At 41.4% G+C, this 144,179-nt stretch overlaps 3 protein-coding genes and 1 long non-coding RNA gene across 7 annotated transcripts in view; 2 read left to right on the forward strand and 2 right to left on the reverse strand.

Annotated features, from left to right (window-relative positions):
• Nucleotides 1-3,123: 3,123 nt before the first annotated feature.
• Nucleotides 3,124-26,259, reverse strand: LOC134357416 (uncharacterized). The gene is made up of 3 exons (XR_010020620.1): nt 26,122-26,259; nt 25,903-26,018; nt 3,124-9,437 (listed from the first exon to the last, which is right to left on the reverse strand). It is a non-coding gene; the product is annotated as an uncharacterized LOC134357416 (long non-coding RNA).
• A 175-nt stretch (nt 26,260-26,434) lies between these two features.
• vldlr (very low density lipoprotein receptor) lies at nt 26,435-56,593 on the forward strand. 2 transcript variants are annotated; one of them, XM_063068980.1, is made up of 19 exons: nt 26,435-26,639; nt 35,464-35,583; nt 42,274-42,396; nt 43,230-43,352; nt 45,435-45,806; nt 46,372-46,494; nt 49,077-49,199; nt 49,864-49,983; nt 50,073-50,198; nt 50,637-50,808; nt 51,948-52,169; nt 52,330-52,448; nt 52,519-52,658; nt 52,913-53,054; nt 53,393-53,542; nt 54,432-54,530; nt 54,918-54,995; nt 55,216-55,385; nt 55,590-56,593. In XM_063068980.1, exons 1-19 carry the CDS (start codon nt 26,573-26,575, stop codon nt 55,623-55,625), a joined length of 2,625 nt encoding a protein of 874 aa, XP_062925050.1. In that variant the 5' UTR covers nt 26,435-26,572; the 3' UTR covers nt 55,626-56,593. The 2 variants fall into 2 exon arrangements, with proteins under 2 accessions (XP_062925050.1, XP_062925051.1); XM_063068981.1 differs by lacking the exon at nt 54,432-54,530.
• Nucleotides 56,594-78,002: 21,409 nt separating this feature from the next.
• On the forward strand, nt 78,003-85,709 carry kcnv2a (potassium channel, subfamily V, member 2a). The gene is made up of 2 exons (XM_063069213.1): nt 78,003-79,316; nt 85,119-85,709. The coding sequence occupies exons 1-2, from the start codon at nt 78,003-78,005 to the stop codon at nt 85,395-85,397; spliced, it is 1,593 nt and encodes a 530-aa protein (XP_062925283.1). The 3' UTR covers nt 85,398-85,709.
• Nucleotides 85,710-114,661: 28,952 nt separating this feature from the next.
• pum3 (pumilio RNA-binding family member 3) overlaps nt 114,662-144,179 on the reverse strand; it is a 48,083-nt gene continuing 18,565 nt past the window's right edge. For all 3 annotated transcript variants that reach the window (XM_063068982.1, XM_063068984.1, XM_063068983.1), the window contains exons 8-18: nt 140,223-140,397; nt 136,829-136,932; nt 128,998-129,076; nt 123,884-123,982; nt 122,936-122,989; nt 122,158-122,238; nt 120,924-121,066; nt 119,775-119,997; nt 118,675-118,762; nt 116,513-116,603; nt 114,662-115,325 (exon numbers count right to left, since the gene is read on the reverse strand). In XM_063068982.1, the coding sequence (XP_062925052.1) occupies nt 115,181-115,325; nt 116,513-116,603; nt 118,675-118,762; nt 119,775-119,997; nt 120,924-121,066; nt 122,158-122,238; nt 122,936-122,989; nt 123,884-123,982; nt 128,998-129,076; nt 136,829-136,932; nt 140,223-140,397 (1,282 nt within the window). In that variant the 3' untranslated portion in view covers nt 114,662-115,180. The remainder of the gene's footprint in view (nt 115,326-116,512; nt 116,604-118,674; nt 118,763-119,774; nt 119,998-120,923; nt 121,067-122,157; nt 122,239-122,935; nt 122,990-123,883; nt 123,983-128,997; nt 129,077-136,828; nt 136,933-140,222; nt 140,398-144,179) is intronic.

Genomic DNA, 144,179 nt, shown 5'->3' on the forward strand with positions numbered 1-144,179 from the left:
TTTGCCCATTCTCCTGTCAGTAGAAATGGTTCTGCTGGGCTTATCCCCACTACCTCTCCGGCTATGACAACCTTAAAGGGACAATACTTATTCATTTCACAGAATATAAAGACTGGAACAGTCATACAAGACTAAGATGGAAATTGAAATACCAGAACTAAACATGCAAAAGGGAATGAAGATCTAAGCACATAAGAAATTATTTTGAAAGCCAGAAAATTTCCAATTTGTAATTAGGACACTATTAGAAATCGTGCCTATATCTCAAAAAGCAGAATGCACTATTTTAAGGTTATTTTACAAGTAGTTTGTATACACCTGTATTCTTTGTCAATTTATCAAGTTTTCTTTAATAAGGGAAGGGCATTGCAAAACAGTGTGAATTAGAATTAGAACTTATTTAATCTTACATCCATCCTCCAACGTGAGGGACTAAAAATCTTTGCAATGTACAGACATATGAATTTAAAAGTCTAATGACTTATAGAAAGAAGCTGTCCCATAGCCCTGATGATCTTCCAGGTCTTCTTTTCTGCACCTGCTGCTACAAATGTCCTCAATGTAGGAAAGTTCACATCCACAGATGCGCTGGGCTGTCTGTACCACTCTCTGCGGTGCCCAACGACAAAGGTTGGTGCAGTTCCCATAGCAGGCGGTGATACAGCCAGTGAGGATACTCTCATTGGTGCCCCTGTAGAAGGCCATGAAGATTTGAGGGCCCATGCTGAACTTCTTCAGTTGCCTAAGGTGGAAGAGATGCTGTTGTGCTTTTTTTTCCCCCCCACAAAGCCGGTGTGTACAGTCCAGGTAAGATACTGAGGAACTTGAAACTACCCACCCTCTCAGCTGCAGACCCATATATGGCATATATAAAGTGAAAATCATGAAAAGAAGCTATATAATTTCCATATTAAATTGAGCAAGTGTGGAAATCTAAAATTTGCTATCAGTTGCAACATAGAAAACACTGTCATTTTTTTTTGTTTTACCAGCCATAAAATTCAAGCTAATAAGTTAGGCCACTGCAACACAGAACACTGTTGTTGGTGTTAAGGTTTATTATAGATTTTCCTTGCCACTGGCCAATGCTACACCTAATTCCAATATCCAAGTCCACCATTAAAATAAGGTAGATTTTCCATTTATTTATAATATCATGGAAATTATTTTCAAATGTTGATTAAAATAATTTTCATGGGTTCTTTTTCTAAGCTCAAATAGCATAATGTAACTAACAAATGCCTCCTGGACCAAGGCCGCATAATGGTAAATAAAATCAGGAACTATTTATACCAACTAAACTCTAACTTTAAAAGGTCTAGGCCACAGTTCACATAACTCAGCCTTTCAGAAGAACTGTGCGATCAGTAGGACAAGCTTCATTCTGGCTGCTCTCAAGTAATGTGATTATCATGGACATCATCAAATGGGATCAACAGGAATAACTTTTTAGAAAAATCAATGGCAACAGTTGCAATAATTTTAAAACAACAGACTGTACCCAGTGCAGTGTTGTACTCAATACTGAGACTGTTAATTAAAATGTTGAGAACATATTTGTATTATTTAGCAATAGTTTTGCAGCTCGGTAGGTTTCAACACTCAGAGATTGACTGTATAAAATGTTCTATAAAGGGACGAAGTTGCCAATTTCAGGAATGTCTTTTATTTACACAGGTCTCACATTCCTAGCAAGACCAACCCTTTACAATTGTATGGTTACGTGATTTGACAAGCAATAGTTACTTGCAGTGCAAGTCAGCTGAGAACACAAGAATGTTATCATTGATTCCCTAGTGGAAATGTGTTTAACTATTTTAAACCATGATAACTTCAAAGGATTTATGACAGAAATTGTAACAAGATTGCTTTTTCCCCATGAACTACTATTAACTGCTATGATATGAAAGGGGTTAAGAAAAATAATCTTTCTTTTCCTGGGTATTATTTTTGAAGGCGGTTAAATTTTTAATGAGTCACAGGATTGTTTTCTCCTAATTTGCTCCCTATAATGACCTCTTCCCTCAACCATTCCCTGAAGCAAAGTACTCCAGCATTCTTCTAGGGAAAGAAATGTCTTCCAAAGACTTTCCTCATTACCTTTGTGAGGATTTCAAATTTATATCTCCCTATTTCTTAATCCTCAACCAAAGAAAATGGTCCTTCCTTTGTCACTTTATCAAATCTTTCACAGTTTTAATTCCCTATTAAATCTCCAGCAATTCTCTCTCTCACACACACACACACAAAATGCTAGAGGAACTGAGCAAGTGAGGCAGTCGATATTTCAGCTGAGATCTTTCATCAGGACTCTTAAATCTCTAAAGCTTTAGCCACTGCAGACGTAATAGTCCCAATAGCTTGAGGATTTCTTACAACTATCCCTAGTGGCAACTTTGTGAACCTAATAGTGAACCTCTTTTAGGCTCTCATAGCCTTCCTGTAATAGAATGCCTTCAACACCACAGCATACACTAAAACACATTATTTTGCATAAATTCATCTTCAGTTTTTGCTTTTACATTCTACGACCCTAATTATAAAAAGAATCTGCCTAGAAATTCATCTCCTTAAGGTAAGCAACTACAGTAAAATGCTGTTAATCTAGAATATTTGGGCCATTGGTGGTGCCATGTTGGCAAATTTTCAGGGCTACTGGACAGCAATATATCAACACATTTTTTAAAATTACATGGTAGTGTAACAAATTCTCCAGTGAACCCAGTAAGTTAAAAGGAAGAGTAGGAAATATGTCCCTGATGAGCAGGATGAACAGGAGCCAGAGGAGTGTTAAACACACATGGGAAAAGGGTCCTGGCAAGTTTAGAGGAAATGTGGGGCAAAAGCCACTGTTGAGTTTAAAAGGAAAGCAGAAAAGAGTCCCTGGTAAATTTAAAGGGACCCTGGGAAATGGAACACTAAAAGGTGATTGAAAGGGGTATGAATGGGGCAATGGAAGGAGGTCAAATCAGGACTGTGAGCTTGGGGTGTCTGGGTGAGCACCACAGCGAGCTTGGAGGTGCCCAGAGGAGAAACTAGGAATGAAATTTACTTTTACTTATTGAAAACCTATCCTCAATTCAGTTAGCACCAATACCAAGGAACCTCCCCAAGGAAGTCTGCTTTAAGTTGCACATTAGCAAAACCCAAGACACACTGAAATGTCACACTGATTACAAGGTGGGTGGGGGAAGCTATGATAGCTCTGTTATCTATGATAACAGTGACTCCTTCAAGCTCATCTGTGGAAGCAGCTTTCTACCTTCAAATGTCTCTTTTTCCTTTTCAAGGTGGATAGGGTCCTGGCGGAGACCCTGACCTAGACTTACACTCAGACTTCGGACCTACTCCCAGGGGCCCATAACTGGCCGTTTTTTGATATCCCAAAGACGTGGTCTAGAAGACGAGTGTGCCTTTGGGGTGCTGAGGCTTCGTGGTCCCGTGGACTCTATACCAGTGCCACTGACTGAATCGTTACAGGAGAAAACGGAACATCAGGAACAGTGGATCGGCTGTAGTGGGGGGGGGGTGCTCTGTACTCAGCAAATCGACTGCTCTCTTTCTCGTTGGTGGGGGAAAGTTTGTTGCCTATCCTTGAGTTGGAGAACTCGGGGGTGGGGGAGGGATGCAGGAGACTTTAATATCGTAGATCAGCGAGTCATTTTTTGTTTAGGTCTCCCCTCTCGCTGTGAAAGGCTGAAACCTCTCTGTCCCTTTATTGGGCACTGTGGTATGTCAAATTGTCAGGGGAACAATTACTTTATCTTTCTTGGAGGCTTTGCTATTGCTTGCTTGGTGTGTGGAGGGTGCTGATGCTTTTTTTTACTGAAGTGGGTGGGAGGATCATTCATTTGTTGCTGCTTGTGGAAGAGGTGAGTGGGCGGGGTGCTGCAGGGTTCTATAGTAATGATTTTTTACTGTCACTCATTCTTTGGCGTACTCTTCTATTTTCGTGGATATCTATGAAGAACAAAAATTTCAGGTCGTATATGGTATACATTTCATTGTTATTAATTGAGCTGTTGAAAACTATTGAAATGTTGCATCTGTTGAAGTAACCAGTGAACCATGCAGGCTACTCCTACACTGCTGCAAACCTCAGGGGTGGTATCCAGACACAGGCAGTCTGTCATTCGAAACCAGTCCACATGAACAGGGTCCTCCAGAGTTAGAATGCACAAAAGGCCCAAGAAAAATATTTGCTAACTTCACAATCGCTACAGCAGGTCACTGATTTCCATTAATGTTTTACTTTTTATTTAAAGTGGATCACATCGAAACATGGTGCTATGTAACCTGACTTCTACACATTATAGAAGGCATAATGACAAAAGTGTGTGGATATTATTTCATGTGCTATGGAAGTTATTTGTTTTTGACAACTTATTTTTAATTAATAACATGACAATAATTTTGGATCTGATCTGGCATAATGAAAAATCACTTGCATTCACCTGTAAGATTTTACCATCCTAGTGTGCTTTCTCACGTGATGGGATAATGGCAAAGTCTTTCCTGTTGAAAGATGTGGATCACCAATACTGTTGCATTAGTGAATTGATCAGATGGTTACATACTGTAGCTCAAGTTATAGAAGAAACTTCAACTTTATAGAAATATGCCACTGATCTTGCTGTTTTCCAGCAAGCAAACTGGGATTTAACTGCACATCATTCAATCATTGAATTTTACAACACAAAAGGAGAATCAGTCCGTTGTGTGTATTGTGGGAGCTCTTTGTTGGTCCAACCAATTAAACCTTCTGTTGTAACTGTGAGCAAAGTCACCAGAGAGTAACTGAAGCTGGTGGATATAGAAGTGTTTTATTCAGCATTTGTGGCACTTTTGGAAGAAGAGACCTTCTTTAACCAATATTACATGACATTTTTAAATGCTAATGATCAAAAAACAATTCTACAGTTACAATGCATCTACAATGCTTCCTTCGAATTACATACACTGTAATTTTCTAACACCTCCTTCTTCGTACCCACACTCCAGACTCCCAAAGTGAATGTTAATTCCCTCCCACTCTAGGCCGCATTAATGTATATGTAAGCATCTGAGGTCTAAGTGGAGGATTTCCTTGTTTGTAATTGACCCCAACCTGCAACTCCTGGAAGCCCATTGTTCTGAGCTGCGTTTTAAATTCAGTCTGGAATCCACATTCAAATGTGCAGAATGGCTGCAGTTGAAATTAATATTTGTTCTATACTCCAACTCAAGAGTACACCCCAACACTTTATCCCCTTATTCATTTTCCAATGTCCAACAAGTTCAGGGCCAATAGATAGCTGTTACAGTTGATATCATTTCTGCCACCAGGACATCTCAACTAAGATGAAACGTTTGAGATCACTCAAGTAAATCCATAAATATTTTATAATTTTAAGTGGAGTTCATGGCCATATTTTTTGGTTGAATCACTATTTCATATCTTAAATCTAGTGGAAAACAGGATAATGAAGAATAATTGAAGAAATAAATAGGAATTGCTAAAGTCTTTATGCAAGTGTTGTTATTTCTCAAAATTGTTTTCTTGTAAGGCCTATTTGTCTGGGTTCAGAATGATTTACTCCCCTGTTTACCAAACATTTTAGTATGTTATACTCAGAGGTACATGGCTAAAAGGGACTAAAGATGAGGTGGCGTTCTCATGGAAGTTGGCATTAGATTGGGAATACCTTTAGCTCAGGATCAATGGCCTGTCTCTGAATGTACAGCCACAATCAGCTGTGATAAGCCAATGTCTTGATCATTGACACACGAGAGTCTGTACATGCTGGAAATTTTGAGCGACAAACACACACAAAATGCTGGAAGATCTCAGCAGGTCAGACACCATCTATGGAGGGGAATAAACAGTCAACGTTTCATCCAAGACCCTTCGTCAAGACAGGAAAGGAAGGGTGAGGAGACAAAATAAGAAGCTGGGGAGAGGGGAGGGAGCAAAAGCCGGAGTGTGATAGGTGAGACTAGGTGACTGGGGCAGTTGGGGGGAGGGTGGAGGAGGGGGGAATAATGCAGTAAGCTGGGAGGTGATAGGTGGAAGGGATAAAGAGATGAAGAAGGAGGAATCTAATAGGGGAGGACAGTGGACCATGGAGTAAGGGAAGGAAGTGGAAAACCAAAAGGAGGTAATGGGCCGGTCATGAGGGCAGAGGAGAAGATAGGGTAATTAGAATAAAGAACAGAAAAAGAGAGAAGGGGGATGGGGATGCAAACAGAGGGGAGTATTTACCAGAAGTTAGAGAAATTGATGTTTATGCTATGAAGTTGGAGGCTTCCCATGCAGAATATGAGGTGTTTCTCTTCCAATCCAAGCTTGACCTCATTGTCGCAGTAGAGAAGGCCATGGACAGACACGTTGGAATGGGAAGTCAGGAGATCCTGCTTTTTCCGGCAGAAAGAGTGAAGATGCTTGGCAAAGTAATCCTCCAATCTAAGCCAGGTCTCACCAATGTAGTGGAGGCTACACCGAGAGACTCACAGGTGAAGTGCCACCTCATCTGGAGGGACACTTTGGGACCCTGGGGGAGTAGGTGTATGGGCTGGTGTAGCACTTGTCATGGTCACAGGGATAAGTACCAGGAGGGAGGTGAGTGGAGTAGGGAGTCACACAGACTTTTCTCCCTACAGAAAGCAGGGGATGGGGCGGGGGGGGGGGAAGAATGTTTCCAGGGACCCCAACTTGTGTTACCTATCCACATGACCACAGGCTACACACTTCTTGTACTGAGTTAAGGGTGGGGGCTGGAGGGACGGTGGGGGCAGCAATGCTCAGGATGTTCCCTCACATTGAGGGAACTACACAAATTCACTTTCATGTTGTTACTTATATTACTGTTAACCGCATTTCCAGAAGCAAAGTCATTCACAATGGAGCCGGGACAATGGAGGGAAGGCTGGGGCGGGGTTCTGAGTTGGATGATCAGCCATGATCATAATAAATGGCGGTGCAGGCTCGAAGGGCCGAATGGCCTACTCCTGCACCTATTTTCTATGTTTCTATGTAAGTGTTCCCCTCCGACAGGGCAAGGCAGGGTTGGCAAACTTCCCACCACTCCTGCTCTGAATGCTCAACAAAATGGAGCAGCAGACATGTGGACTATAGAAGGGTTCTGGCACTCTTGTACAATATACTTTGGAGCTAGAGCTAGTGGTGTTGCCTCACAAACCCCTGCCCATTCTTCCAATGGGCACTGAGTGTTCACTGAGATCTTTAACGCCTCGCTTCAGCTCTGGTTTCATGTACTTCTGACAATAGAGGGAGCACAGCAAAGATTCACCATATTGAGTCCTGGGATGACAAGTTTCTTGAATAAAGGGAGATTAAGCAAACTGGTCCAAAATATTCCCGAGTTTAGAAAAATGAAAGGTGATCTCATTGAATTGTACAGAAATCTTACAGGACTTGAGAGGTTAGATGTAGGGATGATATATCACTTGACAGGGTTACCTGGAACCAGGAGGCACAAACTCACACATACAAAAAAAATCAGCCATTCAGAAACGAGATGAGAAGTAATTTCTTCACTCAGAGGTTAGTAAATCTTCGTAACTCTGTCAATAAGAGTACCATGGAGGCTTAGTCTGTGACTATGTTTATAATATAGATAAATATACTTTTAGATAGCAAGGGAAGCAAAGTGTATAGATTTTAAGCAGGATGGTAGCACTGAGGTAAAAGATCAGCTGTGTTATTTAATGAGCAGACACAAATGGTCTCCTCCAGATTCAGCTTCCTACACTCTGGAGCATCAACAACTTTTAAAGAACTTGTTATCCATTTCTCAAACCAATTCCTCTATTGTGAATCCAGAGACAAATGCATATTAAATATATAACTGGGCAAGCACTTTCAAGGTGTCAGATTTTCAATCCATTGTTGAGAATAACCTACTCTCAGAAGTCCTTATAAATGGAACTAGGCTATAGATGTAGTTTCTGCCTGGCTCACCTTCTTCAAATGTGTTCCCAGTTGATTATACAATGTCTACTTGTTACTTTACCAGCACCCTTCACCCCACACATCCTCACCTCACCTTCGTGAGACGGAGGAGGGGTTGAGAGACAGGATCAGCAAACCAGAAGAAAATGCTACCATAGCAGCCCTTAATCCACAGGGTCAGCAAGTAAAGCTGTATTTCTTCCTGCGTATTCAACCAAAAGGCTACTAACTCCAAAAACTTACCTTCTGCGCAGTGTATAAAAGTTACTACAAATTTGTTACAAAATATGAGGATAGTTTAGGTTGAAATTCTGCTTGAGTTCATTGGCAATACAATTCATTTTGGGCTGTCTCTACACTAACTAAACAGCTTGGTTTTAAAACCTCTCTCATTTATCAAATGTATCATCAGAATGATATGCATCCCATGCTTGGAACGAGCAGGCTGTGCGAGCAGGATTTCTTGTCAAGAACGGTAATTATGAAGAAGTACAATAGTAAAATGTTGCCCAATGCAAGCTGAAAGATTTTCCATTTTGTCCAGGTGGCAGGTTTTTAAAACCTGTAAATTTCCATGAAGGAATTCAATATTTGATTTAGACATTTCTCAGAATAACTGATATCAAGATTAAAGGCGACATTTTTGTTGGTTCACAAATCAAACAGGACATCAATGACAGGCAATTCGAAGAACTTCTAGTGGGGCTGGAGAAAATCGCACGGAAGGCCATCAATGTTATTGTTGAAAATTTTCTTGGCAACTTCAGAGCACCAAACTATGTGCAGCTGGTTGACAACATGCTTCAAGCATACAAAACCATGAAGTTCAGCAGATCACTAAAGATTCATTTTCTGCTTTCCATTTAGACTTCTTCTCTGCAAATCCTGGTGCTGTCAGTGATGAGTTTGGTGAAAGGTTTCACCACAACAATGCTGGCTGAATATTGTTGGACACTTAAGCAAGAAACCTCAGACACCGAGTACAACTGAAAATCATCAAAACATTTTTAGCTTAGTTAAATTATTGCAAAGTGTCCGCACCGTTATGTAATTAGATGCATTATATTCAATAAAAGTTCATTTTTGTTTCTCCAAATTCCTAAATGATACAAGAAGTCTGAAATTATATTGTGTTCAGCTTTAAGCAATTTATCATAAACAAAAAAAGGTGAGGAAGCAAAACTTTCAAAAAAATTTGCTGCCCAGTGTTATCACAATAAAGCTAGGCAGCAAAATGGTGATGCTGTTTGTGGAATGGGCCTATAAAAGTTTGCTTTGTTCTAAATTTTGCACAGCAGCAGAATTATTCCCGTGATGCCTGCATGATAGAACTCCAAGTCCAGGACGGGCCAATGAAACCATCAAACATCCATTCCAAATCTCAAGAACAAATCTAGAGCTGAGAAATTCTGGTGCTAAATTGACTTAATACTTTCACTCATTCCTTGTTCTCTCCTGTCAATTGGTGCTTCAGCTGATTTTGGTTCTGAAAATACAGATGAAAGTACATCAGATAACTTATAATTGGCATGGAAAATCTGATTTAAAGTAAACTCAACAACTGCATTTTATGTACTCAGTGCAGTGCCAAAAGCTAACCTTGAGTTGATTACAAAGCTGCTTTATCATTGACCTTCAGACTGGGTGAATTTAGCAAATTTACATTGGGATTGGTGCTGAATGCATGAGATCTTTGTGCTGAGGTCCAATGTGCAAAAATCTCTCTAGGGTCAAGGAAAACAAAAGTTTAAAATTTTCCTATGAGTGAAGGTGAAGAAAAAGATGGTAATTAAGCCTCATATTGGGAGTCCAGGACATATTGATAAGTGGATGATATGAAGCTTCTAAGCACTGCACACCTATGAATTTATACCATTAATAAAAGCCAAATAATTAAAAAATGCCCAACATCAAATCACACTAGCTACAGAATCAGATTTAATGTTACTGACAAATGTCATGAAAAATGTTGTTTTGCAGCAGTAGTACATAGCAAAACATAATAAAAAACTATGAATCATAATAAAAAACACACACACTAAATAGTGCCAAAAAAAGTGAGGTAGTGTACATGAGTTCATTGTCCATTCTGAAATCTGATGGCTGTAGGGAAGGGAGCTGTTATTAAAACATTGAGTGCTCCAAAGTGCTTCAGGCCATTAGCTTACCTAACCATATTACCTATCTGTGTTGCCACTTTTAAGGATCAATGGATGTATTCCAGGGTCCCTCTATTCTTCATTGCTCCCCAAGACCATAGCATTCACGGTGCATCTCCTCACCTCCAGTCCTCCCAAAATGCATCACCTCACATCTGTCTGAATTAAACTCCACTGCTACTTGTCACCCCTTTACACCATTACATCATTATCTTTCTGCTGACAACCTCTGTGTCATCAGCAAACTTACCGAACACACCTCCTACATCCAAGTCAATCAATCCATATTACAAACTGTAAAAGTCTCAGTTTTGATCCTTGTTGGACACAACTAATCGCAGGGATTATGGATTCACATCCTCCTCCCTACAGTCAACAGCATCCAGCGTAGCGGAGAATATATCGTGAGCACGGAGTACACAACACTAGATGACAGAAGTGTGAGTAAACCAGTTCTCCACCTGAAAGAACTGTATGGGTCCTCCTGGATTCTGAGCAAGAAGGCAATAGGGCACGGTTGCATTTCCTGTGGTTATGTGTGAAAACAGTCACAAGAAGGGGAGTCAACATCTCTAGGAAGAGGTACAGTCGACGTTTCAGGCCGAGACCCTTCGTCAGGACTAACTGAAGGAAGAGTTAGTAAGAGATTAGAAAGTGGGAGGGGGAAGGGGAGATCCAAAATAATAGGAGAAGACAGGAGGGGGAGAGATGGAGCCAAGAGCTGGACAGGTGATCGGCAAAGGGAATATGAGAGGATCATGGGACAGGAGGCCCAGGGAGAAAGACAAGGGGGGGGAACCCAGAGGATGGGCAAGGTGTATAGTCAGAGGGACAGAGGGAGTAAAAGGACAGTGAGAGAAAGAGTGTGTGTATAAAAATAAATAACGGATGGGGTACGAAGGGGAGGTGGGGCATTAGCGGAAGTTAGAGAAGTCAACGTTCATGCCATCAGGTTGGAGGCTACCCATCTCGACATCAACCGTCTCAACTTCACCATACCTTATTCCCATTCCAAGACGAAGCCACACTCAGGTTGGAAGAACAACACCTTATATTCCGTCTGGGTAGCTGCCTGGCCTACTGCGTTCACCAGCAACTTTGATTTGTGTTGCTTGAATTTCCAGCATCTGCAGAATTCCTGTTGTTTACAAGAAGGGGAGTGATTGCTGACAATAGAAGAAGACATCAGGGTGTCATAAAGGAGAGTGGCTCTTTTGGAATGCTAATCAGGGAGGGGAAGACGCTCTTGGTGGTGGAATCTCACAGAAGGTGATGGAAATTGCAAATAATGTTTCATTGAATACAGAGGCTGGTGGAGTGGAGGGTGAGAACCAGGGGAACTCTTCCTTTGCTCTGTCCAGGATACAGTGTGAGAGCAGAGGAGCAAAATGTAGGTGACACACATAAAAGTTGCTGGTGAACGCAGCAGGCCAGGCAGCATCTCTAGGAAGAGGTACAGTCGACGTTTCGGGCCGAGCCCCTTCGTCAGGACTAACTAAATGAAGAGCTAGTAAGAGATTTGAAAGTGGGGGGGGGATCCGAAATGATAGGAGAAGATAGGAGGGGGAGGGATGGAGCCAAGAGCTGGACTGGTGATTGGCAAAAGGCATATGAGAGGATCATGGGACAGGAGGCCTAGGGAGAAAGAAAAGGGGGAGGGGGGGAAAACACGGAGGATGAGCAAGGGTATAGTGAGAGGGAGAAAAAGGAGAGAGAGAGAAAAAGAATGTGTGTATGTAGATAAATAACGGATGGGGTACAAGGGGGAGGTGGGGCATTAGCGGAAGACATATCAGAATGAGAATGGGACGTGGAATTAAAATGTGTGGCCACTGGGAGATCCTGCTTTCTCTGGCGGACAGAACGTAGGTGTTCAGCGAAACGATCTCCCAGTCTGTGTCGGGTCTCGCCAATATATAGAAGGCCACATCGGGAGCACTGGACGCAGTATATCATCCCAGCCGACTCACAGGTGAAGTGTCGCCTCACCTGGAAGGACTGTCTGGGGCCCTGAATGGTAGTGAAGGAGGAAGTGTAAGGGCATGTGTAGCACTTGTTCCGCTTACAAGGATAAGTGCTAGGAGGGAGATCAGTGGGGAGACGAATGGACAAGTGAGTCATGTAGGGAGCGATCCCTGCGGAAAGCAGAGAGAGGTGGGGGGGGAGGGAAAGATGTGCTTAGTGGTGGGATCCCGTTGGATGTGGCGGAAGTTACGAAGAATAATATGTTGGACCCGGAGGCTGGTGGGGTGGTAGGTGAGGACCAGGAGAACCCTATTCCTAGTGGGGTGGCGGGAGGATGGAGTGAGAGCAGATGTATGTGAAATGGGGGAGATGCGTTTGAGAGCAGAGTTGATAGTGGAGGAAGGGAAGCCCTTTCTTTAAAAAAAGGACATCTCCCTCGTCCTGGAATGAAAAGCCTCATCCTGAGAGCAGATGCGGCGGAGACGGAGGAATTGCGAGAAGGGGGTGGCATTTTTGCAAGAGACAGGGTGAGAAGAGGAATAGTCCAGATAGCTGTGAGAGTCAGTAGGCTTATAGTAGACATCAGTAGATAAACTGTCTCCAGAGATAGAGACAGAAGAACTAAAAAGGAGAGGGAGGTGTCGGAAATGGACCAGGTAAACTTGAGGGCAGGGTGAAAGTTGGAGGTAAAGTTAATGAAGTCAACGAGCTCAGCACGTGTGCAGGAAGCAGCGCCAATGCAGTCGTTGATGTAGCGAAGGAAAAGTGGGGGACAGATACCAGAATAGGTTTGGAACATAGATTGTTCCACAAAGCCAACAAAAAGGCAGGCATAGTTAGGACCCATACGGGTGCCCATAGCTACACCTTTAGTTTGGAGGAAGTGGGAGGAGCCAAAAGAGAAATTATTAAGAGTAAGGACTAATTCTGCTCGACAGAGCAGAGTGGTGGTAGAGGAGAACTGGTTAGTTCTGGAATCCAAAAAGAAGCGGAGACCTTAGAGACCCTCCTTATGGGGGATGGAAGTACATAGGGACTGGACATCCATGGTGAAAATAAAGCGGTGGGGGCCAGGGAACTTAAAATCATCGAGAAGTTTCAGACCGTGAGGTGTCGAACATAGGTAGGAAGGGATTGAACAAGGGGGGATAAAACCATGTCGAGGTATGCAGAAACGAGTTTGGTGGGGCAGGAGCAAGCTGAGACAATAGGGCTACCAGGACAGGCAGGTTTGTGGATCTTGGGTAGGAGGTAGAAACGGGAAGTGCGAGGTGTGGGAACTGTAAGGTTGGTAGCAGTGGATGGGAAATCCCCTGAGCGGATAAAGTCGGTGATGGTGTGGGAGACAATGGCCTGGTGCTCCTTAGTGGGGTCATGATCGAGGGGTAAATGAGGAGGTATCCGCAAGTTGTCGCTGTGCCTTGGCAAGGTAGAGATAGATTCAAGGGCTATGTCCATTAGAAAAAAGGAATGAGAAAAGCTATAGTTAAGAGGCACTCATGTGGGAAGTTTCATCAGCAGAGCAGATACAATGGAGAAAGAGCAACTGGGAGAATGGCATGGAGTCCTTACAGGAGCTAGTACTGTCAATAAAGCAATGGGAGAACGTTGGCATGTAATGGATGTTTGTGGATATCCTATACGCTGAGATAGCAACAGAGAGATGAAAATGGGGAATGGAAGACTCAGAAATGGATCAGTTGGACACAGGTGCAGGATGCAATGAAAATGCCGAGTTCTTTACGAGAGACAGAAGCACAACATGGACTGTTCCATGTATCCACTGTAGCTTGGGCTCATAGCCATCCCATCCCACTTTAATGAATGAAACTGAAGGAAACCTTGTTCAATCTGAAAGCACAGTCATCACACTGATTATTGTGTTTGTAGAGGGGACTTGGAGGGTGATTGTGTGGATGGATAGGTACATCCATGGTAAAGAGGTTAGGACCAAGCTGTCATCTCCAAGACCATCAAGGGCTTCATTTCCTCAGAGATCTTCCCTTCGTGGTCTCAAGCCTTAGTTTCTTAATCCTACACAACTCACTTCTGCCTCTTACCCTAGATCCACATCAGGATGCGTGGGCAGAACAATTTTCATATTCAATGTGGGAATCCGATCTGTTTACGCCATTCTGTATTGTAATTTCACTGTTCATTTTCAATAAACCAAACATAAGTAATCAGATCACAAGCTGAAATAGGAACATCAACAAACATTATTCAGTTCACAACACAATTACATAATATCTTTCCCCCCCAAACTTAATCTTAACCCTTATTTTGTATTATCATTATTCACCAAGCTCTTCAAATAATTTCATAATTCTTGCTGAAGTGTGTAATGCCTGCAAAACAATTCACTTTACTTCATTTCTGAAGTGGATGCAGGATCCGGGTGACAAAACAGACAGGAAAGCATGTGGGATTTCCTAACCCCTTGCAGGAGTGTTTTAAGGGGCATCGTTTTTCCTGTATGCCTGACAACCAATGAGTTCCTGTCTTTTTTTCTCTCCCTCTTCCTCCCTCTCACGCGAGAAGAGCCCTGTTGTAGAAATCCCCATTACTTTTTTTGTCCTTAGCAGAGTTTGTAAGTAGCATGGGCTTGAGAGAAGAATCACTTTCTTTTCTGCTGTAAACGTCCAAATTTATGGTCAGTGAAGACCTCATAAATATCAAATCCATATGTGGTTAACAGACCCTTTAGTCTAAACTTTACAATGCTGACTATGATGCTTATCCATGCTAATCTATTTTGCCTGCATTAGGCTCATATCTGTCCACCCATCTCCTGTCTAAATGCCTTTCTAACATTAGAAGTATATCTGTCACTATCACTTCCTCCGGCAGCTCATTCCCTACCACCACCACCCTCAGATCTCCTTTAAATTTCTCCCCTCCACCATAATCCATGCCCTCCTGTCTCAGAGAACCCAACTCCAGCAAAAACACTATCTACCTTATCGATGCCCCTCATTATTTTATGAAGCTCTACAAGGTCACCTCTCACCACCTGAATTCCACCAAGAATAAACCCAACCTATCTATTCTCTCTTTATAACTAAAGCCTTCCATTCCAGGCACCATCCTGGCGAATCTCTTCTGCACACCATCTGTTCCACATTCTTCCTGTAGTACACAAATCATAAAAAAGTCAGTAGGCAGATACAGCTGCAATCAAAAGTCTAACAAGTTACATACATCAAAGTTGCTGGTGAACGCAGCAGGCCAAGCAGCATCTATAGGAAGAGGCGCAGTCGACGTTTCAGGCCGAGACCCTTCGTCAGGACGAGACCCTTCGTCAGGACTAACTGAAGGAAGAGTGAGTAAGGGATTTGAAAGCTGGAGGGGGAGGGGGAGATCCAAAATGATAGGAGAAGACAGGAGGGGGAGGGATAGAGCCGAGAGCTGTCTTCTCCTATCATTTTGCATCTCCCCCTCCCCCTCGCTTTCAAATCCCTTACTCACTCTTCCTTCAGTTAGTCCTGATGAAGGGTCTCGGCCTGAAACGTCGACTGCGCCTCTTCCTATAGATGCTGCTTGGCCTGCTGCATTCACCAGCAACTTTGATGTATGTTGCTTGAATTTCCAGCATCTGCAGAATTCCTGTTGTTTGAGTCTAACAAGTTGTTTGTTTGCCTTTGTGCAATGATAAAGATCAACGCAACCTTGCGTTTAGATAGAATTGACAAAGCAGTGTTTCAATCATCTACAATAACTGATGAAAGGGCTGCAGACGTGCATAAATGGAACTTAAATCATTTTTCTGGGTTTTCTATGGATCCTGCAAGAATTTTTAATCACTCAGTGTTCAATGCACTGACGGCAGTTAATGTATGAAGAAATTAAAGTGAATCACCATTTCACTTGGAAGGAAGGATAGGGTTACCCTTATCTTCACATTCAAACCCTCTATCTCCATATTCAACAAAACATCCCCTGCAATTTCTGCCAATTTCATTACAATTCCTCTACCAATCATACTTTCCCTCTCTTTTAGCATTCTGAAGGGACTGTTCCCTCCATTGAATAGGTTAGGATTTTATTCCTTGGAACATCAAAGATTGGAAGATTTGATAGGAGGTATATAAAATTGTGAGGGGTATAGATAGGGTAAATGCAAGCAGGCCTTTTCCACTAGGTTGGGTGGGACTACAACCAGAGGTCATGGGTTAAGGGTGAAAGTTGAAAAGTTTAAAGGGAACATGAGGGGAAAATTCTTCACTCAGAGGGCCTTCACTCAGAGAGTGTGGAATGAGCTGCCAGCACAGGTAGTCCATGCAAGCTTGATTTCAATGTTTAAGAGAATTTTGGATTGGTACGTGGATTGGTCACGGCGCAGGTCGATGGAAGCAGGCAGTTTAAATGGTTCTGCATGGACTGGATGGGCGGAAGGGCCTGTTTCTATGCTGTACTTTTCTTTAACTCTATGGTATCATGCTTCCGTCTTCCATCTTCATCAACCATTTCCCTTCTCACAGCACCTTCCTGCAGGATACAGAACATCTCTCCTACCGTATGGGGACTCTAATTTCCTGTCAGTGAAGCAGTACTTGTACACTTTCCAATTTTGTGAACATCACTGCGTGTTTTTGAAATATAATTGGACCGGTACATGGATAGGATAGCTGTAGAAGTTTAATGGGTGAAACTCTGACACATGGGACTAGGTTGGAAGGGTCAGTATCAGCCAGATGGGTCTAAAGACCTGTTTCTGTGCTCACAATATGGTCTCCTATACATCAGAGAAACCAAATGCAGATTGGGTGACCAATCCAATGGCTATTTCCAGCATTCTCTTTTATTTCAGATTTACAACAATTGCTACCCTCTGTATCTCACAGTTCCTTCATTGATTGTCATCGTTTTCCTGTCCTCGTTCATTTTATTTTGTTTACAGCTCTCACCAACAAGCCACCTGCATTTAACAAGTCTTCACCACCACCATTGTTCAGTCTCTCCTGGTCTCCATCCTTCATGTTCTCCCTATTACTCTTCCTCTTCTGGAACTTAAACCATATTTGTTTTCTATCTTTTCCTCACTCTGGTATTTCCAGTATTTTGTCTTTTTTTTAAACTTCAGATACCCAGCACCTGTAGTTTCTTACACATATCAGTCTCAATGTTTGAGAGAAATTTGGATAGGTGCATGGATGTAAAGGGGTATGGAAGGCTGTGGTCCTGGTTGATGGGAGTAAACAGTTTAAATGGTCTGGCATAGACTAGATGGGCTGAATGGCCTGTTTCCGTGCTGTACTTTACTATGATTCTACAACTCAGCCGATGCAAAGCTGCATTTGCACTATGAATGTTGATTCAATATATAGTCATCAAGACACAGAATTGGACACAGGAGGTAATGTAGACCAAAATCACAATATTCTCTTCTACTTGATGAAGTATGTTCTTAGAGAAGACCGTCCAAACCAAGGTCTTTATATGATACAAGATCTTCATTAAGTGTCAGTATATTTGGAATATTATTTCTAGATAAAGACAATGGGCAAGTGGAGACAGAAGTAATAAGTAAATTATTTGTTTATGGCTGTTGCCATGAAATTATTTTTTCACTTCTTCAGCAATCATTTTATGCTCTAGGCATTGAGATATCATTAATTTTGATTTAAGTACTATTGTCAGAGCAAACTTACTCTTCAAGACTGCATTAAATAATGAAGTTTTATGTTTCTCCTGATGGATTTTGAGATCAAAGTCTTCAAATTTATTTACATTGCATCGGGTATTTTATAGAGATTGTACATCAGTAGCCTGTGAAAGCTTAAGCCAAAATGGCCCTTAGTGGGGGATCTCTGATAATTCTCCTTATGCTGATCATGCACGACTTTCATTTGTACTTTGTGCAGTGCAGATGTTGATTGTGATCCTTTCCGTATTTTCACATGTAAAATGCAAGAGTTCATTATAGTTAGTTTAACTGCAGAAACTGACTGTCATTTGCTATGGAAACACAAGAAAACCTGCGGATGCTGGAAACCTGAAGCCACACACAAAATGTTGGAGGAACTCAGTAGGTCAAGTAGCATCTATAGAGGGAAATGGACAGTTGATATTTTGGGTTGAGAGCCTTCATCAGGACTCATGGAAGGACAGGCAGAGAGAGGGGCTGTCAGTGGAACACAAACACATGGAATCCTTGCTGAAGACAAACTGGGAGGCCTGGAAACAGAGCTGGAAGCCAGGTAACACAATGCGATGGTGGAGACAAGTGCCCAGGAAGGACACATGACTGTAGAAGTGAGTCCAGGTGAGGACATGGTTAAAGAGTCGAAGAGCAGCAGTAATCACCAAGGGTGGGGGGGGGGGGGCAGTGAGAGCACATCACACAGAACTCCTGTCAAAAAGGAAATCTTCTTCAGTGTAGGTGTACCTTGAAGAGACTTTGCAGTGGAAAGGAGACACAAGAAAGTCTGCAGATGCTGGAAAATCTAGAGCAACTCACAAAGTACTGGAGGAACTCAGCAGATCAGGCAGCATCTATGGAGAGAGATGGAAAGTTGACATCTTGGGTCAAGACCATTCATAAGGATATTAGTCACAGACTACTTCTCCTGAAAGAGGAATACTGAATACTATCACTATTAGAGATCTAAAGCTATTGGAGGTCACTGTGCATCTAGGGAAGCATGTTATAGCAGCAGAGAAAGATAAAACAAACCTGACTAATCAACAGACATCGCAAAGACTTAGCGGAAGGGATTGGGTGAATGCCAACCAGACTCTAATAATGGCCACTGGGACCAGATGGTCAGAAAGATCAATGCCGGTAAAGCTGTCAGAAGTCTCTGCAGGAAGTGATTAACTGAATGCACATTCCTGATTAACTTTACTCGAAACAGCTTCTATTTTCAGCCACCATGAGCAATAATATACAAACACACAGCCCTCTCACATAATTATCGTTATTGGCCACACATTCACTCATACGTTTCTCTTTTTGTCTACTTAAACCCCCCCCCCATTCAGATACTTGGAGACGATGTCGTGGCCAGCATTAGAGAAGATAACAACAACCTCATATCCATATTCTCACAAACCACTTCACACTATCTCTTCCACCTTGAAAATATTCTGCAGGCTCAAACATACTTGACCTCCAAATGTGAGACTATCCTTCCACCTTTCTTATTTCAGCTCAGCTGGCTTGAAAGACCATGGCCATAGCCCCCAGATGCATAGCCAGAGAGATTAATGTATCCCTCCGGCACAGTATTCAGCTCGCCTAGCCAGGGATCTTCTACACATTTTTAGTTACCTTATCCCCTTTACCCCTGCATGCAAGGAGAATTCCATCACAGCTCCCATTATAAGTAAAGAAACAAACACAGCACTCTAACTGCAGGATTTCTATCATCAGAAAGGAATGAGCTCCAGACCCGTATGATTCCAGAATAGATCTGTGAATAATTGAATAATCCCTTACATCAGCACGGGTGGGAGGCTCTTCCCTTTTATTATGACTAGTCTGCCTTTGCACTGAATACTAATTACTTCACTGTAATTTTACAAGGGAAATGACAGTTGGGCAAAGCACATAAATTGGGGTCACCTGTATGTTCAATGTTATCTCTTCCTATTTGTGTAACCAAGGTTAAGCAATACGAGTGCTAAAAGGTCACAGAGTCACATTTCATGCACTGAATATGGAGGGAAACTGATGGAGGTTTTTCGAGGCCGATCATTTTTTGAGGTTATGAGTTCCTCAGGGCAATACCTTAGGCTCAACCACCTCTTGAATGACCTTACCTCTCACAAGCTCACCTTCAGATTCCAATTTCAAATCTCCAGCTTGAGCATTCTCAAGTCAAGTCACTTTTTATTGTCATTTCGACCATAACTGCTGGTACAGTAAACAGTAAAAATGAGACAACGTTGACACAATACAACAATACAGTACATGAAACATTCTGGGGGAGGTGGAAGGGTTTCACGGAGTCATAGCATCATCAGAGGGATAACAGCGTGGAAATAAGCCCTTCATCCCATGCAATTTACACTAATTCAAGGTATCCATGGTTACACAACATGCACAAAATGCTGGAGGAACGCAGCAGCATAAGGAATAAACAAACAGTCAACACTTCTTCAGGACTGAGAAGGAAGGGGGAAGGTGCCAGAATAAAAAGGCTGGGGGGAGGGGAAGGAGAAGGAGGACAAGTTGGAAGGTGATAGACCGGGGGTAGGCAACCTCCGGCCCGCGAGCAAATATTGGGATACTATGCTTATCCGGCCCACGAGCGATTTTTCCTTATTCTGAGTGTTTCACGCGACAACACTGATGGACATGCACGGCGTCTTGTTACACTGGCTCCAGGTTCCATTTTGTTCCAAACCAAACACTGGTATATACAAATGACGGGAAGGCAGACTACCTTATTAATATGTATTAGATACTCTCCATGCACGCACAGGTTTTCAGATGGGATCGTTCAAATTTGTAAACAGAAACAGCATCACTGTGTTTTAACAAGAAATCCACACTAAATATCCAGATATTTACATGTGCTACAATACTTGTTGAATAACTCACGTTTCAAAATAAAATCAAAGAAAAAAATTCCAATGTCAATGAATGCAAAACGCAGGAAGGTAGATACTGAGTGCCGAAATTTCCAAGATACTTGGACACTAGATTACTTCTTCATCGAGCAAGGTGGGAAACCAATTTGCCTAGAAAATGTTGCTGTGAAGAAGGTGGCAAGTATCAGGCGACATTATGACACCCGCCATAGTGGAAATTTTAAAAAGTTTACTGGGCAAGCAAGAAAAGATGAAGTTGAGCGAATGAAGGCTAGTTTTGGAAAACAAACATCATTTTTTGCCAAGAAAAGCAGTGAAAATAACGGAAATACCCGTGCCAGCTACGAAGTCTCAAAACGTATTGTCCCAAAAAGTGGACACTGCATCAGAAATTTTTCAAATGGAATTGATTGAGATGCAGTGTGACGACATATTGAGATCCAAATTTCATTCTGAAGATGTGGCAGTGCTTGACTTCAATAGAAAATATATTCATCCAAGTGGGAAGTATCCTAACTTAGTGGACCATGCAAAAAAGATGGCATCATTGCTTGGCAGCACTTATCTGTGTGAGCAATTATTTTCAAAAATGAAGCACACTGAGAACCACTTGAGAACAAGACTGACTGACGCCCATCTGAATAATGTCTTGCTCTTGGCATCAACAAGTCTGACACCCAATATGGAGAAGCTTTCAAGCAACAAACAGCATCAACTTTCACATTGATTTATCGACTGTTTGCATTAACATTTTTTTTATTATACTTAATTTACCACCATTCAATGCATCTCATGTCATAAGTTTTATGTTTAAAGATTCTTTGTGTCCTTTTAATAGATTCAAAAGATGCCTTGATTGAAATAAATTGCAACTAAACTGAGTTCTTTGATTTCTAACTGGCATCCTTGGTTAAGCACAAATGATTTTCTAGCATGCGTTATTCATTAATTTGAGGCAAAACATAACTAGATGTATTTAAATGGATAATTTCCATATTTCAAGTTTTTTATGGCATTTATCTGGCCCACCGTCCACTCATTACTATGCGATCCGGCCCACAGAGGCAAAAAGGTTGCCGACCCCTGTGATAGGTGAAGCCAGGTTGGTGGGAAAGGTCAAGGGCTGGAGAAGGAATCTGATAGGAGAGGAGAGTGGACCATGGGAGAAAGGGAAGGAGGAAAGGACCTGGGAGAGGAGGGCAGTGATTGGCAGGTGAGAGGAAGTAAAAGGTCACAGTGGGGAATAGAGGAAGAGTGGAGGGAGGGGGGATTTATTTTTAAAACCAGAAGGAGAAATCGTTACTCATGCCATCAGGTTGGAGATTACCCAGACAGAATGAAAGCTGTTGCTCCTCCACCCTGAGGGTGGCCTCATTTGGCACAAAAGGAGGCCGTGGATCGATATGGTGGAATGAGAATGGGAATAAAAACATTTGGCCTCTGGGAAGGTGCTTGATGAAGTTGTTCCCCAATTTACAGGAGATCTCACCGATGTGGGGAAGGCTGCTTTAGGACTACCAGACACAATAGACAGCCCCAGCAGATTTGCAGGTGAGATATTGCCTCACCTGGAAGAACTGTGTGGGGCCCTGAATGTAGGTGAGAGAGGAGCTATATGGGCAGGTGTAGGCCACTTGCAACGGGAGGGAGATTAGCAGGGAAGGACGAATGGACAAGGAAATTGCAGGGGAAGTGATCCCTGCGGAAAGCTGGGGGGGGGGGATAGGGTGGAAGGTAAAGATTTGTTTAGTGATGGGATCCCTTTGGAGATGGCAGATGTTGTAGAGAATTATGTGTTGGATGCAGAGGTTATGGGATGGTAGGCAAGGACGAGAGGAACTATATTACAGTTAAGGCAGTGGAAAGATGGAGTGAGCGTGGATGTATGGGAAATGAGGAGATGCGGGTGAGGGCAGCATTAATAGTGGACGGAGGAGAATCCCTTTCTTTGAAGATGGCGGATATCTCCAGTGCCCTGGAACGGAAAGCCTCATCTGGCAAAAGATGCAGCAGAGCAGAGGAAACTGAAAAATGTGAATATATAGCTGTCAGGGTGGGAAGAGGTAACCATGGGAATCAGTAAGTTTATAAAAGATGTCGGTTGACAGTTTGTCTCCAGAGATGGAGGCAGAGAGATTGAGAAAGGAGAGGGAGATGGCAGAGATGGACCAAGTGAATTTAAGCACAAACAAAAGAAAATCTGCAAATGCTGGAAATCCAAGATGCTTAATTTAATACAAGAAATTTAAGTGAATTGGAGAGAAGGGTGGAAGTTAGATGCAAAGTTGATGAAACTGACATGGGTGTATGAAGTAGCACCAATGCATTATTCCTCTTGCAACTCATTTTATTCTCCCCACGTTCTCAAGTCCCCACCTCTCTCCACCAGATTCTGCTACCCACCAACATAAAACCACAAGACCAAAAGACATAGGAACAGAATTAGGCCACTCACCCAATTTGAGTCTGCTCCATTATTCCATCACGGCTGATTTATTATCCTACTAACCCCATTCTCCCGCCTTCTTCCTGTAACCTTTGACACCCTTACTAACCACCACCACCTTAAATGTACTCAAAGACTTGGCCTCCACAGCCTTCTACAGCAAATAATTCCAATGAGAAATTCCTTCTCATCTCTGTTCTAAATGGACTTCCCTCTATTCAGAGGCTCACTAAATATAGGAAACATCCCCTCCGCATCCACACTAATTAAGCCTTTCAAAATTCAGTAAGTTTCAGTGAGATCTTCCCATTCTTCTAAATTCCAGCAACTACAGGCCCAGAGTCATCAAATGCTCCTCATACGTTAACCCTTTCATTTCTGGAATCATTCTCATGACCATCCTCTGGGGCCCTCACCAATGTCACCACATCTTTTCTTAGATAAGGGACCCAAAACTGCTCACAATATTCCACATATGGTCTGACCAATGCTTATAAAGCCTCAGCATCTCATCCTTGCTCTTGTATTCTAGTCCTCTCAAAATGCATGCTAACATTGCAGTTGCCTTCCTTACCACTGACTCAACCTGCAAGTTAAACTTTAGAGAATCCTGCACAAGGACCCCCAAGTCCCTTTGCACCGCTGATTTTTGAATTTGCTCCCAGTTTAGAAAATAGTCTACAGCTTTATTCCTTCTAACGAAGTGCCTGACTATACTTTCCGACACTATATTCTATCTGCCACTTCTTTGCCCATTCTCCCAAGCTATCCAGGTCTTTCCGCAGACAGCCTGCTTTCTCAACACTGCCTGCTCCTCCACCAATCTTTGTATCGTTTGCAAACTCAGTCACAAAACCATCAATTCCGTCATCGAAATTGCTGACATATAACGTGAAAAAAGCAGTCCCAATACCAACCCCTGCACACACCAGTAGTCTCTGGAAGCCAATCAGAATGGGCCCCCCTTTATTCCAACTCTGCCCCCTGCCAGTCGTCGAATCTTCTATCCATCCTAATATCTGTCTTGTAATATCGTGGGCTCTTGTCTTGTTAAGCAGCCTCATGTGTGGCATTCTGAAAATCCAGGTAAACAATATTCGCTGACTCTACTTTGTCTATTCTGCCTGTTATTTCTTCAAAGGGTTCCAGCAGATTTGTCAGGCAAGATTTTCCCCATGCCCTCTTTGGCTTACTTTATCATGTGCCTTAGAGTACCCCAAACCTCAATAATGCACAGCAACATTTTCCCAACCATGGATATCAGGCTAACTGACCTAAAATTTCCTTTCTTCTGCCTCCCTTCCTTAAAAGAGTGGAGTGACATTTGCAATTTTCCAGTCTTCCAGAACCATTCTAAAATCAAGTCATTCTTGAAAGATCATTACTAATACCCCCACAATCTCTTGATTCACTTCTTTCAGAACCCTGGGGTTTGGTCTATCAGGTCCTGATGACTTATCTACCTTCAGACCTTTCAGCTTCTCAGGCAACTTCTCAATAATACTCATTTCTGCCCTCTGACACTCTTGAAAATCTGGCATACTGCTAGTGTCTTTCACAGTGAAGACTGTAGCAAAATAATTATTAACTTCATCTGCCACTACTTTGTCCCTCATTATTAACTCTCCAGCATCATTTTTCAATGACCCAATATCCACTCTTGGCTCTCTTTTACTCTTTATATTGCTGAAAAATCTTTTGGTAACCTCTTTGATATTATTGGCTAACTTACCTTCATATTTCATCTCTTCTCTCCTATTGCTTTTTTAGTTGCTTTCCTTTTTTTTAAATAAATGCTTCCCAATCCTCTACCTTCCCATTAATTTTTGCTATATTATATGCCCTCTCTTTTGTTTTTATCCTGTCTATGACTTCTCTTGTCAGCCACAGTCACCTCATTCTCCCTTGAGTATACTTCATCTTTAGAATGCATCTATCTGCACTTTCTGAATTGCCTCCAGAAACTCCAGTTGTTGCTGTTCTACCATCAGCCTTGCAGTTGTTCCCTTCCAATCAAATTTGACCAGCTCCTCTTTCATGCCTCTTTAATTCCCTTTACTCCACTATAATACTGATCTGACTTTATCTTCTCTCTCTCTCTCAAACTACATAGTGAATTGTATCATATTATGATCACTGGCTCCTAAGGGTTCCTTTACCTTAGGCTCCCTAGTCAAACATAGTAAAAGAAATTTACAGTCACCAATTAATCTACCAACCTGTACATCTTGGAATGTGAAACAAACAAAAAAAAACTGGAGCACCCTGGGGAAACGCAGTCAGAGAGAGAATACGCAAATGCCACACAATTAACATGAGAGGTCAGGACTGAACCTGAGTTTGTGAAGCAGCATCTCTGTTCTGTGCACCACTGTGTCTCTGTGGGGGGGGGGTCATAATTTAGCAATAGCTTTACGGACCAGCTAAGTAAATAATGTGGCTACAACAGCTTAGAATTTGTGTATAACGTAGAAACCTTCTAAGTTTACCTTTTGGTTCCCTGGATTAATTCCACTACCTACAAGCTACATTAGTATATAGAGGATGACTTCTCCACTTGCCTGGGCATCTGCAGCTCTAGCAACATTCAAAAAGATCTTATTCGTCAAGTATAGAAGAGTACCCATCCCCAGTCCACACCTAAACATTCTCTGCATCCAGGACTGACAAGCCTGTCCATAACTTTGGTAAGACAGACCACAATTCCCTGAGGTTTGTTCATAAGACCCACAACCTCTACCACCCAAGTCAAGGTAAAAAGAACAGAACACTTCATAATTTCAGTCACTTCCTTATCCCTGGATAACACACAGTTGCTGTTCCTTCATCATCTGGAAGTTTACCTGTACAGTTGCAAAATGGAGCACGTTCACACAGGCTGCAGCGGTTCCAGAAGATGGCTTTCTATCTCTCTCTCAAGATCAAATAGAATGGACAATGCAGCCTGGTTTTGCTAATCCTAGGTAGACATGAGATAATTGTAGTCGTTACAAAGAATTTCGTTCCTCTTGGCCAAACCGGTGGACTATCAGAATGCAGATAAACTTTTTACTTTTACCTACCTCCGAGCTGCACGAAATCAGATGAAGGACCGTGAGGTAAAACCGTATAGCAAAACCCCTTCGCCAAGTACATTATACACTGGCACTAAGAACGATTAACCGATAAAAGAGAAAAGGTACGGGGGACGGAATACGTTCGGCTAAATCGATTATTATCAGTCGGTTTCCAAGCAGCAGTATCGACAAGTCTGGATTTGCCATGCAGTTATTTAACTATGTAATTAGGTTAGGAGGCACACACCGACCAACCAGTTGTTCCAGAGAGCAGAGGGAATGCATTTAAGGATGATATAAGAGCACGTCCCTGCGTCATTCTGGCGTGGCCGTCTATCTTCTGTTTGCCGATAGAACGAGGGATTAAAAAAAACTCCCACACACATACACCCCTAATATTAACAACCCCTACCATTAGAAAGCAAAGGCTAGCTTTCGGCCAGCGGAAGGCGGCGAGATGATTCCTGTTCGTGTGGCTCTGCTGCTGTTGGCAGCGTGTTCCTATCGGTGCAGACAAGTAAGCGGTAAGTGACTCCATTATCTCGGAGCTGAGCTGGTGGTTACAGTACTGTAAAGACGCAGGTGGCAGTATCGTATCCACAGAAGGGAGGAATAGTCTTTAGAAATTGGCATGAACGAGTGGATCTGAACCGTTCGTGCTGTTTTCACGTTCCCTTTTGAAGCTGTAATGTTGAGTGATTTGTGGTGACGGACTACAGATCTGAAATGGTCTTTGTTGTAACAGTCTCGAGGGCTTGTACACATTTCTTGCGTTCGTTTACTTTTGACTAACAATTGCTTGTTACTTTTTTTTAAAAAAAGCTACATATAATGGTGCGGGAAAGCTTTTAGAATAATTAAGATACTGATAACTGCTGGACTGAAATGGGCAACCGCGAGACCATATTAAATGTTAATTTTAAATACATTTCTAAAACATTCTAAAAATTTCTTGATTTCAATCATACATTAAGATGCTCGAATTTTAATGTATTTCTTAGTACTGTACACATTATTGTATTGGGTCACACCAGCTGACGTTTATACCTTCTCTTTTAACTTGGAATTGTCCGTCCTGGTTATTCGGGAAACTTAGCAAGTCTAAAAGGCAAATCCATGAGGTGTGCCTGCTCCCTAACCTGAGCGGTATGATGCAAGCCCTCGCCAGCGTTGCGATGTCCAATGAATAGATTGGGTTCCTAATTAGTAGTCGCAGGTATAAGGCGTGAATGAACCAGTGCACATGTTCAAGTCATTACAGTGGACTTGATGTAGGTGTACCGTTGATCACGTTCAGGTCTCGCTTCACAGAAGGCGCAAGGGAGTAAAGGAAACCTTGTAACTAGTTTGCCCCTCCTCCTGCCTTTTCAGCAACTTCTGAGTGTAGTTAAAGTAATATCAACGCGTGGAGTCTCGTTTTGCTTTGTGCATGGTTTGCTTTTTGATAACAGTAGATGGCTAAATCGGAGCGTTAAACTTTTAAGCGTTTGCCCTGAACTTGAGGCTTGTCTCACTTTTGACCTTGTAATAGCAGCTTCAAACGCGTCGCGATTATCCCTTTAAATAAAAGGGTTGAGGGCCTGGATGTATTGGCTGGAGTGAAAGTTTGAGATATGGGTCAATACAGCACGGGGCGCAGGCCGGGAGGCGGAACATGCCGTCCTAGTGCGGTGTCCCACTTGCAGCAGGACGCGGCACCGTGAAGGTTACCGGGTTGGACTCAATTCCTGCTTCTGTTATTTGATGCCTTGAAGCCCGGACCCGCCTCTGAAAGCGATTGGTCAGCGGGTTGTACCAGGCGTCCAATGGGAGCTCTCGGTGCCGCACTTCCTCCAGGGATTTTTTATTGCAGCATGGCCTGTGCGTAAACTTCAGCTTGGCATCTGCCCCTGAATTCACATTTCGCGCGAAACGGCACTTAAAGCAAGAACTACATTGTAGATTTGCCAAAAAAAATTAATGACCTTCACTTTAATATTTTTGCACTCTGCACAAACAGCTCCTCGGACGCAACCGGCCCCCTGGGCAATTCTTTTGTTGCGGAATACAATTGCTGTAGGTAAATTAGGCCATCTTCATCCCCATTTGACTGTTTCGGTGCCGGTTGCAAATAATGAGTACTTAGACCACTATTTAGCATTTTCCTGCTGTAAACAGAAGTTCACTTGCTCAATTAACTCTATTCCCACGTGATTGACGGTATAAAGAAAGGCTGATTATTTTGAAGTTGCTGAGGATTATAATGACACTTGAAAAAATTGAGTTTTTATTGCATATGAACAGTGCCGGCAACCTAAGGGCAATAGCTAAGGAATTGATAAAGACAAATGGAAGCTTTCCCCTTGTCAAATGAATAACCATTTTGCAGGCAATGATTCTCCATGCACTTCTCAACTGAGCAGCTGCTTGACCTGCCAGAACTGTTTCCCATTTCCAGATTGTGGAAGGGGTTAAAGGTCAATTCTTGCTGCTTTCGGGCAGTTTTTTATTTCAAATTATTCAAAAATAAAATTATTTACAATAAACCATTCAATGACTCTCAGTCCTTTACATACGTTTCCATTATAGTCTCTACATATACATACTTTTGGCCACCCATGTGGCACTCCGTTGGTTCACTGTCCCACACCATTGTTGAGAGGTATACTCCCCACCACCTGACCCCCCCCCCCCACTCGACAGGAGAAGAACCCTAAACTGTGGTCCTTCCCCAGCGGGCCCTTGCGGTGTCTGCACCAAGTTTCATCACGTACTCCTGCAGCCGAGAATGTGTCAGTCGGCAGCATTCTCCCACGGACGTCTCCATGTGCTGGTAGATCATCAAGTTTTGGGCCGACCAAAGAGCGTTGATGATCTGCCAGCAGCACTGGATGTTGGTCTCCGTGTGCGTCCCCAGGAACGGCCCGTAGATCAGAGAGTCCTCTGTTATGCAGCTGCTGGGGATGAAATGTGACGCTAGCCCGTCCATCCTCCTCCACACCCTATCTGCGAACTGACAGTCTGCCAAGAGGTGGGTCACAGACTCCTCCGCACTGCAGTCCTCCCGTGGGCAGTGGGCTGCGGAGATGATGTTCTGGGCGTACAGGAGGGATCTGACTGGGAGGGCCCCTCTCACCACCAGCCAGGCGAGGTCCTGGTGCCTGTTGGTAAGATCTGGTGATGAGGCGTTCTGCCAGATGAACTGGACAGTCTGCTCAGGGAACCACCCCACTGTGTCCATCATGTCCTTCTCCTGCAGTTTAGGCAAGTTCCTTCAGTCTTTCATATGGGGACTTCATGAAGGGCTGAAGGTGGAAGTGTAGTCCAGAAGCTGAGGATTGAGCAGTCCCATTAATGTTGCAATAGGAATAAAGCTGGCAGCAAACTGAAGGTGCTAACTGCTCTCTTTCTCCCCCCCCCCCCCAAAAAACACTGGTGAGTGGGGTAGATGACCAGAAAAATATGCAAGTGTTGGAGAAACAAATAGAAGTCCTTAAATCGCAGGGTGGGGGGTACAGTTGGGATGGCCAAGTTTGTAAATGAGTATCAGGTTTATTATCACTGATACTGTAAAATTTGTTTTGTGGCAGTAGTGAAGACAAAAATACAGTAAGTTCCCATTTTTTAAAAAAAAAGTGCAGAACAGAAATGGGGAGATGGTGTTCATGGACTGTTTAGAAGCCTGATGGTGGTGCGTTAGCTGTTCCTGAAAATGTTGGGTGTGGGTCTTCAGGCTCCTGTACCTTGCTGATGGTGGCAGTGAGAAGAGGCTTCTTAAGGATGGATGCTGCCGCCCTGAGGCGGATCTGGTAGGGAGGCTTGTGATCATAATGGAGCTGGTTGAGTTGCCACTCTGCAGCCTCTGTCGACACTGTGCATTGAAGCCTCCGTACATTGTAGTGATACAACCAGTCAGAATGCTGTCCACTGTGCACCTGTAGAAATTTGCTAGCCAGGCCATTCTAGATCTGGTACTAGACAACAAGCCTGTTCAGGTGTCGGGTCTCTCTGGGTGACTATACCAGAGACAGAGTGACCACAACTCCCTGACCTTTGCCATAGGTGTGGGGAGGGATAGGAATAGACAATATTGTGATGCAATTAGACAGGAACTTGGGAGTGCGAATTGGGAACAGATTACTGGGGGAAAAGGGGGGAATGCATGATGGAAATGTGCAGGTTATTTAGGGAATACTGGACAGATATAATTTTAAGGTGATAGGAGGCATGTCTGGGGGGGGAGGTCAGTAGTAAGTGTTTTTATGCTGTCAGTTGTAGTGGTGGAGGTAGGTACATTACAGATATTTAAGACTTAAACACGAGGAATTCTGCAGATGCTGGAAATTCAAGCAACACACATCAAAGTTGCTGGTGAACGCAGCAGGCCAGGCAGCATCTCTAGGAAGAGGTACAGTTGACGTTTCAGGCCACGACCCTCCATCAGGACTAACTGAAGGAAGAGTTAGTAAGAGATATGAAAGTGTGTGGGGGGGGGGAAGATCCAAAATGATGGGAGAAGACAGGAGGGGGAGGGATGGAGCCAAGAGCTGGACAGGTGATTGGCAAAAGGGATATCAGAGGATCATGGGGCAGGAGGCCCAGGGAGAAGGAAAAGGGGGAGGGGGGGAAAACCCAGAGGATGGGGAAGGGGTATAGTCAGAGGGACAGAGGGAGAAAAAGGAGAGAGAGAAAGAATGTGTATATAAATTTAAGACTCTTCATTTTTCTATCATCCATGTGTCTATGTGGGAGGAAAGGATTAGACCTTGGAGTAGGTTAAGGGTTTGGCACAGCGTTATGGGCCAAAGGGCTTGTACTGTGCTGAATCTGCTTACCCTTCTCACCCCTTGAGGATTTTCGTGTTCTTCCGACTTCCTTGTCCTGAAGTCCACAGTCAGTTCCTTGCTCTTACTGACATTGAGTGCAAGGTTGTGACCTGATTCAATCAGCTGCTGTATCTCACCCCTGTACACCCCGCAACTGACATCTGAGATTCTGCCAGCAGCAGTGGTGTCAACAGCAAACTTACAGGTGGTGTCTGAGCTTTGCCTGGCTGTGCAGTAACAGGTAGAATGGTAGGTGAAGCACGGTGCTTGAGGTGTGCCTGTGTTATCAGGGAAGAGAAGTTATTACCAATCGGCACTGACTGCTCTCTCAGGAAGTCAAGGGTGTGTGTGTGTGTGTGTGTGTGTGTGTGTCCCAGTCCCAGAGTTTGAAGCTTTTTGAGTACTGAGGGGGTGATGGTGTTGAATAGCAAGCTGTAGTCGATTGCCTAATGTAGATACTGTTGTTCAGATGATTCAAGGCTGAATGGAAAGCAAGTCAGATTTTTGTCGGCTATAGATCTGTTGGGGTGGAGGGCAAATTACAGCAGCTCCAGGTCCCTGTTTGGGCAGTAAATTTGAGCCATGACTATCCCTCAAAGTGCTTCGTCACAGCAGATGCGAGCAATAGTTGTTGAGGTAGCTCACCCTGGTCTTGCACAAATGACCAATATGTCATGAAACTTGGATGTTTTGGGCAGACCATGTAAAAGTGAGAAACATGGAAAGGACCAGCCAAGAAATATCTCTGGTTAGGAAGTACAGGTTGAGTACCCATTATCTCTGAAATGCTTGGGGGCATAAAGTGTTTTGGATAATTTTTTTTTGGATTTTGGAATATATAATGAGATGGCTTCAGATCACCATTTCCAACTCTGAATTTGCATGCTACCAGTAACTAGTCTTTGTCTGAGACTTGTTCATCACACATTTACTTAATGGTTAAAAATTATTGTATACTGTTAATAACGAAATTATAATGTGTGCAGGGTCACAACAGCAGCAAGCTTTCAGTCTCCACCTACAATGCTGAGTTTAGATTAAAAGATCACAGTATTTGTGTTTTACTTGGGTTCTGCTATATGTAAAGTATAAAAACAATTAGTTGTAGACTTGCAAGCACGAGAAATTCTGTAGATGTTGGAAATCTAAAGCAGCACACATAAAATACTGGAGGAACATCATCTATGGAAATGAATAAACAGTTGATGTTTCAGGCTGAGACCCGTCAAGATTGCAAAGTAAGGGAGAGGGTGCCAGAATTAAAAAGGTGGAGTGAAGGTGGTAAAGTTTAAGGGAATGGGGGATTCTCAGATTCCAGTAAACAATGGGTTAAGTACTGACTATGTCTGTGACTGCAGTGTGTTTGAATAATATCTCACAACTGCTTTCTTTGGAGCAAGATAAGGGTTAAAGTTCATCCAGATCCACATAAGATGTCTTCTGGTTTTTCACACCTTTTGATTTTGACGAAAGGCAGTACCTGATGGAAATTAGACAGGACATTCCTTTCTTAATTAAAGCATAAATTTGACAGATGTTTTTATCTTTGTAATTAAGTTGTGGTTCCAAGAAACCAGGTAGGACATTCCCTTCTTTAATTAAGGTGGCTGGAGTGTCTATCAAGCTGACTGTTCTTTTGTATCAATAGTCCATTGACTTGGCTGGAATGCTTATCAAACTGATTGTTCTTTTGTATCAGTGACCTTGTAACTTCTGACAATTCTGACATCAGGCAGTGAACTTGTAGAACGGCCGGCGAGATGAGAGCGTTTCTCTCCCTGATGTCGGGTCCAAGTTCACTCGCCGGCTGAGCTCGAAGAAATAAACGGGTGAAAAGATAAGTAATGATCTTTTTGTGCTGTTGTTATTTGATCCAGAAAATTTACGTCTACAAGGGGAAGGAGGGTGGCTAGAAGGTGACAGGTGAAGTAACGTGGTTTGGACAGTTAAAGGTCTGAAGAGGAAAGAATCTAATAAGAGAGGGGAAAGGGAACGAGGATGGGGACGCAGGTGGGAGGAGGTAAGAGGCCAGAGTGGGGAATGGAAGAACAGGGAAGGGAGAGGGAGTTGTGTTTTTTTGTAACTAGTCGGTGAAATCGATATTCATGCCATCAGGTTGGAGGCTATTCAGATGGAATATAAGATGTTGCTCCTTCACCCTGATGGTGGCTTCATCTTGGCACAAGGAGACCATGGATTGCATGTCAGAAATGGAATTGGAATTAAAATGTTTGGCGAAGATATAGAGAAGATAACTTGGCAGATGGAGCAGAGGCGCTCGATGAAGCAGTCCCCCAATTTACGACACATCTCACCAATGTATAGGAGGTCGCATTGAGCACTGGACACAATAGACAACCTCAGAAGATTTTCAGGTGAAGTGTTGCCTCACCTGGAAGGACTGTTTGGTGCCCTGAATGGAGGTGAGGGAGGAGGTGAATGGGAAGATGTGGAACTTTGGCTGTTTGCAGGGATAAGTGCCAGTGGGGGGGGGGGAGAGGGGAGGAGATAAAGATGTTTGGTGGTAGGATTCCAATTGTGGAAGTTGCAGAGAATGGTGTGTTGGACACAGAGGCTCATGGGATGGTAGGTAAGGACACCAGCTGTGGCAGAGATGCAGGAAGCAGTGGGAAGAAGTATAGTCAAGATAACTGTAGACTTGTTCTGGTGTTCAATTTTAATCAGTAATGATGAGTTTACCATGATCAATGAGTTTCCGTATCTTCATGATCAGCAGCGCTTTAGCTTTAAAAGATTTTTAAAATCTTTAAAAATTTAATGCCATGTCTTTTAAATTTCTGCATCCAGCCTGCTGAATATTCACAAGTATTTTCAATTTTCAGTTCATTGTGATAGAACTTTGCTCGTTACATGAACAGCATACTGTTAAGTGGCATATGTTCACTCTACTGTTAAATCTATACTTCCAATACACGATCAAGATCTTAATTTTTCATCTTGTGCAGTTTTTTTTGAAACTGTTTTCATTAACTTCTGTTCATTACATGTGAAGTCACTTTTCAGAACTGTCTAATGTGCAGAGACCTGCGCATCGGTGGTTAACCTTCCCAGTGCCTTGTGGTACAGTATTTTCCATTTGCAACACCATGTCCAGCACTCAAAAATTTCAGATTTCAGAGGTTTTTGGATTGTGGAATTTTGGATAAGGGGGTACTTAACCTGTAGTATCAATAGAAACCCCACTGGCAGTGGTTTGGAATAGGTCTGAAACCAAAGTGGTGCTATTTCTTAGAACACCTCAGTCTGCAAGGATAACTGCTTTAACTCTCCCTCTTCTCTGGCTTTAACCTTCTTTCAGTATGCCAATGGACCCAATCCTTTGAAACACAGTAGTTATTTGAACTATTTTAAGTAAAACTATTGAATTTGGCTTTCCTAGGCTGTACTAGAACGAGCTAGCTTTTAAAGTTTTTAAAGCTACAGTTTGCTTCAACATAACCTGAGTTTCTAGCACTGACTTATCACATTTATTGTGCTATGTCTCATTTCTGGTTTTCATTTTTTGCAGCTCCAGACAGTTGGTAGCTAATAACTTTGCCAATCTCCATTTTGAATTTCATTTGCCACAATTTCCTGATGCCCGTCTACCAGTTTATTTCCCTTCTGTTGCCTTAAAGTGACCAAATCTGTTGGGCGTCTGGCCTGGTCGAGCTGGAGCCAACCCATGTCATGTTAGGTGCTTGCAGGATGTGTATAGTGCTACTCTTTGAGAACTGGGTTACAGTGCCTTGTTGGTCTTGCTCTGGCATATTTGGGGTGGTGTAGTGGGCAAGCAATAACCAAATTGCAGCATGGTCCCTGCCCCATTAATCTAATGGCTCACTTCTTCCATTATTTCTAAACATCTTCTTTCATGTTAGGTGTAAAACGCTGATACAACTGTATTTCTATGCTATATTGACTGTCCTGTTGTACATACTATTTATTACAAATTACATATTTAGACGGAGACGAAACGTAAAGATTTTTGCTCCTTGTGTGGGGGGAGGATGTAAGTAACAAGTCAATTCAATTCAAAACAAATTTGTCTTAATTCATTGTAACTTCTAATGGATATAATGTTGCCTCCAAATGAGGGATTCCACTAATGCTAACACAAAATGGATGAGGTCAGTGTTTCTGTCCCCTTGGCACATTATGGAACTGACTGGCAAAGCTGCAATTTAGTTGCATTGCCAACTGATTACTATATGGTGCTTGCTGCAAGCGGACCCCAATTTCCGGGGTTGTTAGGAGCTGTCAGCATGTTCTAGAGCCACTTTGAGATTAACTACCAGTTAATAAGAATTAATTTCCTTTCTGTACTTGCATTTGTTATATAGAGCATGTCTAAATGCAAATGAGCTTTTATCAGCGAATCCACAAGTTTATGAATAATGCCTAGTTATTAAGAATTTAAGTGCATTAAAATGAGCAACAATTAAGTGATCAAGTGGCCTGCGGTACAAAAATTAATGCAAAGGCTAGCACTTGTATTCGTTGAATTAAATGTTTAATTATAGTGTGTAACTTTTCTTACAAGGCTCTAAAGTATCCTGCGAGGCATCTCAGTTTCAGTGCAGAAATGGTCGTTGCATCCCCATGGTGTGGAAATGTGATGGTGATGATGATTGTAGTGATGGAAGTGACGAAAGTTCCTGTGGTAAGTCTGTAAACGAGTGGTTCACTTTTTGTGCTGACCATAGTATTGAGGCTCTCAGTTTGAAGCTATTGATATTCTAATGTTTGTTCTGTGCAAACTGATCCTTTTAATACAAAACTAATACTAAAGTTCATGTTGATTGTTATTCAACCCTATGCATGTATAACAACTAAACAAAATAACGTTCCTGTAGGGCCAAAGTGCAAAACATGGTACATATAGTCACATGCAGCTCTTGTAGTTACAATCCAAGACATGCGTCACAAAATAATATTAGCAAAAGTCCGTGTCGCGTGGCCTGCAGATTGACGGGTTGACATAAAATGCAAGGTACACGTTGATATAAGGCAGTATAATGTTACTGGCACTAAGACGTAGCAGCAGAATTAGACTGTTCGGCCCATCGCATCTGCTCTGCTATTCCATCAAGACTCATTATTATTCCTAATGAAGAACCTATTAACCTCCACTTTAACAATGACTTGGCCTCCACAGCGGTCCGTCAAACAATTCTACAGATTAACCATTCTCTGGCTAAAGAAATTCCTCCTCGTTTTTGTTCTCATGGACATGCCTCTATTCTGAGGCTGTCTTCTGGTCTGAGACTCCCCCTGTATAGGAAACATCCTCTCTGTATCCACTCTATCTAGCCCTTTCAATATTCAAAAAGGTTTAATTACATCCCCCTTGTTCTTCTAAACTCTAGCAAGTACAGACCCAGAGCCATCAAACAGTCCTCATACGTTAACCCTTTCATTGCAGAATCATTCTCCTGAACCACCTCTGGACTCTGCAATGCCAGCACATCCTTTTTTGGATAAAGGGCCCAAAACTGTTCACAATGCTCCAAGTGCGGTCTGACCAATGCCTTAAAGCCTCAGCATTTCATCCTTGCTCTTGTATTCTAGTTCTCTCGGAATGAACATCAACATTGCATTTGCCTTCCTCACCACTGACTGAAGCTGCAAGTTAACCTTTAGGGAATCTTTTTCCAAGGACTCCCAAGTCCCTTTGCTCCTCTGAATTTTATTTTCTCCCTGTTTAGAAGTAGTCTACAACTTTACGCTTTCTACCAAAGTGCATGACCATACACTTCTTGACACTATTCTTTCTGCCACTTTGCCCATTCTCCCAATCCAAGTCCAAACTTCCTGTTTGAGATGTTACTGAGCTTTCAGCAGCGCAGATTACTGACAGCAAGCACAACTATTAAATACATCATTAATCACCCTTTTTCTTGAAAGCCATCACTGCAATCAATAGCCCGTATCTTCCCTTTTGGAGATGAGCTTTTGAACCACCTGTACAACCTGGCACTTTTGCAGTGTGAGCTGAAGTCTCAAAGACGCAGGATGGTTGCGGTGTGGTGTATGTGGGCCAAGTGGCGGTGGCAGAGCCTGGGCCCGAGAGCGGGGAATGAGCCAATGTTTGGCTGCAGGAGTGGACTTGGAAGTGATTCAAAATGGTAGAGCTGAGGGGAGGTGGTGTTGAGGAGGTGGGGCTAGGCTAGAGTGAGGAATAAGCTGAAGTTTGACTGTTTTGAGCACTGGGCTAGATTGGGTATGAACAAAATTGAGGCGGCAGGCTCTGGGCCCGAGAGCATATTGAAGTGGCAAGGCCCAGGTCTGAGTGCAGGGAACAACCTGCTGTTTGGCTGATTTAAGCATCGGGCCAGATTGAAAAGGTCAGTGTTGAGGCTGAAGGCGAGGGTTGGGCCAGGGTAAGGCTCGTTGCTCCATGAGGTTTACTTGTCCCTGTACTCAGCTGAAGCTATGGCCTGCAACAGACAGGCTCCTGAATTGCTTGCAGTGATGACTGGCGTCATGGCTGTGGACTCACCTCCGTGAACTTCAGTTCTTAATGTTACTTGCTTGCTTTTGTTGTTTGCACAAATTTGTTTTTTTAACTGCACTTTGGGTGTTTGACGGGCTTTTTTTTTTAAATGGGTTCGATTGGGTTTCTTTTTGTGGCTACCTGTAAGGAGACTAATCTCAAGACTGTATATTGTATACATTGATAATGTATTTTGAACTTTGAACTTTAAGCCCTTCTGCAAGCTCCCTGCTTCCTCAACACTACCTGCCCCTCCACTATCTTGGTATCATTAGTAAACTTCATCATAAAGCATTTAATTCGGTCATCCAAATCAATGACATAATATGAAAACAAGCTGTCCCAATAATGACTCCTGCAGAACGCCAGTAGTCATTTGCATTCAACCAGAATAGGGTCCCCTTTATTCTGAAATTGCCTCCTGCCAGTTAGCCAACCTTCTATCCATGGTGGTATTTTTCCCCATAATATTACGGGCTCTTATCTTGTTAAGCACCCTCTTGTGTGGCACGTTGTCAAAGGCCTTCTGAAAATCCAAGTAAACAACATCCACTGACTTTCCTTTGTCTTTTCTGCCTGTTATTTTCTCAAAGAATTCAAGCAAATTTGTTGGGCAAGGTTTCAGCTTCACTTTCTTCTGCCGGTCTCCCTTCTTGAAGAGTGGAGTGACATTTGCAATTTTCCAATCCTCTGGAATAATTCCAGGATCTAGTGATTCTTGAAAGATCATTACTAATGCCTCCACAATCTCTTCAGCCACCTCTTTCAGAATCTTAGAGTGTAGTCCACTTGGTGCAGGTCACTTATCTACCTTCAGACCTTTCAGCTTCCAAGCACCTTCACTTTAGTAATAGCAATTACACTCTCCTCTGCTCCCTGACACTCTGAAATTTCTGGCACACTGCGAGTCTTCCACTGATGTAAAATGCTTATTAAGTTTGTCTGCCATTTCAGTGTTTGCCATTCTACCCCTTCAGTGTAATTTTCCAGCAGGATGGTATCCACTCTCCTCCTACTCTTTTATTTTGACTTGTATCTATCTATCTGGGGGGAAAAAACTTGTGATATCTTGGGTAACTTGCCTTCATATTTCATCTTTTCTCTCTGGCTTTTTCTTGTTGGCTTCTGTTAGTTTTCTTTTTAAAGCATCCCAATCCTCTACCTTCCCACTAATTTTTGTTCTGTTATTTGCCCTCTTTAGCTTTTATAGAACATAGAATAGTACAGCACAGTATAGGCCCTTCGGCCCACATTGTTGTGCCGACCCTCAAACCCTGCCTCCCATGTAAGCCCCCACCTTAAATTCCTCCATATACCTGTCTAGTAGTCTCTTAAATTTCACTAGTGTATCTGCCTCCACCACTGACTCAGGCAGGGCATTCCACCACCAACCATTATCTGAGTGAAAAACCTTCCTCTAATATCCCCCTTGAACTTCCCACCCCTTACGTTAAAGCCATGTCCTCTTGTGCTGAGCAATGGTGCCCTGGGGAAGAGGCGCTGGCTATCCACTCTATCTATTCCTTTTAATATCTTGTACACCTCTATCCTGTCTCCTCTCATCCTCCTTCTCTCCAAAGAGTAAAGCCCTAGCTCCCTTAATCTCTGATCATAATGCATACTCTCTAAACCAGGCAGCATCCTGGTAAATCTCCTCTGTATCCTTGAAGGGAGGAGAAGGTGGCGGTGCGACGCAGCGCGTGCGGCCGCTCCAAAATGATATCGTATTTGTTAAGTAGGTACCATGCCAATCCTGATTTGATGGAGGTAGATGTAAGAAGCATAGAGGAACATCTGGAGAAACTTCTGAAATGCCTGCTTCACTGCCGCTGCTACTGTGCGATCGAGAATCTCCGGAGGGGAAGGCCCCAAATCCTCGGCTTTGCTTGTTGCCGGGCCCGGGTCAAAGCGCTAGGCAGAGATGGTGCTTGGTGCTCGGTGTCGGAGGGCTGATCGGAGGCTCGAGGTTTTCAGACGGACTCAAGAGTCGGCTGTGTTCGGGTGCTTCCAGGGTGCTGCATCGGCAAGTTTGCGGCGCTGGAGGTTCATGGCAGGGAGAGCTTTTTTTCTTCCTTCTACAGTCTGCGTGAGATGATGGAACTTTCGAGAGACTTTGAGACTTTTTTTTTTACCGTGCCCATGGTCTGTTCTTCATCAAATTACGGTATTGCTTGCACTGTTGTAACTATATGTTATAATTATGTGGTTTTTGTCAGTTTTTTAAGTCTTGGTTTGTCTTGTGTTTCTGTGATATCACACTGGAGGAACATTGTATCATAATGCATGCATTACTAAATGACAATAAAAGAGGACTGCATGTCCTCATAATCTAATCTAATCCAATGCTTCCACATCCTTCCTATAGTGAGGCGACCCGAATTGGACACAGTAATCCAAGTGTGGCCTAACCAGAGTTTTATAGAGCTGCATCATTACCTCACGACTCTTAAACTCTATCCCTCGACTTATGAAAGCTAACACCCCATAAGCTTTCTTAACTACCCTATCTACCTGTGAGGCAACATTCAGGGATCTGTGGACATGTACCCCCAGATCCCTCTGCTCCTCCACACTACCAGGTATCCTGCCAATTTACTTTGTACTCTGCCTTGGAGCTTGTCCTTCCAAAGTGTACAACCTCACACTTCTCTGGTTTGAACTCCATCTGCCACTTTTCAGCCCACTTCTGCACCTATCAATGTCTCTCTGCAATTTTCGACAATCCTCTACACTATCTTTTTTTAAATTATTAATTATTTATTGCAACACCAACAAATTACATTCAATACAACCAGTTGCCAATTACACTTGACTGTTTAACCCAGCGAACCCCCAACCTTCATTACCATCCCCTCCACCCCTCTCTCCCCCCACCCCTCTCCCCTCTACCAATCAACTGAATAGTAGTACATACACAGACAAAGCGTTCCTATTTTAACAAAAGATCTTTTAAGTTAGATATCAAATTTGTCCACATTAATATTTTGTTTGGTTGTGCATCATTTACTCTTGCTGATGAAAGTTCCAGGTAAGAAATGTCCAAAAAGCTCTGAAGCCAGTGAGTATTTGAAATATCATGGGGAGGTTTCCAACGCTGGACTACAATCTTCTTAGCTGCAGTCAGGCCTGCCAGCCAGATTTTGCGTGTTTTTTCCTCTACACTATCTACAACACCAGCAACCTTTGTGTCATCTGCAACCTTTGTGTTGGCTTTGACTTCCCTTGTCAGCCACAGCTGTCATCTCCTTTTAGAATACCTCAGAAGTGTACCTACCCTGTGCCTTTCGAGTTGCTCCCAGAAACTCTAGCCGTTGTTCTGCTGTCTTCCCTGGGCCCCTCAAATCAACTTTGACCAACCCTTCTCAGATGCCTGTGTAGTTCCCTTGCTCTACTACAATACTGATGCATCTGACTTTAGCTCCTCCCTCAAATTGCAGAGTAAGTTCTGTCATATGATCACTGTTTCCTAATAGTTCTTTACCTTAAGCTCCCTAATAAAATCTGCTTCATTACACAGCACCCAATCCAGAAGTGCAGCTCCAGTTCCTTGGCACAGTCTCTAAGGGGTTGTAGCTTGATGCACTTTATGGGTGTGTAGTATCACGGAGACTGGAAGTCTCCCAGAGTAGCCACATCTCACACAAAGAACATGCCATTAGCCCTGGATCTATTCTTGATGCATTAGTTGTATACTAATAGACAAAGGGAGAAAAGAAATACTGGAAACTTGGAGCCTCTGCCTGTTCTTGCTATAGCCCCCACTCTCACACTGGCCCACTCCCACAATAGCTGCTCCACGTGCACCTTGTTTCTTTTTATTGGCCTTTGCTAAGTTACTAATAAGCAAGTGTCTCCAACTCTATCTGTGATCTCCTGCTCTGTTACAATAAAATACACAGTAGTATAAATGTGTAAAACAGCAGCAATAAATGATGAAAAGTGACTGGTACAGGATGAGTATCTGAAATGATGATTTGCAAACCTAGACTCTGCAACTCGGAGTTGGTAACTTGCAGAAAGAACTGAAGGTGGGTTAAGATTGAAGGTGATTGTTGCAGTGGAAGGTCTGAATCTGAGAAGTTGTAAATAATTACTGTGGCAAGGAAAATGTGGTAAATTAATGAAATTATCATGGTTTGCACGAAACAAAATCGTTAAAGGAGTAAGGTAGTCACTATATCAAACAGATGACCTGGTCATCAACATGACAACTCCTGTTTTCTATAAGTCACTGCTGATTTCTCCATGCAATAGGGGTTATATTCTAATACTGATTAGGGTGGTTTCTTTAAATGCCTAATTTTAATTGCTGATCTTGAATATCTTGATTGGTTTTACAAATCACCCACTGGTGTATTTAAGAACTTTGGATATTTAACCTCTTGAATTTCATGCAAGGGTTACTTACAGAATCCATAGTTTGCCTGCAGTTTTGTAATTTACTTAACACTGATTTGAGTACTAATTTAAATAAATCTTTCCTAAAATTACCTGAAGTCAATGCACATGTTTCTTGTCTAATATGGAATGCTTTGTATTGGATGCAGTTCCCTTCAAGGTACTACTGGTAGCCAGTGAGCAGTATTGCATTGATAACTGATTCAAATGGATTGCAAGTGAATCACAATCCCTCCCCAACTGAAATCTAAGAACAAGGAAGAGCACTAACAGACTAAATACTTTTTAATTGCACCTTTAAAAATCTTCCCCAAGGTGTGAAAACCTAGGTTTTCACCAAACTTCCATGGAGTTCCTTGTGTACAAACAGGTGACTTTGGCATAATCCAGTTGTTTAAAGAACATTTGCACGTTTAATCCTCCCAGGGTTTTGTGCTAATCTGGATTCTGTTTCCATAGCTAAAAAAACATGTGGTAGTTCTGACTTCACATGCCGTGATGGACATTGTGTGCCTGGAAGGTGGCAATGTGATGGGGATGCTGACTGTGAGGATGGATCAGATGAAAGTCCAGAAGTGTGTCGTGAGTATTGAGCTGAATCTACTAGATCTGGGGATGTAGTCATAGTCAACTCTGGATTGAGGCTCAACTTCAATCTCTGGTCTGGAATTTCAACAACTTGGGTTAGTGTTTCTGCTCTAAACTGGTTCATGAAACTCGGTTCTAATACATTTGGGGATTCTCATTTGGAACTGGATACTTCAATGCCGAAACGTTAAATGTTGGCAATACTTGTACACTTCTATCATTATGGGTGTTTAAAATTGGATTAGTTGCTAATGTGACCTTCTGCAGCATGTCTTGTATGGGCCATTATAATGCAAATCAGGCTGCTGTGTAGGTGTCATTAACTGTGTTCCACCATAGCAGGGAAGACTGACTTGTACTGCAGTCCTGAAACCTGAAGGTGAGGGAGGGAGGGAGGGAGAGAGAGAATGAAAGACTATCACCAGTATAGAGCCACACCTTCAACCAGGGATCAGCCTGACCTTTCCATGGAGTCTTGCGTTCTCCCTCGTGACTGCACAGATTAACTGGTGTGTAAATAAATGTTACGTTCTGAGTAGGGGGATGGAAATGTGTGGAGAATAAAATTGGCTGGAATAGCACTAGTGTTTAAAAACAACTGACTAAAGGGCCTGTTTCCAAGCTGTCATTGACTGTAAAGGGTTCTAAAAGATGTTATATCAGAAATGTCAAGTTTGTCTCTGCAGGTGCTGCCTGACCAATGGAATGTTTTGCAAATCTTTTTAATTGAGGACTTAGATAATATTGGTTTGTATAACACACTTCTTTATTTTGCCTGCACTTTTAAAATTTATTTCCTGTTGATAGTTTTTTTTAATACTCTATAGACATGAGAACTTGCCATGTCAATGAAATCAGCTGCAACCCCGGATCTACTCAGTGTATCCCTGTGTCCTGGAGATGTGATGGTGAACAAGATTGTGATAATGGTGGAGACGAAGAAAGCTGTGGTAGGTTGCAATGCCGATACAAGAGCTGGGCATCACATTGTCTCTTTGGGTTTGCTTTGAAGTATTGACTGTCAAGCCATTGTTAGAATGCCCGTTCATGAGATGTTACAGCAGGTAGAGCTGTTGCCCCAAGGAACTGGGAGTGATTTTGATTATACTAAGGGCCATGCACACTTCACGCTGGTCGTGTGAGATTCCTGCCATAATTTTGTAGATTAGTTGGCTACTGTAACCTTCCCTAATAGGTTCATGGCAAAGACGATCAGGAGTTGATTGTATGTGAGAATAAATTCCAAGAAAATGTGAAAGTGGATGTAATGGAGTTGCTCCCTGGAGAGACAGCGTGGTCTGAGTGCTCTCCAGTCAGCTGGTACTGACTTTGGTACCACACATTGATGTTGAGCAGTTGTTGCTCTTCATACTTCAAGTGGTGACACAACATAAGGTGAGTGTAAATGCTAGCTGACTTCTACAATGCTAATGTTTTCTTTTTTTTTAAAAAAGCTTCAGCCTGCTTCAAGCAGAAGCTGGTTAAATATTGAGACAACTATAACTGTGGTCAATTCCTGCGTCAGGGTTAGTCTTAAAAGTCATAGACCACCACAGAACAGAAACAGGCCCATCTAGTCCATGCCAAACTATTATTGTGCCTAAATCCCTTCAGTCTGAACCTGAACTTGAACCATAGCCCATCAATTTATTTATCCAAGTTTCTCCTGAATGTTCAAATCGAACCCACATTCGTTTCTGCTGAGAGCTCATTCCACACTGTCGCCTCCATCTGGGTGAAGTTCCCCTTAAATATTTCACCTTTCACCCTTAACCAATGATCTCTAGTTCCAGTCTGGCAGTGGAAAAAGCCTGTCTGCGCTTACCTTATCTATACTCAAATTTTGTATACCTTCTGTCAAATTTCCCCTCGTTCTCGTATGCTCTAGAAAATAACTGGCAGCATCCTTGTAAGTTTTCCCTGTATGCTTTCAATTTTATTGTATTTCCTGCATGTTGGTAACCAGAGCTGCACACAATATTCCAAATTATGCCTCACCAATGTCTCGTACAACTTCCACTTAAATCCCAACTCCTGTACTCAATGCTATGGCAATGTGCCAAAAGCTCTCTTTATAACCTTGTATACTGGCAGTTCCTTGGACTGTGCAGTAGTGAGTTTCTATTTCATTTTGATCAGTGGTCCCCAACTTCCGGGCTGCGGACCGATACATTGCCGCGAAGCAGTAGTCGGAATGCACCCAGCACATCTTTAAGAAAAAAGCCGAAATAAACAAGCTAATTAATTAGGTGCTGCCCAGCAAGTAAATATCGGTCCAGATCAGAGGCAATTGCCAATTGTGTCACCTCTGATCTGGGCCAACATTTACGTGCCGGGTGGCAGCTAATTGATTAGCTTGTTTATTTCGGCTTTTTTCTTAAAGATGTGCTGGGTGCATTCCAGCCACCACTGCACCCCTGCATTCTTCGCGGCCCAGTATCGGTCGGCGGCCCGGAGGTTGGGGGCCACTGATTTTGATCACTTGTTCTTAAAGTTCAGTGGGGAAGTTGGGGGTGTGGTTTCTTTTCCTGGCTGAGAAATTGTGGCGCAGGGTCAGAATATCCACTTGAAATATGATCTTGTCTGGTCTTTAAAGACAAAGCAAGTTGTTTGTTTAATTTTTGAGCACTGAGTACAAGGCTTTATTTTCCTGTTGTCTTGCCTACCATGGAACTTTACTCCCCAAGGTCAATAAGACAGGCTTTCCAAATCTAGCTTGAGTTTGGGCAACACAATTTTGTAAAGCCTTAAATGTATTTCATTGGGGGGGGGGGAGGTGGTGCATGATAGAAAATGAGAGGGAAGTCTTTGTTCCGTACAACAGCGAGTCTTGCTGCTCTGACACTTGATCTTTCATAAAGATTGACTTTCTCATGGGTTAAATGATCCTAATTCTCTTGTTAAATAAGTCTCCCAGTGAACTGCTGTGAAAATTTGTCTTGTTTTAATTTATCATTTGTTCTAATACAGCTTGCATTGCAGCCCTAATTAAGATCCACCTCCAAGATGATTTTAATATTGCATCTTTTCAGGTGCCCTTACATGCAGTGTCCAGGAATTCACTTGCTCGAGTGGTAGATGTATCTCCCAGACATTTGTGTGTAATGGTGAAGATGACTGTGGCGATGGGAGTGATGAAAGAGGCTGTGCTCCGCCCACCTGCGGTTCCCACGAGTTTCAGTGTAACAGCTCCGAATGTATTCCCCTTCAGTGGGTTTGCGACAGTGACGTTGACTGCGCTGATCACTCGGACGAGTCGACGGAGCGCTGCGGTCGTACTGTTCCTCCCCTGGTGAAATGCTCGGCCGCCGAACTCCAGTGTGATTCTGGTGAATGTGTTCATCGCAGGTGGTACTGTGACGGTGACGCTGACTGCAGGGATGCAAGTGATGAAATCAACTGCCGTAGGTTGAACTTTAAGAATTGGCATTTGAGTCTGAACTTTAGTAATTCTAAGAACGTTGAATTTTAGGAAACTTTATTAATGGGTCAGATTCCAGGACTTGGATGTTTTGTAATTTAAGACTGGTTGTATCCAAGTTAACTAAAGTTCACCACCCCCCCATCCCACTCCAATATTATTAAAAATGGAGAAAGATATAACAAACATTTAGTCAGGTCTGCAGGTCTAGACTTAACTGCAGAACGTGAATAGTAAAGTTACTTTTCCCATTTATGCTCAGCGGAAGGGTGGGAGGGTTATAAACAACATTTATAGAGATTGCTGAACATTTAATCAGTATAGCAATTAACTTGCAAGCAATTTAAAGATGTGGGTTGCAAGTTAAGATTCTGTGGAATCGTATACTCAAACCTTCACCAAATATCAACAAATAACTACCACATGGATTCTTCTATCAAAGGCAAGTTGCTGTTACTTCAAAGACAGCTGCATGGGGATGTCTAACTGGCCACATTTTGTAGTCTATGAATGTTTAAGCAACTATTTGGTGTTCGTTTTTTTTTCAGCGCCCCTGACTTGTAGACCAGACAACTTCAGATGTGGTGATGGCAACTGCATCCATGGTAGCAGACAATGTAATGGGTTTAGAGACTGTCCTGATGGCACTGATGAAATTAACTGCAGGAATGGTAAGTGTGGCAAATTTGACCACAGAATTCAGAGCAGCTTAAGACCATAGGACATAGAAACAAAATTAAGCCATTCAGTCCATCACACCTGCTCTGCCATTTGATCATTGTTGATTTATTTTCCCTCTCAATCCCATTCTCCTGTCTTCTCCCTCTAACCTTTTGATTAGACCAGACAGCATTTTTTTTTTTTCAATAGTCTCACTTCGTCAGAATTTTTGTGGTTATGATAGACTGCTTGAAGCTGAACACAAATAATTTCAGACTACTTGTACCACATAGGAATTTGGAGAAACAAGAAATTAACTTTCATAGAATTTAATGTGTTTTAATTGCATCATGGTGTGACACTTTGCAATAGTTCAAATAAGCTAAAACTATTTTGATTTTAATTTGTGCTCAGTGTCCAAGTCTTCTGGTTTAAGTGTCCAACGATAATCGGCCAGCATTGATGAATTCCAGTTGCCCTGATACTGTTTCTCCATGACCACAATGTCCCTGGTGAAACCTTTCACCCTGTTTGTCGCTGATAGCACCATGATTTGCAGGGAATGCAGAAAATGAATCTTTAGTGACATTTTGCACTTCATGGTTCTATATAAAGCATGTTGTCAACCAGCTGCATGTAGTTTGTTGCTCTTTAGTTGCCAAGAAAATTTTCAGCATATTTTTTCAATGCCTTCTGTGTGATTTTTCTCCGATCCTACTAGAAGTTCTGTGAATCATCTGTCATTGATGACCTGTTTAATTTGTAGACAAACAAAAATGTATTCCTTAATCTTGGTATCAGTTATTCCAGGACGCCTCTGTCTCAGATACCGAAATTCTTCACCTTTTTGTTCATTGCTTTTGTAGAATTTTTTCATAAGCCCCATTTTTACATGAAGGGGAGGCAAAAAGTATCTTTGAATCTACAATTGGCTTGTGTGCAATACTTTCCAGCCCTGGAACCAACTGCCAATCATTTTTAATGTAATGAGATTCTTTAGCAGGGCTATCACATTTACAAATGAAGCAACAGCACTTAGTGCATCTGAGTTGCATTCCTAGTAACAATGCTACTACTTTCAGATGTTCCAGTTGTAGTTGCTGTACCGTGTGTGTTTCAACAAGACTTACAAATTTCAGTAGTTTTCTTTCATTTGTACGGCGTTGCCGATTGGTATTGAAGGGTGGACATTGCTGTTGTGTAGCAGAAAAGCTTTCAGGCTTAACACTGAAGAATCAATAAAAAGACACCATTGTTGTGGGTTATGCTGGCAATCCAAAGCATGTCCAGGCAAGCCCAGACAAGATGGGGAAACTTCTCAGCTTGCATTTTGGGCAACATTTTAATTGACTTGAATTATGAATTGAAATAACATATGTAGGCAATTCCAAAAAAAAATGGTATTACAGGAATTTTCATGATCAGCAGCCCAAAATCCATAAGATACACTAAAAAGTATTCTGGAAGCAAAGTCTTTGTTGTCTACTATTATCCCTTGTCATCAAGAACTTGTCAACCTCTGCTTTAAATATGCCCAATGAATTGGCCTCCACAACCATGTGTAGCAATGAGTTCCTCAGATTCACCACCCTCTTGCTAAAGAAAATCCTCTGTTCATCCTTCAATTCGGAGGCTGTCCCCTCTGGTGCTAGACCTTCTCTCACGATTGGAAACCATTCTCTCCACATCTGCTCCGGGCATCTCAATGTTCAGTAATTCAGTATATCTCAATGAGATTCTCTTCTTCTCTCCCCCCCCCCCAAAACCATTCTTCTAAACTCCAGTTAAACAGGCCCAGAGCTATCAAACACATTAACCCTTTTAATTCTGGAAACATTCTTGTAAACATGCTCCAGTCCCTCACCAATGCCAGTGCATCCTTGCATATGAATACCAAAATGGCTCACAGTACTCCAAATGTGGTCTGACCAATGCCTTAAAGTCTTGGCGTTGCATCCTTTCATTTATTTTCTAGTCCCCTTGAAATGAATGTTAACATTGCAATTGTTTTCCTTACTACAAACTCAACCTGCAAGCTAACCTTGGGAAATCCTCCATGAGGACGCCTAAGACCCTTGGCACCTTTGCTTTCTGAAATCACTCCCTGTTTAGAAAGTGGTCAACGTCTTTATTCCATTGGCCATAGTGCACAACGGTATACTTCTTTACACAGTGTTCTGCCTGCCTCTTCTTTGCCTCTTCTCCTAAGCTGTCCCAAGTCCTTCTACTGACTCCCTCCTTTCTAAACCCTACCTGCCCCTCCAATTAACTTTGTAATCATCTGCACACTTGGCCACAAAGCCATTAATACTGTCATCCAGATCACTGACATGTAATATGAAACATAATAGACCCAACACCAACTCCTGCAGAACACCACTACTCACTGGCAGCCAACCAGAAAAATGCCCCCTTTATTCCCACTCTTTGCTAATCAGCCAATCTGCTGTCCATGCTAGAACCTTTCCTGTAATAACAGACTCTTATCTTGGTCAGCAGCCTCAGTGCAACACCTCATCGAAGGCTTTTTGAAAATGTAAGTGAACAGTGTCCACTGACTCCCCTTTGCTCTGCCTTATATCCACCATTGCAGTTTCAGATTGTTCTGGGCCAACTAACTTCAAGTGCTACAGTGGGGAATGCATTGACATGACTCAAGTCTGTAATCAGCAGCAGAATTGCATGGACTGGAGTGACGAACCCCTCAAAGAATGTGGTAAGTTATTCCCAGAGTTGTAATGGATGTAGCTGATTCCTGCTCAAAACCTGGCAGGGCTAACCTTGCACTGTGTTTTCATCCTTCCGTTTACCTGTATAGCAGATCTTTGCCATGAATTGCATTAGGTTCCCATGTTTTTTCAAGCTGGGCAAAGTACAGTTTGCAGCACAGTTCCATAAGTCAACTTCTCTTGCGGCAGCTACGAAGTGACAAATACATAAACAAGTGACTGAAGCCTGAGTCAGAAAGTCTTTCCAGAAGCACCACGTCCTGGAAACTAGTCCACAAGCTCAAGCTGTACATTTTGCCTGTTACTATTTCAATAAACATTTTATGGGAAACATAAATACCAAAGGATTCTGCTTGTACTTTGTACCACGAACTTTGTGATTGCCATATTTTTGGCAATCATGTCGTATGTCAGAATATATTGCATGTGACAGTTTCACTTCACTGATCAATGTTTGGAAGTTTGATTCTTTTAACTATTTTAAAAGCACTATAAACTTCCAGCAACCTGAGCTGATTTAACCTGGTGTATGTTAATGACTTCAATGTTAACACCATCACCTCTTAAACTAACATACTTTTCAATCGCATGTTGATGTTTTCTTGGGGCAAGAATGGCTGCTAAAATGGTGCATTTCATATTTTTGTCTAGGTTTGAATGAATGCTTGGTGAACAATGGTGGTTGCTCCCATATCTGCAGGGATCTTGTCATTGGCTATGAATGTGATTGCCCTGCTGGGTTTATGTTGGTTGACCAAAAGACGTGTGGCGGTAAGTGACTACTATTTTAGCAATAAGATTTCTGCACTTAAAAAAAAAAACTGTTATTGACTCTTGTACTCCTGCTTGACTCCCTACAGATGTTGATGAATGCCAGAACCCTGGTATTTGCAGTCAAATTTGCATTAATTTGAAAGGAGGCTATAAATGTGAATGTTACAATGGGTATCAAATGGATCCCGCCAATGGTGTTTGCAAGGCAATAGGTAAGCATGGTTCTTATTTGAGGCCAGTTTCATCTAAATAACATGGTCTTTGTTGGAGATGGTCTAAGGTCTTAACCCAGACCTCACTATTTTAATGAAGTGCTGGACAGCCTGTTCTAGATAACCAAAGTTTAAGCTGACTTTTACACTAAAGGTGCTAATAAACTGATCAGCACTACATGCATATAGCTGTGTTTTGGCAAAATTCAATAGCATGAAGCTGTAGCCAATACATTAGTCTGATTTTCATCCTTTTTTTAAAAAAAAGAGTAATGGTGAAAACTACCCTTGCAGGATGTAATTGAAATTACTTTAGCACTTCTGTTGCTAACATGTATTCGATGACTTCTTTACCTGTTTTTCCTTTGTTTCTATTCCCTTTGGATGTTAAAGTGCAACTTTTGGCATGTTACTGATTGCAAACTACGTCAAACCTAGGTAAAGAGCCTCATCTAATGTTCACTAATCGCCGTGATATCAGGCGAATAGGATTGGAGCACAAAGAATATACCCAAGCTGTTGAACAGCTGAGAAATGCAATAGCATTGGATGCTGATATGGCAGAGCAGAGAATCTTCTGGGCTGACTTGGGCCGGCGGGCCATCTTCAGGCAAGTTTCAATGCATTAAACCAGTGGTCAACTTGACATAACCTCTACACTCTTATCAACATGGCCACGAAGTATTGAAGCAGTAGTTCATTTGCTCTTTTCAAATGTCTCTAGAGCCGATGGCTTTTTAAAATTAGTAGATCAATTTCTAAATTGAAGATTTCATCTACTCTCTGGGTGGCCATCTGGTGTAGCTTATTGTAACGTAAAAGATGAGGGCATAAATGAGTTGAATGGATATGGGAGTGAGATGCACTGAAGGTGACTGAATACTATACAATAGAGTAATGCTAGTGTGGTGCTATTACAGCTTCGGGCATCAGAGTTTGGCATTTAATCCCAGCGTTCTTCGTAAGGAGTGCCTGTGTGTCCTCCGCGTGGGTGTGTGTGTTTTCCCCGGATGCTCTGGTTTTCCTCAGTAAAAAGATGTACCGGTTAGATTAATTGGTCATTGTAAATTGTCCCAAGATTGGGTTAGGATTAAATCTGAGTTGTTGGGAGTTGCTGGGCAGTGTGGCTCAAAGGATCTATCCTGCACTGTATCTTTAAACAAAATATAATAAAACATCAGATGAAAGTAGCTTGTATTCTTAAAAAATATATATATATATATTTGGGCAGTTTGGGTTATACATTGTACTTCAGTATTAGAATTGTTACTTCAGTGAGGACTTTTAGCAGCAGGTTTTGTAATCCTCTGTGAACCTCTTGAATAACAGAACCACAGCAAGTATTAATAGCATAGGAGTCTTATGGGGTTCTATAGCAATAAAATGTGAAATAATCCAGGTATTGTTGATCTGCGGTAGAGACTTGTGGTTTAACATGTGCCTGGTCTGATAGACAGATGCAAATCTCCCAACTAGTGAATCTGAGTAATAAACTGCATGACCAAAGATCAATATTTAAGGATGAAAATGACTCCAGACCAGCTAATGGTTGATTCCTGATGTCCTGTATCAGCTTGTTTGATCAACTGAGAACAGCAGCAATTGCTGGCTAGGGCAATGCTGCCTCTCAGTGAATCTGGGGGAAATGTTCTCCAGTTTCAGAGCAGTCAACTTGATGAACAGACTAATTTAAACCAGTTTTAGCTTGATACTTTGTGCTCGGCTGAATTACCCCAATTTGTCTTTCAGCACTTTGGTGGACCAACAGACGTCATCTGGCCATTCCAGAGTTGTCAGTGATGTGCAAATTCCTGTGGGAATTGCTGTTGACTGGATTTACAAGAACATCTACTGGACTGATCTGGGTTTCAAAACATTATCTGTGGCAAACTTTGATGGGACCAAAAAGATAACCCTCTTTAACACGGATCTAAGGGAACCAGCTTCAATAGCTGTCGATCCCCTCTCTGGGTATTTAATTCTATATTCTTCTGCAGAACTTACTGTAATGAACTCTGGCTATGAACTGGGTTGAATTAAAACCAGCACTAGCATGAATATGGCAAGTTTTGCATTTGGACCAAAGCTATGGCTGCCATTAATCTAATGATTTCTAAAATTTTCTCTGCAGGTTTGTCTATTGGTCAGATTGGGGTGAACCAGCAAAGATAGAGAAAGCTGGAATGAATGGTGTTGACCGCCAGCTCTTGGTTAGCAGAGATATTCAGTGGCCAAATGGAATTGCAATCGGTATGTATTGAAACTTTCCCCTCTACTTTTTGCACTCTGGCCTAGCCTGACTTTCCTTGTTTGTTTGCAGATCTTGTGAAAAAACGCCTCTATTGGGTTGATTCAAAAATGCACACGTTATCCAGTGTGGACCTGAGTGGACAGGACAGAAGGAGAGTGCTTTTGTCAGCAGAATTTCTCGCTCATCCATTTGCTGTTGCTGTATTTGAAGTAAGATTTCCTAGTGTTTTTAAAGGGCAAAGTTAATCTTGGAAATGTGTGTCAAAACAATCATATAATGTTGAAAGAGTCCTCCTTTAAAGATGGAGGCAGCATTGTAAATTGTGCCTTTCAATGCTGCTTGAATTTCTTTATGTAATTAGCAGTTTGCTTAGCTCTGGAGGTTGGTCATATCAGGATGTGTAACTTGACCATTTCCAGGGATTGTTTGGATGCAATAGCTGAAGCAATGACATTCCTTTCAGGATCGCGTGTTCTGGACTGATGGAGAGAATGAAGCTATCTATGCGGCCAACAAGTTTACAGGAATAGATGTGGTCCTGTTGGCCTCAAACCTCAATGAACCTCAAGATATCATAGTCTATCATGAACTTGTGCAGCCTTCAGGTATGAATTTAGTATAGTTCCTTTACCTTTGCACAGCACTTTAGTACATTGTAACAAATTCTAGGCATTGTAATGCACTTTATCTGTGGAACACAACTGTTACAAATTACTTGTTCAATTCTGGTCTTTAGACACCACCCACTCTACTGGTTACTTAACGACATCTAATACTGTAGAAAACTAATCTAAGCCAATAGCTTACATGACATGCAGAAGTTTTAGCATATTAGATTCCTGATTGAACATAAAACTTTATTGAATAGAGTTTTAGTCGGTGCTGGTATGTTTGACATTTGGTTTTTAGACCGTTATCTCCAATGACAGAACTTGATTTTCAGGAAGAAACTGGTGCAGTGGGCAACTGAAGAATGGCGGGTGTGAATACATGTGTCTGCCTGCTCCTCAAATCAATAGTCACTCAGCAAAATACACGTGCATGTGTCCGAATGGAATGGAGCTAGCTCAAAATGGCCGCCAGTGCAGGATGGGTATGTATACCTTGAGGCAAATCATTCTTTCCATTAATCTTGGTCTAGAAGGACCTGACACTTCACTCCTTTGGCTCCTGTTTGAGCAGGATTAGATGTACCAAGTCCAAAGGCGTGTGGTTAGATGTTCTGTGGCCTTGCATATAGCAACCCAGGTTCAGTCCTAACCTGTGTGGTGTTTACAAGTGTCGGGGACTGTAATGGATCTCGGTGTTTGTCTGTTTGCACCTCAAAGACTTGCAGGTCTGCAAATTCACCTTGACCGAGGACTAGGATCTTGGCAATTGATAGGTATGTCAGAATGGGTTACTAGAAAAATTGGGAATGAGGCTGAGTTCACAGACTTGATGTTCTAAAATGATTTGTCAGAAATGCCTGAATGGTTGGCAGGTTAGTGTTTAAAAGCCTCAAAGCCACTCCCTGATTTTATTTGAAATGTGCTTAAGCTTTGGACTGGTCCTCTTCTTAGTCCCTTAGTTCCTAGTGGGGCATAGACCATTGATGACCTCCTGTCTCCATCGTCCAGAGTCGATGGTATGGCTGGCATTCATCAATGCTTCTATAATCCATTGTAGCCACAGTACAGGTGATACCAGAGCTCTGTTGGCCGGCCTACCCATTTCCAACTCTCTCAGTGGGATGGTAGGGTTGTACTTTGAGAGATGGACTAGTCCAATACCAGATTACTTTGAGGGCAGATAATCTATTTTGACATCCTTTAATGTTCAATTGGATTCACCTGGAACTGATTCATAACTTTGGGTTGGGAGAGAGAGGTGAAAATGGTGCACGTGATGCAGCTTTGATAGCTATTAACTTCCACATTCTAACACTGCTTTACTGAAGTGTCATATTCTTGAGTGTGTTTGAAATTGTACTTTTCTTAAAGGAACTGCAACTACTGGACATGCTCACTTACTGCCTTCTGCATCTCAAGCACTTTATGCTCCCCACATAACAATGCCAACTCCCTTGCCTGGCTCTAAAGGTAATTTAACTTTTGTGGTTCACTTGAAAACCAGATTTAATTTGTCTGTTCTGTTCGTCTGCAAATTGATCCCGTTATCACTATTCACTTCAAGCAGAAATGCGGGCAGCACAACTAAGTCTATTCCAATCTTGTTTCTGAATGCTAACTTAAAGATGTTGCACATAAATCTGTGTTGAAGTTCCTAACTCTGGAATGCGTGGATGTAACAGATCTGGTCCATATCACTTCCACCCTGCAAGAGACTTCAAATAATACATAACTTCTGAAGTTGAGGCAGTTACAACTGACTTGAGTCTTTTGAATTCTGCAATGCCAATAAGTTTTCGTTTGGATTTGATCCTAGAATGAGCTTTAGTTGACCTGAATTGATCTTTGCATTTTCAGATAAAAATTCAAGCATTCAACTTCAACTGAACCAGTTTGGGAAAGGATCAACAGCTGTTTGGATTATCCTTCCCATCGGTAAGTATCAGCTTTGGAGCTTGGATGGAGCATAACATGAAAACAATTATCCTCACAGTGCCCTGATGTGTTTCCTCCTCCCTAGACTTCAGCTTCTAACCCTGAGATTATTAAATAGTTTCTGCATGTCAGGGCAGGCAGTGTTTAACTTGAATGGTAGTATAGTCTGGTTTATTGGTCTGACTTTTAAACTGGTGACTTTGGGACACTTCAATTGTAGTGCTTCTGGCAATCACTGGCTTGGCTGTTATCATTGGACTACGCAACTGGCAAAACAGGAACACCAAAAGTATGAACTTTGATAATCCAGTCTACTTGAAAACCACTGAAGATGATTTGAACATTGACCTCAACAGGCAAAGTCAGTCAGTTGGCCATACCTATCCTGCAGTAAGTACATTTTTCTCCTCTTCATAAAAGGGACTTCAATCAGTCTAAACTTTTTTTTTAAGAAACCCCCTATTTTACATTTTAAAATAACTTGGTCTGATCTTATAACCTGGTTAGTGATGGCAACTTTCAACCCGTTACTCTTCTAGGAATTTTGTGGATTAAATGAGCACAAGTTCTAAACTGCAATCTTTCACTTTTTAGATTTCAATTGTCAAGACAGAAGATGATACAGCCTAATCTTCAAGATTATTTTAATTGCTTCAACCAGCTGCCAGCTCAGTGACATAGTAGTTTGCAGACAAGTGTTTTCTACATGTAAATATTTATTTAAGGTAAAATGTCACTGATTTGGTACCATTCCTCAATCTTGAGGTATTTAGATTAACTATGCAAGCTCTGGTACAAGGCCATGAAAATGCAGATAATCTAAATAAATTGTATAACTGTAAATAAGTGAGCCATTTAAAAGCTCTGTAAATAACAAATATCAGTAACACTTTTTCCAAATGGTTGAAAGACAAGACTGACAACTGCCAAGGATTTGTATTAATTTTTATGTGCCAAATGTAATTTTTTGCCTGATTGTTTACAGATTTACCCATGTTTGGGAAAGCAATACTAATGTATAATAAATTTCATAATTGCATTTGACTTCCAGCAGTTGTATTTTCCACTTGCAAATGGTTAGGTTGAAACAGTTATCCCAATATCAGTTTCTGTATGGAAACTGCAGTGGCTTCCCTAACCCTAATCATCCAATTTGTCCTGCCCATGCCTAATTGTCGTAGCTCTGCTTGACATTGGTTATAGTCTGGAGCAGTGATCAAGGGATATATAACTGGTACATACTTAAATTGATCTACTTCATGGCCATGTTTCTGTTCACAAGACACAATGGTTCTTTTGATCAAGGTCTACTGTTTTCACCTTGTACCATCTTTGCCTGCCCTTCAAGCAGGACTAAGTGCGAGCTGCTTATTCATTGATGGCAAAATAGTTAACTGTTTATACAAATTCCTTTGGTTTAGTTGTCCTTCTGTAATAGGCTTTGTACTTCAGTCATTGTGGTGTTCTCCTGTTGCCCAGTGACTTCATATGTTCCACTTAACCACTAAGCAAATTGATGCTAGTTTAAGTATGTACAACAGTGATCTTGCTCTTTAATGCTATTAAAACAATTTTCCCCTCATCTTGCTACTTGGGCAGTATTTAACCTGAAGTCTTGCACATCAAGAACTTGTACCAGTTCAGTAATCATAACTACAGTGTAAAACCTTGGCTGTGTTTTTTTTTTAAATTTCTAAAGCAGCCTACTAGAACACTGTTTTGGTTCTGGACTATTTCAGGACCTGTTAAGGCTGGTATGTACACTTTTGTATGTCAATGAAACAGCACATTTCCTCAACTTGTGTGGTATCTCTTGATGTCTAGTTAAGTACAAACTAGGCAAGAGCAGTTGTAGCTAAAATTGGTAGTTGCAACACTGCTTGGCTGCTATAAATGTTTTGGTTAGACAAAACTCACATTTGAGTAGAGAGGGGTTTAATTTGAGAATATAGCAAGTTCAAAGAAGACCTGTGGGAATATATTACCAGGAAAAACATTTTAAATTGGGATACTTTTTTTAAATGGCTGTTGGAAAATTCTCAAAAATTAAATGTGAACTTGTACTCTCTGGTGGTTCAAATTTGGGATTTGTCCTTCTGTAGGAGGCAAACCCATCAACTCTGGGAGGACTGAATGTATGATGTGGGTGTTCTTGCCTTGTGTGCAAAAGAATAGCCCAAGTATTAAAGACTTGAATTTTTTTTCTAATGCCTTTCAACTCCTTCCTTTAAAACCAATGAAATGTTTTATATAGACGGTAAGGTCCTATGACAGCCATGAAATGACATTCATTGAATGGCCTTCATTTTCAACTGGGAGACCAGGCAGCTCTTCCTTTGAACACTTTATCAATGTGAAGATCAGGATAAACTTTTCTGCTTGAGTTCCTGGACACCTTTCAAACCAGAACGATCTGATTTGAGCAGCAATGCAATACACACTGGAAGATTTCTGAAGGTAAGTGTGACATACGCGTAATTCATGCTAGTCATAAGTTTGAATAGAAGTGACCCTTGTACCTGAACCCATATCCAGATGCTGAATGAGTAACAAGTCGTGTGGAGGGAAGGTTTGTAAACTGGAGAAGACTGCATTCTTAAAATACAATTCCTCTTTTATGTTTAACATGCCCCAATTCCTATATTAGTCGTAGAAAGATCATTGCAAACAATAGCATTTGGTGAAATATTGCACTTCCATATGATCAGTAGCTGATTCAAATGTGGGGTAAAATTTTATCTATCAAGTGAGAGGAAAGTTAAATAAATATATATATATATATATTTTTTTTAAAAAGTACTTTAAATCTGAAATGCTTTCAACATAGCAACTTCAAATATGAAATATAGCCCACCACATTGCAGCCATTCTGGTTAGAAATTCCCTCTTGCAGAATTCACCAATCAATGCACAAGTTCGAGATGTGATACAAAATTGACTTTAAGAATTTTCGAAAAAAGATGAATGCAACATTTTGACGACATGTTTCTTGATGTATGTCCAGGTAACTAGGAAATCACAGAAAATCACAATATAGACTGTATTTTCTTTCTTGTAACACAACTGCCCCATAGCAGGTGGTTGCCTGCATTGGAAAATAATTAATGTCACTGAGTTCAATGCGATTAATTGAGCTCTTTGATCTATCAGATTGTGTTCCATTTGGGTTGGTACCTGTTTTAAATTTTACAATTAATGCATTATTTGTATCTCAGCATGCACATCACACCAATTTGTGTTTTGAGGCTCCTTTAAGGATAAAATGATATTGAATAATTTCACTTTTTTTTCATGGTGATTTGAAGATTCTATGCAATTTTATAACATGGAAGTCTATGCCAGTGAAGCTTTGCTTTCTCAAAATAAGCCTTTCAGTCAAACCATATCAAATCAGATTTGGCTGCAACAGGACAAGTGTGCTGAAGAATTTTCTATTAAGGATAGTCACATGACCTGAGCTCAGATGATTCTGGCACGGTAGATTTTGGTAGCCATAAACTTAAATGATCGTCATCTCCCTAATGTTTTCTGGTGGCAATTTTATAGCCTTTAAAAGATTATGGTTCATTGATTAAATCCTATTCTCTTCACACAAGTATTTAAATCTGTCTTCTGTGGCTGGTATAATTTTAATATTTGATGGTACACTGTATGAGTATGCATTATGATCAGAGATTAAGGGAGCTAAGGCTTTAGTCTTTGGAGAGGAGGAGGATGAGAGGAGGCATGATGGAGGTATACAAGATATTAAGAGGAATAGATAGTGGATAGCCAGCACCTCTTCCCCAGGTCACCACTGCTCAGTACAAGAGGACATGGCTTTAAGGTAAGGGGTGGGAAGTTCAAGGGGGATATTAGAGGAAGGTTTTTTACTCAGAGTGGTTGGTGTGTGGAATGCCCTGCCTGAGTCAGTGGTGGAGGCAGATACACTAGTGAAATTTAAGGGACTACTAGACAGGTATATGGAGGAACTTAAGGTGGGGGGTTATATGGGAGGCAGGGTTTAAGGGTCGGCACAACATTGAGGGCTGAAGGGCCTGTACTTTGCTGTACTGTTCTATGTTCTACATTCTGCTGTATTGTCACTGAAGAAATTCTTTATTTCCAAAAGGTGTTATTGTGTGATGAAACTGTCACAATCCTTGGGCCACTGGAAGGAATGGCCAATTCAAAAATCTTAAACATTGGATGCAATAGGTTGCATGTAGATCAGACATTTTTTTTCCTCTAAGCAGGGTTCCAAAAATTGATAAAACACAACTCAGCCATTTTCATTGATTTTTTTTTTCCCCCAAAGCTTTCCAGATGTCATTTTGCAGGCAAGTCTATGGGGTTGATCAACCAGGCTGTTTACTTAAAATGTGCTGCAAGTTGCTTAAGTATTTAAATTGGTCCAGTATTTAAAGGACTCCAAATCCAATGTTCAGATAGTCATAGAAAAGTACAGTACAGCAACAGGTCCCTTAGCTCATCTAGTCCATGCTGAACCATTTAAACTGCCTGCTCCTATTGACCTGCACTGGGTCCATAGCCCTCCATACCCCTACCATATATGTACCTATCCAAACTTCTCAAAATCAGCACACATGTACCACTTGTGCTGGTAGCTTGTTCCACACACTCTCACAACCCACTGAGTGAAGTTTCCCCTCATGTTACCCTCAACTTTTCACCTTTCACCCTTAACCCATGACCTCTAGTTGTAGTCCCTCTGGGGGGGTGGGGAAAGAACCCCTGTGAGTTGGCTGTTTCTGCTGACACGGCTCCGTTCAATTTGTGAGCCTTATCACGTTAAAGATGTTGCAGGAAGCTAATCAAATGAGCTAGGAGCAGGATTGTCCTTTGTTTATTTCCCCCCCCCCACCCCACCCCACCCCACCCCGCAGAAAACAACTCCAGCTGAATACTGATTCCTTCAATCTAACTTCAGATTTGATCTATCTGCCAGCAAATCCCCAGGGTTCAGGCAGCTACCCTCTATCCCATGTTGGGCAAGGTGCAATAGCCTGTTAATGAGCTGTGAATTTCATTTCATCAATAGCCTGCAAGTGAGATGTGAATTTCAATGTACATTACATCAACAGACAAGTGGCATTGATTTCCCACCAACTGGTCACCTTGCGCACAAGTCAGTGATTCTCCAAATTGGACACACCACTAGAAGTGTGACAACTGCATGAAAATGGGAATTTACTGCCTTCTACTATAATCCGGATATACAGATTCAGTTTTGTCCTTTTAGTCCAAGTTTCAGAATAGCATTCTAGAATTTAAAAGTATGTTACTTAATCCAAATGTATTATTTTGTAAAGGCTAGTTATCTTGATGTGTATGCACTGTCAAATCAGAAATAACTTTCTCTAGTGTCTATAGTTTAAAATGTCAATTAGCAGTAAATTTTTGATTTAATATGCAGAGAAAATGCTATTAATCTAAAATATTTTCATTTATTGTTATAGCATGACACTTGCATTCAAATGTCTATTATAACAATTTCTCAGTATTTCATAGTATTATTAAACAAATTTTATGTAATTACAAAGAAGGGGGCTGAATAGATTTTAAGCATCGTAAAGAAAACGTGGAGATTGTTGTGAAGGGATTTCTGAATTTGAAGCATAAATAGCTGAGGACATGAATTTTGACATAGTGATCAAAATCTGGAAAGCCCAAGATCCCAGAATTGCTGTAGTACAGAGCTTGGACTATAAATACAGAGGAGGTTGTAGGACTGGGGAGGAACAGTGAAGGGAATTGTACAGATGAAAAGTTTAAAATGAAAGAGGGATGTTTAATGATTGAAATGTGATTAACTTTAAAATTGGAAAACACTGTTAGTAGGATTTGAAGTGTTTATATGGTGCATTGCTCACAACCCAGATTACAGCATATAAACCTGTATGGTTGGCATTAAAGGTTCTTGGGTAAATGACACAGGTGAGTTTCAACTGCCTCTGAACTGATTTGGAATTTAGATAAGTGTAGAGCTGGAAAAAGGCCGGGTGGATATGGGGTAGGAAAATCATTACAGGGTCCTGTAGTCTGGCTTAGAAGAGGAATTACTCCTTTAGGAAAGGTGAGAACCAAAGATTTACCCTGAAGAAGTTTAAATCTTTTTGGGAGTTCAGTAAGAACCTCTTGCTGCTTGCCCTGTATGGTATCTGTCGTTCTCTTATTTCGATTATATTCTTGTCCAGTATCTCTCACCTGACAGCTTGTACTCCTTCCCTTCCCCCACCTTATTCTGTTTTTTTCTTTTATCTTTTCAAATCTTTTGTGTGTGTGTGTGTGTATTACACACACACAGAGGAAAAAATTACGAGTACATCAAAGTAACAACACTTACAATGCCTCAAAAAATTTTTTTCAATCTTTAAGATAATGTTATTCTGTTTTTTTTTCAACCCTGCTACCACCCCCCCCCCCCCCGCTCCAAGTCCTGATGAAGGGTCTTGGCCCGAAACATCAACTATTTATTCCCCTCCATAGATCCTGCCTTACTTGAGTCCTCAAACATTTTGTTTTGCTTTTGGATTTTCAGTATGTGCAGAATGGCATGTACTTACAATAGCTTTCTTTATTTCTCCCCAATAAATTGAAAGAAATGTCTTCCCATCCAGAGCTGAATGTCAAGCAAGAACCACAACTGCTATGAACCAGTGAAGAAGTTAGGATCGGGGGCAGTGGTGGATAACGGAATGCAAATTGAATTTTGGTACAACTGTGCTCAGCTTCTCCCTCTGAAATTAATGGTGTTCTGATCCAAGACTGTTAAAAGTAACTGACTGTATGATGTCTCACTCAAGCAATGAAAAGAACTGTTTAAAAGTAAATGGGGGGCGGGCGGAAATGAAACACGACATTTTAACAGTATCTGCAGCTTGCTGCTTGTTGTGTTTTTTTAAAATAAATAAATCAAGAATTACAGTGCCCACAAGAGAATTTTCCATTAAAGGTGACTGGATGGAAATTGAAAATCTGCAGTCAGAGTTGTACCTGATATTTAAAAATCATTGCTTTCCAAATTTTCAGTAATTGGAATTTCAAAAAGGGATAGTTCTGGATAGTTTACCAGGCCTACATAGAATTATACATTCCTCAAGCTAAAAATAAGGAAATAGCATGATAAATGTAGTTTAATAGTTTCCATTCAAAGTTCAAGGGAACATGACTTGGTGTATAAGGCTAGGATATAGAATGTAAAACTGGTGAAAGCCACATTTGGCTGCAAATTTGGTGTCCTGTTTGTATGCTGGAAATATTATCCATGGAAAGTCCATTCAACAACTTTGAACAGCAGGAAATGCTACTGCTGAATATATGGAAACTACATTGTTCCATACTCCAGTAATATCCGAGCCTATTCCAATCCGGCAGTGTTGAGCAGTTAATATAGGAAACCAAATCTTGCCAAAGGCATCTATTGGTTTCTCCATGTATTTTAAAGGGTGGGTAGGAAATACTTTGTGTAGAACACGTACAGTGACAGTAGACTATGTTCTAATGGTTAGTTTCTGTATTATAACTTAATTCTATGCCTGAATGTTTTTTTTAAATATGAAAAGAGAAATTGAATTCCATTTTTTTAAAAAGCCAAGCGGTAGAGTAATCTGAGTAAAAATGGAAGATGTGGGTATAGTATTAAATGAAATGTTCACATGCATCAACAAAAGATGCAAACAAAGAATGTGATATGTTGATTTTATTCAATAAGAGATTATATTGAGTTTCAAAAGACATATCACCAGTTCTAGGAGGCTCTGACCATTGTTTTCCAGCTCTTTGGTTCAAGTATGTTACCAGCGAAGTGAATGAAGGACAGGCTAAGCAGCAGACAAATCTAACATTAACCATACCTCTTCTAAATCATCATGATTAATCAAGTAGGTCAGAACTATAAAGGCAAGGTCCTGACTATCTAACATCTAAAGGCCTTACAAAAGGGTCAATGAAAGCAGCATATTTGTCTCAGTGTAGTCTACAGTGGTGCTACGAAGTTTGTGAACCCTATAGAATGGGTCGGCAACCTTTTTGCCTCGGTGGGCCGGATGGCGTATTAATGAGCAGACAGTGGGCCAGATAAATGCCATTTTAAAAAAAACTTGAAATATGGGAACTATCCATTTAAATACATCTAGTTATGTTTTGCCTCAAATTAATGAATAACGCATGCTAGAAAATCATTTGTGCTTAACCAAGGATGCCAATTAGTAATCAAAGAACTCAGTTTAGTTGCAATTTATTCCAATCAAGGCATCTTTTGAATCTATTAAAAGGACACAAAGAATCTTTAAGCATAAAGCAATGAACATGATGCATTGAATGGTAGTAAATTAAGTATAATAAAAAAGAGAATTTTAATGAATTTTAATGAATGTGAAACTTGATGCTTGAAAGCTTCTCAATATTGGGTGTCAGACTTGTTGATGCCAAGAGCAAGACATTATCCAGATGGGCATCGTCAATCTTGTTCTCAAGTGGTTCTTGGTGTGCTTCATTTTTGAAAATAATTGCTCACACAGATAAGTGCTGCCAAGCAATGATGCCATCTTTTTTGCATGGTCCACTAAGTTAGGATACTTCCCACTTGGATGAATATATTTTCTGTAGAAGTCGAGCACTGCCACATCTTCAGAATGAAATTTGGATCTCAATATGTCGTCACACTGCATCTCAATCAATTCCATTTGAAAAATTTCTGATGCAGTGTCCACTTTTTGGGACAATATGTTTTGAGACTTCGTAGCTGGCACGGGTATTTCCGTTATTTTCACTGCTTTTCTTGGCAAAAAATGACGTTTGTTTTCCAAAACTAGCCTTTATTTGCTCAACTTCATCTTTCCTTGCTTGCCCAGTAAACTTGTTTAAAATTTCCACTATTGCGGGTCTCGTAATGTCGCCTGATATTTGCTACCTTCTTCACAGCAACATTTTCTGGGCAAATGAGACAAACTGGTTTCCCAGCTTGCTCGATGAAGAAGTAATCTAGTGTCCAAGTGTCTTGGAAATTTCGGCACTCAGTGTCTACCTTCCTGTGTTTTGCATTCATTGCCATTGGAATTTTTTTTAGAAACCATAGAAAAACTACAGCACAGAAACAGGCCTTTTGGCCCTTCTTGGCTGTGCCGAACCATGTCCTGCCTCGTCCCACTGACCTGCACACGGACCATATCCCTCCATACACCTCCCATCCATGTATCTGTCCAATTTATTCTTAAATGTTAAAAAAGAACCCACATTTACCATCTCGTCTGGCAGTTCATTCCATACTCCCACCGCTCTGTGAAGAAGCCCCCCCCCCAATGTTCCCTTTAAACTTTTCCCACTTCACCCTTAACCCATGTCCTCTGGTTTTTTTTTCTCCCCTTGCCTTTGGAAAAAGCCTGCTTGCATTCACTCTATCTATACCCATCATAATTTTATATACCTCTATCAAATCTCCCCTCATTCTTCTACACTCCAGGGAATAAAGTCCTAACCTATTCAACCTTTCTCTGTAACTGAGTTTCTCAAGTCCCGGCAACATCCTTGTAAACCTTCTCTGCACTCTTTCAACCTTATTAATATCCTTCCTGTAATTTGGTGACCAAAACTGAACACAATACTCCAGAAACACACACCAAAAGTTGCTGGTGAACGCAGCAGGCCAGGCAGCATCTCTAGGAGGAGGTATAGTCGACGTTTCAGGCTGAGACCCTTCATCAGGACTAACTGAAGGAAGAGCTAGTCCTTCAGTTAGTCCTGATGAAGGGTCTCGGCCTGAAACATCGACTGTACCTCCTCCTAGAGATGCTGCCTGGCCTGCTGCGTTCACCAGCAACTTTGATGTGTGTTGCTTGAATTTCCAGCATCTGCAGAATTCCTCGTGTTTGCGTTTTTAAAAACAATACTCCCGATTCGGCCTCACCAGTGCCTTATACAACCTCATCATAACATTCCAGCTCTTATACTCAATACTTTGATTAATAAAGGCCAATGTATCAAAAGCTCTCTTTACGACCCTATCTACCTGTGACGCCACTTTTAGGGAATTTTGTATCTGTATTCCCAGATCCCTCTGTTCTACTGCACTCCTCATTGCCTTACCATTAACCCTGTATATTCTATCTTGGTTTGTCCTTCCAAAGTGCAATACCTCACACTTGTCTGTATTAAATTCCATCTGCCATTTTTCAGTCCATTTTTACAGCTGGTCCAAATCCCTCTGCAAGCTTTGAAAACCTTCCTCACTGTCCACTACACCTCCAAGCTTTGTTTCATCGGCTATTTTGCTGATCCAGTTTACCACATTATCATCCAGATCATTGATATAGATGACAAATAACAATGGACCCAGCACTGATCCCTGTGGCACACCACAGGTCACAGGCCTCCACTCTGAGGAGCAATCCTCAATCCTCTACTACCACTCTTTGGCTTCTTCCATTGAGCCAATGTCTAATCCAATTTACCACCTCTCCATGTATACCTAGCAACTGAATTTTCCTAATTAACCTCCCATGTGGGACCTTGTCAAAGACCTTACTGAAGTCCATGTAGACAACATCCACTGCCTTCCCTTCATCCACTTTCCTGGTAACCTTGAAAAATTCCAATAGATTGGTCAAACATGAACTACCACACATAAAGCCATGTTGACTTTCCCTGATAAGTCCCTGTCTATCCAAATGCTTGTAGATTCTGTCTCTTAGTACTCCCTCCAATAACTTACCCACTTCCGACGTCAAACTTATCGGCCTATAATTTCCTGGATTACTTTTCAATCCTTTTTTTAAACAATGGAACAACATGAGCCATTCTCCAATCCTCCGGCACCTCACCCGTAGACACCGACATTTTAAATATATCTGCCAGGGCCCCTGCAATTTCAACACTAGTCTCCTTCAAGGTCCGAGGGAATACCCTGTCAGGTCCTGGGGATTTATCCACTTTAATTTGCCTCAAGATAGCAAGCACCTCCTCCTTTTCAATCTGTACAGTTTCCATGATCTCACTACTTGTTTCCCTTAATTCCATTGACTCCATGCTAGTTTCCTTAGTAAATACAGACGCAAAAAACCCATTTAAGATCTCCCCCGTTTCTTTTGGTTCTGCACATAGCCGACCACTCTGCTCTTCAAGAGGACCAATTTTATCCCTTACAATCCTTTTACTCTTAATATACCTGTAAAAGCTCTTTGATTTTATTTTGAAACGTGAGTTATTCAGCAAGTGTCATAGCACATGTAAATATCTGGATATTTAGTGTGGACTTCCATGTTAAAACACAGTGAACTGTTTCTGTTTACAAATTTGAATGACCCCATCTGAAAACATGCGCGTGCACGGAGAGTATCTAATACATATTAATAAGATAGTCTACCTTCCAGTGTTTGGTTTGGAATAAAATGGAACCTGGGGCCAGTGCAACATGCATGTCCATCAACGTGGTCACGTGAAACACTCAGAATAAGGAAAAATCGCTCGCAGGCCGGATAAGCATAGTATCCCAATATTTGTTCACGAGCCGGATCTGACCCATGGGCCGTAGGTTGCCTACCCCTGGATTAAATACTGTTTTGTGGCATGGAAAGTGGTTTGAACAACTTCTATGTCATTGACTGTAGTTTAAACACAAGATGTATGCTACAATAACTGAACTACTTCTTACAAAATTTGGAAGTAGTGATCATACTGGGATTGAGTTCCGTTTCAAATTTGCAAAGGAGAAGCTGATTTCAGGTGTATCGATATTAGGGTGGTATGAGAGAGGAACTGGCCCAAGACGATTGGAAAAGTAAGCTAGATGGAGGGACAGTAGTGCAGAATTGGATGAAATTCCTACAAGAAATAAGGAAAGTGCAAGAAAAATATATTCTAAGAAAAAAGAAAATCATGAGTGGGAAAATGGCACAAATGTGGCTAATGAGAGCGGTTAAGGCTAAAATAAAAGCAAGAGATGGTGTACAAGAAGCAAAAATTAGTGGAAAAACAGAATACTGGATGACTTTTAAAAACTTACAGAAGGAAACTAAGAAAGTCATTAGGAAAGAAAAGATGAATTATGAAGGGAAGTTGGCAATTAACATAAAAAAGGATAGTAAGAGTTTTTTTAAATATATGAAGAGTAAAAGAGTGACACGGGTAGATATAGGACCGATTGAAAATGATGCTGGATAAATTATAATGGGTAACAAAGAGATGGCGGAGGAACTGAATGAGTATTTTGCATCAGTCTTCACAGTGGAAGACATTAGCAACATACCTGATAGCCAGAGGTCTCAGGGAATAGAATTAGGTACAGTCAAGATTACTAGAGAGAAAGTGTTTGGGAAGCTAAATGGACTAAGAATAGATAAGTCTCCCAGACCGGATGAGGTGCACCCACAGGTTCTGAAGGAGATGGCTTTGGAGATTGTGGAGGCATTGGAAATGATCTTCCAGGAATCAATAGATTCTGGCATGGGTCCGGAGGACTGGAAGGTCGCAAATGTAGTTCCGCTGTTTAAGAAAGGAGGGAGGCAGCAAAAAGAGAATTACAGACCTATTAGTCTGACATTGGTCGTCGGAAAGTTATTGGAGTTGATCCTCACGGATGAGGTTATGAAATACCTCGAGGTGCATGACAAGGTAGGCCCAAGAAACTCGGTATTGTTGCTCCTCTCCCTAGGAGTGGGTCTCCTGCAAAGGTCACACCAAGAGCACAATATGCAATGCTGAAGGAGGTGGAAAAAGAACCCAAGGGTAACAGCAAAAGACCTGCAGAAATCTCTAGAATTTGCTAAAGTCTCTGTTCATGTGTCCACTGAACAAGAATGTTGTTCATGGAAGTATGGTTTCATGAAGGGAAGATCCTGCCTCACCAACCTATTGGAAATTTTTGAGGTAATCTCAAATAAGATTGACAAGGGAGAGGCTGTGGATGTTGTGTATTTGGATTTTCAAAAGGCCTTTGATAAGGTGCCGCATAAGAGGCTGCTTAATAAGATGAGAGCCCATGGAATTACAGGAAAGATATTGGAATGGGTGGAGCATTGGCTGATAGGCAGAAAGCAAAGGGTGGGAATAAAGAGATCCTATTCTGATTGGTTGCCAGTTACTAGTGGTGTTCCGCAGGGGTCAGTGTTGGGGGCGCTTCTTTTTACAATGTATATTGATGATTTAGATTATGGATTAAATGGTTTTGTGGCTGAGTTTGCGGATGACACCAAGATGGGTGGAGGAGCAGGAAGAGTTGAAGAGACGGACAAGTTGCAGAGAGACTTGGTCAGTTTAGGAGAGTGGGCAAAGAAATGGCAGATGAGATACAATGTTGAGAAATGTACGTTTGTACATTTTGGAAGAAGAAATAATCGGGCAGATTATTATTTGGATGGGGAGAAAATTCAAAAATCGGAAGTGCAAAGGGACTTGGGGGTCCTCGTGCAGGATACCCTAAAGGTTAACCACCAGGTTGGATCGGCGGTAACGAAAGCGAATGCTATGTTGGCATTCATTTCAAGAGGAATAGTGTATAAGAGTAAGGAGGTGTTGATGAGGCTCTATGGGGCACTGGTGAGACCTCATTTGGAATACTGTGTGCAGTTTTGGGCCCCCTATCTTAGAAGTGATGTACTGATGTTGGGGAGAGTTCAGAGAAGATTTATGAGGATGATTCCTGGAATGCAGGGGCTAACATATGAGGAGTGTTTGTTGGCTCTTGGACTGTATTCATTGGAGTATAGAAGAATGAGAGGGGATCTCATAGAAACATTTCGAATGTTGAAAGGGTTGGACAGAGTAGATGTGGAAAGGCTGTTTCCCTTGCTGGGTGAATCCAGGACAAGAGACCACAGTCTTAGAATTAGAGGGTACCCATTTAAAACAGAGGGTCGTGGAGTTATGGAATTCGTTGCCACATACAGCTGTGGAGGCCCGATCATTGAGGGTGTTTAAGGAGGAGATTGATAGGTATCTAATTAGTCAGGGTATCAAGGGATATGGGGGGGGGAGCTGGAAATTGGAGCTAGATGGGAGAATAGTTTAGCTCATGGTGGAGTGGCGGAGCAGACTCGATGGGCCGAATGGCCTACTTCTGCTCCTTTGTCTTGTGGACTTGTGAACTACTGTCACTGTACTTACTGAGCATGAGGAATTAACTCTTCTTTCTATTTTTATTCCCCTGGGATTGCTTCAGGTCTTGGGTGTTCTGAGGTGACTAATAAGACTGATGAGGGAGACCGGAGCTGGGGCAGGAAGTGCCTGACAGGGCTGCCAGAGAGTGACTTGTGAGGTGACCTACTTGTTTTGCCACTGATTCTGGGCTCCTGTGTGCTCCTGATACATGGGCTCCAATGATGTTCTCAACATCATTGTGAATGCAGATGAAGGACCGGCTCGTGGGCCGGTCAAAATACCTTCGCGGGCCAGATCTGACCCACAGGCCCTAGGTTGCCTACCCCTGCTATAGAATGTTCTCTATTTCTGCATAAATATGACCTAAAATGTGATCAGAGCTTCACACAAGTCCTAAAGCTAGATAGAGAACCCAATTAAATAAATAACACAAAATTATACTTTAATTTATTGAGGGGAAAAATGATCCAATATTACATGTATTTGTCGGAAAAGGTATGGGAACCTCTGGGGTCATGCCTTCTACAAAAGGTATTCAGAGTCAGCTGTTCATATCAGAGTTGAGATTGGAGGTGTGGGTTGTAGAGGTGCCCTGCCCTGTACATATTTTTTTTTTAAAAACTCTCAGTTTACTGACAGAGCCTGCTCTTCTCAGCAAAGATCTGTTTGTGCTCTATGCCTCGATCAAAACAACTTCCAGAGGACCTTGGATAAGGAATTGCAGAGATGTATGGAGCCGGAAAAACCTACAAGAGCATTTCTGAAGACCTGAGTGTTCATCAGTCCACAGGAGGAGATTGTCTCGAAATGGAGGAAACTCGGTATTGTTGCTCCTCTCCCTAGGAGTGGGCCTCCTGCAAAGATCACACCAAGAGCACAATGAGCAATGCTGATGGAGGTGAAAAAAAACCCAAGCGTAACAGCAAAAGACCTGCAGAAATCTCTAGAAATTGCAAAAGTCTCTGTTCGTGTGTCCACTGAACAAGAATAGTGTTCATGGAAGGACACCACAGAGGAAGCCACTGCTCTCAAAAAGAAACATTGCTGCATTTCTGAAGTTTGTGAAAGACCGCCTAGATGTTCCACAATGTTCTGTGGACAGATGAGACAAAAGTTGAACTTTTTGGCAGGAATGCACACTGCTATGTTTGGAGGAAAAGGGGACACTGCACACCAACGCCAAAACCTCATCCCATCTGTGGAGCATGGTGGAAGGAGCATCACGGTTTTGAGCTGCTTTGTTGCCTCAGGGCCTGGACAGCTTGCTATTGTTGAGGGAACAATGAATTCAAAAGACATTTTACAGGAGAATGTCAGGGTAACAGTCCGTCACCTGAAGCTGAATAGAAGTTGGATAATGCAACAAGATGATTCCAAAGATGAGTAAATCAACCATTGTTTTGAAAAGAGAATTTGTTTTTTGGAATGGCTGAGTCAAAGTCCTGACCTTAATCCTAAAGAAATGTTGTGGAAGGACTGGAAGCAAGCAGTTCATGAAGGAAGCCCACCATCATCCCAGGGTTGAAGCAGTTTTGTAAGGAGGAATGGCCTAAAATTGCTCAAGCCAATGTGCAGGACTGATCAACAGTTACTGGAAACATTAGTTGAAGTTATTGCTGTACAAGGGGGTCACACCAGTTACTGTAAGCAGAACTTCACATACTTTTTCCAACAAATATATGTAACATTGGATCATATTTATCAATAAATAGATGAATAAGTGTAATGTTTTGTGTTATTTAACCGGGTTCCCTTTATCTAGTTTTAGGCCTTCCGCATGAAGATATGATCGTATTTTAGGTGATATTTATGTAGGAAATAGAGAAAATTCTACAGGGTTCACAAGCTTTCTAGTACCACTATACATAGCTTTCACCAAGATTTGGCAAAGCTCCAGATGTTTGTCAACCTGTTTCCAAGAATCAAGCAACATACATCAAAGTTGCTGGTGAACGCAGCAGGTCAAGCAGCATCTATAGGAAGGAGGCGCAGTCAACGTTTCAGGCCGAGACCCTTCCTTCAGTTAGTCCTGACGAAGGGTCTCGGCCTGAAACGTCGACTGCGCCTCTTCCTATAGATGCTGCTTGGCCTGCTGCGTTCACCAGCAACTTTGATGTATGTTGCTTGAATTTCCAGCATCTGCAGAATTCCTGTTGTTTGCGTTTTTCCAAGAATCAATCCTCCAGTGTAAGTTCATTCCTGAAATATGGAGAACAAAATTAAATATTCTTTGAGGTACAGACTTGTTAGTGCCCTGTGAAGTTGCATCAAACATTTCTAATTTTGTTTCCTGTATCTCTGGAAGGAGGTTTGGAAGGAAGTTGTCAAAATAAATAAGATTTTTGTGATTGCTGATCTGTGTCTGAAAGGATGATAGCAATGAAGATCTTTGCTCCGTTTTTTTAAAAAAAGAAGTTAGACTACTCCCCCATTCCAGGTCTCTCTAAGTAACTCTGTCTAGCATACACACAATGGGAACATGTCTTCTCATCCACTTTTGTAGTCTCTCTCCAATTATTGACCCAGTCCTGTGTGAAGAAACCGGCTACTTTTATAATCGGGTCAGCATCATACAGAAAGTATGATACAGAATTACCTGTGAGTCACCCAGGCTGCCTGGAGAAAATGAGCCAAATTCATTCTAATTCAAATTTTGTAACTAAATTAGTTTGGCCAGCTCTGTGGACTAGCTCATTAAATTCACTCAGTGAAGGCGAATGCTTGCTTCTCTAGCTCTAACCATTTTTAGTAACAGAATCGCTCTCCCTTGAGGCACCAGTTTAGTTCTACAAAGATCAGTCAAACAATAAGAGGTTTACCTTTTGTAATCTTGTATTTCAGATTCTATTTCTAGCATTTAAATGAGGAATTTGAGTCATCTAGCTAAACAATATGACAAAATTCAGATGGCAATCATTTTACCTTCATAACATCACAACACATCAATGCACATCAAAGTAAGGTCTTCTAATTTAAAAAAAAATCTCAGCATTAATTCAAAAACATTAGAGGGCAATTAGGAGGGGGAGAGAAATGTTTGATACTCAGCAACAAAAAGAACAATTTTCTTAAAATCCACGGATCCAATCATTTCTATTGTTCACAATAATGAAACCTGTATCGGTATTATCAACAACACAGTGAAAAATCTTACAAATATTCATATTCCATCTTTGCTCCAAAGTGTTCATCTTGAACCCTCAAGACTACAGAAACTCGGGGCATCGGTGGGGGATGAGCAAAGGTAGACGGGACCAATCAAGCAGAATCCAGGTGCATTTGAATCTATCTGTCGCTTTAACTTGCTGATTAACCTCCAGCTTGGCTCTTGGTTTTAACTGACCTCTTGCTCAGCTGCCCATGTTTCTCCTTCCATTCCACTTCACACTCCGGAATTTCTCCCCACTACTGCCTTCGTTTCTATTCTGTTTAATCCTGCTCTGACATATTAGTTTGCTGGCAATTTGCATTCGTTAGATGGTGCACATTTTCGACTGGGGGTGATATCAGTGGTCTAATATTGCAGGAGACTGGCTGTCTTAAAGGAGAGCATTATAGCTGGAGCAATTAATGTGAAATTGGACCATAATCCCAAAGAATAATGTAAAGTAACAGACAGTAGGATCTAAGGTTTTGGACACTGGACTCAAGGCATTGTAAATTAAATGTTAATGCCATATTCTGTTAGTTTGTCATTACTGAATACACCACACCCACTTTGTCACCCACCTCTAGTTTTCAGCCCTTGCCTCTAACATTCATGTGTTCTAGATCCCTCACTGCATGGTATTACTGTATACAACACCTATAGCTCACAGCTCACAAACTGTGTTGAAGAAAAACAACTCTTAAAAACCAGACATCAGGCAGTGATACTTTTATTCAGCACAATATCATGGAGAACCTGCAGAGGGGTGCGACGCTATGAGTTACAAAGCACTTTCTGCATATACTTATACTGATGCACAGGCAAATACCGGCATGCAAGTGAATCTGTTACACAAGCAGATGTACATAACCAGGAGGAAACAACGACAGCCAGAGCACAAGATATTTATAATCATATAACAGACTAGCGACTGAATCATATGAGTGTGCATTCCTCTTTTTGGTTATCTGCACTCAGTGCTGCATCCTGATTATGAAAGACTGGCTGCAGGTCAAAGCTTAGGACAATCGGTTATAAATTTCAAATAGTAAAATGCAAGTTTATTAACCCTTTTTCTGACCCTTCTTCCACACTAAACTCTTCAATGTTCATACTGCTTTAGCTAGACGCGTCTTGTAATATCCAGTGACATACAGTTCACCTCTTTCTTGCAGGATTGGTGATGAACAACCAGATGTAACAACAGCTAATCAGAGGGGACAGGTGCACTTGGGTATGCTAAACAAAATGGACAATAGTCCTAACCAAGGGATCTAACCTATTGCAAAGATCATGGACGGTACCTGGATTGGAAACATCAAAGTTGATAGCATCCTTCTCCTATCCCATCTGGCCCTCAAGTCAGTGTCTCTTCTGATGTGCAAAATGCAAATTTATACAGATGCCATTCAGAATGTTGCCTCTTCCCAGAGAATAACTTGGGGATGAGATCAGGAAAAGGGAAGTAAGGCCCGAGGGGGAAAAAATATACCAGTACTGTGCAACGGAATGCTTTGTGTATTAGCAGGCCTGCCAGAAAGTCCACGTATCAGGGACGATGAAGTAGTCCAGCTGCAGCCTTGCACAGGCATAGCTGACCATTCTTCCCAGCACAGAAATGTAGCCAACTTCATTAGCACAGTTATGGATCCAACCATGATAACCTAACCCAAATGCTCAGCTTCCATCGTGCATAAATTATTGCTTCAAGCATCTGACTGCCAAATTGAGAGCTCAGAGCATCATCCAAGTTTAATTTGCTATTGTGCGGACTCAGTGCTGTTGTGTCTGTGAGTTTACAAGGAGCCACAGCAACAAAGAGACTGGCCTTCAGCTGTTTACCCCTGCAACTTTTGCGTGCACCAAAGATACAATTTAGCAGCAAGAATTAGTTTTCTAAATTTATGTGTCCTTCATTGCTCTTTTCATATTTCAAAATATTCCTTATTTGTAAATATTCTAAAATATATAAACATGGGACATTGAAGGCTACGTTTTCATAACAAGTAATGTTATTCCCATTAGATAGCATGCATTGCTTATCACTGAATCACAAACTGCAAATAGTTAATAAAGATTGAAGACAACATTTAACTAATTTTGGTGCAATGGCAGGTGGACCCTGAACTGTGTTCCTTCTTATTTACTCGTAGATTAAAGTGTGACCATGTATGTATGCTCAGCAGTAGAGCAGGCAGTCAGCTCGGACGACCCACCCCAGCAGCCTGTTGTCTGTGAGTGGCCAGAGGCAGACCAACATGGAGGTTCCCCCGATCAATTCAACCCCTCCACACCCGGTACCCAAAGCTCGGGAACGCGGGGAATGAAGTGCAAGCAGGATTTGAGGTTTTAGCCTTTCAAATATTCAAGGCATGCGGGTGTATCAACGTGGAAATTTGGCTCCGTAGTAGAGAAATGACAGGAGGCCTAAGAGTCCATGAACCAATCTGAGTACAGTAATCTTTGCACGGGACTGCTCTCTCTACTCCAGGACTCTCTTGTGAAGGGGAAGAGCTCCAGTGGGGACCCCTGTTGCTGCCATACACCAGAATGGACAGTCACAACTTGTCCAGATAGCAGATGTGAATCATATTCAGGTTTATTATCACTGACATATGCAATGATATTTGTTATTCTGTAGCAGTAGTACAGTGCAAGACATTAAAAAACTATTGTCACAATAAAATATAAAACAAATAAATAGTGTAAAAGTGGTAGTGTTCATTTGTTGTTGGAGCATTCAGAAATCTGATGGCAGAGGGGAAGAAGCTGTTCCTGAATTATTGAGTTTGTGTCTTCAGGCTCCTGTACCTCCTTCCTGATGGTAGTAATGAGAAAAGGGTATCTCCCAAATAATGGGGGCTCCTTAATAATGGCTACTGCCTTCTCCCCACCCCAGAGGACATCTACAAAAGGCAGTGACTCGAGGCTTGTGCCCATGAAGGAGATGGTTGAGTATAAAACTCACCGCAGCCCCTCGCAAATCTGTACATAGGAGGCACTGTACCAGACTGTGATGAAACCACCCAGATTGCTCTCTATAGTATACCTGTAGAGATTTCCGAGAGTATTTGTTGATATATCAAACCTTTCAAACTCCTAATGGAAATACACCTGCTGATGTGCATTCTTCAAGACTGCATCAAATTGTTGAGCCCAGGATAGATCCTCTGAGGTGTTGATGCCCAAGAATGGGAAGCTGAATACCCTTTCCATTGCTGACCCCATTGTGTGCTTTCCTAGCATCCCTTTCCTGAAGTCCGCCACAGTTCCTTGGTCTTGCTGGTGTTGAATGCAAGGTCCTTGTTGTGACACCACTCAACCAGCTGATCTATCTCACCCTGTGTACCTCCTTATCGCCAAGACAATTGGTAAATGTGGAGTAGCCAATACAGGAAATGATTCCATGTAATGTGGCATGGCACAGAGGGCATGCCTGAGAGATGGCTCTTGTTTTGTGGGGCTGGCCCCCAGAAAAACCTTGCACTCAGCAAGATCTACATGCCAGGCAAGCGTAAAATCAACCCCATCAATCTCTGAAGAAGACAACAAGGAACTGATCTGCACAGACAAAATGTCTAGAAATAATGGGGTCAGCTGCCTTGTTGGTGTTGGCTTCAGGTCAGAATTGACCATGGATGTTGTGTCCTAGCTGTCTAGATACACAAGCCTGGGCCGTACGATATGGAGAGCAAGCTGTTGCCCATGCAGCAAGCTCCACCTCTCTATCCAACTGATGAACCCAAAGGCACAGCAGAGACTGATACAGTTTGGTACCAGAAGCATCACAGGAGTTGCCAGTCAGTGTTGAACTCAATGGAGTCCTACCTTAAGGATCCCAGCTCCAGATCTTTTTCTCTGGGTTTACTCCCAAATCCTTCCCCATGTATGGGTATAGCCACAAATCAGCGGAGGTTTGAGATCAGAGTTTTCCTTCTCCTAGATGAACTGCCAACCACAGCTGATGAGCCCCAACTGCCTGAAACAACTGGTTTTAAGGCGCTGGTAATCCACCTTCGCCCCTTCTCTTGTCGGTAGAAACAGTTCCACAGGGCTTAGTAGCTAAGCCACACATGAAAACCAGGAGATGGACTTGGTTGTCAGAGACTACTTGAAGTGCACACCATTGGGAGCATTTAATAGGTAGTGGGAGCTTGTCCCCATTACCAACCCCGGCTATAACAACCCTCAGGAACTGACTTCTTAAACCATTATTAAATCAGGAAAGTTAGGTCTTTGGAAAGTGACAATCTAGAAATGGCTCTCGTTCTAGTCCTCCAATTAAAAATCTGCTTACCTTAGTAAACATGCAAGTCTTGTGACTCCCCACAAGCATTTATAAATGCAAAGGTCTAAACTTGTGCTTTGCTGATTGTTGCTGGCAGGTCCTCTGTACTCCACCGGAGTCTGGCTGTGCAACATGAACTTATGTAATTTTCTGGCAGTTTCTTTGGGAATCAGTTTGATGACCTGATAAAGAACAGTGAGCCCATTCACTTGTATCGTTGGGAACTGCCGCAAAGAAACTCTGTGATTTTCCCCAGCTTGCTATGGGGGAGTCGACAAGAAGCACAGTCTGCAGCTAGAACTGAATCACTGTCAACATCTTAGAGATTACTTTGGTGAACTGCAGAGGTGCTCTGATGTCTTCAAAATCACAGCATGTATCTTCAAAGATAGTGATTCACTTACAGGACAGCTAACAAGTTTTTCATATTTTAGGCCCTTAACCATTGGTGCAAACAATATCCCAGAATGGGAAACTGTGACATTGTGAGCAGCCGGTATATCATATGACTGTTGTATCACTAGAGAACAGTGCAAATCCACAAGACAGAAATTCAGAGAATACAGTAGCACGTTCCAAGCCTAAGGAAAAGTTGCATGTGCAAAATGATACTATAGTTTCACTGTCATTCATGTAGTCAAATCTGACCATAATGGTTAGCCGTGGCACAAGGCTGATTTCCACAAGAGTAATGCATAATAATACAATAATACAAGGCAGGCGAAAAAAAAAGGGTTGTTACCAAAGCAATCAAGATCACCCTTATTTTGTGCAAGATAATACAATGCTCTTGTTATTTCTCATCATTTGGCTGAGAAAGAAAGAGAAGCGGGTGACACTGTTTTTATGATCTTGTAACCATAGTGGCTGCTGCTCATGCCATTTGTACTGAATGACCCAATTTCAGAGTTGCTCTTTGAAGGATGCATATTTACTCTGTAAGCATTACAGAAAGCATACAGTACTGTATTTGGACAATCCAGGTCACTATATGCTCAGTATAATCACAACATCTATTATTAATTCTAGGCAAACTTTTTGATACCAATAATCCTGATACGATCTGGTATCTTATTATTAAGTTAATAGCATAAGGTGAGCTAGAATGCCTAATGATGGTACAATTAATAATGGCTTATGGATGAGAAACATCATTTGGAAAGCTAATGATTCTAAATTATTCCTTCTCCATTACATCCTCCATCTGCTTCCAACTTTTGCATTACAAAATAATTAGACTTGTCAGGGATTAGCAAAGAAAGACGTCAATGTTGGTGGGCAGAAGCTGCCGAAATGGGATAATAGCTAAATAACCAGATAAGCTCTTAGATCCCCACTGTCAGCAAGTTAATGGGGTCAGTGGCAATTCTCAAGCAAGGCAAAGACACTCCTTAGTTTATTTAACAATGCAGTTCACTTTGTTCATTGCTTTGACTGGACAGACAGTATCTTTTTTAAGAAGAGTCGGCAAGTAGAAATGATAGAACTTAAAAAAAGACGTCAAAGTCTGTTTGCAAATTACAAGCCAGGACAGAGTTTAAATGCAGTTCAACAACAACGTAGTGATTTGGTATTGGTGAAAAAAAAGGCCATGAAACGATGGCGTTCCATGCAAGTACTTGGGCCCGATATCTATGAAATTAAATATGACGAAGAAACAGATTCTGATGAAGAGTTACCAACTGTCCCTCAGTACAAAGCAGGTTCTCCCTTTAAAGACTATAAGTTGAATATTAATGTAGGAGGCAAGATATTCCAAATCAACTACCGTGCTGCTGCTCGATTTCCCAAGACCAGAATTGGAAAACTGGCCACTTACACCAATCCCACAAGGAAATTGGATCTGTGTGATGACTACAGTGTAAAAGATAATGAATACTTCTTCGATCGAGATCCTGCAATCTTTCGTCACATCTTCAACTTTTACAGGACAGGAGTCCTGTGGATTAAAAACGAGCTTTGCCCCAGAAACTTCCTCGAAGAGATCCACTACTGGGGTATACGAATAAAAAACTCCAATAGGTGCTGCCGGATCTCGTTCGAGGAGAGGCAGGATGAGTTGAATGAGCAGCTAAAGGTGCAGCGAGAACTGCAAGCTGAACTTGAAGTGGAAGAAGATGAAGAGCATTTCAGAGACTTAATGTATGGTCACCAGAGAAGAGTAATCTGGAACCTGGTGGAAAAACCTTTCTCTTCAGTTATAGCCAAGCTGATGGCAGTTGCTTCCAGTATGTTTGTGCTAATCTCAATTGTAGCCATGGCCTTGAACACAGTTGAAGAAATGCAGTACAAGAGTCCTGCTGGCCAGCTAAGTGGCCATACCTACATGGAGCATGTGGAAACCATTTGCATCGTTTTCTTTACTATAGAGTACCTGCTAAGAATAATCTCCACGCCTGATATTGAGAAGTTTGCGCAAAGTGCTCTGAATGCTGTTGACCTCATTGCAATCCTTCCCTTCTACCTCCAGATCATCCTGGAATGTTTCGAGGATGAAGACTATGGGAGGCACGATCAGGATATTGAGAAGGTGGGCAGAGTGGGGAAAGTTGGCCAGGTGCTGAGGATAATGAGACTGATGAGAATTTTCCGCATTTTGAAGCTTGCCCGGCATTCCACTGGACTGAGGGCATTTGGTTTCACATTGAAGCAATGTTACCAGCAAGTTGGCTGTCTTTTCCTCTTTATAGCAATGGGCATATTTTCCTTTTCTGCTCTGGTTTTCTCTGTTGAACATGATGTACCAGGAACTAACTTCACATCCATACCCCATGCCTGGTGGTGGGCTGCAGTAAGTACAACATCTAAATCTTAAGTTATTAGACAATGGTTATTTGATTAAACAGTGTTTACTCTCAGGCCTAAAAATGAGTGTGATGCGTGCTGTAAAGAGGTGGTGTCGTTCTTTAAATAGCTACATACTATTATTGTCTCATATTATTATTATTAGGTGCATGGCTCCCCTGTTGCACCCCCCCCAAAATGTTAATTCTGAACAATGAAGTACAGTACTGTATTTAACCCTTCATAAATCTGTATGGATTACATATTGGATCAAACAAGACATTTCCCCTTGGCATATTCCTCAACTTGCATAGGGTCAACTTTCGGGCAGTTCAGTTTTGAAATAGCTATTCTAGTCCTTCTCAGTCCGTGATAGGTGAAGAGTGGGATGGAGAGTTATAAAAGGAAATTTCATATGTTTTTTTTAATGGAGAGGTAAAGATTTTCAACATTGCGAAAGACCACTTAATTATTTTAATATAATTTGTTATGATATAATTTTAACACAAATAAGCTCCCAATCTATCCACTTAATACAACCTGCCAGGATATATATACTCCATTTTCTTAAATGCTTCTAACAACTTGTTCAATTTCTCTGCATCTTTGAACTGAATATATTCATCTTTTTAATCCTAATTTAGGTTTTGTTCTCATAGGCTGTCTCTAAATCTATGACACTATATAATTTATTGTCCATGAGTATCAATCTTGGTCTCAACAATTTCAAACATTATATTGAAAATGTTTTTCTTTAAATTATATCCCTTGATCTATTTAAGGTAGATATTTTTAAAACAGTATGATTAACACATCTGAGTATAGACCAGTCACAGAAGGAACAGTATTTCAAATCGGATTTTCAGTCCACTAACTTTGAGTGAACTGAGTTTAAAATGCTTAAAATAGTTTTAAATATACAAACATGTTTCCAGATATATTGTGACACTGTAATAAGTTATTTAAAAATTTTTTTAAAAATGTCATTTTTAACGTCAGTGTCATTGGCTCTTGGACCTTTTGGAATATTCTGGATGATTGTAAAGTATAATTTATTGTATCTCCCAGGAGTGATAATTCACCTTGTGTGCTGGGCTAGCTTGATGGGTTAGCCTGCTTTGGATATGATATATATTTTAATATTAGCACAAAATATTGGAAAAATTCAATCTTGGCAAGGGCAAATTGCATTTAAAATTGTTATCTTCTGCTCCAGTTTTGCCAATATCTGGAGAACTCTGCAAGCAGCAGAGAAATTCTGTTTTGATCTCTTTTGCAAAGATTGTGTTGATTTAATGGTGTAACTGTACTTGTGTTTCATATTTAACTTTATTTTTTGTTTCACAAACTAATACTTTCATAGCAACACACACAAAACGCTGGAGGAACTTGGCAGGTCAGGCAGCATTTATGGGAAAGAATGAACAGTCAACGTTTCAGGCCAAGACCCTTCTTCAGGATTGAGAAGGAAGGGGAAGGATGCTGGAATAAAATGGCGTGGAGAGGAGAAAGAGGCTAGTTGAAAGGTGATAGGTGAAGCCAGGTGGGTGGGAAAGGTCAAGAGCTGGAGAAGAAGGAATCTGATAGAAGAGGAGAGTGGACCATTGGAGAAAGGGAAGGAGGAAGGGACCCAGGGGGAAGCACAACAGCCTTCATTCTATTTTATGTTTAGTTCCATTGTTATGTTTGATACAGATTTTTTTTTTGCCTAAGTCCATTTTATATTTAATTTTCTCTAATGCAAAAGAATTCTACGTCAGTTCCTGTCCAGGGTTTCCCTTGCTTTTGTTTTCTAGGATTGGCACGTCTGCTAGTCCGCTGTTTCCATTTATAGATTAATCATTCTACACTTAATTTTCCCACTCGTCTTTCATTTTCATTTAATTCTCAGTACTAATTCATCAGTAATCAACATTTTTTAAGTCCTGCTGTTCGCGTCTGGTCAGATGCTGCTGTGTTGCTCTACTAATCATTGCAGTTCCTATCATGATTTCAGTGTTGTTTTCCACACATTGAATCTGAACTCCACACTTCGTGATTTCCTCTTGAATGCTGAAGGAAGAATATATTTTTAAAGTCAAAGTCGCCCCTGACTCTTAAGTTTTATTGAACACAACAGTGGAACTGAAATATTCACTGCAAATTTCTGGCCTGAACAAGCACATCATAGAGAGACAGAAACAATCCATTCAGCCCGGCCAGACCACGTCAACTATCCTATCAAAAGTGCCATTATTTTGATCTGTAAATTGTTCCTGTTATTGTCTGGCCTGGCATAACAAAAGGAGAAAGTTTGAATTCACCCTAGTCCTTTTTTTTCGGCTAAATTGTTAAGAGTGTATGATCAACACTACATAGAAAATGAGCAAAAATTTTTCTTGCTAATTATCGGGAAGATAAAGACATTATCCTCGGTTTGTGTCACATCGTCTACCTGAACCAGTTACTCTGTCCTTTGCACCCGCAGGTGTCTGAGACTGACTAGTAATATTGGTGTCTTATTTGACCCTGAGATAAGCTGTTCAGTATCAGATTTATTACCATTCACTTGTGTGACGTGAAATTTGATTTTGGCAGCAGGACAGTGTAAAGACATAAAGGTATTACTATAAATTACACAATAAATAGTGGAAAGGAAAGTAATACTGAGGCAATATTCATGGGTTCATGGACTGTTCGGAGATATGATGGAGGAAAAAGCTGTCCCTATAAAATTGAGTGTGGGTCTTATCCCTGATGGTAGTAAGGAAAAGAGGGTATGTCCCAGATGGTGAGGGTTCTTACTGAGGGATGCCTCGACAGTGGCGAGGTTTGTGCTTGTGACTGAGCTTATATCAACACCACCTTTATTATTATTTCCACAGGATTCTTTATTCATTATTTTACCTTCATTCAGGGCCTCGAACAGTCCTTCCAGGTGAGGCAACCCTTCACCTGCGAATCTGCTGGGGTCGTCTTTCATGTCCGGTGCTCCCGATGCAGTCTCCTCCTTATTGGTGAGACCCTTTGTAAATCGGGGAGCCGCTTCGTCGAGCACCTCTGCTCCATCTGCCGAAAGTGGAACTTCCCGGTGGCCAAATGTTTTAATTGCAATTCCCATTCCTGTTCCAACATGTCACTCCACGGGGCTACTCTTATGCCAAGACAAAGCGATCCTCAGGGTGGAGGAGCAACAGCTTGTCTTCTGTCTGGGTAGCCTCCAATCTGATGGCATGAATATCGATTTCTCCTTCTGGTTTAAAAAGAATTCTCCCTCCCCCTCCCCTCTTCCTGTATCCCCCACTCTGGCCTCTTAACTCTTCACACTTGCCCATCACCTCCCACTAGGTTCCTTCCTCTTTCCCTTTCTCCTTTCAGATTCCTTCTTCGCTAGCCACCTGGCTTCACTGAACACCTTCCAGCTAGCTTCCATCCCCTCCCCCCACCTTTTTATTCTGGCATATTCCCCCTTCCTTTCCAGTCCTGAAGAAGGGTCTCATCCTGGAATTGTCGACTGTTTTATTCATTTCCGTTGATGCTGCCTGACCTGTTGCTTTGGGTTTCCAACATCGGCAGGCTTTCTCGTGTTTATCTCTGTAATATCTCCCGTACCTCCAAGATTCTTGTCCTTGCCTTCGCTATCTCTAGACATTCTAATACATCCTGGCTAGATTTTCCAGTGTCCTAACTTGCAAGTCTACGTTGCTGTTCACCCCTGTGACTGGTAATCGGACTGGCTCTGAAACTATGCTGAATATTAAAATCCTCCTTCAACCACCAGAAAATGTTGGAGAGGCTCAGCAGGACAGACGGCATCTTTGGAAGGAAATGAACAGTCGACATCTCAGGGTGAAACCACCAGAGCTGGAAAGAAAGGGTGAAGAAGCCAAAATAAGGTGGTGGGGGAGAGGCAAAGGAGTACAAGTTGGCAGATAGGTGAAATCAGGCGAGGGGCAAGGTAGGCTGGATGGGTGAGGGGTATGAAGTAAGAAGCTGGGAGATGATTGGTGGAAAAGGTAAAGGCATGAAGTACTGTAGTAGTAATGTGACAGGAGAGGAGAGTGGACCATGGGAGATAGGGGCACCAGAGGGAGGGAATAGGCAAGTGAGAAGGGTAAGAGTGGAGCCAGAATGGGGCACTGAAAAAGAGAAGAAGAGGGGGGAGAAAGTACCAGAGAATTGGAGAAATTGGTGTTCATGCCACCAGGTTGGGGGCTACACGGTTGGAATATAAGGTGTTGCTCCTCCAACCTGAGAATGGCCACTGTGGCAGTAGAGGAAGCCTGGGACACACATGTTGGAATGGGATTGGGGCGTGGAACTAAAATGGATAGCCACTGGATAATCCTTCCTGTTGCAAATGGAGTGAAGATGCTTGACAAAGTGATCCCTCTATCTACATTGGGATTTCTCTAACATAGTAATTTCTCCCCATTCTCTCTTTTTCCCTTTCCACATTCTAGCTCCCTTCTTACCCCTTGTCTTCTTCTCACCTGCCTAACACCTCCCTCTACTGACCCTCCTTCCCTTCCTCCCAGGATCTGCTCTGCTCTCCTATCAGATTGCTTCTTCTTCAGCCTTTTACCATTTCCACCTATCACCTCCCAGCTTCTTACTTCATTCTCCCCCTCCCATCGCCTGTTGACTTGCACTCCGTCTTCTCCCTGCACCTTCTTATTCTGGCTTCTTCCCTCTTCCTTTCCAGTCCTGATGAAGGGTCTCGGCCTAAAACGGTTTATTCCTCCCCATAGATACTGCCTGACCTGCTGTGTTTAGTATGTGTTCCTCTGGATTTCCAGCATCTACGGAATCTTGTGTGTTCTCTGCTAGGTACTTGTGTTCCTCCAGTTCGGTCCCCAATCTAATCCAACATTACCCAACATTAGCAGCTATGCCTGGAACTGTCAGGGCTTAAACTCTGGAATTCTCCCCACAAATATTACTGTGCCCTCTACCTCTCTTTTCTCCTATACCATTCCTTAAAATCTACTTGTTTGACTGTAGATTTTACCAATTAACTTCAATTTATGGCATGTGAACTGAGTCATTGCTCCTGTGAGTTGTCCTGAGTGTTCATGATGCAAGTGGAAGCTGTTGCAAAAAACAAGTATACTTGAGCATGTATACACTCTGCCTTTGAATTTACCTTGAAATAGTATTCGGTTGGGAAGCCAGAATAACTCTTGAGATGAGGATTCATTATCCTGCAATGGCAATTTCATCCCAACAAAAATAAATTGGCCACAGCATAGCTGACTGGTGTGAGCCGTATGGTAATGGCACTTCCAAAAGGATTGCAAGACCACAGAACGAGAGATTTAGAAAGAAGGATAAAGGTCTTTAGTTCGAGGGGATACAAGAATAGCTGGGACTGGTCTCAGGACAGAGGTGATTCGAACAGGAACTTTATCATTTCTGTTTTGATTGAAAAATATTTTACAGAAGGGCTGGTAATATTAGAGTGATCAGTAGAAGAAGCATTCTTTAGTGGAGCAATATTTTTGTAATTTGTAATGCACAATTTGAAATAATGACTTTCAAAAGTATGGATACATGAAGGGAAATAAGTTAGAAGATTGGATGAAAAGTGTGTCCTGGCATCCATTAGATAGCTCGATCAAAAAGCCAACACATGCAAAGGCTGAATGGCTGGTCTATGATTCTAATTCTAGCACAAGCACTTTACTTTCATGCCCCCTTCATAGTTCATTCTGTACACAAAAATTCAAAGCGTGTTATCTGCCCTTTGTCACAGAGTGTCTTGTTCTGTCTTTTACAAATAACCATGTTGTCTACATGCGTTCTAAAAGGGGAATTTATCTGATTTCAGGTTAGCATTTCCACTGTAGGCTATGGAGACGTCTGTCCAGAAACAATCCTTGGGAGGACTTTCGCTTTCGGCTGCATTGCTTTTGGGATCATTTTAAATGGGATGCCAATCTCCATCCTGTATAATAAATTCTCAGACTACTACTCGCAACTCAAGAGCTATGAATATACAACTTCACCAAAGCAAAGAGGGAAAATTAACTTTCAAGCAAGAGCAAGAAGGAGGATTGCGGAGTGCTGTGGAGGGGTCCCTCATCACCACCTGCCCAGGGAGCAGTAACATCTCTTCAGCTAACGGACTTCCTTGCTTTGGGGAATACATGCTTTCTTGTTTTTTTTTCTCTCTCTTTTAAAGATATAACACTGTTTTGAAAAAATATTTCGCTGTTGCAATGCAGACAACAGATTAGCTTGTTCTCAGAAAAATGAAGGATTTTTAGAAAAATAGCTGGAAGTATTCTGTATTTAGTTTTCAAGGTTGAACCATTCAGCATTCAACATATCATGGTATTACTATCTAGTTCTGGACCATAACAAAAGGTTTGTTTCACAAACCAATAGGCCTGAGGTAAATACTTATTGTGCAGTTCAAAACAGGTAAAATGTGCTTTTGTGCTCAAGAGAAAGTACAATAAGTGAATGATCTACATTTGGAAATCACAAGCATTGTGTCAAAAATTGCAGATGATATCAAATTAGGATTTATTATTAGAAAGAAACTGAGCAGCAAATAGCAAATTAAATTCAATTTAGCGACGTGCAAAGAGACATAAAAATTTGAAAATGCTGGAATCTGGAGCAATATGCAATCTATTGGAGGAACTCAGTAGGGGGAAAGAAATTGGCAAATGTTTTGGATCACAGCCCTGCATCAGGACTGAAAGCGGAGAAGGGAGCTGGCTGATATAAAGAGAGCCCAAGGTGATGGCTGGACTGAAGAGGGGTGGAAGATGGGAAGGGGGGAAAAGATGAGATCTGTAGTGATAGGGGATTCATTGATTAGGGGAACAGAAAGGAGGTTCTGTAGTTGGGGATGAGATTCCAGAATGCTACGTGCTTGGATCAGGGACATCTCGAATTGAGTCCACAGCATTTGAAAGTGGGAGGGTGAACAGCCAGAGGTCATGGTCCAGATCGGTGTCAATGACTTGGGTAGGAAAGGTAATGAGGTTCTGCAAAGTGAGTTCATGGAGTTAGATGTTAAATTAAAGCCCAGGACCTCCGGGGTTGTGATCTCAGGATTGCTATCCATGCCACACGTTAGTGAGGTCAGAAATAGGAAGATCATACAGTTAAACATGTGGCTAAAGAGATGGTACAGGAGGGAGGGCTTCAGATATTTGCATTATTGGGCTCTTCTTCAGGGAAGGTGGGACCTGTACAGAAGAGACGATCTGAACTGGAGGGAGACTGATATCCTTGTGGGAATGTATGCTAGTACTGCATAGGTGTGGGGGGTGTTGGGGGGGGGGGGGGAGGGAAGTGTGTGGTTTAAGCCAGAGTTGCAGAGGGATGCACACCAGAATCCCAGAACAGGTAACGGAGTAGTTGTGGGGGAAGCTGCAGCTAAGCCTATATACAAAGTCAGGAATTGAAAGGTTGAGCATAGTGGGACTGATGATCTGAGTGGTGTACATGTCAATGCAAGGAGTATTGCACGAAAGACGCATGAGCCGAGGCAACGAATCAGCACGTGGAATTATGGCATTTGTAACCATCAATGAGACTTGGCTACAGGAGGGGCAGGAGGGGCAGGACTGGCAGCTCAATCTTCCAGGACTCCGTTGCTTTAGATGTGATAGAGTGGGAGGGATTAAAGGTGGAGGAGTGACATTGTACTCAGGGAAAATGTCTCAACAGTGCCCAGACAGGGCAGACTGGAAATCTTGTTCACTGAGGCTATATGGGTGGAAATGAGGAATAAGAAAGGATAACTACGTTAATGAGATTATATTATAAATCACTCAACAGTCTGCGGGATTTAGGGGAGCAAATTCGTATAGAGATTACAGGCTGCTGCAAAGAACATAAGGTGCGATAATCAGTGATTTTAACTTGATGCATATTAACTGGGACTTGCACACTGTAAAAGGGCTGGATGGGTTAGAATTTGTTAGATTCATTGAAGAAAGTTGCGTTAATCAGTACATAGAGGTCCCAGCTGGAGAGTGTGTTACTAGATCTCCTATTAGGGAATGAGACAGGGTAGGCAACAGACGTTTGTGTAGGGGAACACTTTCTATCTATTGATCATAATGCCACAAGTTTCAAGATAATTATGGAAAAGGATGGGTCTGGTCCTCAGGTTGAGATTCTAAATTGGAGGCTGTTTGTTGGCAAAAGTGTACTTGGTAAGTGGGAGGCCTTCAAAAATGAAATTTTGAGAGCACAGAGTTTGTATGTTCCTGTCAGAATAAAAGGCAAAGATAACAGGTTTAGGGAACCTTAGTTTTCAAGAGATATTGAGACCCTGGTTAAGAAAAAAAGAGGAGGTGCATAGCAGTATAGGCAGGAAGGAGCGAATGAGGTACTTGAGTATAAGAAATTCAAGAGAACACTTAAGAAAGACATCAGGAGGGCTAAAGGAAGGCATGAGGTTGCACTAGTAGACAGGGTGAAGGAGAATCCCAAGGGCTTCTACAGATACATTAAGAGCAAAAGGATAGGTTTCAATAGGTACATTTAATGTCAGAGAAATATATACAGTATACATCCTGAAATTCTTTTTCTTCACAAACATACACAAAGAATGAATGACAGTTAAATGTTAGAACCACAAAGCCCCCCCCCCGGCAATTCACCCCTCCCACGCACAAGCAGCAGCAAAGCAATGACCCCCCCCACCAGCAAAAAAAGTATCGTCACCCCACCACCGATCACTCAAGCGTGCAGCAAAGCCTCAATAAAGACACAGAGTTGCAGTACCCCAAAGACTGCTTGTTCACCCAGTATTTGACATACCACAGGCTCTCTCTCTCCCTAATAAGGAAAAAAGAGATATCCCCGTTTCACAGTGAGAAGGGAGATGTAACAAAACAATTCACTGATTTATGGTGTTAAAAGCAAAGGGGAGTGGACTGTGAAAGCTGGAGACAGCTGTTGCAGGTGATAAGGAGAAACACAAAGGGCTAACTACTGGAATCTGCTAAATAAAGGAAGTGATATTCGGAACCATCGGGGGGGGGGGGAATACATGGCAGAATCAAATCAGGGTGGGATGGGGGGAAGCCTGTGGATGAACTATGTATGTAATGGAACCAGAAGGGGAGGGAGTGGTACAAAGATGGGTGGGGGGGGTGCTGGAATATAGGAGTGACAAACGTCAGAGGACTTGATGAGGGTCAGGAGAAGGGACAGAGAAAAACCAGAAGGAGGGGTGAACTACCTAAAATTGTAAAATTCAGTGTCCATGCCATTGGGTTGTAGACCACCCAGGCAGAATATGAAGCTCAGTTCCACTAGTTTATGTTAGCATCACCCTGGTATTGGAAAAGGTCGAGGATGAACAAGTCAACAAGGGAATGAACAACTTCTCCTTTGTCTGCTCTCACATCTTACATCAACAGTGTCACTATGGGTACCTGAATGGACCCTAGCTATGTCTTTCTGAAATGGAACAATCCCTTTCCAAGCCTCCTGTGCTGCACAGCTCCTTCTCCATTATGTTGAAGATTACGTTGGTATTGCTCCCTGCAACCAAGCTGAACTCGTTAACCTTTGACACAAATTTCCACTCAAGTCTCAAATTCACATGGACCATTTCTAACTCTTTGCTAGACTTCTCTGTCTACATCTCAGGAGACAAACTATCCACTGAACAACACCTCATATACCACTTCGGTCTACAACCGAACGGCACAAACATATTTTTCCAATTTTATGTAACCTCTTCCCCAGTAAGGTTTATTCTGCCCTACTTCTTTCCTTCTGATCCTTTGGATCCAAATTTTGTCCCCCCAACTCCTGGTTCCATCTTCTCATGACACACATAGTTCACGTAAAGGCTGCCCCCACTCCCTCCATCTGGTTCTGGGTCCCCCTGTCATTCATCTCTGCTCTACTGGTTCCTATTATAATGTCCTTATTAGATTCTAGCACAAGTAGCCTTTGTGTTCCTGCATATCACCCCTCAGCAGTGGTCTTTAACCAGCACCCTCTTCTCCCCCCGTGCCCCCATCCCACCCCCCTGCTTTCCTTCACCTCCTTCTCATTTCATTTCACTCCATCCTCCCCCATCTGTCATGCACCTGTCTCTGTCTCCCAACTTCATCACCCCCCCACCAGCAGGTGCAACCTATCCATCGTCTTTCACGTCACCTCGGGACTCCTGTCTCACCACTCCTCCTCTCCTCTTTATATTGGCAACCTCTCTCCCTGGTCTCTGTCCCAATGCAGGCTTTTGACCCAAAATGTTGACAATTCCTTTCTCCTCACAGAAGCTGCTCGACTTGTGTTCCTCCAGCAGACTGGTCATTATATAATAAAATGTAAGTTGGTTCATGTTAGTAGGAGGGAGGAGACTTGTCAGATAATATATAAAAATATATATGATAATATTTAAAAATATATGTTAGAAGGATAGAGGAATTCAGGAATGCGAATATATATGTTAATAAAGCTGACACAGCAAATTAAATCTATTGACAGCAAATGAAGCATTGTGCTTCATTCTAAAGAAAGAAATAATAAAAATGCTAAATTTATAAAGGGCTTTAATTGTAAATAAATTGCTTACTTTGTACAGTCATGCCCTCTATCCTACAGAAAGGATGTTGCAGAATTCAGCAAAGTATAGAAAAGCTTCTTCACGAAAATCTGTTGTTTTTATGATCTTATCAGAATTCAGAAGACGGGACTACCAAGAGAGACTGAGCTAAAAATGGATTTTTCCTCAGGATTATAAAATGCAGAGATTTTGCAGTGTTGCAACAATGCCAATACTCCCATTTTTAGGGTTGTGTGTAAACAAAGGAGCATAGAAGTAATATAACACAAAGAATTTAGGAGGACTTCCTTTACCTGCATTGTTGCATAACTTGGAAACCTGTTCTTGTGTAGATGATTGAAGCAAACAGCATTAATGCATTTAAAGGGTGACTTGATCTGTAAATAATAGAAAAGGAAGAAATGCGTGTGCTTTGAATACTTTCATCATCCAATTCTATAGAATGGCTTTTCCCTGGCTGTGGAATTAAATGCTAGTTTTAACAAGTAAATTCAGTCAACAAGGAGACAGAAGGCTGTCAACTCCATTTATTGAAACAATTCTTTACTAGACTATCCGCTGAATGGTGTTGTAGAATTTAAGGAAAAGGCCTGAGTATTCTGAACACAAAATAATCTGCGGATGCTGGGGTCAAAGCAACACTCACAATAAGCTGGAGGAACTCAGCAGGTCGGGCAGCATCTGTGGAAACGATCAGTCAACGTTTTGGGCCAGAACCCTTCGTCAGGACTGTAGGGGGAGGGGGCAGAGGCCCTATAAAGAAGGTGGGGGGAGGGTGGGAAGGAGAAGGTTGGTAGGTTCCAGGTGAAAAACCAGTAAGGGGAAAGATAAAGGGGTGGGGGGGGGGAAGCAGGGAGGTGATAGGCAGGAAAGGTGAAGAAGGAATAGGGGAAAACACAATGGGTAGTAGAAGGAGGCGGAACCAAGGGGGAGGTGGTAGACAGCTGGGGGAGGGGGCAGAGTGACATAGGGATAGGAGAAGGGAGGGGGAGGGAATTACCGGAAGTTGGAGAATTTTATGATCATACCAGGGGGCTGGAGACTACCTAGATGGTATATGAGGTGTTGCTTCTCCAACCTGAGTTTAGCCTCATCATGGCAGTAGAGGAGGCCATGTATGGACATATCTGAATGGGAATGGGAAGCAGAGTTGAAGTGGGTGGCTACCGGGAGATCCTGTCTGTTGTGGCGGACGGAGTGGAGATACTCGACGAAGCGGTCCCCCAATCTGCGTCGGGTTTCACCGATGTAGGGGATGCCACACCGGGAGCACCGGATGCAACAGATGACCCCAACAGACTCACAAGTGAAGTGTTGCCTCACTTGGAAGTACTGTTTGGGGCCCTGAATGGTGGCAAGAGAGGAGGTGTAGGGACAGGTGTAGCACTTGCGCTTACAGGGATAAGTGCCAGGTGGGAGATCCGTGGAGAGGGATGTGTGGACCAGGGAGTCGCGGAGGGACCGATCCCTGGGAAGGCGGAGAGGGGTGGAGAGGGAAAGATGTGATTAGTGGTGGGGTCCTGTTGAAGGTGGCGGAAGTTGCGGAGGATAATGTGCTGGATCCGGAGGCTAGTGGGGTGGTAGGTGAGGACAAGGGGAACTCTGTCCCTGTTGTGGTGGCAGGAGGATGGGGTGAGGGCCAAAGTGCGGGAAATGGAGGAGATGCGGGTGAGGGCATCATTGATGACGCAGAAGGGAAACCACGATCCTTAAAGGAAGAGGACATTTGAGATGTCCTGGAATGGAAAACCTCATCCTCGGAGCAGGTGCGGAGGAGACGGAGGAGCTGGGAATATGGAATGGCATTTTTGCATGTAGCGGGGTGGGAAGAGGTATAGTTGAGGTAGTTATGAGAGTCAGTGGGCTTGTAGAAGATGTCAGTGGACAGTCTGTCTCCAGAGATGGAGACCAAGAGATCGAGAAAGGGGAGAGAAGTGTCCGAGATAGACCAAGTGAATTTGAGGGCTGGGTGGAAGTTAGAAGTAAAGTCGATGAAATTGATGAGCTCAGCATGGGTGCATTATGTATTCTGTATTCAGTATTCTGAACTAGCCATTCCACGTGTGTTTCTCAGGAAATGACAAATGTACCAGGATTGTAATTTCTGGAATCAGCAGTCAATGAATGGTAGCTCTCCAGTGTCTACAAGGCAATCTCAGTTGAAGTCTCCATCATGTCCTAGAATGAGATCCTGGTGTCTGGAAGGAGGAATGAAATGCACAGTGTATTTCCCTGTGATTAAACATAGAAGTTATTGTGCTTCATCTGCAATACTTTTAAACATTTTGCAAGTTCAATAAAAGTTTGCAGTGACTCTTTGTGAATCCCATTAATTTGTGTCTGGAGATCTTTATGCATTCACACTTCCATCTGCAGCGGTAGTGAAAGGGTACTGTTGGCCTCGTTTCCAGTTGACATCTGATAGGCAAGTTAAATTTATGGAGTTCCTTGGCCTAAGTGGACATGTAAGACTATAAATATATCCCTATTGTCCATTTCAAGCAGAGTCCAATTCAAACTAAATTAATCGGAGGATTCCATTTTAATTAATTCTCCAAGATATTAGCATCAGTGTATCGACAATGAAGGCAACAGGACTCTGATCGTAGAAGCAACATAAGACTAACATGAACATCCTGAATTTGGAGGCAGTTCCTGCAGTATCCATGCAGGATCTATAATCACAGCCGTAACAAATGAATCCAATTCAATATACTGAAAAGAAATGAACAAAAACAAGCCAGTGATACAACTGATGCTGCTCAATATTCTTTGTATTGGACTGACGTCGTAAAAGCATTTAAGAAAATTGATGGTATTTTTGCTGTTTAATCAGAAGATGATAATGCAGACCAGAAAAATCAAGTTCTTAAAATCTTTCATTACCCTAAGGAATCTTTTTAAAATACATACAATAAACTCTAATATTAAAGTGCTTTCCAATTTGCTTAAAATGGCCCAAAGTTCCAAAATGTAGGCAGGCTATACCTCATAAACTTTAGTATAACCTAACTCTCACGCAGCACTCACTGAAAGATCAGTAATGTGAAATAATCATTGTCTTTGGGACTTAATGATAATCTGTACCAAATCAGAGCAATGAAATGTTACCCAGAGCAGTAAATCAATTTGTCTCAGGTGCTAATGGAACCATGCTTGATATGATTTTTATTTGCATTATTAACTGCTAAATAATATAAACAGTAACCTTCTCAGATTCCAACAATTCTCAGGTTGTTGTTTTTCTTCTCAGCTATTTGTGAGATATTGCATCTGCAGGGGGAAAAAACATACTGCGGATTGTCATATCATCGGTCCAGTTGTGCGGAGACACAACAATCTAATCTATCAGCTATGTGATCACCGGGTTTTGGCCAAGATGCAGGACGGCAGGCAAAAAAATTAGACATCAGAACAGCTCATAAATCTGGGGGAATGCAAAGGTGATAATGAAGGCCTTTGAAGTTTCCAGTGACTAATAAACCCTGCACAGCTGCAGTGTGAAGAAGCAAATAAAGATTAAGATTTTCTTTCCGAGTTTAGCATACAAGTTCCTGGATGTAATAAGGTGACAGGAAACAGCTGGTAGATTGGATAATTTGCCCATCTGCTTAAAGTATTGAAATGCTATCTAGTGTTGTATTGGAAGGTGTCCGGAGAGTATTTCCTTTAAGTACCTCTTCTACCAAGTGCTTTAAATACTGAACACTGTATGTTATTATTTGCATCTACAGTCAAGTAGTTATAGTCATACAGAGACACAGTACTGAAACAGACCGACTAGCCATCAAGTCCGCGCCAGTAATCAACCAACCATTTTACACTAATCCTACTTTATTGCATTTTCTTTATTTTCCCCATATTATTTTACACTCCCCCGACCCCAGGTTCTACCCCTGATCTACACCCTGGACCATTGTCCAATTAACCAACCAATCTATACTTCTTTGGGTCGCTGGAGAGAACCAGAAAACTTGTGGGGGTGCCAGTCCTCAGTGCTTCATCCATGACTGTTACTTTCCAGTACCACAAACAAAATGGGCAGGAAATACCAAAAATTGCAAATATGAGTTAGAAAGGCAAATTAGCCTCATTATCAAGCTTCTGGTCATAAGCCAATTTGAGCCAGCAGCTCACCATGCATGAATAAAGAGTGCCACCTGAGAAAATGGCATCCATATCAAACAGGTGAGTGATCAATTCAGTAATGTGATCCTATTGTTTCAGGTCCAGAACATATTGGCATTCACATCACCGAGGAAAGAGGTGGTGGCCATTCATTGACTTCACACAAGTACTTAAAGCAGAAGAGACGAGATTAAGAAACTGAAACATTTAACATTGCATTTTACAACAGGTTTTTGGGAACATCATGGTGAGCATATATTCTGTTCATTTTTCTAAAGGATTGAAATTGGAATTCAGAATGTAAAAAAAATTGATTGCATTGTTCATATTTGAAACACTGCCCAAGTAAATTATGCATCTTGACTATTTTAAGGATGACAGATTCAATACTTCAATGCTGCCTACAAATCTATTAAGGTTTGTACGTTCAGGTGAATTAATGAATTCCATTCCTGGCAAACATTAATTTTGCATCTAAAATTTTCAACCTCTCCCCTCAATATCTATAAATAATCTAAGAACATTGACAAAGAAGATTGACAAAATTAATTTAAAATCAGATCAAGATGAAAGAAACACGAATAAACAGAACTTATCACAGACTCTACCAGCTAGCACCTTTCTCGAAGTGGTAGATTGTTGAACAGACACTATAAATTACTTCATGTGTTATTTTTCTCCTTTTCTTTCTGTTCTTGAAGGCACCATCCCTTGTTTGTGCTGTATAAAGTTATTTCATTCATTCACAGAATGGAGCCAATTTTTGAAAACCACACAGAAGTGGAATATTTTTTTCCCTGAAGGTACCCTCATAAACCAAATAAATTTTAAACTTTTATATGCAACAGCGGGATTTGAATTCATTCTCAGATTACTGATCCAGACCATAACGAAGACCTTCAGTAACCTAACACTATGCAACCACACCCAATGCTGACGTTTAATGAGAACCTTTGATATCTTAGCTTGGTGGTCATTGTTCATGTACTTCCCTTGATAGAATGTTGACAAAACATTCTTTCACAAGGGAAATTGCCACGGCCACTGACCCAACATAGATATGTACATTCCCTGGAAGGCATTCTCAGTGAGACTTTGAAATATAAAACCAGGCAAATGTTTTCTTTAATAGGCAAGAAGGCCAATTGTAGCTCTCTTGAAAACATAAAAATTTACATCAATTAAGCAAAGGGATTTGCTGGTCTGTTCAACTCCACTTTCATACCTCTAACTATCTGATCTATTGTTCAGCAAGTAAGTTAGACATGAACGCACATCTGAAGAATGCTCTACTACCCAATGTGACTCTCTTCAGTCTACTGGAAACCCAATCAATTTGCCAGCATTTTGAATCATGAGAATCTGTGGAATTCTCTGCCCAATGAAGCAGTGGAGGCTACCTCAGCAAATATATTTAAGACAAGGTTGGATAGATTTTTGCATAGTAGAAGAATTAAGGGTTGTGGGGGAAAAGGCAGGTAGTTGGAGATGACTCCGTTGTCAGATCAGCCATGATCTTATTGAATGGTGGAGCAGGCTCAACAGACCAGTTGGCCTACTCCTGCTCCTATTTCTTGTGCTTCTTATGTACTGTACCTTGTCTTTGCTCCAGAAACCGTCCCCTCTTCCCTTTAATTGTGGGTAATTAATAGTACAAGAAAATGAATGTTTGTTGTAATGATCAATAAATTCCCTCAATAAACACCAACAAATTTTGCTTCACCTTGACTTTCTTCAAAAAATAAACTTGCATATTCCATGTATAAGCCAATGCTATTCAACTGTCCTAGCTTTTATTCATCATTTTATTACATATTACAGTATTTTTGAAGATAATGGTACATACTAAGAAGGGTAAATATTTTTAATATTATCAATAAGATACCAGACGTACAAGTAGCTGATATAAAAGTGAGATTTTATTGGTGTTTCCTTTCTCTTGTAGCAACAGTTGGTACGTCATTTGCATATTAACACAAAATTTGGAGGAAGAACTGTTTAGCACACTCATATTTGCAGTATTCTGAGGAAAGTCTAATTGATGTATCCTGTCTCCAGCTAAATCTTAAATCTCATTCTTTGCTATTTCGGTTTGTCACAAAGGAGGTTGCCTAAGTCCCAAATTGCCCCTCATTAGAGTAAAACTCCAATAATCCACTAACCGTTTGTTCCGAAATCCTGTAGTTCGGCATCTAGCTCAAAGCCTGTTCTTATGCTATTTATAAGCACACTGGTGCCCCGGCCTTGTCCCTTACTAACACTCAGTGAACACTGTTTCTACACTTACCTTAAACACACCCACACTCACTTTAAACCCATTGGGATGGATGAATAACATCTAACAGGCCACAGTAGCACAGTGGTTAGCATGGTGATAATATAGCCTGGGGCTTCAGAGTTTGGAGTTCAATCCCAGTGTCCTCTGTAAGGAGTCTGCACGTTCCTGTGGAATGTGCAGATTTTCTCCCCGTGCTCATGTTTCCTCCCACAGTCTAGAGACGTGCAAGTTAGTAGGTTAATTTCGTCATTGTACATTAGTTTATGGTTAAATCAAAGGTTGTTGGGAGTTGCTGGGTGGTGTGGTTCAAAGCGCCGAAGGGGCCTATTCCACGTGGATCTCTAAATAAATCAAATTTGTCAGTTTTTATTTGTGATACATTCAATTACATGACAAGTGTCTTTTTAAATGATGGATTCGCTTTCTAAAATGTTATCTTCCATCCTGGAAGTCTGCAGGATCTACTAGCTTGTAAATAATAGCTTGTAAATAATTTTTATGTCCCTTTAAACATGAGCAACAAACTTTTCAGAGTTACCTCCATTATGACCCTTACCTTTCAACCGACAGTTGAATTTCCCATGCAGTTTGCAAGATGATATGGAACGAGTGTGTTAAGATGAGTGTCACTGAGCGGATATTGTAAAATCTCACCTCAGTCAAACTCACTCATCTTCTTCAGGTTGCATTGTTTGCCAAGTTCACAAACCTGAACACAGAGAAACCAAAATGTAATAAAATAGTCCCTTCAAGGGAAAAAAAATCACTTATATAGCATTCCCAAGACACCCGGCAGATCTTCACAGCCAATGAGTTTTAAAATATAGACACTGTCGTAATGCAAGGAATCCAGCAACTAATTTCTGCACAAGTAACTCCCACAAAATGGAATACAATAATGATCAGATTGAAGGGATTAATAAAGTCTAGGGAGCCAAAATTACCTTCCCTTCATCTTCAGAAGAGTGCTGTAAAGATCTATCAGTCCCATCTGAGTATATAGATGGGCTCTCCAGTTATCATCTCCTCTTAAAAGATACTGCAGAAACCCCACAGCTCAACAACAGATGGCAACTCAGAATCTTTCTTAGGGGCATACGGTTATCAAAAGCAGGAATTCCTCACCAAATACAAACATATGATAAATGTAGATTCACAGAGAAAGTGTGCATCTAGTTATGAAAAGTTTCAAGGCTGCTGAGACACATACAATTAACATAAAAGGAAATGGTAAGCCATGCCAATTTTTTAAAAAATGTATTAAAAATGTCAATAAAATTATTTCCAATAAGATAAATGAGGGATGAAATCTTGCAGTTCTGAAGAAATGGCAACATTGTATAAAACTTATTTTGCATCATTTTTGGAAAGATAAATGCAGGAATATAATAGACAATATCACTTTTCAAACAAATGCATCTAGCAAGTGGTATTTTTCTTTGTGAAGGTTTCCTTCAAATAAGGTGATACAATTATCTTCCTATTACCTATTTGTTTCCTTCCCATGAATATGGTAAGGGTTTACCTTGACTTCACCTATCACCCTACTAGAATCCACTGTGAAGTTAACAGCCTACACTCTCCCAACGTAATTCAACAGTAAGAGACCATTCCATTCACCTTTGTCTATTGTCCCACCACCATCTTCCCTTCCCGAAGAAGCATGAAGTGCAAAGTCTGTCCATATGCTTCCTATCTGATCTTTTCCTTATCATCCAAGGTCCAAACAATCCTTCTTGAAGAAAAGTCAATTTATCTACTCTTCTTCCAAACTGAGATATTCTGTCCACAGATTGAAATGGTGGCCTGTGTCTACCGTTATGCACAAGGGTCAGTGTTGGGAACTTAGTTGATTGTAATTTATATAAACTATTTGGATGTGAACATACAAGGTATGGATTATAAGGCATGGATATAAGGTGTGGATTATACTAAGTGGGATTATTGTAGACAGTTTTGAAAACTATGAAAAATTATCGAGGGGATCTTGATCGGCTAAGCTTATGGGCTGAGAGTGGGCAAATGGCTTTCAATCTAGACAAATGTGAGGTTTTGCATTTTGGGAGATCAAATCAGGGTGAGTGATAGGAGCCTGGGCAGTGCTATGTACAGAGGGACTCATGAGTGTGAGTCCATAGTTTGCTGAAAGCAGCATCACAGGCAGCTAGGCATTTGGCATATTAGCTTTCCATAAGATCATAAGGTATAGGAGCAGAAGTAGGCCATTCAGCCCATCGAGTCTGCTGTGCCATTCAATGATGGCTGAGCCAATTCTTCCAATCATCTCAAGTCCCTGCCTTCTCCCCATACCCTTTGATGCCCCGGCTAATCAAAACCCTATCTATCTCTGCCTTAAATACACCCAATGACTTCCCCTCCACAACTGCATGTGGCAACAAATTCCACAAATTCACCACACTCTGACTAAAGTAATTTCTCCGCATCTCTGTTCTAAATGGACGACCTTCAATCCTGAAGTCGTGCCCTCTTGTCCTAGAATCCCCTACCTTGGGAAATAACTTTGCCGTATCTAATCTGTTCAGGCCTTTTAACATTGGAATGTTTCTATGAAACCCCCCCTCATTCTCCTGAACTCCAGGGAATCCAGCCCAAGAGCTGCCAGACGTTACGTATACAGTATCCCATTCATTCCTGGAATCATTCTCATGAATCTTCGCTGAACCCTCTCCAATGTCAGTACATCTTTTCTAAAATAAGGAGCCCAAAACTGCATACAATACTCCAAGCGTGAACTCACGAATGCCTTATAGAGCCTCAACATCACATCCCTGCTCTTATATTCTATACCTCTAGAAATGAATGCCAACATTGCATTTGCCTTCTCCACCCCTGGATCAACCTGGAGGTTAACCTTTAGGGTATCTTGCACAAGTCCCTTTGCATCTCTGTGTTTTGAATTCTCTTTTCATCTAAATTATACTCTGCTCGTTTATTTCTTCCACCAAAGTGCATGACCGTACACTTTCCAACATTGTATTTCATTTATCACTTCTTTGCCCATTCCCCTAAACTATCCAAGTTTCTCTGCAGGCTCTTTGTTTCCTCAACACTACCCGCTCCTCTACCTTTTTCTTAGGCATCTGTTAGTCTCGTGAGACCATGGATTTGCGCCTTGGAAGGTTTCCAGGGCGCAGGCCTGGGCAAGGTTGTATGGAAGACTGGCAGTTGCCCATGCTGCACGTCTCCCCTCTCTACGCCACTGATGTTGTCCAAGGGAAGGGCACTAGGGCCGATACAGCTTGGCACCGGTGTCATCACAGAGCAATGTGTGGTTAAGTGCCTTGCTCAAGGACACAACACGCTGCCTCAGCTGAGGCTCGAACTCAGATCACTAGACCGACGCCTTAACCACTTGGCCACGTGCCACCACACTTATTTTTGTGTCATCGGCAAATTTAGCCACAAATCCATTAATACTGTAGATCGTAAAAAGCAGTGGTCTGAACACCAACCCCTGTGGTAACACTGGTAACCAGCAGCCAGCCAGAATAGGATTCCTTTATTCCCACACTCTGCTTTCTGTCGATCAACCAAAGCTCCACCCATGTTAGTAACTTCCTTGTAATTCCATGGGTTCTTACCTTGTTAAGCAGCCTCATTTGTGACACCTTGTCAAAGGCCTTCTGAAAATCCAAGTACACCACATCTACTGCATCTCCTTTGTCTCCCCTGCTTGTAATTTCCTCAGAAAATTGCAGTAGGTTAGTCTGGCAGGATTTTCCTTTCAGGAAACCATGCTGGCTTTTGCCTATCTTGTCATGTGCCTCCAGGTATTCTGTAATCTCATCCCTAACTATTAATTCCAACAACTTTCCAACAACTTCCCAACCACTGATGTCAGGCTAACAGGTCTATAGTTTCCTTCCTGCTACCTCCCACCCTTCTTAAATAGCAGAGTAACATTTGCAAATTTTCCAGCCATCCAGTACAATACCAGAATCTATCGATTCTTGAAAGATCATTGTTAATGCCTCGGCAATCTCTCCAGCTACTTCCTTCAGAACCCAAGGGCATATTCCATCAGGTCCAGGAGATTTATCCACCCTCAGACCATTAAGCTTCCTCAGCATCTTCTCAGTTGTAATTTTCACTGCGCACATTTCACTTCTCTGACACTCTTTAATGTCTGGTATACTGCAAATGTCTTCCACTGTGAAGTCTGATGAAAATACGCATTCAGCTCCCCTGCCATCTCTGCATCTCTCATTACAATATCTCCAGCGTCATTTTCTATTGGTCCTATATCTACTTTCAACTCTCTTTTACCCTTTATATACTTAAATTCTTTTAGTATCTTCTTTGATATTAGTTGCCAGCTTTCTTTCATAATTCATCTTTTCCTTCCTAATGACCATCTTAGTTTCCTTCTGCAAGTTTTTAAAAGCTTCCCAATCCTCTATCTTGCCACTAGCTTTGGCTTCGTTGTATGCCCTCTCTTTTGCTTTTACTTTGGCTCTGACTTCCCTTGTCAGCCACGGTTTTCTTCCATTCGAAATTTTCTTCCTATTTGGAATATATCTGTCTTGCACTTCCCTCATTTTTCGCAGAAACTCCAGCCATTGCTTCTCTGCTGTCTTTCCTGCTAGTGTCTTTTTCCAGTCAAGCTTGGCCAGTTCACCTTTCACGCCATTGTAATTTCCTTTATTTCACTGAAATACTGACACATTGGAATTTAGTTTCTCCTCAAATTTTAAAGTGAACTCGATCATATTGTGATCATTGTTCCCTAAGGGTTCGTTAACCTTAAGCTCTCTTCTTACCCCTGCATCATTGCACAACACCCAATCCAGCACAGCCGATCCCCTAGTGGGTTCAACAACAAGCTGTCCTAAAAAGCCATCCCTTAGACATTCTACAAATTCTCTCTCTTGAGGTCCAGTACTGGCCTAGTTTTACCAATCCACTTTCACATTAAAATCCCCGATGATTATCATGACATTGCCCTTCTGACACGCCTTTACGATCTTCTGCTGTAATTTGTAATTCACATCCTGGCTGCTGTTTGGTGGCCTGTATACAACTGCCATTAGGGTCCTTTTACCCTTGCCATTTCTTAACTCAACCCATAGAGACTTTATATCTTCTGATCCTATGTCATCCCTTTCTAATGATTTAATATCCTATACTTTCAACAATATAGGATTTGGGAAGTTATGTTGCAGTTATATAAGACACTGTTGAGGCTGCATTTGGAATATTGTGTATAGTTTTGTTCACCCTGTACTGGAAAGATATTACAATACTAGAAAGGATTCAGAAAAGATTTACCAGGATGTTGCCTGTACTTGGGGGTGTAGGTTATAATGAGAAGTTATGGAAACTACGACTTTGCTGTTTGGAATACAGGAGATTGAACGGTGATCTGATAGCGGTATGTAGATTAATGAGGGGCAGATACAGGGTGAAAGAACATAGTCTTCCTCCCAAGAAGTGGGTGTTATCAACAAGAGAGCATAGGTTTAGGATCAGATGTGGTAGATTTACGAGGGATGATTGATAAGTTTGTGGCCTAAGGTAGAAGGAGATGAGTTATTAACTTCAAACTTCCTGCATAATCACTCAAAGAGTTGACCTGCATGTGCATATAACTTATCTCCTTCTACCACAGGCCACAAACTTATCAATCACCCATCTGTGGACACTTTCCTGGAGGTCCAAGATCCATATGCTCCACGACCACCGGACTAAGTGTGTACATGTAGGAGGGGACTATGTTGAAAAATAAATGTGCTAGGTTTTCTAAAATTAACTCCTTCTATCTTAGGCCACAAACTTATAAATCACCCCTCGTAAAAGGAATATCAGGGGCAGCTTCTTCACACAAAGGGTTCAAAGTTTATTATCAAAGTACATAAATGTCAGTGTATACAACCCTGAGATTCATTTTCTTGTGGTCAGTCACAGGAAATACAAGAAACACAGCAGAAAGAATGGAAGACTGCACCCAACAGGACAAACAAGCAATGTGCAAAAGACAACAAACTGCAAATACAAAAAAAAGCAATAAATATCAAGAACATAAGAGGAAAAGCCCTTGAAAGTGAGTCCATAGGTTGTGGGAATACTTTAAAGATGGGGTGAGTGAAGTTGAATGAAGTTATCCACTCTTGTTCAGGAGCCTGATGGTTGAGGGGTAATAACTGTTCCTGAACCTGGTGGTGTGGGTCCTGAGGCTCCTGTAGCTTCTTCCTGATGGCAGCAGCAAGAAGAGAGCACGGCCTGGGTGGTGGGGATCATTGATGATGGATGTTGCTTTCCTGTGACAGATCCTCTGACATGATACTATCGAGGAATTTTAAATTGCTGACCCTCTCCGCCAATGAGGACTGGCTCATGGACCTCTGATTTCCTCCTCCTGAAGTCAATAATCATCTCCTTGGTCTTGCTGACATTGAGTGAGAGGTTGTTGTTTTGGTACCACCTAGCCAGATTCAACACCACCTTTGTACCACCTAGCCAGATTCAACACCACCAACAACAGTGGTGTCATCAGCAAACTTAAATACGGCATTGGAGCTGTGCTTAGCTTTACAGTCATAAGTATAAATTGAATATAGCAGGGGGCTAAGCACACAGTCTTGTGGTGCACCTGTGCTGATGGAGATTGTGGCAGAGATGTTTTGCCAGTTTGAACCGACCGGGATCTGCAGGTGAGGAAACTGAGGATTCAGTTACACAAGGAGGTATTGAAGCCAGGGTCTTGAATCTTATTAATTAGCAATTGTATCCTGGATTTCCTCACTTGCCGACTCCAAACAGTTTGGATTAGCAAAAGCATCTCCTCCACAATCTCCATCAGCACAGGTCCACCACAGGGCTGTGTGCTTATGCTCCTGCTCTACTCTCTGTACACCTATAACTGTGTGGCCAAGTACAGATCCAACACCATATACAAGTTTGCTGAGAACATCACTGTTGTGGGCCATATCAAAGATGGTGATGAATCAGCATACAGGAGGGAGATCAAAAATCTGGCTGAGTGGTGTTATAACAACAACTTCTTACTCAATGTCAGCAAGACCAAGGAACTGATTGCAGACTTCAGGAGAGGGAAACCAAGGTCAATGAGCCAGTAATCGTCGGAGGATCAGAGGTGGAGAGGGACAGTAACTTTAAATTCCTGGGTGTCACTATCTCAGAGGACCTGTCCTGGACCCATCACTTAAATGTAATTGCAAAGAAAACATGACAGCACCTCTACTTCATTAGGAATCTGTGGAGATTTGGCATGACATCAAAAACCTTGACAAACTTCTACAGATGTGTAGTGGAAAGTGTATTCACTGACTGCATAATGGCTTGGTATAGGAACATCAATGCCTTTGAATGGAAATCCCTATAAAATTTTGTGGATTCGGCCCAGTATATCACAAGTAAAGTCCTCCCAGCCATTGAGCACATCTACGGGATCCACTATCAAAGATCCTCACCGCCCAGGCTCTGCTCTTTTCTCGCTGCTCCAATCAGGTACAGGAGACTCAGGACTCACACCATCAGGTTCAAGAACAGTTACTACCCTTTAATTATCAGGCTCTTGAACAAATGAGGATAACTACACTCATCTATCGAGATGCTGCCACAACCAATGATCTCACTTTAAGGACTCCTTATCTTCTTTTTAAAAAATTATTTATTTTTATTTTTATTTATTACAAACAAAAAAAAACACACAAAAAATACAGCACATCCACAAAAACCACAACCACAACAAAATCAATTTAAATATTGAGCAGCAAAAGAGAGAAAAATATAAAGGCAAAAGTAAACATACAAAGCAGAGGTGCACCACACCAAAAAACCTCAGTCCTCACCCGTAAGAAAGTCCAATACAGGGCCCCATATCCCTTCAAAGATGTCCCCTCTGTCCTTATTACATAGTCTCAGTCTCTCCAAATGTAAAGTATTTGCCAGTTCTCTCAACCACAGATCGTACGTAGGCACAGAGTCCATTTTCCACATTTGCAGGATTAACTTCTTAGTAATCACCATTCCAATTCTTATTTCATGCTCTCATTATTTATTGCTATTTATTTATATTTGCATTTGCACAGTTTGCTGTCTTCTGTGCTTTTGCTCTTACCTTGATCCTGTTTACAGATACTATTCTTTAGATTTGCTGAGTATGCCAGCAGGAAAATGAATCTCAGGGTTGTGTTTGGTGACAGATATGTACACTGACAATAAATTTTACTTTGAACTTTAGTCTTGAGGGGATAATAGTATCGAATGCCGAACTATAGTTAATGAAGAACATCCTAATATATGCACCTTCGCTGTCCAAATGTTTGAGGGTTGAGTGCAGAACCAATGAAATGGCATTCGATGTTGAACTATTGTGACGATAGGCAAATCGGAATGGATCCAAGTCACTTCTCAGGCAGGAGTTGATATGTTTAATCACCAAACTTTCAAGGCACTTCATCACCGTGGATATACTCTTAAGTCTGACTGGATAATAGTCATTGAGGAAGTTCACCATGCTCTTCTTAGACGCAAGAATAATTGAAGCCTGCTTGAAGCAGCTGGGTGGTGCATATTTGAAATGAGCTGTCAGAATGGTCGAGGTGGGCATATCAGCAATATTTGAATGCCATGGATAGATGAGGTTTATTACATTGAGGGCCAAACACGGGCAGGTAGGGCTAGCTCACTGGGCAACACTGTCGGCATGGATGAGTTGGGGCAAAGGGTCCGTTTCCATACTGTATGTTTCTATGACAAACTTCTCCAGATTAAATTAGACATTCCCTTTGCTCCAAATTTGTTCATTATGGAGAACTTTGGGTTGTTTGTCAGTTAATTCTCCAACCCAAAACGAAGCCCAGCCTCCTACTTTGCTTTAAAAATTCAAAGCAAACTCAAAGAAGGGCACTGTGTTTGCCTTGACCTCAACACTCAAAGAGATAACTAGATATTAACCACTCCTTTCCTTGTCTTGGAGAGCAAGTGCAGGAAGATAACTGGAGCCTGGGAATGTATTTCCAACATTAGCCAACTTAAATCAACATTCCTTAGGAAATCTAAAGTTGTAAGGAAACCATGAATCAAAACAATGTCAAAGAAAATTAATGATTTAAGATATATTAAAAACTAAGAAAGCCCACAAAGATCTAGCTAAGAAGGCAGTCTTAATGTTTTCAAATTAGAATTGTCAAAGTCAGAACTTTCTGGAATATTTCTAAATCTATATTGATTGTAATTCTGCTCTCCCATGAGTAGTAGACCACTTTACTAACTTAAGGCATAGGATCTCCAATTATGAAAAAAATGATAACTTATTACCTTGTAACATGGGTCTCTGGCCTTGAGAGGCAAATGCTTTACTAGTTACAGCACTGCACCATCCATGAGGTACTCAGAGACATCTATATATGTAACAGTTGTTCGTTTGTTTGGTGTCACTTCAACAAATTTACTTGCACAGCATTATCTGGAGCACTGCTGCAACTTAAATTATCATGTTTACGGACTACAAAGATACAAGATGCCCTCTCTACTTTGTAGGCATAATACTACAGGCGAGTATGTCACCATATGCTCTCCAGTATTTTTAAAGTTGGCTGAAAAGTATTTTTGAAAAATTAGGTCATATACAAATGAGGCTACGTGAAGCCTGATATTTCTGCATGTAATATAGCAATAGTCTGAGCAGGATTCATTAATCTCCTCTGTGTATTTTTATTTTTTTTAATGTAAATGTTGTATTTCACAGAAAACAAAAAAAATTACCAATGCTTTAAGACCCTAACAGAAAAATTAAACACCAGTATGTTTAATATTAGAGAAGCAAGGGTTTAGTGAGATTTAGAAACTGAAGGAAATTACTAACAAGTGTGAGGTCATCAGATTTGGTGCACAAGTCAGCAAAGTATTTTTTAAATGATGCTGACTGGTTAAGGTTTATGTTCAAAAGGGACACAAGGTACTAATATTAAGATATAAACTAAGCCAATAGAAAGGAAGGCAAATAGTATGTTGGCAGTATTGCAAGAGGATTTGAACATAAGACAAAGTCCAGCTTCAGCTATACTGGGCTGTAAAGAGGGGTGTCCAGTTTTGTCTCTATCTAAAAAGATATATTTCACTGGAAGAAATGCAGGAAAGATTCATTAAGTTTGTTCCATAGATTATGGTTCATTGTATGAATGAAATTGAGTGGACAAGGCCTGTATTTTCTAGAGTAGAAGACTGAAAGAGTTACAGTGCTTTACAGGATACAGGGCAGCCAAAAATAGAACATCATAGCACAGTACAGACCCTTCACACTATGATGCTGTGCCAACATTTTAAATTACTCTAAGATCATCTAATCCTTCCCTCCTACATAACCCTTTGTTTTTCTATCATCTGTATGCCTATCCTGCCACTGTAAATTTCCTCAAACATTAAACGTACCTCTGGCATCCACATCGCACACCCCAATACCTTCCTTCAATCTCCTTAAAATTATGCCCCGGGTATTAGCCATTTCCACCCTGGGAAAAGGTTTCTGGCTATCCACTCGATCTTTGCCTCTTATCATCTTGTACACCTCTCATCCACCTTCACTCCAAAGAGAAAAGCCCTAGCTTTCTCAACCTATGCTCCTTCATAAGACATGCTCTCTAGACCAGGCAGCACCTTGGTAAATCTCCTCTACAACAGACTTCAAGAAACATTCTTTCATATCGGAGGTAGATAAAACCAGAGGACATAGCTTTAATACAGGGGTCAGCAACCTTTTTGCCTCTGTGGGCTGGGTTGCGTACTAATGAGCGGACAGTGGGCCAAATAAATGCCATAAAAACTTGAAATATGGGAATTATCCATTTAAATGCATCTCATTATGTTTTGCCTTAAATTAATGACTAACGCATGCTAGAAAATCAGGCTGATAGATGCAAATAAAGATTTCTTTTCAGGACAAGCAATATCCACCACTGCCAGTAAACATTCTTCGACAAACTCGCCACCTTTAAAAGGCTTCATCTTATCTGCAATATCTTTTAAGACTTCATAGCTGGCATGGGTATTTCCTTCATTTTCACTGCTTTTCTTGGCAAAAAATGACGTTTGTTTTCTGAAACTAGCCTTCATTCGCTCAACTTCATCTTTTCTTGCTTGCCCAGTAAACTTGTTTAAAATTTCCAGTATGGCGGGTCTCGTAATGTCGCCTGATATTTGCCACTTTCTTCACAGCAACATTTTCTAGGCAAATGAGACAAACTGGTTTCCCAGCTTGCTCAATGAAGAAGTAATCTAGTGTCCAAGCGTCTTGGAAATTTCGGCACTCAGTGTCTACCTTCCTGCGTTTTGCATTCATTGCCATTGGAATTTTTTTCTTCGATTTCATTTTCAAGCGCGAGTTATTCAGCAAGTATTGTAGCACATGTAAATATCTGGATATTTAGTGTGGATTTTTTGTTAAAACACAGTGATGCTGTTTCTGTTTACAAATTTGAACGACCCCATCTGAAAACCTGTGCGTGCACGGAGAGTATCTAATACATATTAATAAGGTAGTCTGCCTTCCCGTCATTTGTATTTACCAGTGTTTGGTTTGGAACAAAACAGAACCTGGGGCCAGTGTAACAAGATGCCATGCATGTCCATCAGTGTTGTTGCGTGAAACACTCAGAATAAGGAAAAATCGCTCGCGGGCTGGATAAGCATAGTATCTCAATATTTACTCGTGGGCTGGTCAAAATACCTTCGGCCCGTTGACTACCCTTGCTTTAGAATAAAGGGGGAAGGGGAGAGATTCAGAGGGGATATGAGAATGAAAACATATAAAACATAGAAAACCCACAGTACAATACAGGCCCTTCGGCCCACAAAGCTGTGCCGAACATGTCCTTACCTTAGAACTACCCAGACTTACCCATAGCCCTCTATTTTCCAAGCTGCATGTACCTATCCAGGATCTCTTAAAAGACCCTTTCATTTCCACCTCCACCACTGCCACCGGCAGCCCATTCCATGCGTTCACCACTCTCTGCGTAAAAAACTTACCCGCCATCTCCTCTAGACCTACTTCCAAGCACCTTAAAACTATGCCCTCTTGTCTAGCTATTTCATCCCTGGGAAAAAGCCTTTGACTATCCACATGATTAATGCCTTTCACTATCTTGTACACCTCTATCAGGTCACCTCTCATCCTCCGTCGCTCCAAGGAAAGAAGGCCAAGTTCACTCAACTTGTTGTCATAAGGCATGCTCCCCAATCCAGGCAACATCCTTGTAAATCTCCTCTGCACCCTCTCCCTATGGTTTCCACGTCCTACCTGTAGTGAGGTGACCAGAATTGAGCACAGTACTCCAAGTGGAGTCTGACCAGGGTCCAATACAGCTGTAACATTACCTCTCAGCTCCTAAACTCAATCCCACAATTGATGAAGGCCAATGCACCATATGCCTTCTTAACCACAGAGTCTACCTGCATAGCAGCATTGAGTATCCTATGGACTCAGACCCCAAGATCCCTCTGATCCTCCACACCGCCAAGAGTCTTACCATTAATGCTATATTCTGCCATCATATTTGACCTACCAAAATGAACCACTTCACACTTATCTGGGTTGAACTCCATCTGCCACTTCTCAGCCCAGTTTTGCATCCTATCAATGTCCTACTGTAACCTCTGACAGCCCTCCACACTGTCCACACCACCACCCTTTGCGTCATCAGCAAACTTACTAACCTATCCCTCCACTTCCTCATCCAGGTCATTTATAAAAAATCACAAAGCGAAGGGGTCCCAGAACAGATCCCTGAGGCACACCACTGGTCACCGGCCTCCTACCCATCTACAACCACTCTTTGCCTTCTGTTGGCAAGCCAGTTCTGGATCCACAAAGCAATATCCGCTTGGATCCCATGCCTCCTTACTTTCTCAATAAGGCTTGCATGGGGTACCTTATCAAATGCCTTGCTGAAATCCATATACACTACATCTATGCCTCTATCTTCATCAATGTGTTTAGTCACATTCTCAAAAAATTCACTCAGGCTCGTAAGGCACAACCTGGCTTTGACAAAGCCAAGCTGACTATTGCTAATCATATTATACCTCTCCAAATGTTCATAAATCCTGCCTCTCAGGATCTTCTCCATCAACTTGCCAACCACTGAAGTAAGACTCACTAGTCTATAATTTCCTGGGCTATCTCTACTCCCTTTCTTGAATGAGGGAACAACATCCACAACCCTCCAAAACCTCTCCCATCCTCATTGATGATGCAAAGATTATCACCAGAGGCTCAGCAATCTCCTCCCTCACTTCCCACAGTAGCTTGGGGTACATCCCATCCGGTCCCTGTGACTTATCCAACTTGATGCTCTCCAAAAGCTCTAGCACATCCGCTTCCTTAATATCTACATGCCCAAGCTTTTCAGTCTGCTCAAGTCATCCCTACAATCGCCAAGATGCTTTTCCATTGTGAATACTGAAGCAAAGTATTCATTAAGTACCTCTGCTATCTCCTCCAGTTCCATACACACTTTTCCACTGTCACACTTGATTGGTCCTATTCTCTCACGTCTTATCCTCTTGCTCTTCACATACTTGTAGAAAGCCTTGGGGTTTTCCTTAATCCTGTTTGCCAATGCCTTCTCATGGCCCCTCCTAGCTCTCCTAATTTCATTCTTAAACTCCTTCCTGCTAGCTTTATAATCTTCCAGATCTCTATCATTACCTCGTTTTTTTTTTAAACCTTCCATAAGCTCTTCTTTTCTTCTTGACTAGATTTACAACAGCCTTTGTACACCACAGTTCCAGTACCCTACTATCCTTTCCGTCTCATTGGGAACGTACCTATGCAGAACCCCACACAAACATCCCCTGAACATTTGCCACATTTCTTCCATATGTTTCCCTGAGAACATCTGTTTTCAATTTATGCTTCCAAGTTCCTGCCTGCTAGCCTCATATTTCCTCTTACTCCAATTAAACATTTCCCTAACTTGTCTGTTCCTTTCCCTCTCCAATGCTATGGTAAAGGAGATAGAATTGTTATCACTATCTCCAAAATGCTCTCCCACTGAGACCTGGCACCTGACCAGGTTCATTTCCCAATACCAGATCAAGAAACCTTCCTGAACATACCCAACAAATTCCACCCCATGTAAACCCCTCACTCTAGGGAGATGCCAATCAATATTTGGAAAATTAAAATCTCTCACAACAACCCTGTTATTATTACTCCTTTCCAGAATCTGTCTCCCTATCTGCTCCTTGATGTCCTTGTTACTTTTGAGTGGTCTATAAAAAAAAACAAGTAGTTTTTGACCCCCTCCTATTCCTAACTTCCACTCAGAGACTCTGTAGATAATCCCTCTATAACTTTCTCCTTTTCTGTAGCTGTGACACTATCTCTGATCAACAGTGCCATGCCCCCCCAACCTCTTTTGCCTTTCTCCCTGTCCTTTCTGAAACATCTAAAGCCTGGCACTCGAAGTAACTATTCCTGCCCTTGAGCCATCCAAGTCTCTGTATTGGCCACATCATAGCTCCAAGTACTGACCCACGCCCTAAGCTCATCTGCATTATTCATTGCACTCCTCACATTAAAATAGACACATCTCAAACCATCAGTCTGAGTGTGTCCCTTCTCTATAACCTGCCGATCCTCCCTTGAGCACTGTCTCCAAGCTTTCTCTATTTGTGAGCCATCTCCTTCCTTTCCTCTGTCACTTCAGTTCAGTTCCCACCCTCCAACAATTCTAGTTTAAACTCTCCCCAATACACTTAGCAAACCTCCCCACCAGGATATTGGTCCCCCTGGGATTCAAGTGCAACCCGTCCTTTTTGTACAGGTCACGCCTGCCCCAGAAGAGGTCCCAATGATCCAGAAATCTGAATCCCCACCCCCTGCTCCAATCCCTCAGCCACACATTTATCCTCCACCTCATTCTATTCACTAACAGTAGTAGTGAGGTCGGAGATGGTATTAAACAGGAAATTAGAAATGTGTGCAATAAAGGAACAGCAGTTATAATGGGTGACTTCAATCTACATGTAGATTGGGTGAACCAAATTGGTAAAGGTGCTGAGGAAGAGGATTTCTTGGAATGTACGTGGGATGGTTTTTTGAAACAACATGTCGAGGAACCAACAAGAGAGCAGGCTATTCTGGCCTGGGTTTTGAGCAATGAGGAAGGGTTAATTAGCAATCTTGTCATGAGAGGCCCCTTGGGTAAGAGTGACCATAATATGGTGGAATTCTTCATTAAGATGGAGAGTGACATAGTTAATTCAGAAACAAAGGTTCTGAACTTAAAGAGGGGTAACTTTGAAGGTATGAGACGTGAATTAGCTAAGATAGAGTGGCAAATGACACTTAAAGGATTGACGGTGGATATGCAATGGCAAGCATTTAAAGGTTGCATGGATGAACTACAACAATTGTTCATCCCAGTTTGGCAAAAGAATAAATCAAGGAAGGTAGTGCACCCGTGGCTGACAAGAGAAATTAGGGATAGTATCAATTCCAAAGAAGAAGCATACAAATTAGCCAGAGAAAGTGGCTCACCTGAGGACTGGGAGAAATTCAGAGTTCAGCAGAGGAGGACAAAGGGCTTAATTAGGAAGGGGAAAAAAGATTATGAGAGAAAACTGGCAGGGAACATAAAAACGGACTGTAAAAGCTTTTATAGATATGTAAAAAGGAAAAGACTGGTAAAGACAAATGTAGGTCCCCTGCAGACAGAAACATGTGAATTGATTATGGGGAGCAAGGACATGGCAGACCAATTGAATAATTACTTTGGTTCTGTCTTCACTAAGGAGGACATAAATAATCTTCCAGAAATAGTAGGGGACAGAGGGTCCAGTGAGATGGAGGAACTGAGTGAAATACATGTTAGTAGGGAAGTGGTGTTAGGTAAATTGAAGGGATTGAAGGCAGATAAATCCCCAGGGCCAGATGGTCTGCATCCTAGAGTGCTTAAGGAAGTAGCCCAAGAAATAGTGGATGCATTAGTGATAATTTTTCAAAACTCGTTAGATTCTGGACTAGTTCCTGAGGATTGGAGGGTGGCTAATGTAACTCCACTTTTTAAAAAAGGAGGGAGAGAGAAACTGAGGAATTATAGACCGGTTAGCCTAACGTCGGTGGTGGGGAAACTGCTGGAGTCAGTTATCAAGGATGTGATAACAGCACATTTGGAAAGCGGTGAAATGATCGGACAAAGTCAGCATGGATTTGTGAAAGGAAAATCATGTCTGACGAATCTCATAGAATTTTTTGAGGATGTAACCAGTAGAGTGGATAGGGGAGAACCAGTGGATGTGGTATATTTGGATTTTCAAAAGGCTTTTGACAAGGTCCCACACAGATTAGTGTGCAAACTTAGAGCACACGGTATTGGGGGTAAGGTATTGGTGTGGGTGGAGAATTGGTTAGCAGACAGGAAGCAAAGAGTGGGAATAAATGGGACCTTTTCAGAATGGCAGGCGGTGACTAGTGGGGTACCGCAAGGCTCAGTGCTGGGACCCCAGTTGTTTACAATATATATTAATGACTTGGATGAGGGAATTAAATGCAGCATCTCCAAGTTTGCGGATGACACGAAGCTGGGTGGCAGTGTTAGCTGTGAGGAGGATGCTAAGAGGATGCAGGGTGACTTGGATAGGTTGGGTGAGTGGGCAAATTCATGGCAGATGCAATTTAATGTGGATAAATGTGAAGTTATCCACTTTGGTGGCAAAATTAGGAAAACAGATTTTTATCTGAATGGTGGCTGATTAGGAAAAGGGGAGGTGCAACGAGACCTGGGTGTCATTGCACACCAGTCATTGAAAGTGGGCATGCAGGTACAGCAGGCGGTGAAAAAGGCGAATGGTATGCTGGCATTTATAGCGAGAGGATTCGAGTACAGGAGCAGGGAGGTACTACTGCAGTTGTACAAGGCCTTGGTGAGACCACACCTGGAGTATTGTGTGCAGTTTTGGTCCCCTAATCTGAGGAAAGACATCCTTGCCATAGAGGGAGTACAAAGAAGGTTCACCAGATTGATTCCTGGGATGGCAGGCCTTTCATATGAAGAAAGACTGGATGAACTGGGCTTGTACTCATTGGAATTTAGAAGATTGAGGGGGGATGTGATTGAAACGTGTAAGATCCTAAAGGGATTGGACAGGCTAGATGCAGGAAGATTGTTCCCGATGTTGGGGAAGTCCAAAACGAGGGGCCACAGTTTGAGGATAGAGGGGAAGCCTTTTAGGACCGAGATTAGGAAAAACTTCTTCACACAGAGAGTGGTGAATCTGTGGAATTCTCTGCCACAGGAAACAGTTGAGGCCAGTTCATTGGCTATGTTTAAGAGGGAGTTAGATATGGCCCTTGTGGCTACAGGGGTCAGGGGGTATGGAGGGAAGGCTGGGGCGGGGTTCTGAGTTGGATGATCAGCCATGATCATAATAAATGGCGGTGCAGGCTCGAAGGGCCGAATGGCCTACTCCTGCACCTATTTTCTATGTTTCTATTATTCCTATACTCACTGTCATGTGGCACAGGCAATGATCCCGTGATTACTACCTTTGAGGTCCTGCTTCTCAGCTTCCTTCCTAACTCCCTGTACTCTGTTTCAGGAGCTCTTCCTTTTTCCTACTTATGTCATTGACCTTCACCCAGAGTGATGAGTACCTAGAATACACTGCCTGAGATAGTGGAGAAAGCAAAGTCAAAGTCTTTAGATGACATTTGAATCACTTAGACACAGAAGGATATGGACTAAGTGTCAGGAAATATGATTAGTATGAATGGCTGCCCACTGTCAGTGTGGACGAGATGGTCCAAATGGCCTGTTTCTATGCTGTACATCTCTGATGGTGATACATTTCCCCTGGCTAAGGAATCCAGAATTAGTTGCAGTCACTCCCTTACAGTAAGGCCACTCATTCATACTGGCTTCCAACAGAGCAATCCCATTGGTCCTCTTCACCTTCACTTTTCCCACTTGTAGTTCTGCAATGTATTTTCTCTCAACTTTTGTCTTTCTGCTACCTAACTACACTATGCAATAACTTCTAGCAGCCATTAAAAACAGAACATACTGGAAATAATCAACTGCACAGAGGGTGTCCAGTGAAGAGCAAAACAATCAATATCTGCTGGTAATAAGAGCCTAAGGGTATACAAGTTTAAAAAAAATCCGAAATATTTGAGTCTAAATAAAAATAGTGTGTTCCCTTTTGCAAGTGATTATATGGAGAGCTTGTGCAGCTGCAATTTGATATTATTATGCCTCTCAGTTTTATCAAGGCCAAAGAAAGTCAGCTTTCCTTTTGTAAATATTGGCTACTTATTTAGTTCATTTGAGAGCACATATGGAGAACCTTATGTTATTTAACAAACTAAAAAGTGAAGTGCCAAAAATGGTAGTGCACACAATTAGAAACTAGAAGAGTGATTTTATTTTTACATAAATAAATGAAACATTTTACTATTATTACATAAGAATAATAGCATCCAATTATAAAAGTAGAATAGGTAAAACTTTCCCAAACATGATTTATATAACGAGCAATAAAAAGGTTGGTAGTTGGTAGCATCTAGTCTTCCCAAATAATTTATATTTAAAAGAAATTATTAATTTTAAAATTCAGTTTTTTTTTGCTTTTAATTCACAAATCTATCAATTATAAACTGCAATGTACTGCAAATTCAAGACGACAGAAGCTTCATTGCTCCAAAAGCCACCTCGAAGGCGCTGGTGCACCAAGACGGCACAACTGTACCTTACAACATTTCCAAGATTCTCTTGAAGACATCATTCGGTGAAATGTAGAGCCTAATGGAATAGTTTGTCTGACGCAACAAACATTGTGAAGAAAATAGCTATTCTCTTTCCAATATACAAAAGTTTATAGTAATAAACAGTCAATTAGCTTTTGTCTAAAGTTTCACAAATTTGTTTTCAGCTGCTTTTAATCAGGGCTTTACACTACTGGCAGTCAATTTTTCTAACAATATTTCCACACCCTTCACATTTTTCATTTTCTTGAACTTGGGAATAAGGTCCTTTAAACCTTTCTTCACTTCGAGGGCTACATCGTCATTGTTACTTTGAAGAAGACTAAAAACAAGAAAAAGGTATTAGATCTCAAAGTTAAATAATCATGTAATATCTCAGAGGCAGCTCTCAGCAGTGAAAAAGCAGCCTCTCTGAATCGGAGTCACAGAAACCTACCAGAGTGAAACTGCAAGAACACACAAAATTAATTTCAACATTTTTGTGAAACACAAATACTTACTCTACATACTGTAATTAAGTGGTATGAACCAATAAAAATGTAGTTGATCAACTAAAACAAAATTGATTAACAATAATTTAACCTAGTGCCTGAAAATTGGCTTGAAGGAAATTTTGTGCTTGGTAATACTAGCAAAAAATTCCTTCAAGTTGCAGGTCACAAGTATAAAAATTTCAGATGGAGGAAAAACATAGAATGTTGTAATGAACTCTATAAATAACATTCACTGCTTCTATAGTAAGCCAAGAAAAGAGCTGATGAATGATTCAGTTCAGTGTCACTTAATGAACTACAGTTCGTAATGATGTTTTGCTGAAGTGTAGTCACAGACATATATAATTAAACAAGAGAAGCAATTCCCATCATACTCTCACCAGTGCATTGTTAAATAATTTTGGAGACTTGTTGCTGCAGCATCTTTTAAGGTCATGGCATTTAAATTGTTAATCCAATTGAATTTTGCCACCACATAACAATTATCATATTTTGATACAACAAACGCAGGAGAGCAATCACTCTGACCAGAACTACCAAATTTGAGCTTACAGACTAGAACATTATTGGCCCGAAATAGCAAATTATAATTACTTGTAACTCTTTATCATTATTATTACTTATATACTATAGCAAGTTATGTATATTATATATTATATAATCAAAATGCTCCAGGTCTCCTCCTACAACAAATCCCTCCCAATCTCCAATAATTTCCTTGGGAACACCTTCCTTAAATCCATTTTCACTACTCTGATCCACTTCTCTAATTCTCAATCGCCATCTCCATTACTCAATATCCATTGCTTTGTACAATGCAATGGAATGTTATGGGATCTGTAGAAACTATGCTGTGGCTGGGTACATCTTTGGTCAAAATGTAACAACATTTAATCACAGTGAAACAGTGCCTAACTTTGGTTGACAAAAAATACGTAAATTGTTAAGTATTTAATGTTCTACAAACTACAAATATTTATATTGAAACTAACAATCACTTTAGTATCATAGCTACCTGCAAAGTACAATTGCTCCACGGTTTACTTGTGTCCAGGTCTGCAGATTCTTAATGCCAACATGCTCCACTAAAGTTTTGGCAAAGCATTCTGTAAGTAAGATTTAATACTTGTTAGCATCTTTTCATGTAACTGTTTTAAGTTTTTTTCTGATGTTATTCTGAATCAGCTACACTTCAGCTGCTGCAAAGAATATTACACGTTATTTCCATAATTCAATTGAACCTCAAATAAATTACAACATAGTATGACCAGAACATAACATAATAAATGTCTTTTTAAAATTCTTTTGGAATACTAGTACAAAGCAGAATCAACAAAACCTAACTTGATTTAACTTTGACTCTGGTTGAAAAGCTATCAACAGGGTTTCCAAATGTCAAATTATCACTGTGCACAACAGGAATCTTTATAACATTATTTTTGTCAATTAAATCTAGTTTGGATTTCATAAGCTTGTTATTAAGAATGAATGTCTATGCTATGTGAGCAAGCAGAGGACTTTCAGCGCAAGCTTAAATATAGCCTTGCCTTGCGCCTGATGCCGGCCCCCTAGGCCTGAGTCGACATAGTAGTAGTTAAATATAGCAATCTGTATCAAACTGCTAACAATTTCAATTAAGACCACTAACCAACATCATGCAACATAATGAGTTAAAATGGACAACAACATTTTGAAAGGTGGCCTCATTTTCTATTTGTAATAGGAGAAAAAATCCCTATTGTAATAGTGATAAATTAGCTAGCTGTAGCAACACAACAAGGTAAAAGTGCAATGGACTGCAGACTGATGGGACTAACATTTCAAGAAGCATAAACACAATTTTAAAGGCTGCGCTATTTTTCATTATTTTGGAAATTTAAAAAAAAAATGATTCCAGCATCACATGGAGGAATGCTTTTGTTACACTCAATTCAAATCTCATTTTAAAAATTGTCAGGTGCATTTTCAAATGGAAAATTATGCATGTGAAGACTTACCATGTCTATATAAAGTATTCACAACCCCCATTGGAAGTTTTCACGTTTTATTGGGGCTTCCCTTCCTCCACCATCAACACTGCCCTCAATTGCATCTCTTCCATTTCACAAACATTGCTGTTACCCCATCCTTCCTCCACCCTACCATCCTACCACCCTACTTCTTGTCCTCACCTACCATCCCACCAGCCTCCACGTCCAGCACATAATCCTCCGGAACCTCTGCCATCTCCAATGGGATACCCTCCTGCACCCCAACTTTCTGCTTTCCAAGGGGATCACTCCCTATGCAACTCCCTTGTCCATTCGTCCCTCCTTACTGATCTCCTTCCTGGTACTTTATCCTTGCAAGCCGAACACCTGCCCCTACACCTCCTCCCCCACTACCATTTAGGGCCCTAAACAGTCCTTCCAGGTGAGGTGACACTTCACTGGTGAGTCTGTTGGGGTCATATACTATGTCTGGTGCTCCCGGTGTGGCCTCCTGTATATCAGTGAGACCTGATGTAGACTGGGAGACCGTGTCACCAAGCACCTACGCTCTGCCCACCAGAAGAAGCAGGATTTCATATTAAAGGGCATCCATGAAGTCAATATTTCGTCTTTTATATTTGTAATTAATTTATATCACTTTGTAGTGATCTGTTTTCACTTTGATACAAAAAGCGTCTTTTTTTCTGTTGATCAGTGTCAAAAAAGCCAAATGAAATCTACTGTGGTTTAATGTTCTAAAACAACAAAACATGAAAATTTCTGGGGGGGTGGGGGATACTTCATACAAGCACTTTATCTTGGCTGCTTTCCATTGGTCCCATTATGAGATACTTTTTAAACACAATGTATTTGAAATATTCCTTGAATGCAGTTTTATGCAAGATTTTAGAAGTTATAAATACAGTATCTTTTGAAATGTCTTCTAACAAAATATTTATGGTGGAAGTTGGAAGGCTGTGATAAATCAGCTAAAAGCAACATCAATATTAAAACAGATCGGAAGAAACAAAGCTATCACTCAAATTTGTCTTTCACATACAGATTACTGATAAATTCTTTAAAATACTCTGCTCTATCAGTATCCAAAATGATTTAAACTGGGAAAATATTCAAATATCAAAAATAACTCTTTGTTGCAAAGAAAATTCAGTAAGTTCTAGAAAACATACAGGAACAATTCTTCTACCTGTCTTTTGAAGTTCTTTCATCTTTTTATCTTGCTCTATTAACCATTTAAGGACAAGGTGACCCGCTGGATGCTCTGCCATATGGGGCTAAAGAAAAAAAGGACTGCAAGTCATATTTCCATGCGCTTGGACTCTAGCAGTTTTAAATTCAGGCATAACTCTTAATTGAAAATGATAAAAGGACATTTGACAAGGACACCTGAATCAAGTACTTCAACTTTTAAAAACTAGCCATTGCAATGATTTTAGATCTGGTGGCAAATGCCCACACAAGAATTGAGTATAATGCATATCACTCTGGGTACTCTTTCCCCGATTATACGCACAGGCTCATGACATCTTGTAGCTAATTTGTAGTGGAATTTAACAGGAATGGTTTATTCCATTAAATATACCGTAACCATAAATTCACAATGACATTCAGACAAAAAGAAACGAGGGCATTGCAAGTGATTGGTGTGCATTCCAATTACATCTGCATATTAAACGAAGCCAACTGCTTTTTTTTTATTAGGCAGTGCAGTGGGCGCTTTTCCTCTGAAGTTATCTGCCAACTAGAAACTTTTAAATGCAGTGTTATGACTTTTTCCCGACTGATGCATGTATAGTGAAATTCTTAAAATAAAGGTAAATCAAAACAATCAAATGTATTAAATGTATTGCCCATTAAACAGCTAATTAGGAATTATTCTGAGCATCATTTAAAATATTCCAGTTTTTACAAACAGAAAAATAGGGAAAAACAAACTTGTGGTTGCCTTTATGCCATTTTGACTGCATGGAAAGATAGTTTTGCTGCACTTGATTAAGTAAAAAGACTAATAAGAGAACAAATGTGAAATATACACAAGGATAGAAAGCAATTATCTCCCTCTAGCACTGAAGAACAAATGCATTTTTGGATAAAATATGCTTTATAAGATTTAAAACTGTAAGATTTAAAAACACTTATTTTTAAGTGTACTTGTTGATCTTGAAAATGCAGCACAACTTTCTGCGGTCAAACTAAAATTCGTGCAACCCTCATGATTCTAGATGTTGTATGCCCGGTTCCACAAACACTGAAGCTAGAAACAAATATTGTGTCTTTGTACATTACCTCGCCATTGTTGCCTCCAGGCTTAAAAGGTTCTGCAGCGATGTTAGCTATAGCATTCATGGAAGGCTGCACATCGCCAATGGCACAGCCAAGAATATCTACCACAATGACACTTGTGGCTTTATTCATCACCATATCACGTGCATTCTCCTGCAAATACTGCAGCAAATGTGGTGAGATGGCTTCTAGCAGCTCACGATGACGAATGCTTGTATCTTTCTTACTAGTATAATACAAAAAGACAATTTTGTTACATAAGAATCAAAGACATCAAACAGATGCTTACAGAACATTTAACCAATTATAGCAGATACTTCTTTCATTTTTCATTTACAGTATTGAATATTAGTTATCAGATGACCTCCCTTCACCACACTCAAATATGGAATGTGGAGACAGTTATACAGACCAACTAATCCAGGATAAACTCGGCCCAAATCTTCGACTGTTTAATTTTGTCTCAAGATTAAGACTGGCTCTGGATTTCTAGCATCTGCAAAATCGCTTCATAGTTTATTTCTATCCACAAACTACACACTCAGAATAAAGGGTCATTTATTTGTGACAAACTTCTTCACGAAAAAGATGCTAGCTTTCTGGGATTCTTTACCTATATCTAAGCAGCCAGCTGACATACTGTGAATCCTGATTCTTATGGTACTTAAACCAAGAGCCCAAAGTACAGGAGAAATTCTGTTAGCATGGTTGGAAGACTAGCTGAGGATTGTTCCATCAAGAGAGGTTATTCAGTTTGGTTCTGTAAGTGTGTGGACTTCAGAAGAATATGGAGTGACTTTATTCAAATATGCAAGATCCTAAGGGATAGATGTTCAGATGTTTTCACTAGTGAGAGCCACAAACTAAGGGGCATAGCCTCAAATTAAGAGGCGAAATCACCAAATATACGCAAGGTGGAAATACATTAAATTGGAAAGATCGAGAAATCCAGGTTACAGGTAATAAGCAGAGAAGAGGAGTTAAGGCCATTATTGATCAGAAATGATCACACTGACTTATGGAGAAGGCTTGAGGAGCCTGGTGGCCCACTGTTACTTTCTGGTGTTCTTATATCCTCACTAAAATCAACAGATCAAAAAGTTTCCCTCAACACAGTGGATGCTATCATTTGAACAAGTAAAAAATTCTGACCTGTGAGCATTGCCATCACCTTGTTGTAGAAGCTTAATAATTTCTGGCACATTATGTGCAGGGTCCCTTGGGCTTAGTAGGTAGAGCAACACCTTCTTGCCATATTTATTGTTGATTAAATTTGGCAAGGAACTGATAATCTCCTGTAAATCAACATTTTTAAGATATCAAATGGTACTGAATTATTAAGATTAATTGTGCAAGCATTACATTGAAACAGTGCAACCAAAAATAAGCCATTACTAAATTGTTCAGTTATTGCAGTCTTCCGATTTAATATTTCCTACATTTCACTTCGGATTTCACTTCTTTACTCCTGAATGCAACATATTTCATTGGGGCTTGGGTTCACTGATAACAGCTCTCAAAATGCTTCAAAAACATGAAATTATGTCTTAAAAACACAGATCAGGGACACATAACAAATGGGGAAAAACTGTTATTATGAAATCAGCAGCTAATTAATTTAGCAGTCTTTTGCAATATACAAGATCAAAGCTGGAAGGATTGGGTACATATGACAACCAAATCCCTTGTTTCCAATTATAGAGCTTTACAGATATATATCATGGAAAACAACAACTTTCAATTCAGTATGATATCTGCATACATTTTCCAGACACATTAGGCACATCAGTAAATGAGATTTTTTTTGATATATGTGAAATGAGATTTTGGTTGAAGTAAACAGGAAGGGCCTAGTTTCTTAAGGAGCAGAATCAAAAATCAGGATGGAGTATAAAGGGTGGAAGGATTAGAGGGGAGATTAGGAAACTTTTATTTACCCGGAATATGATTGGAGACTGGAACTTGTAGTATAAAGTGATAATATAGAGGCAGAAATCTTTATCACGCAGGGCTACAGACAAAATGCTAGAAGGTGGAAACAGGTTGGTACCAAATACAAACATGATTGGCTAATTTGCTTGTTTTGTGTGTAAATATTATTTTACATATGTACATTAATTTTCAAAGATATTGTATCAATTTATTTGACTGCGAATGTTGAAGTCAGCCCCCTACCAATCAAACATTTGGAAAGGAATCAAACTAGTAGTTAAAGGTACTCATTATAAATTGCATCTTCTATGCAACCAATAGGAGGGATTATTTGAAGGTCTCATTACCACAAGGAAACTCACATGAATACCCAGACTTATTCCTCTACAAAGGAGATGCATTCACAATAAGCACTTGTCTTTCTTTTCCCATACAGAAAAATTCAATTACTTACTGACAGAATTATCTGTTTTACAAGTTTTGTATCATCTATACAGTCAAATGCTGCTTTGAGAACCAAATGAGAAAATTCACCCTGCAAATCAATTTAAAAAGGCACAGTCAGTCAGTTTTCCACAAATGACTAACATATTATCCTCTTCCAAACCACTTTGTTTTCATTTACAAAAAAAAATGATTGGATTTAAGCCAATAATACAAAGAAAATCTCAACAAGCATCAATTTAATTCCCTACTATTTGCTAAACTAACAGGAGTAATTCTATTCAGCCGCCAAAAAATATTAGTGATTAAAAATAAGGTCTAAATATGCTACAAGTACAGTAACAAAATAAGAAATGGAGGGTAGCATGGAAATTTGGTGATTTTCTTCACCAATAAAGTAAAAAACTTCAAATTCTGATTTAGGATTTGTAATATTCAGTCTTTCCAACCTTCAATAGCAAGGGTTTAAATTTGTCACGTCTTGACAACTACTTTTAAATCAGTACTGGCAAGAATCACGCTTAACTGATTCAAAAACAATAGGCAAGCTAAACCTTCCAATTCACCGCCACAAACAAATCTAGTCAATCATTTAATATTTCACCTTGCAAAACTGTTAACTTAGATAGGAAATTTAAAAAAAAAATTCGAATAACAGTTTCAATATTTTAAATGACCAATTCTTATTTTTCCCACTTCATCCCAGCATTTCATTTAAAATTATCTTGCTAAATTTCAAAAGATATTTTGAATTTCTAGCATAAATATAGAATAGATTTGCATCTTACAGTAGCAATCTTCTCAATATATGTCTTCATTGTCTTCACAATAACTTTTCTATCCTGGAAAGAAATTAAGCAATAAGTTTTAAAGAATTGTTAATCAACTTTATCAGAGTAATCAATGTAATTAAATAGTTTTTCCTCCTAATGAGTTTCTCCTTTCAGAAATTTACACAATTTACCGTTATTCCAACTAGATTCCATTCCACCTTATTTAACTTCCTCTCTTCTTCTGAATTTACTGGAATGTGAACGGCATTGCCTTCTCCTGACTCACGGTGATCAATTTTCAGGCTACACTAAAATGTTATTAGGCATTTCATCCAAAGTTCATATCGGGCATTTCCATATAAGCAGCTTCACAGATATGACAATCCTTTGAATGTAATTGATCTACTTTTAATTCAAGGTCTAAGATACCAACCAAGATGACTAACAGTTATACCACCCCTACATGCCCACTCTCACCTTGATAACTCAACAGCAACTGGGAAGTGACCATGGAACATTACTTAAATAAAAGGGAGCCACTGAGTCTTCAGAAGAGCCCTCAAAATTTCTTTAGATGATTACAGAATTATGTACTACAAATAACAGCACATTATTCTTCCCCATACAAGAAATTTTAAATTAAATTAGAAACATATAGTCCAGAGTATATAAATAAATTTAAATTGAAGTAAATCAGAAGGCAAACTGTTATATATTATTCTCTTATACACTCAAACACTATTTGGACAATCCACTGATTTTCTTCTTGGATGTAATTAGATTATTCTATAGCAGGGGTTCCCAACCTGGAGTCCATGGACCCATTGCTTAATGATATTGGTCCAGGGCATAAAAACAGTTGGGAACTCCTGTTATATATAATAATTCACTGACTTCTAAACACACAACACAACAGGGCCAAAAGCAGTAACTGCTAGAAGTTTCTGCTTATGTTCAACTTACTTTGGGTGTTCCATGCCATAAACAATGCATGGCTACTCTGCTCCCATCATGCGTATGTGCCATGTAGATGACTGCTTCTCTCATCGATTCAATCATTTCCTATATTCAGAAAAGATATTATTTTCAAATTGATACAATAGTGGCAATTTTATAATTATTAATTCTTTAGATATCATTATGCAACACACTGAACAAACAAGATGTGGGTTTAAACAAAATCTCAGAATAGCTGGAATGGATTTTCCAGAGTATTTCAAGATTCAGATTGTTTAATGTCATTTCCAGTACACTAGTGTAAGGGAGAGTGAAATAATCGTTACACTGGGTCCAATGCAGTACACACAAAAAAATACTAAGATAAAGAACACAATAATAATAATAAAACACAAATATAAATGCATAAGATAGTTTATATATATATATAGATTGATTGTATGCCCATGAAGTAACGCTAGGCACACAAGTGTCTGTACATAACGTGACTCTCATAGGAAATGATAAAGTAGTGCTGGTGAAGGGTGTGAAGGGGTGAGTTAGGGAGTGGACGTTTTGAACAGCTTTACTGCTTTGGGAAAGTAACTGTTTTTGAGTCTGGTAGTCCTGACATGGATGCCGTGCAGCCTCCTCCCTGATGTTTCTGGTCCTTCTCTGGTACCTATATGACCTTGATGGCAAGTAGGCTGGTGCTGATAATGCATTGGGCAGTTTTGACTACCTGTTATGGAGCCTTCCTGTCCACCACAGTGCAGTTTTCATGCTGTGCAGTGATACAGCACATTGAGATGTTCTCTACTGCTCATCTGTCGAACAGGAGTTTAGATGTGCATATTCTAGCTCTCTTCAGCCTCCTCAGATAGTAGAGGCATCGGTAAGCTTTTCTGATTGTGTAGGATATGTTCTAGGACCATGAGAGGCTGTGAGATATGCTCTTCTCAGAGTTTGAAACTGCTCACAGATTCCAGTGCTGTGCCCCCAATGCAAAGAGAGGTGAGTACTGCCAATTCTCCTGAAGTCAATAAGCAATTCCTTTTAAGGCTGCATTCTTATCTCAGAGATCAAATGACCATTAGAAACAGCTGAAGTATTATTCCATTTGTTGTGCAACCAAAATCAACTGATTTACTGTCTTCACAATGTTTCTTTCTTATGAGATTAAAAGGGATACCACGTACAGAGCAGAAAACAAAAAAAAAAGTTAAAATTTAGCAGAAGTCAATATAGTAAGTATGGAGTCAAAGTTGCAAATGAAAAGCAATTAACTCAAATCACAGTATTCTCCACCAATGTGATGAAGACACATGACAATTATTCAGAATGATGGCAAAAACAATCAATAATATTCATTTTGGATTCTGGCAGGACGGAGTTGTTCTGGAACTCATTATAACCTTGATTTAAACATGCACCAAGGAATCAAATTTCAGAAGGTAAGATTAAAGTAACTGCTGTTGATGGCAAGGGAGCATTTGACTAGACGTAACATTAAGAAGCCTGACTAAACCTGTCATTAGCAATCAAAAGTAAGTTCCTCCAGTGATTGTGGTACATTAAGCAAAAAGTAGTTATATTCTGGTTGCTAGAAGTCATTCAGTGCAGGCCAGGAAATTCAGACAAAGAAGCCGTTGGTACCTATTAGGCAGCAAGAACAGACCAACATTCATATAACAACCAACATTCCAATTTTACTGGCAACTGGCAAGTGCTGGGCAATACTACCACTAAATTCTAATCACCTTTGACATTTAACAGCATAATTGTAAACAAATCCCTCACCAGCGTCCGCTGACCTGCCACAATGTACTTGTCACTAACAAGGAGTTAAGATGGTCTATTTGACAAGGACTACGACTCCAATAATGCACAAGCAGCCCCACATCATGTGAGACTAAGCGGCCCAGTACTGACCAGATGAGGCCACTTACTGTGGTAACAAGGTAATAGGACTGGATGGCTTGTGAGGTTGAAACAGTGTGGTCTTAAGATCCCATTCCTAAGCATACTATTAGCTAACGTCCAGTTAATCAAGAACAAAGTTGATGAACTAAGTAAGGGCAAGACTGACCTACCAAAGAACTGGAGGACTTCAGTCTGTGTTTCCATTCATGACCAACAAACCTAAGGTGTGCCAGGAGCAACCTGCAATTAACACCATTCATTCGGTGTCTTATCTGGATACAGAATGGCTTGGTATGACAAATACTCTGCATGACTGCAAGATACTGAAGACATATGGGTACAGCTCAGCACATCAAGGATATCAGTCTCCCAACTATAGAGCCTGTGGTACTTCTCACTGCCACAGTAAAGCAAAGACCGTACCCTCCTTGGACATTCTCTCTTCTCCACTCTTGCACTGGGCAGAAGATACAAAAGCTCGAAAGTATGTGCCACCAGGCTCAAGGACAGCTTCTACCCCACTGTAATAAGATTATTAAATGGTTCCCTAGTATGATAAGACAGTCTCTTGACCTCACAATCTACCTTGTTATGATCTTGCACTTTATTGTTTACCTGCACTGCACTTTCTCTGCTGTTATACTTTATTCCACATCGTTATTGTTTTAGGTTGTTTTACCTCAATACACTGTGTAATGATTTGATCTCTATGAACAGTGTGCAGGCAAATTCTTCCACTGTATCTCTATATATGTGACAATAACAAACCAAAGCAAAATCAAACCATTTGATTTGCACCCCACCCAAGATTCTGTACTCTATCTCCTCTTATCACTGGCACAGCATAAATGCTTTGGGTATCACTGACAGGATTAATTGAAAATCTGTGACTATGTTGTGGCTTAGCAGCTGACACTCACCCAAATTTAGAAAGGACAAACTTGTATTTGTACAGTGCCCTTCATATCCCGATCTGTATGTCCCCTGGGCCTTCTCTTCCTTTATAAGTAACCCTTTAAGTACAGTCACAATAGAACGACTCTCAATTTCAGACTCACTCCTTGGTACGAAAGCCTAAACCAGCCTTTCTCAACCCCTTTTTTTCTCCTGGAGGAACACTTGAAATAATTTTCAGGTCTCAGGGAAGCCCTGAATAAAAATTATTATATCCATAGCTCACAATATGTTAGCATGATTAGCAAGTTGTAAATATAATAATCCAAAAATAATTGTCAATGCTCTTTTGAGTAGAGAATGTATTTTCAGGCAACCCTTTGGGGGTGGGGGGAGACAAGTAGTTAAACTTAGCTTACCTTTCTTGAAATTAATCTTTTTCTTTCTCTTTCATAAATTTAAAAAACTCAAATTTCTGTTAAATAACTGGCTTAAGCCAAAACGTGATTTAATTTTCCTAAAGGTAGGTTTGGTAGACTTAATTTAAATAAAGGTTGTAAATTGATTTTTAATTAATGTTATTTTCAGCATGAACATTTATTGACAATCTCCAACAGTAAAGCTACTAAAAACCGTAAGCCAAAGAAATATGAATAAAAATATAGCCCAAGACACAATTTTATACAAGACTTTGAAAAAACATTTTCTTACTAAGTGACATCACAGACAGGCAGGGACAATGAAATAGGACAACTCGGATCACCAGTCCCTGTAGACCCCATTGATAAGCAGCTTTTATTGTAAAGACAGACTTTTTTGTGCCCGTTGTTGCACTAGTGCAGTGAAATGACTCAGAAGTTTGTAATTCTTCATCATTAACCTTATCAGAATTGTCCGTAGGCCTAGCCTAGAATCCTCCTCTTCAAAAATCGCCACATTGGACCGTCTTTAGAATGAAAATTTCTCTCAAACTTTCTACTGTATTGGTTGAGTTTGTACACTTCCATAAGTCAGTCGACGGCATACGAGGGGATGTTGGGGGAGGTAAATCAGGAGGGAGAGGTTGATGTCACAGTTGGACAAGTCCATTCAATGCTTCCTCATCAGCCTATCATGCTCCCTTCTGTGCAATACAGCACTCACCAATTATCAACGGCTTCCCCATCTCACTTCAAAAACTGAGAATGGACTCAACCAAATAAACACGGTCCTACTGCACACAGCCATACTCAGCAATCTAACGAGATTGCTAACAGGGTTGCTTGGTCACTGCCCACTACTGCACGAAGTTCAATAAATTATGTTTTTTTTTTAAATCACAGTCTCTGGCAGAACACCAGTTGAGAAACTGTGGCCTAAGCTGACACTCCAGTGCTGTACTGTGTGTACGGTTCTGTGGATCAACATTCCTTAAAATAAAAACAGATTTTATGGATATTCCTATTTATGGGAGTTTATTCCACCCAAACTTGCAGCTGTAATTTGTTACAATGGTTATAACAACTGCTATTCTCTAATGGCTGTAATACACTTTGGGATATTAAGAAAAAGGAAAAGGCACATCAAATAAACACACCTTTTTCAAGAATTACTCCAAAACTGGATATTTCTGCCCAGAACAAGAGATGTAGGCACTCATTATGCTGCCGTAAGTATATCATTGATCCTTCATGATCATTGGATCAGAATAATGGAATTCCTTGCTTTAACAGTGTCATGTCCTCTCATACAGACTGCAGAGGTTCAAGAATGCAGCTCAACAGCACCTCCTCTGGCACCTTTAGGGACAGCCACTAATAACACGGCCAACATGTCCATTGAAATCATAAACCGTAGATATTTTTTAAATCATAGGAAGACAACCATAAGTACACCAGTGAACCCTACTTAACAGTTTACAGGTGAAATGGATTATTGACTCAGACTTTCTATAATTTATCTGTTTAATATAGCAAGTTGCACTACTTGATAACAAGACAATGCAATTTATTCACAAGTTCAATTAAATGTTTCTCCCAAGTTATGTGTTTAACTTATTAGACCTCTGGGATTTGACAGAACAATGATGGAACAGGCTATGTCACTGGTCACTGAGAACAACAGAGATGGCTTCAAGGTCATTAAAACTTATCAACCTCAGTCTAAATTATTTAGATTTACGTTAAACCAAAGATTCAGACAAGTACTTAACAATACAAAGCATTGAAATAAATCTACCAAGTAGTATTTTTAATGAGGTTAGGAATCACTTTCCAGATTATATACAAATTACAAGTAATCTTACAAAAATTATGACTGTAGATGATTTTGCCATATTCGCTTACCGTTCTCATTTTGTCGGGACAGTATGTGAAGAAATCCAAAAATGCTTTGTGTACCAGTGTGTGCTTTATTACTGCCTCTCTGGAGATGACAAAAATAGAATGATGAGGTTAAAGCACACTCACACTATTAAGTTGGACAATCAGGTGGGTGCAATTACTACAGTGAAAGAACTTTTGAATATTGAACACTGACTAAAAACATTAAATCAAAAAACATGTTTAAAGAATAAAACTGTTAAATTATCACTGCAAACAGTGAAGGGGCAAGTGATGGTGAGGGAGTTTCGGGGGTGAGCCGAGATGGTGTGCTGCAGGAGGTCCAATACCTGTACAGCTGGCCCAAGCAGAGATGTTTGTTCAACTGGCCTGGGTGTGGGTTTGGATTGCTGTGGGCACTGAAAGAAGTCAAGGCCCAGGTAGAGATAATTCAGTGCCCATACAACTGGCCTGGGAGAGAGGCTGGATTGTTCTGGGTGTCGAAAAAAGCTGGGGCCCAGGCAGAGGAGATTTGATACCTGCACAACTGGTCCAGGAGCGAGATTGGATCGCTCTGGACTCCGAAAGGAGAAGTCAGGGCCCAGGCAGAGGAGATTTGGTGCCTGTACCACTGGACCAGATGTGGGGTTGGATTGCTCTGGGTGCCGAGCTGATTTGAAGAGCTTGAAAGTGGCTTTGGGCTGGGCGACAGAATCTGGGCCTGGAGTGAGTCGCTGGGTAGCATGGTCTAGGCCCGGAGGCTTTCAGAGCAGCCGGGTCCTAGTATGATACACTGTCCAGACAATTTAAATGCTGGCCCAGTTCTGAGGTGAGAGCTAATTTCACTCGCTCTCCACAATCTTTACTCCTCTCTCCAAGATGCAGAGCCTTTCGCTGTATCTCTATTGGGTCAATTTAAATGCTGTCCAAGATAGACTGAAAGACAGGGTGCCTGTCAGGATGAGAGACGATTTCATTCACTCTCTGTCATGGCCAATTCCATAGCGCTGAGGCTATGAAGACTGCCCCAGATGTAGTGCTCTGTGCCTGATGAACTATGATGAGATGATAAGCGAGTCTTTGGGCCTTCTCTGGGGTTTGGATCTGAGGACTCAATTTTGGTTTGAAATGCTGTTGTTCACTTCAGTTGTTTGCATGATTTTAATATATTTTTTCTTCCTCTTGTCGGTCTTCTAAATTTTTCCTTTAATTGGGTTCTTTTGGGTTTCTTGCTTTGTAGCTACCTGTGAGCAAGCAAATCTAACTGTTGTATAATTTATACATTCATTGACAATAAATGTACTTGAATCTTATTCTACTTTAAGTTTGCATAGCAAAGTTATACATATTTTATGTGCATAATACTGTATGTTCAAAATAAAGGGATCCAGTCAAATAGCAAGAAGCCATTAGTCAGAATCAATCAGAAAAGGAGCACGTAACCAAAGATATTGATGAAAAGCCAATATCAAAAGAAACTACTTAATACATTTAGAGATGTGTGGTGCACAGGATATTGACTGGTTGCATCAGGACCTGGTATGGAAACACCAATGCTGTCAAATGGAAAAGCCTACAAAAATTAGTGGATATAACCCAGTCCAACACAGGTAAAGCCCTCCCCACCATTGAGCACATCAACACGGAGCACTGGCACAGGAAAGCAGCATCTAACGTAAAGAACCCCATCATCCAGGCCCTGCTCTCCTCTCACTGCTACCATCAGAAAGGTGGTACAGGAGCCTCAGGACCCACACCACCAGGTTCAGGAACAGTTATTACCCCCAACCCATCAGGCTCTTGAACCAGTAGGATAACTTCACTTGCCATATCACTGAACTATTCCTACAATCTATGCACTCACTTTCAAGGCCTCTTCATCTCATGTTCTTGATATTATTGTTTTTTTAAATTTATTTTGTTTTTTTCTTTTTTTTTGTATTTGCACAGTTTGTTCTGTTGGCTGCAGTCTTTCATTGATTCTTTTGTGTTCTCTGTATTTACTGTGATTGCTCACAAGAAAATGAATCTCAGGGTTATATACGGTGGCATATATGTACTTTGATAATAAAATTATGTAAAACTTTGCAGAGAGGTTTAACAACACAGTTCCAGAATCAGGTTGATCTGGGGTAGTGTTGGATCAGGAATTCACCTCTAATGAAACTCAAAACACAGAGGACCATGAGGAACACTACAGACAGTTCAGGTGGAATATCAATGTAGTTTTGAAGAAGGTAAGACAGCGGCTATACTATACTTTATTAGGAGTTTGAAGAGATTTGGCATGTCAACAAATATACTCAAGAACTTCTATAGTTGTACTGTGGAGAGCATTCTGACAGGCTACATCACTGAATGGTATGGAGGGGCTACTGCACAGGACCGAAAGAAGCTGCAGAAGGTTGTAAATCTAGTCAGCTCCATCTTGGGTACTAGCTTACAAAGTACCCAGGACATCTTTAGGGAGTGGTGTCTCAGAAAGGCAGCGTCCATTATTAAGGATGTTCAGCACCCAGGGCATGTCCTTTTCTCAGTTACCATCAGGTAGGAGGTACAGGAAGCCTAAAGGCACACCTCAGTGATTCAGGAACAACTTCTTCCCCTCCGCCATCTGTTTCCTAAATGGACATTGAGTCTTTGGACACTAACTCACTTTCTTTTAAATATACAGTATTTCTGTTTTCGCATGTTTTTTAAAAATCTATTGAATATATGCAATCGATTTACTTGTTTATTTGTTATTATTTTTTATTTTACTTATTATTTTTTCTCTCTGCTAGATTATGTATTGCATTGAACTGCTGCTGCTAAGTTAACAAATTTCATGTCACATGCCGGTGATAATAAACCTGATTCTGACTCTGAATGAGGCCACTGAAGAAGTTGCAAGAAAACAACAATCAAAGGCAATATACATGAGCAGAAATAAAACAAAATGCAGTTTCAAAGGGACAAGAGAATTCCTGAAGGGTCTTGGCCTGAAACATCAATTGCTCATTCCTCTCCCTAGATGCTGCCTGACCTGCAAAGTTCCTCCAGCATTTTGTGTGTGCAAATCTGTATTTCCAGCATCTACAGAATCTCTTGTTTGCAACAGAAGCATGTGCCTTACCCTTTCTTGAAATCCAGCTTGCATTCCAGGAACAACTATGCAGCATGAAAAATCATCCCAGGGTAACCTGGAGCTGCACTGAAGTCTAGAGAAGTCAATCTATTGAGTCACATAGGGACACAAAATAATGCATGATACCACCTCTTTTCTCAGTCTTTTCGGGGTCAAACAAAGAAAATGAATTATCCATTTCTTTAGCATGACCATCCAGGCCCAGCCAAAACTGCATAAGTAATTGGGACAATAGAAATGTTCTGCATTCAGTTTTGCTGATTGCAATGTAAAACAAATATAGCGAAGCTACAGGATTTAGAAGTAATGAGGCTATCATCAGGATTGAGAAGTTCAATTATTGACAAGGCCTACGTTCCTGGAGTATTTATCTATGAAATGGGGCAGCTTGGGGGTGATTTAAATGTATAAACAGTTCTGAAAAGCTGATAAAACAGGCAAACATAGCAAGGACATTTACTTATTGTTGAAATAGATTCAGAAAAATAATTGAAAAGAATGGATGAGAGTGGAATTTTGTTACCCAGAATGGGTGGGAAAGGAATGCTGAATCTGAAGGTCTCAAGGCATAGCTGAATAGAAACCTTCAACACAACTAAAGTATTTAGATGATAATTTCGTAACACTCACAACACGCTGGAGGAACTCAGCAGGTCGGGCAGCATCCGTGGAAACGATGAGTCAACGTTTCCGGCCGGAACCCTTCGTCAGGACTGTAGAGGGAAGGGGCAGAGGCCTTATAAAGAAGGTGGGGGAGGGTGGGAAGAAGGCTGGTAGGTTCCAGGTGAAAACCCCCTAACCCCACTCACCCTGAATATCCCAACTCCCATCTCCCTCCTGAGACCTCCCACTCTTCACCCTCCTCTGACCCCAGCCCCAACCCTTGCCGTGTCTTCACCATCCCCTCTCTGAGGCAGAACGTTCTGTCCTTAGCAAGGGTCTCACTTTTGTCCCCCTCCATCCACACCTCAGTGAGTTCCATGCCCGCCATGATGCTGAACTCTTCTTCCATCGCCTACGTCTCCGAGTCTACTTCTTTGGCAAGGATTCCCCTCCCTCTACTGATGACCCCTTCTCCTGTCTTCAACCCTCCTCCTCCTCTTGGACACCCCACCCGGGCCTTCTAGCTGCACTTGATCTTTTTGTCTCCCAACTGTCGCCGTGACATCAACCATCTCAACTTCACCACTCCTCTCTCCTGTTCCTACCTCACTCCCTCTGAACGCACTGCCCTCCACACTAATCCCAACATCACCATCAAACCCGCTGACAAAGGCGGTGCCATAGTAGTCTGGCAGACGGACCTCTACCTCACTGAGGCCAAACTGCAGCTCTCTGACACCTTCTCTTAACTTACCCCTGGAACAGGACTCCACCAAAAAAACTCAAACCATTGTCTCCCGTACCATCACCGCCCTTATCAACTCCATCCTTAGCCGCTAAACTCATAATTCCCACACCCCGTACCGCTCAGTTTTACCTCCTCCCCAAGATCCACAAGCCTGACTGTCCCGGTAGACCCATAGTCTCTGCCTGCTCCTGTCTCACCGAACTTGTGTCTGCCTACCTGGACTCCATTTTGTCACCCATAGTTCAGTCCCTCCCCACCTACATCCGGGATACATCCCATGCCCTCTACCTCTTCAATAACTTCCAGTTCCCCCGTCCCAACCGCTTCATTTTCACTATGGATGTCCAATCTTTATACACCTCCATTCCCCATCAAGAAAGCCTCAAAGCCCTCCGCTACTTCCTAGATAATAGACCTCACCAGTTCCCCACCACCACTACCCTCCTCCGGTTGGCGGAACTGGTTCTCACACTTAATAACTTCTCTTTTGGCTCTTCCTACTTTCTTCAGACTAAGGGTGTAGCTACGGGAACTCACATTGGTCCCAGCTATGCCTGCCTCTTCGTTGGTTATGTGGAACAGTCTGTGCTCCAAACCTATTCTGGTACTGCTCCCCAACTCTTCCTTTGGTACACTGACGACTACATTGGTGCTGCTTCCTGCACCCATGCTGAGCTCATTAATTTCATCGAATTTACTTCAAACTTTCACCCAGCCCTCAAATTCACTCGGTCTATCTCGGACACTTCTCTCCCCTTTCTCGATCTCTTGGTCTCCATCTCTGGAGACAGACTGTCCACTGACATCTTCTACAAGCCCACTGACTCTCATAACTACCTCGACTATACCTCCTCCCACCCCGCCAAATGCAAAAATGCCATTCTCTATTCCCAGTTCCTCCATCTCCGCTGCATCTGCTCCCAGGATGAGGCTTTCCATTCCAGGACATCTCAAATGTCCTCTTTCTTTAAGGATCGTGGTTCCCCTGCTACCGTCATCAATGATGCCCTCACCTGCATCTCCTCCCCACTTTGGCCTGCACCCCATCCTCCTGCCACAACAGGGTCAGAGTTCCCCTTGTCCTCACATACCACCCCACCAGCCTCTGGATCCAGCGCATCATCCTCCGCAACTTCCGCCACCTTCAACAGGACCCCACCACTAAGCACATCTTTCCCTCTCCACCACTCTCCATTTCCTACAGGGATCGGTCCCTCCGCCACTCCCTGATCCACACGTCCCTCCTCACGGATCTCCCACCCGGCACTTATCCATGTAAGCATAAGTGCTACACCTGTCCCTACACCTCCTCTCTTGCCACCATTCAGGGCCCCAAATAGTCCTTTCACGTGAGGCAACACTTCACTTGTGAGTCTGTCGGGGTCATCTATTGCATCCGGTGCGGCCTCCTCTACATCGGTGAAACCCGACGCAGATTGGGGGACCGCTTCGTCGAGCACCTCCACTCCGTCCGCCACAACAGCCAGGATCTCCCAGTAGCCACCCATTTCAACTCTGCTTCCCATTCCCATTCAGATATGTCCATACATGGCCTCCTCTACTGCCATGATGAGGCTAAACTCAGGTTGGAGGAGCAACACCTCATACCGTCTAGGTAGTCTCCAGCCCCTTGGTATGAACATAGAATTCTCCAACTTCCGGTAATTCAACTGCCTAGCACCTCCCTCATGGTTCTGCCTCCTTGTACTACCCATTGTGTTTTCCCCTATTCCTTCTTCACCTATCCTGCCTATCATCCCCCTGCTTCCCCTCCCCCACCCCTTTATCTTTCCCCTTACTGGTTTTTCACCTGGAACCTACCAGCCTTCTCCTTCCCACCCTCCCCCCGCCTTCTTTATAGGGCCTCTGCCCCTTCCCTCTACAGTCCTGACGAAGGGCTCCAGCCCGAAACATCGACTCATCGTTTCCACGGATGCTTCCTCCAGCGTGTTGTGAGTGTTGCTTTGACCCCAGCATCTGCAGAGTATTTTGTGTAGATGATAATTTCACTTGCTCAGGGAATTGGAAAGTAAAAATTAGCCTCAATACCTCTTTTTGGCCAGTGATAGAAATATCTAAATAGCTTCCTTCTGTGTCATAACTTTCTACAATGTTATGATTAATTTTGAAAGTGTGTTCAAGTTGATAGATTATGTAAAATTATAAACCACATTAGCAAAGTGATGGGTGGAGGTACGATGATGCTAGACAGCAACTTCTTTGAGCTCATCTGCAGAAACAGCTTAATTTCTACCTTTAAAGTCTCTCTCTCCCCTTTTCAAGGTGGATAGGGTTCTGTCAAAGACCCTGAACTAGAGCTACACGCAAACTTTGGTTCTTTGTGGTGATGGAACCTACTCCCGGGGCTCAACGACCAGCCGTTTTTCTATATCCTAAGGACGCGGCCTAGAAGATGACTGTGCCTTCGGGGTTCCGAGGCTTTGTGGTCCTGATGACGAGCCAGTTCTATGCCGGTGCTGCCGACTGAAGCATTATGGAAAAAAACAGAATATCGGGAGCAGCGGATCAGTTGTCGGACAGTTCTATACTCGGTCAATCTCTCTCGATGGTGAGGGAAGAGTTTGTTGCCAATTCTCAAGTCAGAGAACTCAGAAAAGCAAGTGACTTGACATGCTTTACACCATAAATCAGTGAGTGTTTTTTGTCTGTCTTGTTTATTAGGGACAGAGTGATCCTGTGGTATGTTGAATTGTTGGGTGAACGGTTAGTTTTTGTTGTACTCCAAGTCATGATCTTTCTCGGGGGCTTTGCAATTGCTTGCTTGATGGGTGGTGGGTGCTGAAATAAATGGGGGGAGGGTTGTTGCTCTGCTGCTGCTTGTGCATGGGAGGGGAGAGTGGGGGCATTGAGGTTCTAATGTTTTTACTGTCACTCATTCTTCGAGGCACTCTTCTGTTTTTGTGGATGTCTGAGAAGAACAAGAATTTCAGATTGTATATTGGATACATTCTCTGATATTAAATGAAACTGTTAAAAAAAGATGGAACAAGGCTGGCTGGCCAGATTTTTTTTGAAAGCTCCTGACATAATTCTTTATTAGTTCAATAGAGCATGAAATTGAACTCTAAAAATAAATGAGGGTATAGCATACAGAAGAGCAAAATGTTATAGAAGAGATATGATACTCTCTTGGGTTTGCCTTTTCCTTCACCTTCATGTCCAATGAACGCTATGAGCTGGACTTTTTATAAAAAAAACTTTCATATCAGTCAATAGGTTGAAGTCAGCAAATATCAGAAAATTCATTCACATCCTTGATAAGAGAAAACATTATTTTGCAAAATAATGCAGAAAGGTCACTGATTTCAATGGAATTTAAATACGATAACTTATAAAATCATTAATAGTCATCTTACTTTTGTGCCATAGGTGTGAGGATCTTTTTCATTTCTTCCATTATTCCTTCTCGTTTGTCAGGATTAGACTCCAGCACTTTATCCAATGTTGAACAAAATGATGACTAACAGACAAAAATGTTAACGATTTATTAAAATAAAATTGACTAAAATCTTTTAGAAATCTGTTTCAGAAGAAGGCATCTTAACTAAATATACAGGGAAATACAGCCCAAGCTATATAATATAAATTCATTAGTAGTGAAGTCAACATAATATTTTTCTTCAATGGTTGAAATTTCCTTCCACAATTTTACAGGTAGACATTTCTTAATTACTATGAAAATTGCTTAAGCCAATTTAGTGCATTAATGTTTTACATTTGTTCTTATTCATATTTGAGCAGTAATCTGAAGGCCAGAATGAATAAAATTCTGTAATTTAGCAGGAATAATGTACACAAGCCTACACCTGAATAAATTTGTAAGGGGAATAAAAAAATACTAATTCATACTTATGCTGATACTTCCAACATTAATCTTGAGGAAATTACATTTACTGCAAAAGTAACCAGAGAATGAAATATTTAAAAACTCATAAACAAGAGAAAATCTGCAGATGCTGAAAATCCCAGCAACATACACAAAATGCTGGAGGAACTCAGCAGGCCAGGCTGCACCTATGGAAAAAAAGCACAGTTGACGACTGAAACGCCAACTATGCTCATTTAAAAACTCATTACATACTTGTCTAGAGAATAAGCTGCACTATTGAGAAAGTGGCTAAAATATCCATCCTTAACCACAAGTTACAGCATGCAAAATCCATTCCATATGCTATGTGCAAAAAAATTAATAATTGTATTAGTTAAATTTATTACAATCACCAACCTAAACTGGATTAAAGCAGAACATAGTGCCTGCAAACTGCAGTCCAATACACCAAACCTGTAGGATCCTAGCGTTCACTGCTGCATGCTGCAATATTGATTGTTCAGAATCAGTTTTATTATCACTGACATGGGTTGTGAAATTTGTTGCTTTGCAGGAGCAATACCTAAATATTACAATAAATTACATATTAAAAAATCAATAGTGCAAAAAGAGAGCAAAACAGTGAGGTAGTGTTTTAGGGACCATTAAAAAATCCAATGGTAAAGGGGAAGAATCTGCTCCTATAACATCTTCAAGATCCTGTACCTCCTTACTAGTGGCAGTAACCAGAAGATGGATTGTGCTGGATGGTGAGGGCCCTTCATAGTGGATGCTGCTTCTTGAGACATCTGAAAATGACTTTGATGGTAGGGAGGCTAGTGCCCATAATGAAACTGGCTAAGGTGAAAATTCTAAATGTGATAATGATACTGTAATCCTATGGATTTCACATCTGCATACAATGATGCAATCAATCAGAATACTCTCCACTATACAACTGTAGAAATTTGCGAGTGTCTTTGAGTGTCTCCTCAACCCCCGAATAAAATATACCCAACAGTGAGTCTTTTTCGTAATTTCATCAAAATGTTGGGCCCAGGATAGATCTTCAAAGATGCTGACACCCAGGACTTGAAGCTGCTCACCCTTTTTGCTGCTGACCCCTTGATGAGAACTGCTGTGTATTCTCCTAATCTTCCCCTTCCTGAAGTCCACAATTCATTCCTTTGTCTTACTGACATTGAGTGCAAGGTTGTTATTACAAAACTTCTCAACTAGCTGAGCTTGCTCACTCCTGTACACCACCTCGTCATCATCTGAGATTCTGCCAACAGTTGCGTTATCGATAAGTAGATAGATGGCATTTGAGCTGTGCCGAGCCACACAGTCATGAATGTGGGCAAAACAGAGCAATGGGCTAAACACACATCCTTGAAATGTGCCTGTGTTGATTGTCATCGAGAAGGAGATACTATTTCTGATGAGGAAGGCAAGGATCTAGTTGCAGAAGGAAGTACAGTGTCCCAGATTTTGAAGTTTGTTGATTAGTACTGAGGATGCTGGTGTTGAACGCTGAGCTGTAGTCAATAAACAGCAGCCTGACATAGGTACTGCTGTTGCCCAAGTGGTCCAAAGCCAAATGGACAACTAGTGAAATTTCAGCGTCTGCTGCAAACCAGTTGTGGTAGTAGGCAAACTGCAGTGGGCCTAGGTCCTTACTCTGACAAGAGTTAATTCTCAAAGCACTTCATCAAAGTAGATGTGACTGATACTGGGCAATAGTCGCTGAGGCAACTCACCCTGCTCTTTGGGCACCAGTATAATCGTCGTCTTTTTGAAGTAGGTAGGAACCTCCGATTGCAGCAGTGAGAGACTGAAGATAGCCTTGAATACTCCAACCAGTTGGGTTAGCACGGGTTTGTTATGCCCTGTACACCATTAGGGCCTGACACCTTGTGAGGGTTCACTCCTCTTGAAAGATGTTCTGATACTGATTTTCGTGTAATAGTTCAGTCAGAAGGTGAGATAATCAGGACACACAAACATGTGCTTGCCTCGGTGGTTCTACAACATCCTATTCCCCACGTACTAAATAGCAACTGGACTTTTCAAATACAAGCCCTTTCCTATGGTCAGATGGAACTTAGACAAGTTACAGAGAATACAGGATACTGGTGTGCCATACAAAAATAAAAATCTGAGAATCACTGGTCTGCATTGTGTTTGAATATGGGTGTCAATTACATGGTGTAGTAATACAGAAGGAAGGACTGCACAAGAATAAAGAAACAACTGACAGTGAGGCTTATAATGGAGAAAAGGTGGAACTGTTATTTCCTAAGCATCTAGAGTACAAAAAAAAATGCTGTTTTTCAAAAGACTGGCCCTCAGCTTTGGGCACACTGTTATAGGAAAGACACGCTTAAGCTGAAAAAAATGAAGAAAAGATTTGAGGATGTTGCAAGGACCAGAGAGACTGAGTGATGGGGAGAGATTACCCAGACTAGGTCTTCATTCCATGGAATATTGGAGAATGTGAGACTTATAGAAAAGTTTAAAATTATGAGCGGCATAGATAAGGTGAATAAGAACAGTCTTTTCTCCAGGGAGTGCAAACCTAGGGGGCATACATTCAAGGCAAGAGGGGAAGATTTTAGAAGGGACTCAAAGGAGCAACTTTCTCATGCAGAGGATGGTGAGTACATGGACTGAACTGCCAGAGAAAGTGGTTGAGGCAGGTACGACAGTATCATTTAAAAAGCACTCATGTAGGTACACAGAGGGGTGAGGCTTAGAGGATATGGGCCGAGTGCAGGAAATTGAGATAGATGGGTGGGTATTGGGGCGGGCATGGACTTACTGGTTGAGATGCAAGGCCTAGATCTGTGCTGCATTGCTCTGACTGTGAGTTAGAATGACATAGTGAGAATGGATTTTTTTTACTTTAAGGAGCAGCAGACAGCAAATGGGTTAAAACTTACCTTGCAAATCATGAATGTATTTCCATATAGCTCTTCAGTTAACATATTCCTTTGTTCTAATACTGCTTTGTCATTATACGCATATTCCACAACCGCTGATGCCTCGGAATGTCGCAGCAGCCTCTTCACTTCACCTTTGAAGCTTTTAATTACCTCAGCTACTTGTTTCTTATTTCTATAAAAAGAAACCGCACATTAAATCTAGGTTTTACTCAATAACTCGCATTGCCAACAAAAGATTTTCTTTCATAACTTCACATTTAGAATTTTCACCTATTACGCAAAATCAATTAATTTTGAAAAATATATTTGCTAACAAATGAATCAAGATTTAGTTGAGATTAATGAAGAGTAATTGACATTTGTCTTACTCTGACAATACAAAGTCTAAGTGTTATTTGCTAAACTAGACAGCACTTTTAAATTATCCTCTGATTTATAGTTTCACTTGTATGTGAACATGTTGACTGAGCTGCGCGTTTATGGTCTTCAGCACAATGGGTCTAGGAGGTGAGATATCTATAAAGACCTGAATTACAGATTTATGCACTATTGGGCCTATACCAGTGGTCCCCAACAACCGGGCCGCAAAGCATGTGCTACCAGGCCGCGAGAAAACGATATGATTTGGCGGTAGGAGTCAGCTGCACCTTTCCTCATTCCCTGTCACGGCCACTGTTGAGCTTGAACGCATGCGAGTTCATTACCCGCGCGTCATCTGTGTCAGCGTGGGAAGGAGATCAAATGACGGCGGGCTGAAAAGTATGTTTGACATAACATCCCTGCCGGCATTCTGGATCAAAGTCAAGGCTGAATATCCTGAGATAGCCACGAAAGCATTGCAAAAGTTGCTTCCGTTTCCAACATCATATCTCTGCGAAGTGAAGTTTTCTGCGATGAATGCAATGAAAACTAAATTGCGGAATAGACTGGACATAAGGAACCCCCTTCGAGTATCGCTGTCTCCCAACACCCCTCGACGGGACCGTCTTGTTGCAGGAAAACAAGCCCAGGGCTCCCACTGATTCAGCGATATTGGTGTGTTGTAATGCTTTTATACACTCATACGAGGAAAATATGCGCTGTTTACTATCCAAATGTTACTTAAAATGTTATGATGCTATTGACTTATAAGTGACTTATATAACCATATAACAATTACAGCACGGAAACAGGCCATCTCGGCCCTTCTAGTCCGTGCCGAACGCTACTCTCACCTAGTCCCACCGACCTGCACTCAGCCCACAACCCTCCATTCCTTTCCTGTCCATATACGTATCCAATTTTTCTTTAAATGGTAATATCGAACTTGCCTCTACCACTTCTACTGGAAGTTTGTTCAACACTTTCTTCAAGCTCCCCTGTCCTCCCCTGATAGTGGACTTATCACTATATTCATGCGAGGAAAATATGCGCTGTGTATTTAATATTAAATTCGTTAGATAAACCCTTATAGAAACGAAATTGAGTGTATTAGCCACTTCACCTATATTCCGGCGGTGATTAACACCCCCCTCCCGAACAGAATCGCCAAAAACTTTTGCAGTAAAAAAATCATTGGCAAGTACACGCATGTGCACTGGTACCCGCGCAAGACTTCATGGTGATTGTAGTCTTTCTCTGGGTAAACACAAGGTATTTGACTGCTCCTCTTGTCTGTTGGCAACCCAACCCCCGGCCCCCACCCCCCACCCCCCCGGGGTCGGCCGGTCCACAAGAATATTGTCAATAATAAACTGGTCCGCAGTGAAAAAAAGGTTGGGGACCCCTGGCCTATACCGTGTCTTTTGTCTGCTCAGGAGTATACCATGCTGATGTGATTAAAAAAAACAAAGGACTTAACATTTCGGAATCACAGGTACAAGCTCACTCCCACCTGTCACATTTCAATACATTAGAAGCTTAAGTGGAAAGCGGCCAGTGCATGAGTGGGCCAGTGAAGGAGTGGAGCTTTGAGGCTTTGACTCGAGAGTTTCTGGCAGTTTTGGCAGTTGGTCTGTGCAATCAAGTCAATCAAGATTTGAATAGATCAGCAGAAAGCCATTGATTAGACAATCAAGATTTGAATAGATCAGACTCAGCAGAAAGCAGCTGATTGGGCAGTTGAGGTCAGGTGACCAAACATTTTGAAAAGCTCAAACAGATAAATAGAGGGATAGCTCAAGTGAAGCGGCCAGTGCGTGAGTGGGCCAGTGAAGGAGTGGAGCTTTGAGGCTTTGACAAGAAGAGGCAGAGGACAAGCTCGCTCGCAGTTAGTTTTTACATTGTCTCCTGAGATGGTGATGTGCCTCTTATGTGAGATGTGGCAGTCCTGGGGGAACTCTCCTCTCCCGCAGTCACATCTGCCAAAAATGCATACGGCTGGGCGATCTGGAAGACCCTGTAAGGATTCTGGAGCAGCAGCTGGATGACCTTCGACTCATAAGGGAGAATGAGGCAGTCATAGATGAGAGCTACAGAGAGGTAGTCACACCTAGGCTGTCGGAAGCAGGTTGTTGGGTGACAGTCAGAGGGGGGAAAGTGAAGGTGAGCAGACAGGTAGTGCAGAGCACCCCTGTAGCCATTCCCCTGAATAATAAGTTTACGGTCCTGGATACTGTTGGCGGGGACGACTGACCAGGTGTGAGCCACAGTGGCAGGGCCTCCGGCACTGAGTTTGACCCTGTGGTGCAGAAGGGTGGGACAGAGAAGAGGAGAGCTGTCGTCATTGGAGACTCTATAGTCAGGGGAGCAGACAGGAGATTTTGTGGACGTGAGAAGGACACCCGCATGGTTTGTGCCTCCCGGGTGCCAGGGTCCAGGATGTCTCTGACTGGGTGCACGACATCCTGGTACGAGAGGGAAAGCAACCAGAAGTCATGATACATGTTGGGACCAACGACATAGGCAGAAAGAGGGATGAGGTCCTGAAGTGTGAGTTTTGGGAACGAGGCAGAAGGCTGAAGAACAGGACCTCAAAGGTGGCGTTCAGGATTGCTGCCAGTGCTACGTGACAGTGATGGTAAGAATTGGAGGAGATGGCAGTTGAATGCGTGGCTGAGGAGTTGGTGCAGGGAGCAGGGTTTTAGATTTTTAGATCAATGGGATCTCTTCTGGGGAAGGTGGGACCTGTACAGATTGGATGGGTTGCACCTGAACTCAAGGGGGAGAAATATCCTTGCAGGTAGGTTTGCTAGAGACTTGGCTGGCACCAGGGCAGGAATGGATTCTCAATATTCCTGGATTTCAGTGCTTTAAAAGGGATAGAGAGGGCGAAAAAAGGGAAGGAGGGGTGGCATTACTGGTCAGGGATACTATTACAGCTACAGAAAGGGTGGGTAATGTAGCAGGATCCCCTTTTGAGTCAATATGGGTGGAAGTCAGGAACAGGAAGGGAGTAGTTACTCTAATGGGGGTATTCTATAGGCCCCCGGGTAGCAGCAGAGATACAGAGGAGCAGATTGGGAGGCAGATTTTGGAAAGGTGCAAAAATAACAGGGTTGTTATCATGGGTGACTTTAACCTCCCTAGTATTGATTGGCACCTGATTAGTTCCAAGGGTTTAGATGGGGCAGAGTTTGTTAAGTGTGTCCAGGACGGATTCCTGTCACAGTATGTGGACAGGCCGACCGGGGGAATGCCATACTAGATCTAGTACTATGTAATGAACCGAGTCAGGTCACAGATCTCTCAGTGGGTGAGCATCTGGGGGACAGTGACCACCGCTCCCTGGCCTTTAGCATTATCATGGAAAAGGATAGAATCAGAGAGGACAGGAAAATTTTTAACTGGGGAAAGGCAAGTTATGAGGCTATAAGGCTAGAACTTGCGGGTGTGAATTGGGATGATGTTTTTGCAGGGAAATGTACTATGGACATGTAGTCGATGTTTAGAGATCTCTGGCGGGATGTTAGGGATAAATTTGTCCCGGTGAGGAAGATAAAGAATGGTAGGGTGAAGGAACCATGGGTGACAAGT

The sequence above is a fragment of the Mobula hypostoma genome, chromosome 16, assembly GCF_963921235.1.
Source record: "Mobula hypostoma chromosome 16, sMobHyp1.1, whole genome shotgun sequence".
Classification (NCBI taxonomy): Eukaryota; Metazoa; Chordata; class Chondrichthyes; order Myliobatiformes; family Myliobatidae; genus Mobula; species Mobula hypostoma.

Bases quoted from the DNA above. Each gene is read 5' to 3' on its own strand.
- vldlr (XM_063068980.1), top strand. From the start codon at position 26,573: ATGATTCCTGTTCGTGTGGCTCTGCTGCTGTTGGCAGCGTGTTCCTAT. The intron at 54,531-54,917 runs GTAATTTAACTT...TTGCATTTTCAG, and splicing joins TCCCTTGCCTGGCTCTAAAG to ATAAAAATTCAAGCATTCAA. The intron at 54,996-55,215 runs GTAAGTATCAGC...CTTCAATTGTAG, and splicing joins TTGGATTATCCTTCCCATCG to TGCTTCTGGCAATCACTGGC.
- kcnv2a (XM_063069213.1), top strand. From the start codon at position 78,003: ATGATAGAACTTAAAAAAAGACGTCAAAGTCTGTTTGCAAATTACAAG. The intron at 79,317-85,118 runs GTAAGTACAACA...ATCTGATTTCAG, and splicing joins ATGCCTGGTGGTGGGCTGCA to GTTAGCATTTCCACTGTAGG.